This window comes from Xenopus laevis, chromosome 2S (assembly GCF_017654675.1).
Source record: "Xenopus laevis strain J_2021 chromosome 2S, Xenopus_laevis_v10.1, whole genome shotgun sequence".
Classification (NCBI taxonomy): domain Eukaryota; kingdom Metazoa; phylum Chordata; class Amphibia; order Anura; family Pipidae; genus Xenopus; species Xenopus laevis.
The window spans coordinates 122,392,147-122,536,325 of NC_054374.1; the positions used below are offsets into that span (position 1 = coordinate 122,392,147).

Below are 144,179 nucleotides of genomic sequence, written 5' to 3' on the forward strand. Positions count from 1 at the left end.
TTTTTTTGGCTACTTCGACCATCGAATGGGCTACTTTGACCTTCGACTTCGACCGTCGACTTCAAATCGAAAAATTCGAACTAAAAATCATTCGACTATTCGACCATTCGATAGTCGAAGTACTGTCTCTTTAAAAAAAACTTTGACCCCCTTATTCGCCAACTAAAACCTTCCGAGGCCAATGTTTGCCTATGGGGAAGGTCCCCATAGGCTTTCCAAGGTTTTTTTGATCAAAGGAATTTCGTTCGTTCGATGGATTAAAATCCTTCAAATTGTTCGATTCGAAGGATTTAATCGTTCGATCGTCGAAGGATTTCAATTCGGCAGTCGAATATCGAGGGTTAATTAACCCTCGATATACGACCCTAGGTAAATTTGCCCCTAAATGTGCCAGAGCAAGTATATACTTGTACAATATTTCAATGTACTTTAATAGAGAATATCACCACTGTATCCTTATACCCTTGGAGGGATTTCTTTGTTCTTTCTGAATAATTGTCAATAAAAATAAAAATTATATAAAAAAAAAAGAAATTAATGGACTGTGGTGAGCTCTAACATCACTCTTTGAATTCATTTTGTGATTGAATGGCCAATATGAAGTAACTTTTCAATTGGTCTTCATTATTTAATTTTTATAGTTTCTAAATTATCTGCCTTCTTCTTCTGACTCTTTTCAGCTTTCAAATTGGGGTCACTGAATGTTATGCTTGTGTTATATCTTTATTATATGCAATATGTGTATATTCTATATATACATTATGATTTGTATATGAGATTGTTGTGTCATTTACATATTAGATGGTATCAGGACATAACAGAGGCAAGCTTAAATACATCCGATTTAGCACAAAGGGTTTAAATCCCCTCCCCTTTGACATTGGGCAGTGAGAATTCAAATCTTCCTGGCTCCACACTGCCTTTCCCATCTCCCATTGTCTTGATTCTTGAATGGAATGCCTCAGGTATCCATGACCATCTCCCAAGATTAACTTAATGGTCACTGAGCAATCAGAATCAGAAGTACCTTTCATCAGTGTCTATAGGAAAAGAATGGCTTAAGTCAGAGAGTTCCTGCAGTGAGGACCAAATAGAAGGATGAGTATCAGGGAGGTAGTGCATTTAGATCCAACATATCCATATTTGTACTTGTCCTTGTAAATATTTGTTATACATTCTGTGTAGTGTAAGTTGTTGTATTTGTATTATTTCTGTAGATATGTGTCAGTAGCTTTTCTAAATAAATATATATTTTGATTGATCTATCTCTGTATTATAACCAGGAATACTTACTGTATGTCCATGTGTATACGAGAATAAATACACATATACACATAAATATATCCTTGGTCAACACTGACCCCATCTAGAAAACAAATGCTACACATGTATTGTTACATTTAATTACCTATCTTTCTATTCAGGCCACTTCCTATTCATACGCCAGTCTCTTATTCAAATCAGTGAATGGTTGCTAGGATAATTTGGACCCTAGAAACCAGATTGCTGAAATCGTAAACTGCAGAGCTGCATAATAAAAAGCTAATTAACTCAGAAACCACATGTAATTAAAAAAATAAAACCAATTGCAAATTGTCTCAGAATATCACTCTTTGCATTGTTCTAAAAGTTAACTTAATAGTGAGCAAGTGTTGAAGTCTTTAATTTTAAGGTTTTAAGGTAGTGCTATGAATATAGTATGAGGCTTGTGAATATCTCCTGTTTTAAGAAAGCTTTACACTGCATGCCTTTGATTGTAAAGTGCTCTTAGGTTCATTATAAACCATAAACGTTTTTCATCCTTAATAGGGAATCTGTGTGACTAATTTTTGTGGATCAAGGCTGAGCCAAAGGGACTTGAACCAGTTCCAATGGCACCCACAATGTACTATAAATGTAGAAATCCTAGATACTGTACATGTCCCAAGGCTCAATTCTTAGTTAAAAATATAACATTTATTACAAATCACATTTAAAATGGTTCATACTGACTATGGGCCATGTGGGGTCAGTATAAACCATTTTAAATGTGATTTATAATAAATTCCTTATGAACCTTCTCACAATAACCATGGTGGTATAATCTTGTAGAAGTAAATCTAAAACAATTGGACTTGCTAGTAATCATTGAAGACATTTTAGTTGCTCTGATGAGTAGTGAAAATATCTTCAATGATTACTTAGCAAGTCCAGTTGCTCCATATTTCCTCCTACTAGATATTCCATGTTACCTTGTACTTGAGCCTATCTAAGATATAATTAATCCTTATTGGAGGTAAAACTATCCTATTGGGTTTATTTGTTGTTTAATTTTTCTTTAGTCAACAAATTATGGAGATACCCATTAAGGAGAGATTCCTTATCTGGAAAACCCAAGGTCCCAAGTATTTTGGATAATATATCTCATACCTATACTGGATCCCACCAACTGATTAAAAATGATTTCCTTTTTCTCTGTAATAATACAACAGTACCTTGTTATTGAGCTTATCTAAGAGATATTTAATCCTTATTGGAAGCAAAACAATCCTATTGGGAATTTATTGCTTACATTTTTGAGTAAATTTAGGGATGCACCAAATCCATGATTCGGTTCAGGATTCGGCCAGGATTCGGCCTTTTTCAGCAGGATTCTTCTGCCCGGCCGAAACGAATCCGAGTCCTAATTTGCATATGCAAATAAGGGGCGGGAGGGAAATTGCGTGACTTTTTGTCACAAAACAAGGAAGTAGAAAATGTTTTCCCCTTTCTACCCCTAATTTGTATATGCTAATTAGGATTCGGATTCAGTTCGGTATTCGGTCGAATCTTTCGCAAAGGATTCGGGGGTTCGGCCGAGTCCACAAAAGTGGATTCGGTGCATCCCTATTTAAATTATGGAGATACAAATTACAGAAAAAACCCTTATCTGGAAAACCCCAGGCCCTGAGTATTCTGGATAATAGATCCCATACCTACACTGGTTTCCACCAATAAATTAAAATTTTAATTAAAGTAATACCACTATGACGGTTTTTATTCATTCAGGTTTATTATTATAGAGGAAAAGGAAATACTTTTTAAAATGGAATATATGGGAAATGACCTTCCTGTAACGTGTAGCTTTCTGCATATCAGGTTTACAGATAACCGATGCCATACATGTATAATATATGTAACTGCCACTTAGACACACTTGTAGCCCAGTTTGTGAATAAAATTGACTGTCTTTTGGTTGAAACTCATTTAATAGGTTCTTTAAGTATGACTCTGTTAATAGAATTATTTAATTATGTACCCATTTGCTATAGCTGAGTAAAGCAGTGTTAAACCCATTTGAAGCACGCCACAAAAGATTTCCAAAATACCATCACATTTTAGTTTCCAGTCAGATGAAAAAGAAACATACAGCAATAAAAATACAAATATTAGTTGTAAACATGACATTTTTTTTCTTTAGTATTTTTACCTAATAAATATTTTGTGTTGGACAACCAGCCAAGAGCTGATTGATTGTGTATCCAAGATTTACACGTATAGTCATATACAGTATATGTAAATCAGTTGTGTTGTATATTATGCACTTAGCATACGACGTGTTAAAAAACATACTGTAACTATTTCCACTGACTATTTATGCCTAATGAAAGACAAATATGTGGAGGCCTGAAAAGAATCCAGTTTTACTGTGGAATTTCAAGCAAAATCAAGCTATAGCCTCCTGATGAACTTAACATTGCAAAACACGGAGACAACACATATCGATACATAAATTGTCCAAAATATGTGGAGCAATGCAGCATTTATACAGATACTTGTTTATGGCGGGTTTTTTTTGGACCATAGAAATGTAATGTGATCATTAGACAACTGCCAATGGACTGCAGTCAAAAGACAATTCCTAAATGATAAGTAATAAAACTCTTATTCACAGATCCGTACAGTGCATTTTCTGACTTTTACTCATCACATTTGTTAGGCTGATCCCCGTTTCACAGGCCTTTAAGGAAATTCTCAACACGTGTTAAAGTGAATCAACTTTTTTTTCTTTTTCGAAATTGTAAATTGTTTCTACAGTTCACATTATCTGTACAGGTGATAGTACAGTCTTGGAAAGCTAAATCTGTATCTGCCTAATGTTTAGTTATAAAAATCTGCAACTTTCTGCTTCTGTATAGAACTTTACAAAGATGTATTAAAAAAGTCAACCAAATGTGCTGTTATTAAAAATTAAACATTTTACAAATGTTTCCGGACAGAACAACAGGACTTCACATATATACGATTACAAACAATTTTTTTTTAATGGCACATATTTGCTAAGTGATCCTTTTCCATAAGACGACTTGTGTTTTTAAAACAGTATATTTAAGGCCCATACATTTTTCGTTTTAGAAAGTTCCTATGGAATAGCTTAGTAAATATGAGCCGATAAAGTTTTTCGAACTTTATCAAGTAATCGAAAAATACAAGTTGCTGTATTTCAGACTGCAACAAGAAGCTGGGGATGGTAATTAGAATGTTTCCCAGTTTGGGATAATAACAGTTTGTAAGGCTTTAAAGATTATATCTATGTATGTGTGTATATATATATATATATATATATATATATATATATATATATATATATATATATATATATATATATATATATATATATATATATATATATATATATATATATATATTTATATATATATATATATATATATATATATATATATATATTTATATATATAAATACACACACATATATATATATATATTATTTTTTGGTTTTAATTTAAATAACATTGGGATTCAACAGTTTGCGAGCCAGACTTGTCCCCACTGGATTGCTGTGAGCTGAAGATGTGTCTGATCTCCTCAGGGTCTAACAGAATTTTCCCTGCTACCTTTGCTCTATCACTTCGCTAAAACACATTTTGAACAGATTATGTACCACTGTTGCTTGTTGACCATACATTTAACAAGAGACTTTGCTCTGAGGCACTACTTCCCAGACTCCACAGGGAAAAGGAAGCAGAAAAAAACAAAACTCATAGAGTTCGACAGCTACTGAGGCAACACTTGCCATTTACAATATAAGCCCATGTTTTTTTTTTTTTGCAACACAACTATATATTAATTTAATAAAATACACAATATAGCTCTTATACACTGAACAATTTGGCTCATATGCACTAAAATCGCAAATAAATCATAAAAATATGTAATTTGATGTAAACAGTTAAATCTTCTCACATTTGAACATAGAAATGGTCATGTGAAATTTGCTTAAATGACAGTTTCACTTCCTGAGCAATTTTAGTGTCCAACCAACAAATAGAAAACATAATTGAGGTTAAAAAATTTTGAGTTTAATGTTTACCCTTACATGCCAAAAAGTTTTAGAACCACTTTATATTGTAGGGTAATAATATAATTACTTAATTTATCTGTATTTATTTGTGCAGGACACTAAAATTCTTGTTTATCAACACTTTTTAATTTTACATAAAGTGAAATAGCTTATGTGCAGGACACGACTTACCATATACTTTTCTATATAACTATGTGTCATGGAAATGCTGTCAATGGCAGACATTGTTTCTGAAATGTTTTGGAATGTTGTTCTTTCTATAGAAATGATTACCACGAATAGCTGTGACGTTTGGTGCAGCTAGGACTACAGAAAAATTAGTTAGGACTTTAATTAGAAGCTAATGATGCTTGCTTAAAATCCACACATAAATTAGTTAACCCTGTTAATCAATGGGTTGTTTTACACCAAAAGACAAAAAAGTCAGCATCAACGACTTGAAGAAGTCGATGAATTCCAGGTGGAGTTCTGGTCCTCTTCCCGTATGTATCAGATTGTCGAACTTAACCACAGAGAGTTTTTCATTGACTTTGTCCAACTGTAGATTTAATCAAAATAAAGCCAGTATTTGTCTGAGAAAATGACAAATCAGTGAAAAAGATTTAGGGGCACTTTAACTCTTCACTTACAGCCAATAAGCAATATTACAGTGTTACCTCTCTTGCAAATGTGCTGTAACTGTATGTTACTAGGAAAAGGCAAAAAACACAATAGCCCATCTTTGCTATCTACTTTCTTACAGTCACAGGTTCACTTCCTCGACAGTCTTGTAAGAGCTTGTCAATTTCTCTCACTACTTCATCAGCATCTACTGATTCTCGACCCAGATCACGGTTTGAATGCTCCAGTTGCTCTAAAACAGCGTCCATTTCACTTGTATTTCGGCTCACTCTAGAACGCACATCTGCAAATACGCAACCCATTGGATCTGAGGCAATGTATTGGGGGTCTTTTGTCTGTTTACTTGGTGACAGGTACTGGCTTTCAGTAGATAGATACTGATTGGATGTGTCTGCCAATACTCCTGATTTTATTTCACAGCCATTTAATGGTCCTTTAGTTGTGGCACAAGGCTCAATACATGTCTTGGTAGGGCTGCTTGATGCAGAGGGACCCTCTTGTAGCAGAGGACTCAGGGCACGCTTGGCTTTTAAATATGGTTTTACATTGGCAATGAGAATGGTGTGCTCTCTTTTGTCTTTTCCAAATGTACAAAATGTCTTTTTCCCAGTGGGATTCACAGTTTCATAAGTCTCAGTTTCAACATGAGCTTCAGCAGTAGGAACAAAGAGATTTGTGCGATAATCAGCATTTTCCACTTGGTTAGCAGCAGGGAACTGTGGCATCCAACACCTGTCTGAATGTCCAAGGACTCTGCATTCATCAGTGCAATTTACACACTCTTCTTGCTCTGGAGAAAAAAAAAACACATTTAATTATTACTTGTGTGGTGCCTTAAAGTACATATTACAACACTAAAATACCATACAGAAAAATGGTGCAGTCTGTGTATTACTTGTATTACTTTACTTTTTCAATTCAAAGAGCAGACTAGTTCAGCATTAGAATAAGGTAAGGTCTAATTTCGAAGTTTTTTTAACTCTAATAAATTCAAATACACTCACAACTCGAATGGGAGGTTATTTATGAAAAAACTCAAATGTATACTATTCGATTGTATAGGAACAACCCAAAAATTTGAATCAAATTAGAATTGCATTTTTGTCTAAAAAAAAAACCCTTGAATTTCAGGAAGGAATTCACATACTCAAATGGTTCAAGGGACCTCTGCGATTGACTTGTACATGAACTGGCAGGATTTAGGTGGCGAATGTTCAAACTTGAACTGTTTCCAGGATCAAGCTGTGATAAATCTCACATTCAAATTCAAATTAGAGTTGGTGAATCAAAATTTGAATTTGTGAGTTTTGACCAAAAAATTTGAATTTGAATTCAAATTTACCATTTGAACCTTAAGAAATCTGCCCATTAATGTTTTGAAACTGGCAGTAATATTCCTGTGTATTATATATATATATATATATATATATATAATGCTTCATAAAATATTAAACAAGTTGACATACATTTCATACTTGTTAGGTGTCCCTCTAGGAACCATTATTTGGTCAGGCCCATAGACATAGTTCATAACACATTACAGATATCCTCACAGACCATCATGCCAGCACCTCCTGAAATGCAGTTTCTAATCCCCGATACCATTGCATTTGACAATTACATTTGACAAGTATTTAAAGCATGTGTAACCCTGGGATTATGATAATTCCACAATAAATATCTCATAGTTGACTGGAACTTCTTGTGCCAAGTCTCATTGCCAATCATAGTGACATTAAAATTTTGTATGTGCCAAAAGCCCTACATTTTTAAATATATATATATATATATATATATATATATATATATATATATATAGCTAGATATATTAATAATTTATTTCTCATCAATGAATCAGCAAAACAAAGAGACATAGGGGCCCATTCACTAAGTTCGAGAGAAGGAATAGAGGAAAAATAGTTCGAATTTCGAATGGTTTTTTTTTTTGGCTACTTCGACCTTCGACTACGACCTTCGACTTCGAATCGAACGTTTCAAACTAAAAATTGTTCGACTATTCAACAATTCGATAATCGAAGTACTGTCTCTATAAAAATTTCTTCGACCCTCTAGTTCGCCACCTAAAACCTACCGAGGCCAAAGTTAGCCTAAGGGGAAGGTCCCCATAGGCTTTCCAAGTTTTTTATGATCGAAGGATAATCCTTCGATCGATGGATTAAAATCCTTCGAACCGCTTGATCAAACGATTATTCCTTAGATCGTTCAATAGAAGGAATTGCGCAAAATCCTTCGACTTCGATATTCAAAGTCAAAGGATTTTAATTCGCCAGTCGAATATCGAGGGTTAATTAACCCTCGATATTCGACCCTTGATACATCTGCCCCATACTGTACACATTGGATTAAGAAAACAAAGCATATATTGCTTAGTAATGCAGTTACTATAACTGATCCTCTTCATTCTCTTCCTCTTTGAAAAAATATGAAATATATTCATAATTTTTGAGGATTTCTTTATTTTAACTGTATGGAATTCATGCATGTTCCAAACCTACTATATCTAAAGGTTTTGTTACTAACAGTACTGTTACTGAAATATATGGAGTGCCAGCTGTGCCGAACTGTTTACCAATTAGAAGGCATAGGACAATGCCATTGTATACAGGCACTGGAAAGGAAACAAATCCCTATTAATTAATTCATTTTTAGATAGAGGTCATTTATTGATGGTGGGGGCAGCATGCAAAGTGCAAAAAGTGCAAAAAAACTGGTCATGTATTGTGTACATTTAACCCTGCCCATTACCATATTAGTTGTACTCTTGTAAAGCCTGCTTCATGTATATTTTCGTCTGTGATTTTATACATATTATTCTCAAAATGATCAAATGATTCTGTTTTACTCTACACTAGGTTAGAGCTTCAGTTTTGTACTTTGCTCCTCTAAAATTATCTTTCTTTTGGTTTGCTTTTGAGTACAAAGTGCATCCAAATGACTTCTGTTACCCTGAAATCACTTACATTACAATATGTTTATTGAAACTGCCTAGGTTTTCTTTGTGTGCACAGTGAAAAAGGAAAGTATTGACTGTGATTTTACGCATGATTTACCAACCACAGTGAATCACAAAATACATCCTATATAATGAATGGGATTCTCCAATGTCAGGATGTAGCACATTTAAGTTCTAAAATAAAAATGAAGAACAGTTCAAATTTGAGTCTAAACCAATCCATACAAATGGTAAAGAATATAATACAGAAAAATGAAAGACAATCTTTTCCCTTAAAATTTACTGACTGAATAATATAGGCAACTATAGCCAGATTTATCAAATATTGCTCTGTTTAGTCCTGACGGATTCCCAGCAGTTTTGATATTTTCTCTATTTATTAACACTTTCTCTGAAGCACCCCCTGAAACTAAAGATATTTTGTGCCAAGACTACACAATATATTGGTGAGCTTTGACTTTTTTATGACTGCAATGTTACATGGTTTCTACTAATTCAAAATTTTCCTGACAGTAAAAGGGGTTGTTCACCTTCAAAACACTTTTTTTCAGTTCATTATTTTTCAGATTGTTCCCCAGAAAGAAATACTTTTTCAATTACTTTGCAATTTTTGTACCATTTTTTAAAAAAAAAAAAAAATATATATATATATATATATATATATATATATATATACTCTTTTTTCATTACAGTAAGCCTAATCTTAACCAATATCCATATTTTACTTGCTTATGAAAAAGTCTTACTCTTGCTTCTCTGATATTATATACTACATATACTACATGCATTCTACATACCCTCTAAGAATTGAAAACTAAGGGAAATGTTATACCTACTAATTTGTATAATCAATAATATATAAACTGCTGATTCTTTATGCATTTTTACACCACACTATACAATACATTGATTAAAAAACAATAAATAGATAATTTGGTAAAAAAATAAATAAAGAAAATCAAATTCTGATATCACATTGTTGGTGCTTAAAATAAAGGCTTACGTATGTATTTAAGTCAATGATTAAATCAAATTACCTAGACACTTTAAAAGTATATTAAGGTTGTATAATAAGAAGAATTCTGAAGAAATATACCACTATAAATGAAAGCATTAAAATATGCAAGGATAATAAAATATATGCATAACGCACATACAGGTTATCTCGAGGTCACAATGCTAGGAAAACTTGAAAATGAAAATGACAAGTTAAGCATTAGTAAATCATACTACACCTCCTATCCTCTTTATTTCATTCCATCACCAATAACAGAACATACTTTAAATTCATAGAGGGCACGTTTCATTAGTACAAGGACATAAAGGGTCACTGGTGCAGCCTTAAACATGACCTTTTGATGCATCTTTTAATAGTTACTCCAAATAACCTGTTCGGTAATATAACTATAGAAAAAAAACCCTCCTGGTACATTTGAATATATGTAGGTCAGGTGATCCCATTGGTGGCTAATAAAAGGGCAGCCACGTTTGGGAGTTTTACTTTTGAAAGCAGCAAGTAAGTTGCAGGTAATATTTATTATAATGTTTAGTTTTATATTTTTAAACGTTTGCCTAAATTCACGTGAATTTTTTAACTCAAAGGTTGCTTTAGTATTGTGTATCACTGGTGGTAACATGTCTGAGATAACCTTTCCATTATCAGAACTAAAAAGGAAGAAAAGTCAACTATAATCTACTTAAATAAAATGTAAAAATAAAATATAGATGAAAAACAATTAAGAATAAAGAAGAACTAAAGCCTAACTACATAAGTAGCTAGAAATGTTGTACAATATGTTTTGGGCTTCTGCGCAAGCCCAAGGCAACCACAACCCTTAGCAGTTAAGATCTGTGTCTCCAAAGATGTCCCAGTAGCTCCCCATCTTCTTTTCTGCTGATTCACTGCACACGCTCTGTGCTGCTGTCACTTACTGAGCTCACTCACTCACAATATACAGTACACATAGAATAGAAATGTCACAATATAATGCTAATTAGTAATTAATACAGATAATTACTACATGGCAGCACAGAAACCAGTGCAATTAGCATCAGAATTTAATAATCAGCCCTGAATCATCAGCTTATATTACAGACAAACCTCATTTTCTGCTTGATAATGTGCAACAACCCCTAAGCTTATCTTATCAACAGCTGCTTAGAGCCCACTAAACATGTGAGTGTCGTAGACACTTTCCAAGATGGTGACCCCCTGTGACAAGTTTGAAGTCCTGGATCATTGCTGCTATTGAGAAGCTAAACTTTAGTCTGGTGCAATAAGTTCAGTATATAAAATATGGCATTTTTAGCCACATTCTATTTTAATGGTTAGTTCTCTTTTAAGTTATAGCTTTTTAAAAGTCCTTTAAATGAGAATATTTTAAGAGCCCTGCAGAATTACTAAAATTGTAAAAATCTTTTTTTGGCAGGCCCTCTTAAAAGGAAGCTTACAATGGCATATACCAGTTTAAAACACCTAGGATGTGCTCAAACTGCAGTTAAAGAATATTAACTAATTATCATAAACATATAATTAAATATAACAATCTTGTATTATATTTATGGGTGGCATCTTAAGCTTAAAATTACAATTACAACAAAAATACAACACGTGGGGGCTAAATACACAAGAGACTACAATGGCACTGACACTGTTAGGTCACTGTTATTTAGTCAATTACCACAGATATATTTCACAAGAGTAGATGCTCAACAGAAAAAGGGAAATTTTTTTAAATTGGAATGATTTGCTTAAAATAGACTCTATGGGAGATGACCTTACCATAATTTGGAGCTTTCTAGATATTGGGTTTCCGGATATGGGATCCCATACCTATACTTTTATATTATGTTCAAGATGCCCAGCCCAGAATAGCATGTTCTGCCACCTTATTTTCCTCCCAGGGTACAGGTAGGTGCAAAATAAAGGGATAAGACACAAAAAAAAAATGGAAAAATATAGAATTTTGGTGAAGGGTCAGTTTATGAATACATTTGCAGACCCAGAGGATATTATAATGTTCTATACATGTCATATCTCACATCTGAAACATTAGCCATCTATATAGTTAAACATAAAACATTGCTTTTTAATGTTCATAAAATCAGAGATGCAGTTGAGTTAAACTCTATCCTTTCAAATCTAGCCACATATTTCACCACTTTTTTTTACATATTAGAGTGAATAAAATATCTATTATCTTGATAAAGAAGAATCCTATTCTTAGCGTATCCCAAAGCAGCCCAAGGCAACCAAGCATTTCACTACATCTATGAGACTCTACACTTCCATAATTTTTATATCTAATTTTTTTTAAAGATTAATAACATTTATTGCTTGAGGGGACCATTATATTTTGTTTTAAACATGTTTTAGCACACACAGACAGCTGAAAGCTAAAACATTTTTACAGGTTTGCTTTATGAATTGTAAAGGCATATTTCTTAGATTGTAGGCATTTTGATTTTTGGTTAAGCAAACAACCATGTAAAACCATGGTTTATGTACCACAATGGACTGTAGTTAATACTGGAAGAATGCAATGGCCATGAATCAAGGAAACGCAGAAAGGTCAGCCTTAATGAGGTTATGACAGTCATTCCAAAGAGCACCCAAGACATACATTACATTCCGCACAATTGAATATCAGAAAGAAAACATTTAAAGTAGCCAGAAAGAAAAGGAGACAAAAAAACCATTCATATAAGGAATGTTTGTTTCATAGAAAATGCTAATTTACTGTATCAGGTAGCACACTGGAAATGCTATTTAAGGCAAATGCCGCAGAATCGGTATGTTTATTCAATCAATACACTAACCTTCCAGCTAATGAATCATATGAAAGGAAACAAATAAATTCACCAATATGACAGCCATCTAAAATCAAGGTTATTATATACAACCTCCTTTCACAGCAGCATGACTTCAAAAACACTTTAGATTATTTGGCAGATGGATCAGAAAAATGGACCGTGCTTTCTTTCGTAATGAGAGTACTTGTGGTGAACTGCGTTACACATAAAATTAAACTGATTTATTCACTTGTGTTGACAGAATAACATATAGAGCAAATGTTTATATTGCTAGACAGTAAGTGAAACAAGCTCAAGTACAGTATAAAAAAAACTAAAGAAATACAAGCTGATTTCATCTGCAGACTGTATTTTTACTGAAAGTATTTCAGTATACTTAAAAAAAAACTTTTACATGACATATCTTTATCTATAAATGCATTTTTAGATCAGATGAATAATGTTTTCTGGATAACTACACCATAGCCAACTGTTATATGAGCCAAACGTGCTAGTGGATTTCAAGAAAATCTGTAATGTTGATGAGGCTTCAGCACATACTTGAAAAGGGACTCTGATAGGAGAATGTTCTCAGTCTGCACAATTATAATTGTAATGATAATACATTTATGAAATGATACTAGACCCACATTTATTGGGGGCCTCAAGTAATGTGAGCAATCTATTCATGAACCAAGAATGGAACTTCATGAATGACTTGTTGACAAGTATACATTTAGAGGCACATTTATCAAGATTCGAATTTCGAATTCATGTGAGTTTTTTTTAACTCACATGAATTCGATTTTGTCTCGAATTCGACCAAACTCAATTCAAGTTTTTTCTCCGAAAAAAAAAATCGAAGGTCAGAATGGCTACAAACAACTCGAAATTGGTCACTGCACCCATTGACTTACACAATAATTTGTCAGGTTTTAGGTGGAGAATAGTCGAATTTGAATTCTTAAAGGGCCAGAGTATGATAAATCTCAAAAATCTAATTAGAATTCTTAAAAAAACTTGAATCGAGTTTGAATAATTCCCTAGTCGAATTTGACAGTTTGAACCATGAAAGAAATTCAAAAATTTGAACTTGAATTAGAATTTTCAATGTGACTCTTAATAAATGTGCTGGAGGGCACAAAAGGGTGCCTAGCAAAGGTGCCTGGGACTGGGAGGAGGGGTGGCCTTTTGGAAGCTGGGATTTCTGGGTAGCGTGGTCCTGAATGGGGATTGGTGGGCATTGGAAAGGGAGGGTTGCTATAAAGAAAATAAATTCCCTACTCTCTTCCTAGGCAATTGTTTCCATATTATAGATTTAATACGTGCACTGTAAATATATAACCATTTAGGGGAGAATGGGGAGAACCTCTCTATGTCTTCCCCCCAAAGAAAGTGTTTGTTTTGTGCCAGAGTACAGATAGAGATAGCCCTGAAGAAGTGTGCCTGTATCTGGAATAAATGTTTGAAAGTTAAACTTGTGGTGGTCTCTCTGCCCACAGCTCACACGTCTTGCACACCTACTCACTCACAAGCACATGGCGTAAGCATCTCCAAAAGCATATGTTGAGAATAACATAGTCCACATATAATAACACAAAGCATTAGTGTACAAGTACTGTAATACTGAAGCAGCAATGGGACAAAAAGCTTAGATTTATTTCATACACTTACAGAAAATCATACACTACCAAAGACACTGGGAAGCATCAGTCAGCATTAGAAATTAACTCTAGAAGCAGCAAATATTTTATCATCCATTTTGAAACTGTGGCATGCTGTTATTCTCTGTTAAGGGCATCCACATTTTGTAAGTGCTTAAATATAAACCTGTAGATACAGCAGTATTTGTTGCGGTCAACATGTCGTTGTGTTCTGCTCTTACTTGTTTTTCCCCTTCTTCTATGTTGATAGAACCACACATTCTCTGTGTGCAGTCCATGCATGCAAACAAGGACTTTGTGCACACAAAATATGACGTTATAAGAAGTGGGGGCTGCTATAGTAAAGGCTAATGCATATGTTGCAATTGTATAGAATTGTTATGCTATCGGTGCAAGAAATATATTACATTGTCTAAACTACATTTTATTGTGTTTTTTATCTGTATGAGGAAACTGTCAAGGCTGAAAATTTGTTGTAAACATTAAGTAATGTGCAGCAGTTTGGATTTGAACAATAAACTAAAGAGTTGTATCGGATTGCAGGCACCTAGTTAATAACCATTGATTTGACATAAATAATGTGAATTAAATACATAGTATTCTGCACTTGTCTGCAGTTATTACAAATACATCTGCAATATTCATGTTGTTGGGAAGTCTATTTATTGTTTTAATTCAGGTTGTCAATGCTATTAAATGACCTACATTAGCATACTGATTGGCAATGAAATAAAATAAACCCTTATATGTTAGGAATTAATTCTTGTTTCATTTTCTGAGCCATTGTCATAAATTACAGTTTCATAAAACCCTCTCTTGGACAAAATCATCTGAAATATTTCTTACTACAAAGTCTGCATTGGATATCAAGTCATAGAAACTTCTTTGTGCTCATCGTGAAGCACCCAAAGTTCAAGGTTACACAAAGTGATTCTCTTACCTTTTTTACTGCCTTGTCATCTGTTTCAATATAGCAAAATCTCAGGAGGATAAAAGGGCAGTAACACCACTTTATCATGCAAAAATTTGTATCCATACTTTAACAGTGGTGGTGAGTGGAGGGCAGTAGAAAGTCTGATCGGCATTAAAATGTTAAATAAAATGAATATATAAGAACAGAGAAAAGTTGTTCTAGCTTGTACAATACCTTGGTTTGCACAGAATATATTATTTAAATATACACATTATGTACAATCATTTTAAGAAATGCACTGCAGCTCCATAACAAAAATATGATTCAGCCGTACAATAAAAAAATGATAGCAAAGCATATATGCCTATTTTTTTCAGCACACCCACGTTTCAGATATTAATTTGGAGCATTACACTGAAACCATGAAAAAAATAAGTTGGGCTCATTATAAATTCAAATAAATGATTGTAAGTATAACAAAGGGATGATAAACTGACACATGATTATTTACAGAATTATTTTTTTCTTTGTGCAGCTTCTGCAGGAAGACAGATGCAAGACAGTTAATTTGTTGCACAGGGAAATGTGAAACATAAAAAGATTCACTCCCCAAAGCTTGTATTTTCTGGCACCAAGGGAACCAGATGTATTTGTAAAACGAATGCCTTGGGTATGTTTCTAGAGTTACCACTGAATAATATCTGACTCTGTTAAACACACATAATTGTTCTGTTGTAGTGTTAAATCTCAGTGGTCAGGATATTATGAAAAATAGCAGAATAGTTAGCACTTGAACTAACAAAGAGCAGCACACAATCGTGGTAAAAATGTAAATGTATAACCTTATCTTTTAGGGTTGTCCAGTCTTGGTATTACTTTAACACCAAGTCAGATATAGCAGCAAAAACAATTACAGGGAATATAACACGTTGTGGATTGGAAGGAGGATTAGGAAAATACGAGAGTAAGAAAGCTGGATTTGATTACAATCTTGGAAAAATGAATAAAACGTGAAAAAAAAAGAGGATGCATTATGGAATAGAATACAAATGGTTCAGGAAATTGAATTTTCTTAAATGAAGAGGTGGATAAAAGATGAGGAATTTACATTCAGAAATAAAAATAAATATGTTTGTATTAAATTACACTGCCCCTTTACACCACTGGGGAAATCTCCAAACTGTTTGTAGTTAGATACTTATTATTATTGATGTATTGCAAATAATAATCTAGATAACTGCATCAAAACAACTACTCTATATGAATGATAATGTAATAACATTAACATATCAAGTCAGGCTTTTTACCCACTTCTTAGGCTCTGTATCCTTCCCTGCACCACTGGGAGAGTATGCTTTGAATATAAACCCTATCTGCCTGCTCTTATGGCACATGGAATGGAAGCTCTGGTAGCATACAGGTATGCTTAGAATTTTCAAGTAAAGCACAACTAAACTAGGTAATTTCCAAATCAATATCTAGCTTGCCATTCACTGCAAGCCTTGGATGCCTCATCATTATTCTGGTTGTTGGAGTCTTATTTGTATTTCTATGTTGTATTATTTATACCTAGTTTTCTTGTCAGTGCATCCTTAAACAGTATATCTTAAACCTATATGTTTGTCAGCACACAACCACCATATGGTGGTGATTTTAAGCCAGAATTACTCCATATTTACACCTATAAATAATTGTGCAAAAGCTTTTAGAAATGTTCCTACAAAAAAATTAAATAGTAACCAATTAGCATGTTATCTACAATATTAATAAGAAGTCGTTATTGTTATTGTTATTCAGGGTCTAGACTGACCACCTCCTGCAAATCTACCTATAACAAAATGAGAGTTTTTAAACTAAAATAACACAGGAAGTAGAGGGTTGGTGTACTTCTACAATGGGGCCAAATAAAAAGCATCACATCGTTTTTCATGCCTTTGACAAAATTACCTTATTGATCAATATTGATAAATAAAAAATGTGAAATCGTTTTTGTAAAATGGGTATGCACTTACTAAATAAACACATTGAACAATGCTAACAAAACCAGAAAATGTCTTTGTTGAACTAGTGTGCACCAGAGAGAATGAATTAGCTGCAAAGATAGAATGACTAAAACATGAACAAACATTCTGTAGAATCGAACGATTCAAAGGATTTTAATCCATTGATGTAACGATTTTCCTTCGATCAGAAATTGTCTAGAAAGCCTATGGGGAACTTCCCCATAGGCTAACATTGATGCTCGGTAGGTTTCAGGTGGCGAAGTAGGTGGTCGAAGTTTTTTTTAAAGAGACAGTACTTCGACTATCGAATGGTCGAATGGTCGAACGATTTTTAGTTCGAATCGTTTGATTCTAAGTCGTAGTCGAAGGTCGAAGTAGCCAATTCGATGGTCGAAGTAGCCAAAAAAATAGTTAGAAATTCAAAGTATTTTTCCTTCTAATCCTTCACATGAGCTAAGTAAATGAGCCCCTTGAAGTCAAAGTTTTTTCAATTCAAATCAAATTTTGGCCTATTCGATGGTCGAAGTACCCAAAAATTACTTTGAAATTCAATGTTTTTGAATTCGAAAATTCACTTTGACCCTTAGTAAATGGGCCCCTTAATGTTTTTTTAAACCATTATACGTGTTCATGATTTTAAGCAGAAAAAGTAGATTTATAACATTAACAGAATAATATGAACATTAATAAATAACACTCCGTTTTAAAAAAAAATTTACAATAGACCCCCATTTTAAATTTTTCAGGTACCAGGAAAAAATCGGTTGTGTAAAATCCGGGAAATTGTAAAATCAAGTAATGTGTTAAAGCAAAATGTTCAAGTACTGAAAGGATATAAGCTCATGAGTCAGTTTACTTTGAAATTGAACGATTCAAACGATTTTAGCGTACGATCAAACGATTTTACTTCGATGTGTAAAGACTTGATGGAAAAATGGTCTAAAAGGTCCCCATAGGCGAACATAGCACTTCGGCAGGTTTAATTTGGCATTGTATTGGCAAGTATTGAAGTCAAAGTTTTTTTTAAAGAGACAGTACTTTGATTATCAAATGGTCGTATATTTGAATGATTTTACTTTGAATCTAATTCAAAGTCAAAATCGTAGTAGCATATTTGATGGTCAAAGTATCCAAAAAATTACTTCGAAATTCAAACTTTTTTAACTTCGAAAATTCACTCGAACCTTAGTAAATCTGCCCCTTACAGTGTTCATGCCAAAGGTTAATCAGTTCAGCATTAATTCTACTCTATGAGAGGGCATCTGCAAATCCTCTTTGACAGTCACATGCACAACCTAACACATAAGACTGATGCTGTTGTGGACCTTAAATCTAATCTAACAGACATTTTAGGGAGTGTATTGTGTGAATGTGTGAAGGGGATGCAAATTTTTCTCATGCAGGCAACGTCTATGGATATTGTTAATAAAGATTTATTATCTACATTTTCATTTTGCAAGCATCAGAAACCTTTTGAAAATCTTGGGAACAACAAATTAAAACCCTCTTCAATATTTTTCTACTTCTGTGTCTCAGCAGAAAGTTGATATTTACAAAATAGTTCAAGGACCTCTTGCCATGCTTACTATAATAAAAAAATCGACCAAACTCCCCTTAATTTACCAATAAATCTGATATAAAAACTAGATGCATGAAAAATCATTCGTCAAATCGAATCTTGCAACTTTTTCAAGTTGTCGACTTTTTGAATTTGCCGACTTTTTCGGATTATCACACAAAAACCAGTCTAAAACCCTTAGAGATCATGAAGGCAAGAAACATCTTCAAATTGTCAAAAGGACATCTGCCATTGACTTTTACCTGATTTTGACTGGTTTTACCTGGAGTATGCAGATTGTTAGCAGCTTTGGAACATTACAAATCTCGAAAAATGTCCCACTTGTGAAAATGTGAATTTCATCCGGAATCTGTATCAGGTGAAAAAATTAACTCATTCCTATAAAATGAACACTTAAGAAAAAGTTCACTTCGGTGAATGTACCACACATTTACAGTAGATTAGCTATATTAAACTGTTGAATTAATCATTGAAAATGTTAAATTCAACACTTTTGCATAGTGTTTGCTTGAGATTTGGCTATAGATGCTATTTATAAAGACGATAAGGCAAATATTGAGGCAATATTGATGTAGATTCTTGCCAAAAAAACACTTTTCCGTATGCTGCTACTAACAGTTATTGGAGTCTGTGGGTGGTTATGGGTATAAATAAGATGATAAAGGCAGTGAATTATGTAGGTTTGCCTTAGGGTGCAATTAAGGCAACACAAAATATACTACAATGTTTTAAGACCAGTTTTAAAGGGGCATTAACATCTTTGCAATGCTGGTGTCAGCTCCTGAATCTGATGATGGAATGGACCAATTATGTGCCACTCAGGGCTAGATACTATTGTACCAGTATTAAAAACTGTGCTTTGGCAGAAAGATAAATACCTAAATATAGAAGTGGCTCAAGATATTTCATCATAGTGACAGTTTATAGAAAACAGAGTGTGCCCCTCCACTCTTGGGATCTTAACACCCACCACACATGTATCTATAATTATTACAAAAGCAACTAAAAAAAAATCATCATTTTCTTATTTTAATTAAAAATCTATTGCGCTTCTGCAAGATGTGAGGAAAAATTAATTATTTATTTCAAAACATTAAATTCAAATATTTCAACACAATCTTGGCGTTTTGCCAGAAGAAGCGATAAGTGAGCATGTAAATTCTGAGGGGAACTCCATAAAACAACATCAATGGAAGTTCTCAGCACAAAGTCACTTGTGCTCTTGGGACTTTCACAATGAATAAGTAGATGCTGATTAAAAATTGAGCTCCATTTGGTTTTCAACAAATCTTTTGCACTAGTACAAATGTATTATTAGTACATGGTTATAACTGTTTTGGCCATCCTGTTTTGTAATTCTGACAACAGGATGAGCAAATCAGAAAGTTTACAAAATCTTCTGTTAAACCCAGTATGTTGTAAAGAATGGCATTGCCAGGGCATTCTAGATGCCAGGTTGCTGGGTTAAAATTACCATACCTCTTTTGAAATAAATAGGAATGATAACCTTCACAGCTGTATGCATTCTAAAATATTTTGGTGCACACAGAATTCAAACAAATTTAGAGGCAGCTGGATGATAACATCTTTACAACAATTCTAGCTATTCAATGCACCTGTGCACCTTTAGGGAATGTTTGGGAACCCAGCTGATTCCATGGTTAGAATACTAAGACTAATAATAACAGCATGGTGTTGAAAGTATTGGCAGCTAGTTGAATGCTCAGTGGGTGGGAAAAAAAGACCTGAAGGCAAATTGATTTTTTTTTTTTAAGAAAATTACTGAAGCAAAATAAACATCCACAATAACATCGAAATAATGGAACTTTTTGCATAGAAAAAATATTATGTTGGTTATCCAGTTATTGAATCACAAATGCCTATACACTTAGAACATCAAGAAAACAAATTAGCACAAAGCCCAATGTACTCAATTCAGCCTTTTCAGCTCTTTCAGATGTGTTTATAGTACTCCTTTCACGAAAGGATTTTAACATTTGTTAGTATTGAATATAATGACTAGAAACATTATAAAACAATTTCATATGTATTATAATATAATTGGTTGAATTAAAGCGATAGTCAGCTCCGCACAGCTTGCCAGCCACATTATCACACCAGGCTGCCACTATGAGCTTGTTTACTAATGGGGGATAACTGCAATGTGCAAAAAAATCCTTATGTTTTTATCCCAATAAAATGTATTTTTTCCCCCTAGAATTCCACATGTGCAGAGTTCAAAGCAAACCATGTAATTTATTCCTGATAAATTGCACAGTCAAACTATAATTGTGGCATCTTATGACCCAAGCTGTGGCTCTATACACCTAACCCAGATGGAGACTAAGGGGGAAATGTAATAAAATTCCAAAGAGAACACATAAGCAAATAAAAATATGCATGTTACAAAGTAATATTCTCTATTAGGCTTTTATTGCATTGCAAATCTTAAATGTGCATTGTGGACCTTTAACACCTGCTTGAAGGTGGCTTAACTTTTGGAGCAAACGTAACAACTTTGTCAATAAGAACCTTCTAAAAACAATCTTTTATGGGCAATGTAACACAAAATTACTTGTGTGTGCACAACATGGTGACCACATTTGGTTGCACAAGTATTATGCATTGCAATGCATTATTAAATGAGGTAGGTAGGATATTTAGGTAGGACATTCAGTAGGTAGGATATACAATAACTGGCCACTAGAATTGTGATTGTGGTGGTCTTACAGGGGAATGTAATAAAAGTCGCAAAGAGCAAAACAATTCGCACCAATAAGACTAAAAATCCACATCTCGCAATGTAATATTGTTCCTTAAACTGTTATTGCATTGCGAATTTTAATTGCGCATTGCGAATTTTAATTGCGCACTCATAAGAAGTGCTTGAAGGTGTCGTAATCTTTTGGAGCAAACATAACGACTTTTTCAGTAAGAAGTTTTATTACATTGACTGCGCATTGGCGCAAACTATAAAATTCGCAAATGGTCTTTCACTGTCGGAAGTGGTCGCTAAACAGTTTCCGGGCTCGCAAAAGCTATATTAAATTCGCACAAAGCAAAATTTGTTCGCGCAAAGGCATAACTTTTCGCATTGCGAATAGTTTTTCCGTTAGCGATTTTTATTACATTCCCCCGATAATGTAGTAAGGTCTTATAATCAATTTAAAAATACTGTAAGGAAATTTCATAGAATGATTAACAATGACAATTCAGAACTACATTTCTGAATATATTATTCCTAGAAAAGATACACAGATGGTGCAGCCTTTATATAGACATTTAGCTCAAATTATTATTATAAAGTATGTGTTATTCAAATAACACCAATATATTTACCCAGTGCTTCCCAGTCACTACTCCAGTTGAGCTTTAAGGGGGTTATTTATTAAAACTCCAAAATCTGAGTTTTTCACACACAAAAATCGAATTTTTAGAGAAAAAAAACTTTTTTTCGAGATTTATTAGGACCCGAGGCTGCTAAAAGTCTGAATCCGAAACTTCATCTCCAACTGAAGATGTTTTTTAACCTTCACAAATTTTGGGAGGTTCAGGGTGTTTAACGCTGGTTTTCACTTGAAAAATTTGAGTTTTTCAGGTGGCAATTCAATAAAGTTGTACGATTTGGTTTGAAACTCTTTTTTCAATCCTATTTTTTTTAACTCGAATTATTAGTAAATTAGCCAAATTTGTGAATGGGAGTTAGGTTGATTTTGTCTCTGCTAAAATATGAGAAACAATCAAGTTTTAGTAAATAACCCCCTTAATTTAAGATCCTTAACACACTAGGGGCAATTCCACCAGGAGACATAGTCTGCTGTATTTATCAAAATTAAAATTTCTGTATTTTTATAGGATTTTTCAAAACTGACTAAACTCGTATTTTAAAATGGCATGAATGTCTGCTTCATTAAAACATCCCAATCTAAAAGCACGAACGAAGAAAAACACAGAGCAATTTTGAATAAGAGTCTGAAAAACTTGAGACCTCGTTTGTACTTTTACAAGTGATAATATTCAAAAAATTCTAAAACCTTAAAGTAACTAAATATTTTAAATAATTTTGACAGCCCCCCTTAATGTGCATGTACTGTAAGTTTTGTAAAAGTAGGAGCAAAATTTTGGAAACGTGGGGAGAACACACTCTTTGCACATAAGGCTTGGTCTTACATTTGACTGTACAAAAAATGATGCGATTCGCATCGGAGCTCACCCAGTGTTGCTGTGTCCTCCTGGCCGCAGCCTGCGTGAGACGCCAGCCGCTTCCCGCCGGTATTCAATGTAAGACACTCGGTATTCTCATCACATTCGGCGCTAGTCCAGGACACGGTATGTAGGCAACAGCATCGGTGCAAAATATTAGGCTTTATTTTAACACACACACGAATGAGGGTTACAGCGGTGGGTATACAGGGTGTGATGAGAATACCGAGTGTCTTACATTGGTCTTACATTTGTAATGTAGATAATGGAGGAATTTATTTTAGGAAAGTTTGTGTTTAATGATGCCTCCTTCTTGCACATAAATATCTGTGCATTAATGTATTCATTCTCTCCTATTTGCTGCAATTATTGCATTCCTGAAATAATGTATAAAAGTGGCTTCTTCCAACATTCTCATATTCAACATATCCTCTTTCCTCTATACACAACAGTACAGTAATTTTAATATCTTGAAAGGTAAGTATAGATTTCTCATATACAAAGTAAATGTAATATTACTCAGTCTGAACAACCTTGAATAAATTCTGATGTAGTGGCCCTGAAATATTAATCAAGGCCAGTAAACCAGGGTATAAATTCAGTCTTGTGACTCAAAGCAGTGGATCACACCTACTCTCTGCATGAAGTGCGAATTGAAGCCATATGTCATGGTGATTGGTAATCACAAGAAAGCAGTGCCTGCCAGATTGAAACTGCTTATAATTATGAAAAATGGATTTTACCTTATGAAATTATTCTTCTCCTTTCATTTTCACTTGAGTGCCTTTTAACATTATTTTTAAAGACACAAAAATTTTTGTATTTCTGTGATTCACGAATAACAAAAAAAATTGTGGGTGCATTCTGAAGTCTTGGTTTGTTCATTATGAGTAAAATGTCTTGGTTTGTTCATTATGAGTAAAATGTGAAGTATTGAGAATGACTTTCTTTGCATTAGCTGCCTCTTCACAATATAAAAGAAGTTAGCTTGCATTTTAAAATAGATCTTTTATTCTATATTACTTTGCTTAAATGAAAGCAATGGTTGAAGCACCAATTTAAGGGCAGACACATCTTATTTCATAGTTAAAATGGAGGGGATTTAAAGAAAAGTGAATCTAATTTAATAATTGAGTATAAACTAAGACTGAAAAAATATTAAATAGAATGATGGTACTTTAGCCACAATTAACTACTTCTGCATCTGGATGCACTCTTTTTGAATATATAAGCAAGCCAAAAGCAATACCTGTGTTGGTTTCATAAATAACATTTACTTGAAAATGTTTTAGTAGCCAGTATTTTTTGTTTTTACTTGTTATTGTTGCAGGACATATACAGTCATTCTGTCCTTATTAATTTGCATACTGGGAGCTACCATGTGTATTCATAAACACTTTGTCTATAAAACAGTGGCCATTTTATCTTTTAAATCTACAATATTCGTTTATATAGGTATGAGAACACCCTTATTTTGCTTAAAATGGAAAGGCAAACACAATATAGTTTTCACATCAGAAATTGACACGTATAATGCTTTTTTAGCTGCATGTTATATTTGAGGTCATCATACTCAAACAAAGATAGATAATGTAGTCTTGTATTTCAAGAAAATGTGAAGCAGATGCTGACCTTTATGTGTGGGAGTTCCATTAATTTATAAAACTATTCTGGTTACAGTTTAGATTATCATGTCTAACTGGATCATACATGTATATATTACAATAAAAGCTTGGACTTTATTTCTGCACTAAGTAAATCAAATTGTTAATATGTTCCTCCAGTTTAAATGATAAGAAAAAGAACTACAACAAGTAAAACAACAATTTTACGCTTTTTAAGCTTTTTGAAAAGTGCCAGAACTTTTTAGTTTGCAGCCATTAATAAATGCACATTTTCCTCTGCACCATTTGCCATTTGAGTAATGAGAGAAGTGTGATGATAGCATAATTAAGCATTGTACAAAATACAATTGTTTTTAATTAAAGGTTTTACTAACAAGTATGCTGTACGGAGTGATGTTCTGACACAACCTGCAATTGGTTTTAATTTTTTATTGGTTTTGTGGCGTTATTTACATTTTTATTCAGTTTTCAATTTCAGCAATCTGTTTGATAGGGGTCCAAATTACCCTAGCAACCACACATTGATTTAAATAAGAGGCTGGGAAATTAATAGAAGAAAAAGAAAAAAATAACAATATCTGTGCAGCCTTTACAGAGCACTGGTTTTAGATGGAGGTCAATGACCCAATGTGAAAGCTGCAGAGTCAGAAGAAGAAAGCAATTAATTAAAAGGAAATAATGAGGGCCAAATGAAAAGCTGAGTAGAATTCTGAAACATAATAAAGGTTAACTTAAGTTGAACCACACCTTTGATAACCTCATATTGCATGTGCTTACTACTGCTTGGCATCATAAGAGGAGGAGGTTGCTCTGGTAAACTGTCTGCTTTGGGTTATACCATCTGAAATTCTGGACAATTTACAGTATATTCATATTTCTTTCCTCAGTGCTTTTTATTTTTTCATCTAATTCCCTTATGTTCTATATTGTGACCATATTATGTATACATGTACCCATATCAACTGCTACAGTATTTCAAGAAAGCAACAGTTACTTTATGTGTAGTTTTTTTTTATAGAATAATGGAGATATGTTTTAATACAGCAAACAATAATCTATATGTGGATTTATTTGTTGTATATTTATGTTGTCAATGTATCAGTTCATTTTGCTCAGATAAGTCTCCTTATGTCTTCTTCTGTTCTTCAGCCACAGGCATTCCTAGAAACACAGCAAGTTCATGCATGTAGCCATAAAACTGTATAAACCTATGAGTGGTGCTCCTGTTGCTCATAGAAAATAAACCATACTTCAAATGGCCCTCATATGAAAAGCAACTTCAGTAGTTTTGCTGCTTTTTATTCAGATCTCAGTATAGGCATTCCTAGGGTTATGAGCAGATGAAGCATTGGCTCTGCTTCTGTTAGCCTTAAAAAAATATGGAATTTGAGAGTAGCGGAGTAAACACTATTCAAAGCTAGCAGGTTTGTAAATTTGCTAATTGTCAACTTTTTATTTCAGCTCATTTAAGAACCTACTAGGAATCAGTCTCTTTTGGATCCTGTGATAACAAATAATACTGAACTTATCTCTAACATTTGTGTGGGTGAGCATGGTCTCCTTTGAGATTCTGTTGCAGAAGAAATTCTATAAGGAAGTAACTAAAACACTACATTTTAGACGTGCAAATTTTGAAAGTATAAGGGCATCTCTGCAACATATTAAGTGGGAAATGATTTTCACAGGGTTAAACACGGAATAAAAATGGTACATCTTTAAAATGCTTAAATGGTATTCATCCCAGGATACTTAGAGAGCTTAGCTCAGTGATTGCCAAACCTCTTTTCTTAATTTTTCTGGACTCATTGAGGTCTGGCATGGTGCAGAGATACTGTCAAATTGCTAATATGGTACTACTATTCAAAAAGGGATCCCATTCTCAGCCTCAAATCTATAGGCCAGTTTGTCAGACATCAGTGGTAGGAAAGCTTTTTGAAGGGGTATTAAGGGAAAAGATGGTTGTGGAATGCCCTGTTGGGTGATGTTGTGATAGTTAATTCTGTTAATGTTTTTAAGAGTGGCTTGGATGATTTCTTGGAAGTATAATATCCAAGGCTACTGTGATACTAAAATCTACAGTTAGTATAGATATAGGTATATATAGTTTATGTGAATCTACAGAGGGGGTCAGTGGGAGTGTATGTATGTATGTATGTATGTATGTATGTATAGATCTATGGATGTATGGATGCTGGATTTCAATTGGAGGGGTCGAACGTTGGTCTTTTCTCAACCCTAACTATGTAACTATGTAACACTCTATCTGCCCATAGCCTAGCAGCACTGTAGTAAAGTAAAATAACAATAACTTTTTTAGCAATAAAATAACACTTTCTTTTTACAAGACTACGGTACTACACACAATATTTCATATTGTTTTAAGCAAAAAGTCAACACTTTAAGGCTAATGCATGGAGTTAAAGTTCAAAGTGCAAAAAAAAAAAAAGTTTTTGCCTGCACTGTACCCTGCCCTTTTCATCATGTGCAGTCAGGTGCAATGAGCTCTCCCTCCTCTATGGAGCAAACAGTCTGACAGTCTGCAACTTGAGCCCATCACGAAAGGTCATGTGGATAAGATGTGGATGTTCCCTTGAACAACCCTTGTTTACAAGTCATATTTGAAGCCATAGATTTACTAACTGGCAAAAATTCGCCAGCGTCCACTTTGCACCCATTGCAACATTTTGCCAGGTGAAAATTCGCTCAGACTATGCTATATGCTATGCTCCGGCAATGCGAGCAATTCAAAGTGAAGATGCACTAAAGTTAATTTCTGTCTAGCGCAAATTTGCTAGAGGTCTTGTGCTCAGGTTAATTTTCATACGGCGGGAAATTTAAAGTTGAATGGAAGTCTTTATATGTTGCAGCAAATACATTACATTTCCACTGTTAATTACACATGTCCAGGGAACCTTTATAAAGACAATAGAGTTGTTATAATGCCCTATACATGAGCCCCCTATGTAGTTAATGTTCCATATGTTAGAAAATTTATTGGGGAAACCGGTAACACAAAAAATAAATTTTAGGACTTTTCAGGCTATCACTCTGAAAAAAGGAAAAGAACTTTGAACTTTGATGCATTTTCTACTCACAGAATATAATGTAAGTGACAGAAGACTGAGGAAGATCTATGCACTCCATTGCACTTCACCTGGTCTGAGCTGGCGAAGGCAAGTCTGGCAAAAGAGGTAACGTTCAGTAATATCTGCACTTTAGTGAATTTGCGGAGTAACATCCATTCTCCTGAGTGAAAAGTCGCCTGGCGCTAGAGTGTGAATAACCGATTGCACCTCTCTTTCAGTAGCGAATTTGTGCCTGCGCCCGTTAAGAAATTGGTAATGCTAGTGAAATTACACTAGCGTTAGCCACTTCGCCCTTTAGTAAATCTGCCCCTTAAACTTAAAGGTTATGTAATAAATGGTACTAAGTTTGCGCAGAAGCAACACATAGCAACCAATCAGCAGTTAGAATTTACCAGTCACCTGTTTAAAAGCAAACATCTTATTGGTTCCTAAAGATAACTACTAAACTTACTGCCATTTTTTACATGGGGTAAATGGGGTCATGCACCCATAAATGTAGTAACTGGGCTTCTTTATACAATGATAATTATATCCATTTAACCTGTTCTGTCCATGTTATTACATTAAAATAAAAAGTTAGGAGATGTTCATAATACATAAAAGCAAAGGGGTGTCCTACTCCTCAGTACTCCAGGCAGGGAGGCAAGATCTAATATCTGCAATGCAGGAGAATCAATAAATACAGAAGCGAAGTACTAGCAGAAAAACAATGGACTTGCAGAGCAGTGTCTAAACATACAGTGATCAGGGAGAAAACACATTTAACCTGTAAAATATCTAAATTACTTTCAGTTAATACTATCACACACATAAGCTCATAGTCCATCTGTAAATAGATATATACATATAAATAGCTGGAATTTGGCATTTTAAGAGGTTTAATTTTTTATGGTTAAATCCAATATGACAAGAATATACAGTACCAAAACTGCAATTACATCTTTTCTAAGTATATACAATTAATGCTTTTTATATATTATGTGCTGTAAACAGTCACATCAGTCACATTAGTGGCAAAGCCAAACACAAAATGCTCAGAACACAGATGCAAGACGTGTATTGTTGCAGAACAGAAAGCAAGGCAAATATAATAAAGAAAAACTATGGAAGCAGCACCTTGATTTGTGTATCTTAAACACAATATGAGTGCAAATGTAAAAATAGTGAAGCTAAATAGATTCATTCTATTTGCCATTGTAGTTTTAGTAAATATCCAAATAAAAGGCTTTAAATTATTCAGAGAATACAATGCTCATGTTAGCCATGATTACATCTATATAACATTCCTGTATTTGATTTACCTTCTTGCTCAGAAAAAAGTACTGTAATGTCTCTAAGGATTCATATTTATATTTAACTATAATCCTGAGGATTTGCTAATCCAAAATGCTAAAAAAAAAGCTTGGTAAAGTGAGATTCGTGTATATATCATGTATATATAACGGGCCTTATTTGTCAAAATCCGCATTTTTCTGATAATTTTATTTAAAAAAAGTCCAAGCAAACTAGAATCCACAATTTGACCTTATTTATTATTACAAAAGCACAATTTAATTGGATCGAGGTAAAACGTGATAGAATCGGGCAAAATTGTACAATTTATTTTACCCCAAAAAGTCCAAATATTTCAAATTTTTTCCTGAAAAGTCTGATATAGTTGGATAGGGTCCTCTCCCATTCACGTATATACAACCTTGGTAGATCTCAGACGCCAGATTTCTGGATTCTGACTTTTTCCATCCTTGGGGTATAATAAATCTTTTTTTTTTTCAGTTTTTCCAAACTGAAGAATTATGCATGTGTAACACCCTCTTGGCCACCCCCCTGGTGCCAAGGTTGTCCATATTTCATATTTCAAGCCACAGTTTGACTTATATAGTGAAATCAATGTTTCGGGGGGTGGGGGATTTATATGGTGATGTTAAGTTAAACATCCAGAGTGAGAATTTGGTTTATACAGAAATATAATTGCAGGTAAAGTTGTTGTTATTGTTTATTGTTAGTTTTTGTTTCAAAAGGGTTGCCCTGGTACAGAAATATAAATAATACATTAGCAATAGTGATGGGCGAATAAATTCACCTGGCACAAATTTGCGGCAAATTTCCGTGTTTTGCCACTGGCGAATAAATTTGTGAATCTCCTGTGAAAAATTGCCTTCATAAAAAAAAGTTTGGACGCGTATCCAAAAAGTCGCTCACGTCAAAATCGTCATGCGTCAACACTATTCAGACGCCTATTAACTTAAATGCCAACATCAAAATTGACACGAGTGACTCTTTGGACGCACATCCAAAATTGTATACGTCAATTTTAGGTTTTCACTAATTTTTCGCCGTTTCACAAATTTTGCAGTAAATTTGAGGATTTTTCGGCGAAACTGGAGAAATTCTCCCATCACTAATTAGCAACCATGTGTTCATGAATTTGCCCTACCAATAGTACCAGTAGTTACTAAATCCCCAAGATGATTACAAGCTTGCACCAAACTGGCCATTTGAGATTTGGCTTATCCACTTATACAGAAATCTATAGAAAATATCTATTTCAAATAGCATTCAAATTGTAACATATAAACATTTATATAGAGACCACATAGCACATTCAGAAAGAATTGCATCTTAACCCAATCAATGTTGAATGTTAGCTATCAAATCTGAATTTCTAATTATTTGTAATGCATGGAATTGGATTCAATGTATTATGATCCAGGGACCCTAACTAATAGCATTTAAAAATGACTTCTGTCCAAATCTCCCAGTTCTGACTGTCTGCGATCAAACAACTGTATAGCTTAAATGGAAACAAACCTAACCTTTTTTTTCACCAATATTTATAGCTGTAAAGGTTTAAGATCAATACTGCATTTCCCTTTGTATGTAAAATAACAGAGACGGTGGGAAAGTGTTCACTTTCAAAGCACTGAATATTCATGCAACTGAGCTGATTGCGCATAAGCTGATACTCACCCACTGGGATTTTAAAGCTCAGCTAATGTACAGTAGGTGCTGATCACATCCCAGCCACATATCAGTTTCACACTAGCTGAGACTCATCAATTTTGTGCATAGCTGAGGAGGGGGGTTAACACAACAGAATATTTATAGTGAGAAGAACACAACAGAGACCAAAGGTGTTTTTTAAAAGAGAGTTTTATAAAGTGTACACTAATAAACTTTAACAACTTAACTAAACAAAAACAGGAAAGAAATTGAAATGTAGGTTTTAGTGCATTCATTTGGGCTTTTATTTCATACCTAATGAAAATGTTGTCAAAAATGGGCACTTACGAATTACTGGAAAGCTAATTTCTTTTTGATTGTATTATGTTGTACTTTTTATAATTGGAAAATAGTAATGGAGAACTCTGCCGAGTACTTACAAATATTATAGGGGCCATTTGCGACTCAAAATGAAGTGAGCAAAGTGTAATTTGAAGTGAAATCACTATGTTTTTTTCCCCATAATGCTGTTTTTCTCCAAAATGTCAATGTTACTGCAGTCACAAGAGGTGTTGCCCTGATGCAATTTGGAACTAGTGATGGGCAAATCTGTCCATTTTGCGACACAGCGTAAATTTACCAAACAAATTAAAGTCAGTGGGCTTTTTTATGGTCACTTTTTCAGAGCACAATATACTGGAGTCTATGGGCGTGCAGTCTAATTTGCCCATCACTGTTTGGCACCTTTGCTTTTTCCCTTTGGTGGGTCATAGCTGTCAACTGTATTTGTTGCTGTTGAGTAAGTGGATTAGAAAGAAATACATTTCGTAACGCTAAAATATAAACACATTGCAAAGAATTCTTAGTGAAAACCCTGTACACTACCACTCAGACCTACATATGACAGGCATTATGGCTCACAATGACTTTGAAATGAATAGGACATACAATAAAGGCTAATTTTGCCTAGATAATATTGATTGCATGTTGACAAACTTTTGTGCCAACAAGAAAACTCTTTCTTTTAAAATGGATATAGACAAAAACATTCATTCAGTGAGCACTGAAGCTATAAATGGTGAAACATTAAATATATTTGGATTGCAATTAAAGCATAATTTTGTCACAATGCAGTCATTTTCTAAACAATACATTCTAATACAGTTATACAAAACCCTGGAGGAAAAATAATCCTACAGTGGCGCAAACACACATTTCAGTTTGAGTTAAATTTGCAGCATTGTTGCAAACATAATTGTTCAAAAGAAAAAGTATTATTTTTGTTGATAATGTTTCAAAAAGAATAATCTACCCTAACCTATAAAGTTTTCTTAATATTCTGGAGATCATTAACAGTACGTCTGGGATGTGCTATATTATTCAACATAAATGGGACATGGGGTTTTCTGGGTAATTAATTTGCACCATGATGATTTAAGGCTGCTTAAAATATTAGATATAAAAATAATATTCAAAATGATTTAGTCTAGCTAGGTTAGAATAAAATGTGTATGTCATAAAGAAATGCAAATCAGTCAAACATGAGGAATATGTTTACATGGCACACTCTGGGAAATGGCAGTGACATAATTTAAAGCTTATATCCTATGTCATACTACATAGGATACTGTCTCCAGATTTTTTATAAATCAGCAAGTTGTAAAATATCTTTCAGAGAATAAATAAAATATTAATGCCCTGTGTGGGTGAATGTGTGTGCTGTATGAATTTTTGCTATTTTTCAAGAGGTTTAAGGTTAATTAAAATCAGACAAACCATGCACTGCAATAAATTATGCAATATCAACTCGTTATTTTGCAGAGCTGCTTGTAGATGCTGACACAATTTCTTCAGATTTCTTCAGATTTGTGTGCACTGCACAGACATAAGAGGTTGGGTTTGGCAGCCCACCTGTAGCAACTTTGTCAACAGAGGAGGATTTGAGAGCATGACTTTGCCCTGTTGCTATAGCAGCCCCAGAGGTGTAGGGATATGTTTAAATGATCTCCAGAAAGAAGAAACCAAAATATTTAGAACAAAGCAACCATGCACAAAATCTTTTTTTTGCCTAGTAGAAAGAAGCAGCAGATGGGGATGCAATTATAAATTCTACCTACAGTGGAGGGCTGACTAATAACCAGGGTTATACACATCTTATAGGTACTGCTTTAAAACACTTATGGCATTTTTAACCCTAAAAAATTAGAGTATATTTATTTAGTCAGACATAAAAATTAAGTATTGTGGCTAGTCTGAACATCCCTAACAACTGTGCAACTCCCCTAAACAAATAACTAACGCTTTCTGTATCCAGTGTTGTAAAATTATAGTGTACACGCCCAGGCTTTAAATAAACTCTTCCATGTATCATACACACATCACAAGAGTCGCTGTGCTTGGGGAATAAACTAAAGATAAACAGACTTTTCCTAAGGGATTACACACACTATTAATTTAATTCTCTCCTGACTTCTCACCAAGCACTTATTATGTAGATCTGAGAAAGGATGTACAACTAGATGGTGTTATCATGCTTTCAATCGAGTACAGAGAACTGCAAAGTACTACCTCTGTGAACATTTTCAGAACAGAAGGCCCATAGTTAAAATAATAATAATAATAATAATAATAAAACCCTCAAATGTACAAAAAATATTAAATAAATAAAACAGTATTAAAATAGATTAAGTACAAATTTAAGAGAAGTAAGAGAAGAATACCTTGAGACAACCCCCCTCCCAACATCAACAAATACATGAAAACATCTGCACAGATACTTGGTGGTAGTTTTTTCTGCTGCTCTCAAGGGTAGAGCATAGCTACATGCAACTCCTCACATTAGCTCGGCCCTTGCAGAAATAATGAAGGGGTTTCAGGCTGAATTATAACTCTTAACATATTTAAATTCACAAAGTGACTTGGGTAATCGTGGTTCTTAAACAGAAACTCTCTATTTTTAATGAAATATCATAGATAAGAGGTTCCTTTTTACACCAAATATTTAATGACATAAATTCCCATCCCACCACAAGTTTACAATGGGTTTTACTCTGCCACAGGTATGACTTAAAGGGTGATCCAAAGGAATCCTCTTATTCCTACCCACTTGTTTAGTTTCAACTACCTTCTCATAAGTGGAGCTACAATGCTACTCTTACGAGCTCACATTGCCTAACACTTGTGGGGGGACTAGTTAAACCTTCCTTTTTTAAAGAGAAAAACGCACATTTTTTTTGGGACAAAAAACCTTGCATTTTTCAAGATTTATTATGCTCTGAAGCTGCTAAAAATCCGAATCAGAAAATACTCCAGCTAAAACCTGTTGAAATCATGTAGAAGTCAATGGCATATGGTCCCTTTAACAATTGGAACATGTTTTTTACCTTCAGGATTCTCGATAGTTGAGGGCTGTTTGACACTGGTTTTCACTCGATAATCTGATAAATTTGAGTTGTCGAGGCTACAATTCGATAAAATCAAGTTTTTCAGGGTGACAATTAAAAAAAGTTGCACAATTCAAATTGACGCACGATTTAGATGCAACTTTTTCCCACACCGATTTTTTTTCACAGAAATTTATTGGTAAAATAAGGTTGCTCTAATTTTTTTTTTTTTAATTATAGTTAGAAAAGTCACGTTTTAGTCATGTTTAGTAAATAGTGTGTGCTATAACAGGAGTTTACCCACAACTTTACTCAATCTTCTTATGAGGACTACTGGAGTAGAGTCCTAAGAGAAAGAGCCATGTGTTCCCTCCCCCTATCCCCTATACACATTAAACAGAAGCTACAATCACTGCCACTGGGCCTAATAGGACATTTTTCTCACACAGGGCAGAGGTTACACTTCCTTACAGTAGGGATTGCTAACCCCTGTCCTATTGGGAAAGCTGACCTGTGACTTTAAGCTCGGTAACACGCTCTGTCAGATATTTAAGGCTATGTGTGGTAATTTACTCAATGGGAGGTTGCTATATTCATACAGTATATACAGTAGTATTACCTGCAATGTTATCATATTGCCTACCCACTATGTTATTATTTATTTATTATTTTCCCCATTCCATTATTCCTATAAGTATGGACAAAAGCATTTAGCATTACAAAAAAACAGGAGTGACCTGTATAGTTAAAGGCATTACATTAAAGTTAAGGCATTACACATACTGTAAATATAGATGTATATGATTTGAAATAAAGGTAATTTGGAAGCAAGAGCAAAGTGCTGCAATTTTTTAGTCTATAAGATATATATATATATATATATATATATATATATATATATATATATATATATATATATATATATATATATTTACACACACACACACACACACACACAAAGGAGCTGTGGTACTTTTTTATGAGTTAGGTAAGTGTATCAATGCTTAAGGCTGTTGTAACATTTGTCCTGTATAGAATCCCTCTGGATGTGCCCTAGGCAAGACAAGAAGGTGAGCTCAGAGGATTATCTGGATTAGTTGGGCTATTAGCAATGCTATTTATATATGCTTTGTATGAAGAATCCAGATAGGAAGTTCACAGAAAGTATCATCTTTACTTAGCTTTGCAGAGAAAACACTTTGGGGGTTATTTATCAAAGTCCGTTTGTTACTGGTCGTTTTTTTAAAGGGGAAAACCAACATTTTTTAATAGAATTTATTTTTTGGGATTTATTAAAGTCCGATAGTGTTAAAATTCAGAATAAAAAAGTACTCCAACTCAGACCTGCTGAATTAACGTAGAAGTCAATGGCAGATGTCCAGATCTGCGCTGGGTTTCGTTCAATAATCCAAAGATTTCATGATTTTCGGGGGTCAAATACGAAAAAAAAAGTCACAGTTTTTGGTGACAAATCTGAAAAATTATGATGATTCAGATATTGTCACGATTTTATCGACTTTTTTTCCTGCACAAGAGTTTTTTAAAAAAATGTACTGATAAATAGGGAGGAAAAGCCAGTGCGGATTTGGTCGGAGTAGTTTTCAGAAAATACTTAGAACTTTAGGATTTTGATAAATAACCCCCTGTATGTAGGAAAAGTGTGCTTTAACAAGGTGAAAAAATGGAAATTTTTAGGTATTCTGCTCTGTTGTTGATAGTACACTAGATAAATATCAAAACAAATAAAGAAACCTTTTGCAGCCATTGATACTATTTAATTTGCTCTATATATGGTCCTTTGTATGTTGCAGGAAGCACCAATGTGTCCAATATATGACTGATAAATTACATGAAAACACATGAAGTGAGGAAAGGGGAGCCTGGAACTAGAAATAGAAATAGTGCAACTCGTTCTCAATTACCAAAACTGACACTAATCTGAATCCATATTGGTGCATAGGAGTATATTTGGTGAAGTTATTGTGTGATCAAAATTATGCAGGAAATTGGAAAAAGAAAAATGTACTTTGTGCTAAAAACATGGCTATTTGCATCCAAACACTGCATTTTGTGCTGCCTTTGAATCTCTATAAATTGCTTTAAAAATGTTGGCAGCAATCCGTACAATGTATTTGTGCCACAGTAATTCTGTACCCCCCACACAGCTATCTGCCTTGATATAAAACTTATAGCCCCTGAACCTTTAGAGAATTTAACAGCTTCTTCTGAACTGTTTAGGGATAAATGAATGCTATATTCCTGCCAAACTGCCAAAGTTCTCCAGCTGAGTTGGCACAAGAGCTGATTAAGTGCAACCTGTGCACATAACACTGACTTTAGGGGCAGGGTGTGAACTTGGGAGATGGAAGACAGTGAGGTGCAAGGGCATTTAGCTATACTTCAATTGCTTCAGCACCCATAGGCTTATACAAAATTCTTTTCAAATAAACCGTATGTGTGAATCAGGTTGACTAACTACGCGGGATGTTTTCTGGCATTTTAGAGATTTTTTTATTGGCAAATGTAAGACAAAAACAAGGATTTTTTTATGAGAAAGTTACTGTAAAGTGATCCCCAGTTGTTATGGAACATTAGCAACTATTGCCTCACTGCATGTGCCAAATCCATGACAAAGAATCTGACAGTGCTCTCCGTATCAGAGCAGCATTAACAATAGTGACATAGTATTTGTCTGATCCAGGGGCATAACTACAGAGTAAATGACCCTGCTCCTGCAGTGGGGCCCAGGAGGTATAGGGGGCCATATGAAGCCCTAATAAACGAACAATTTCAACATTTATTGGTAAAACAATACAACCTCTGGGGCCCTAATATTAATTCGCTGTGGGCCCAGTTACATCTAGTTATGCCACTGGTGTGATCTATTCTTTAAAAAACACTGCTCAAAGCGAATTACTAATTGGTTGCTACTGGCATCTGCACCTGTGTAATTTAGCACTTGGGGTTCTTAAAGGGCTCTTTTCATTCGAGATTGGTGCTTCCCTGTGGCAAAGTCAGAGCTCATGGAAAAGAACAGACTTTGTTAACTCCTGTATTCTCCTGGAATGCATGAAAATGCACCACATTACATGAAAGCAGTAAAGCTAGAACAAGTAGTCCTTACAATTAACACACACATGCATTTTCAGAATTAAAAAAGTATTGCTATGACTAAACATTGCAGGTTTTCAGTTTAATTAGGTGATAAATGATTTGTTTATGTTATGGTTTTATGTTATTACCATGTAAGGGGATTCAGCTGTTATTTTTGTAAAGGTAAATATTATCTAGCATGCTGTAAACAGAACACTGTTTGATATGGCTCACGTAGCATTGGGCACAGATTTAAAGTATTAAAGGATAATGGAAGACTTATTAGATTAGCCCATGGCATGATCAGTAAGTGTCCTAGAAAATTACAAGTACTGAATTTGGCCTTCTGTCTTTACAGAGCTGTGCAAGGCAAAGGCCTCTTTATTAGCTTGTGTACATGATGATAAAAGTTGAAATGAATCAAGTTAGTCTGAAACTTTATATAAGACCTGCAATATGATATCATATCATTTAAATGCCAAGGGGTTCAAATGAGACGGTTACTCTTAGCAACAAACTATTACCAGGCTAAATGTATTGCAAATAATTAAAGTGCTGCTTTTCCAGAGGCTAATAACAAAAGGCTTAGTATTTATTTATAAGAAATAAGTGAATAAGTGAAGACAGCATCATCTCCACCTGCCAAGAGGTAGAGGGGTAGGAAGCTGGCCAGTGGTATAGTACAATTATTGCAGCTTTGAGTGTGGTGAGGATATTGTAACCTTTTATAACTGTAAAACAGCCTTCAATGGCTTAATGTTATGCAAACATTTATATATATCTGATAAGAGTGTAAAGTGCATTGATATCAGAATTGGCTAAAACTGTTTTGTGTAGTGCTAATCAATTAAGCTGTGGTCTTTCCACCCAAATTTTGCAATTGTGTCTAAAAAGGGGAGGGTTTGTTTTAGGTTTCTCCCTGCCTTGTAGACACTGCAGGACTACAAATATTTTCAAACATTAAATTTCATTATATGCGATTTCTTTCATCACACTTTAGACTATACAAACACGTGTGCCTGTCCAGCCAGGAAAGCACTAAGCAATTATATAATTTGCTTTCCCAATATAGGTGGAAATAAATCTGAAATTCTCCTGAAAAAGCAGTATTAAGCTTGAAAAAAAAAGGATTACTCCACCAAACCAATTCCGAACTTTCTGGTGTGCTTTTGTATTCTACAGTCCAGGAGATAGTAATGGATCCATTGGATTGATTAACATACAAACATGGTAATGTAAAAAAGGCCCCACGCTTGTCAAGGTCCAAGTAATCCATAGTAGCCAATCAAACAGCTGACCAGAAAATTCTATCTTTGGATTGGTTGCTATGGGTTACTTGAGCAGTAGCAACTATTGTACCTTTTATTACATTACCCTATGTATCTGGTTTAGTGTAAGAACATTGTGTAAGCATCTCCCATTGACATGTAAACCTTTTAACAGATCAAGTATGTTAAACTGATCTAATAACAGACACTTTTCCAAGAAGCACTCCATGTTTCAAAATTCACACTCTGCTGTTCAACTTTTAGCAACATAAAAACAAATACCAGCACTGCACAATATGTTAGTGCTCTATAAATACATGTTATTAATAATAATAATATAAGTATTTAACTGTTTTCTGACAACAGCTCTTCCTTTCTCTTGCAATGAATGATAACAGCGGAAGTGTCAAATATGTCAGCAACACTCCACAAAATTATATTTTTTAACTCAATAACTAAATAGAAGAATAGTCTTCCATCTAGAATTTTTTTTTTTATAGAATGATTATCAGATTTAAATGTTTTAAATCTCACACTGAAGATCCCTGTAATGTATTTTAACATGGTTTGTACCCTTTAAATACATGCCCCCACTAAAAATAAAAAATTGCTTATTTTTATTGTAATGTTGCTTAACTACCTGATTCTAAAATGCATGAATTTAAATCGAGTCTTTGTCTGGGATTAATCAAGTAAACCAAAGCACTGCACTTGAGAGCAGAATAATAATATCAAAGATGGATAAGAAAAATTAGAGACAATGAAACGTGTTATGCATAAAGTATCTGAAAAGGTACTCAAAATCACTCTGCCATATCAGTGGAATAAAATGTTAACATTAAATGATTTTTTGTATGTAACAGGTTGCTTTAAAAAAATTCAAAAATTCAAAATGAGAATAAGGCCTTCATTTACATATGCCCCAGACACAAGGAGGCACATTTGCTTAGCTCGAGTGAAGGATTAGAATGAAAAAAACTTCGAACTTCGAAGGTTTTTTTGGCTACTTCGACCATCGAATTGGCTACTTTGACCTTCGACTTCGAATCAAACGATTCGAACTAAAAATCTAAAAAAACATTCGATAGTCAAAGTACTGTCTCTTTAGAAAAAACTTCGACTACCTACTTCACCACTTAAAACCTACCGAGCACCAATGTTAGCCTATGGGCACCTTCCCCATAAGCATTCCTAGCAATTTCTGATCGAAGGAAAATCGTTCGATCGATGGATTAAAATCCTTTGAATCGTTCTAAATTGCTCGAAGTCTAAGGATTTTACTTTAATTAAGTTAATTAACCCTCGATATTCGACCCTTAGTAAATGTGCCCCAAGGTGTATAACACTTGGTGCTGGTTTTACTTTGGAGCTTCCTGTAAATCTGCTATGGTCCCTGTTTCATGTTTTCATGTGTCCTAATGGTTCCTACCACAAGCACAGTAGAATGGACATAGCCAGTCACAGTCCTACACTCATACAAGCAAATACAGGGTTCAGTTTCCTATCAGGTCAGCCCAAATGCTTATTGGTTGCTATCCTACAGTGTGTGCAGTGCGTTGAGTGCCGCTGGCTCCCCTGCACAGCCTGGGAAAGGGGGCAACAGGAAGTGGAACAGATGGGTGGGATGAGTAGGAGGTTTTGCAGAAATTTTCAATATATCAAGCCAAAACACATTCCTTCTATATCTAGGAGTATAATGCACTGGGTGGCACATCCTTATTTTTGACTTAATATGTCTCATTTAAAGGGTTCAAAATCAAATCCCTTAGAGCTCATTCTGTAAACACATCCAGATATTACCAGTGGCCTATACCTCACTTTGGGTCAAAAATCTGACATGAGGTGCAGTGCATTTAGGGGGACAAGTGTGGGTGGGAGAAGGGATATGTGCTGTACATGCTCTCTCCACTCCATCCACATATACCGAGTACTGTGGCTACAGTACAAAGGCAATGGTGTGTTCATTGGCAAAGTGCTTATGTGAACATTTGCACAAGTAAATAGATTAAGCAAGATATAGAATTCCGAACTTTCAACCTGGTTCACCACAGACACCTCTAAATTATGAATCAAATAACCTGTGTTCCAAGGTAAAATGTATTCATGTTTGATAGTTGCAGGAAGAACTGCAAATAACTGCATCATAAAGAAAATAAAACTGTTCCTATAGCCCATAACCATCTATTGCAATTGTTATGTGCTGAGATTAGGCAGCAGCAAATTTTATTTTTACTGATGCAAATAAAATTTTTGATGGTCAAGGATGTGATCACTGGTAAAATTGTAAAGCTGTGAAAGTATTTATGCAACTTTATAAGATTGCTGTAAAAAAATTAACATCCAGAATGGAACACTTCATAGAGACTCTTGTTATTGTCCTGAACATTAAAACATAAATGTTACCGTTAACAATTAATCTGCTTTTAAAGCACTGTTTATGACATGCCAGCTTCATATGATTACTTTAATCAGCTTTATTTTGTGCTATAAATATGTTCTTTAATTGAAAGCTTTGCTAGGTTGGATACTGAGCAAGCTACTGAAGTATTCATAGAACATTGTTGGATAAGAGATAAATGTAGACAGAGTAGAATCACTATTTTACCCTAACCCGTGGCATTCAAAAAAAAGCTCCATTTACTACTTCTCGGGACATATGTGCTATAATGTCTGTCTGTATTCTGCAAACAATTGTGTATGAGCAGCCACAGATACACAAAACTGTTGTTCAATCTTCCAGTTGCCATAGAAACAGGAGATCCCCTGAGCTGAGCACTGAAGTTCTCTTGTTACCACAGAAGTCTCATGCCTGAGCTGCTGTTTTATGTACAGGTCTCATAAAGATACCTACTTCAACATCTTCTTACCGATTTTTGAAATTTAAAAAAGAAAGTCATAATCAAAAGAAAGAATAGGAAAAACCCTAAAAGACAAATATTTTAGGACATATTTATTTTTAGAAATGAATTTAATAATTATAAGTAACAGTATCAAGCAGGAAAACATGTTTTTATTGAATTACAATGAGCTATTTTCTTTTTGAAAATAAAGTATGCAATTGTATCTACAGAAGAATATTTCCCTAGTGCTTATCTAAATAAAGAAAAAAATATTCTGCCTCAATTTCTACATTTCCGTCTACAAATGCAAAAGTAAGTACTAAGGGCCAGGATTAATGACTGGTTAATTAAGATGTATAGCAGTAAAATGACCAATTCCACAAGGGTTAATGCTGCTTGCGTAAAAGATTTGTTGGAAATCTGAATGGCTCAAATGTGAATGAGTGAAAAGCTGACTGGATAAAGAGTCCTTTTTTATAATTACTAATTTCCTTTATACCTGACTTATTATGCGTGAAGGGAATATATAAATATGTTTAACATGAGATAAATAAATTGGGCTTCTATTAATAAATATATTTTCATTCAATAAAAATAAATGATATATTTTTATAAAGTACAGGTTGGGACTTGTTAAACAGAAAGGAGACAGCCTTTCTGTAGTTCAGAGCTTTCTGAATAATGGGTTTCCAGATAATGGATTCAATACCTGTAATAATGGATTATTCAATTGTTTTTACCCTTTTTACCTCCCACTCCCATACCCTGGAATTAAGGGAGCTAGTTTAAAGAGCAATATAGATATGAGCTGCTCATCTAATTGTTGCCCACGTCTCAAACTTACAGATAAGGAGTTTGTTACATAGAGGGTTTAACTGGCAAGAGTAATTGCATTAATTTTTTCTCCACATTTGCTTTGAAATACCAATATATAGGTTTACAAATATCAGTTTACAAATGACTGCATATTAAATAATAGGAGTAATTTACAATTGCAGGGCAGGGTACAAAGTACAAAAAATAGGCATAATCCACCATGTTTCCTGCACTTTGTTTCCTGCCCTGCATGTAGCAAAATTTCTGCAGGTCTCAATTTTGGAGCACCTATATTTGGGCCATAAACACAGCTCTGTCTTTATTTGGCAGCACAATGTTCATAAGAAGTGGGCAGGGGGGCTTCTATATGTTCCCTTCCACTCTTGACCATCTCTTAAGTTGAAAGTCAACACTTTAGAGAGTGGTGGTGGGAGTTGTCTGTTAGGGCAAGGTTCTACATCTCACTGAGGATATTTTATCTGGCAAGAGATGTGGAGTCCACCCGGACCCTGGACAGAGAAGTCCTTTTGAACTTCTGTTTGTGTTCTAAGTAAATTACCCCAAATTCAGTAACATAGATCAAAGATATTAGCACTATTGAAGCCTGTTGGGAAATGGGCATAGCTGCAAAGTGAAAACAAAATATAGTAGTATGGAAATTAGCTTCTGCATGTGAAGTTGTCTCTCAACTGGGCCCTCACTGCATGCACGAATAGCAGAGGTAAATGGTATCCAAGCTCAACAATAACTCTGACACATTTCTGAGATTAGATATTGAATGTCAATTGCTCTTAAATGAAAAAAATAACCCATTGTAGATACAAGCTCATTCAAATGGGCTTATGAAAAAAAGGTGAATATATACAATATCCAAAAATTAATATCCTTTTTTTCTCAAAATAACTTCCCCTGAAACGTACTTACAAAGGTCTGAAGTTGTGTAAAATAATGGCAGCAAATCTGGCATTTGCATGGCGTAAAACCCACCTTGATAAATTCACCATTTATTTTCCACAGCTTTTTACACCATTTTTTCTACAAATATGGTTTTCCACAGCATAATAAATAGGCCTTATAAATATTGCCTTTAGTAATGTGGTTGATATGTCAGCAAAGGATAACAACTAAACTTGCAATTCAGGGCAATTTAGGGCAGCTTCATTAAGTTAAAATATGAGAAAAATGCTATTGCTATTTCACAACATTTGCAGATGGCTGCAACCTTATTGCTTTACTTCATTTTCTAATGTCAACAGCCCTATAGGGAATAATGATACATAACTTGCAGCTACATCTTGTAATTTGTGCAGAAGTTACCACTACAAACAATGCCTTTGGCATCAGTTAACACCATTCCCACATCCTTTGTATATAAGCAACATAAAAAAACAACAGACATAAACATACAAAAACAAAGCCATTTCCTGTGAAAGATATTTTTCTCTGTATAATAAAAATCAGGATTTTGCTACTAATAAAAACAGGACGGAATTTGCATTTATTGGCTGCATAATCAATTGTCTGCAACCAGTAACAGTGCATAAATCTATGCCCCTGCAAATAACTGTTGTGGAGAGACTTAATGCTGCTCAGTGAAGATAATGGATGCTTAAGTCTATTTATAAGCTGCTCAAAACAGCAGCTGAGCAGATTTTATCAGTAGCATCCCTGGCATAGGGGTCACTCTTAAAAAGAGAGCAACATAGCTTCCAAAAGAAAAAATACAGTTTTGTTAGATACAACATTTTTAGTATATTCTAATAGGACAATAAGTACATTTTACATTTTCTCAGCGATCACATCATGTCAGTACTATCAAATATTCTCTTTTAATTCTTTTAACAGCGACACTAATTATTATGGAAGAATATGTTGTATTTCATTGGCTAAGGGTTAGAACAAGAACACACACAGTATTAATGGTTCTACTAGAATATTCTGTAACAGAGTTATATACTATATCCATTAAGAGGAGTGCACTCCAGTAATAGCTTCACAAAGCACTGCTTGGGTGCAGGTTAGAGAAAAACTACTGGAAATAAATCACAGGACTACACCACACAGAAGTATTATGTATTTAATGTTTTGGTTCTCCTACGGGGACCTTATCCTTGCACATCCCCACACCAGTGCACTCATAAAATAAAAAAATATTCCAACTTGAAACATGACAACCCTGCCTATTGTATCTCATAGAGCTGAATCATGATATAATCATATCATAGGCTTGACAGTGCCAGTATTGTGCAGGACCACAAATAATCTATAATTGTCAGACAATGGGAAAGATAAAAGTTAATGAGAAATACATCAAATTCAACTCAAGTTTATACCATAAACTTGAGTGGAGTTTTAACATGACAAACTATGGAATACATTGTATTAATCAAATCAAAGCTGGCCCAATATACTTTATGTATCCACATTTTTACTGGAATAATGACAAATCCTTTTCCAAATATAGGATAAAATGTTTTGACCAAGCACAAGTCTTTTCTCTGTTTCTATAAACAGATTAGGGAATCGGGCACAACATTAACATGAAAACTACAGTATGTCTAATTTGTTTGGAATGAAAATAGTGGTTTCTAATCCTCCATTCATGTCAAATATATTGAGTTCACGACACAATTATCTCAAATTATATGAAATGTGTTGATAAAGGTGAGACATGTACAGCATTTAAGTTTTCCATATGAACACAAGTTGTGCTCTTGTTGCTGCTGAGAATCTTTATGTGACAGAAAAGCTGTGAATTCTACAAATCGTTAATTTCAGGCAACATATCCATGGAAATAAATGTATGCCTGGTAGAGTAAAAAGTGCATTTATATATTAGCTTTAAATATATTGTGTGTGATACCGTCTGTTTGCAACTTGATGAATATGATAGTTTCATATTTTAGCAAAATATTAATTAATATGTTCTCTTTTTTTTTTTTTTAGCACTTTTCTAAAATGCAGTCATTATATAAAGCCTTCATTACGTAGTGGAATATAAGACTATATTTGTAATTTTAATTTTTAATATGTTATAGCCTCATAGCTAGTCTTCCAATTAAATGCACATATGTCTTAGTATAGTTAAATATATATGTCTTGCATACTTTCCTGTATAAGCACCACCACCCCAAATAGAAGACTTATTTAAGTATTATATTTTTCATTGTGTTTTTATATTCTTTTTGAACTTCATGAACTATGTCAGTTCACTTGGGGGGGGGTTATTTATTAAACTCTGAATGAAAACATCCCGAAAAATTTGTGATTTTTCGGGATGTTAATAAATTCGGACTTTTAAAAAAATCACACATTTTTCTGAATTTATTCAACCCAGAGGATGGAAAATCTGAATCTGAAAATCCAGCATCTCAAACCTGTCGAGGTTGCATATAAGTCCATGGGAGAAATCCCATTGATTTTTTGATGTGTGCTGGGTTTCTTGCAATATTCGTGCAAAAAGCATAAGAAATCTTAGTTATCGGGTGAAAAACAAAAACAAAAAACATTTTCTACATTTCTACATTTTTTCGTTTTCTACATTTCTACATTTTTTCCCACAAACTAAATTTTCGGATTTGATCGGAGTTTGTAGAAGAAAATGTTGAGATAAAATCAGACTATGATAAATAACCCCCTTGATGTATGTAAGTAGCTCTGTAATATTTCTGTCTTATTACCTCTTAAAATATAAAATATTTTATCTTCTAAGGGCATTGTTGATTTGTTGCTAAGCTGCAATAATCAAAATGCTGAAAATATCCATGGTTTACATCCCACAGGAGCCACCACTAGTCACCTATGTGTCTAAAAGAATCAATTAAAACTATGCACTAACATAAAAGCAAGATAATGCTTTTAGGTATTTAATCTTTATTTTTAAAGTGATTTGGTTAAGTTCACTACACAACCTGTGAAAGTCACAGGTAAATAGACCTTCCCTGTTTCCCTTTTTTTTATAATTGCTGCTATATTTCATGTGCTTCATTCATCAGTACCAACTCTTTCCAGGCAGTTGGCAGAATGAATTAGCTGTAAATAGTGATATTTCAAATAATATATACAAAACAATTGGAACTATATAGACCCTTTAAAGTAATCCAAAGACAGGCCCAGTGCCATTATTTTGCTGAACTCTAAAATATAATAGTATAGAATTGTAGTAATTAAGGGAAGGGAGCATATGTTTTTTGAACTAGGTTAATCCTATTTGAGATATTCATAAATACATCTTCAAGTAATTATTCCTTTAAATGCCTCTTATATTGAAAAGATCCGTTATCCGGAAACCGGTTGTGTAAAAAGCTCTGAATTACAGAAAGGCCATCTCCCATAGACTCCATTTTATCCAAATAATCAATTTTTTTAATAAAACAGTGCCTTGTATTTGATCTAAACTAAGATATAATTCATCCTTATTGGAAGCAAAACCAGCCTGTTGGATTTATTTATTATTTACATAATTTTCTATAAGACTGAAGGTATGAAGATTCAAATTACAGAAAGTCCATTATTCGGAAAACCCCAGGTCCCAAGCATTCTGTATAACAGGTCCCATATCTGTATAAACCATATCACTGAACAAGAGTTTTACATTTTGAAAACCAACAACATAAACTAAGAGCAATAAAGGAGGGATTGTAAAGTCATGAAAAAACTGGAGGGGTGTATAAAACAATCCAATTCTGTTAACTAATCTGTTTTAAAATGCAATCAATAACCAGAGAAAAAAAACATTACTAGCCTTTTGGTGTTAGAATACTTCTTAATGGACTGATTTATTGAATAAGATGGTAACTGTTTACCTATTTTTCAGTTTGAGTCATAATTTCTGTTTTATTTATTTTAGATGTGCAATCACATTGCACTGAAATGTGAATGTGTTAAAGGATGGACTGAAGAAGACTACTTCAAAGAGAGTGTCTGTGTGATGTAGGATTCCTCTGTGCTGTATCACCCCTTTTTTGTGAGATGACTATAAGTGGAGAAATTATAGTAAATATTTAAACTTTGTAAATCTCTGCACCAGACCCTATATTTTGGTTCTCTGATTTAAGGATGCAGTTTACGGAAGTTCATGTAGATTTGCAATGTAGGGAGCTGGATAGTGATGGGCGAATTTGCGCCGTTTGGCCAAAAAATTTCTCGTTGACGCCGGCGGGCGTTTTTGACGCCAGCGTCCGTTTTTTAGACGCCGGCAAATTTTTTGGGCGAATTTTCGCTGACGTTTCGTGTATTTATTCGCTGGAGGCGAATCGCGCAAATTCACCGCGAATTCGCGCCTGGCGTATAAATTTGCCCATCACTAGAGCTGGAGGGTTACAGGGACAAATTTCTATAAAATAATAAAATAAATAAAAGAATATAAAAGAATCAGTGTTTCATAGGAACCTGCATATGCATTAAATAGTTGCTTGTGCAACAGAATCAGTGAATACTGTAAACCCATACTGTCAGTAATTATTTGTCAGTCTTTGACATCAGAGAGAGACAAATATGGGGATATGATTTGTTGTAAATGAGTGAAGAATGAGAAATAAGAATGGAATGGAAGCTTGGAGAAAAGCAAGACAGGGGTGAATATTAGAGACCAAAGGAGAACATAACAGGGCATGAGTCTGAACTAAAAAAAGATATTTATTTAACATTGGGATACCAAATATGCCTACATACATTTTGGCGATGGATATTTCTGACTGTAGTGAAATATTTTTGGTCTAAACTTATGTGCTATTAAATATACATATGACAACAAGGATAAGTAGAAAAGTATTCGCAAATGACTATGAAGATTTTCATTCATCCAGGTCATGGTATATCTAGTATAGGTAAATCTAAAAACAACTGGACTTGCTGAGTAATCATTGATTACTCAGCAAGTCCAGTTGTTTTTAGATTTACCTATACTAGATATTCGCAAATGGCATTCTAATTTATTGATTGTTAAAAGTATCAAATGATAAGTATGATTGTTAAAAAAGTAATACGTTTAGTAAAGCTAAATATCTATAAATAAAATGTACCTGCCTTTAAAGTTAGAACACTTTAGTTACTGAAATATTTGAATTAACTTTATTAAAAATAATGTAATTTATCACAATACTCTTAAATAATTAAGTGTTTTCCCACAGTGAATGACCTTATAAGGTGTACAGAAAATGTGCTTCCCATTACTTTTTATGGGAAACATGCTGTGAACGTACAGGAAATAAATGGAGGAAAAGTGAATAAAATTATATTTTTCAACATTTGTTTCCTCTTTCTAGGAACACTTCTGTGACCAGAATATGTTGTTTGAGTTTTCCAGTAAACAAAGCACTGTTCTGCACATAGAAGCAGAAGAACACTTGAAATGGGACTATTGATTTTGTAAACTTTAGCTTGTGCTGTGTGTGGAACACAATGTAACTGACATTATGGATATTGCTTGTAAACACTGACAACCCACTAGCTGCTATTAAAATAGTCCTGCTCAATCACCAGAAACCATGAGCATTACAGTATTTTTAATGTGTACAATATTTCATAAACAAGATTGTCTTCAAATAACATAACAAATATAGAGCTAACATTCTTTGTATCTAATTTAACTACAGTGCTACAGTACCTTTGTAATGCAAAGTCTATGCACTGTACAAAAGTAGAAGAATTTCCTTCCTTATATCAATTTTTTCTACACTGGAATATCTTGCCTAACTGTTAAAATTAAGAATAATTATATGGCAAAAAAAAAAAGAATATATAGTATTAATATAATTGTATTAGGCGATGCACTTCTTTTAGACCGTTGATTTTAAACCTAATACTATGTTCTAAATGCATACTGAGAGTCTCAGAAGGTAACATACAAGTCAAATAGTATAATATTTTTTAAATTTCTTACCTGTGCACACAGTTTTGCATACTGACTTTGTATTACACCGATCAATTTTTTTACAGCAGGGATCTGAAAATGAAAATACAGCTGTTTATTATAATGCTCAGGTCTCTGTAGTAATGATGAAGTTTATAAGTATGCAATTGTATCTTGGTTTAGGTTTAAGCCATATAAAACCACTAAAAATCTAAATAGTGGCCTATAATTCTACATTACAGAACTCTCAGACATTTTGGGGCAGATTCACTAAGGGTCGAATTTCGAAGTAAAAAATACTTCGAAATTCGACCCTCGAATTGAAATCCTTCGACTTCGAATATCGAAGTCGAAGGATTTAGCGCTAAACGTTCGTTCGATCGATCGAAGGATTTTTCGTTCGATCGAAGGATTAAATCCTTCGAATCGAACGATTCGAAGGATTTTAATCCAACGATCGAAGGAAAATCCTTCGATCAAAAAAAGTTTAGCAAGCCTATGGGGACCTTCCCCATAGGCTAACATTGACTTCGATAGGTTTTATCTGCCGAAGTAGGGGGTCGAAGTTTTTTTTAAAGGGAAAGTACTTCGACTATCGAATGGTCGAATAGTCGAACGATTTTTTACTTCGAATCGTTCGAATCGAAGGTCGTAGTCGAAGGTCGAAGTAGCCCATTCGATGGTCGAAGTACCCAAAAAATACTTCGAAATTCGAAGTATTTTTCATTCGAATCCTTCACTCGAACTTAGTGAATCGGCCCCTTTATGTACTATCTAGTTTTAGCATAAATTAAATCAATATTTATTATGATTGCTTTCTCTAATGGATTTATTATATGACTAATTTGTGATATGTTAATATTTATACATTTTAACCACAATTATGCTTGTGGCTTAATTAAAAATCAGTGAATTTGAATAAAACAAGCAAGTAGAGCATAAAGAAATACTAATTGACCCAATGCCCAAATCCTCCCTCTGGCCAGCAGAAAAAATTGTTGTGTGCATGATTTAGGTTTTTTTGAAAATAGTAAAAAAAGTTTAAAGTAATGTATTATTTATATGCATAGTTTATTGGTTCTCAAGCAACTGGAAACAAAGTCAAATTGTGTAAAACTAAACAATTCAAATAAATGATGGTATACAAACAAGAACTATTATGCAATGGGAAGAATTCACGGTAATAATGCAAAAGATTTTCTTTCAGACATGATGGAAAAAAATGTAATTTGAGATTAAAACAAAAATGGTGTATGATATATGTTAAAAAATGTAATAAAAAATATTAAAAGTAATTGTTTATTTACTGTATATGCATGGTTTTTGGGGTCTTAAGCAAATTCAAAGAAAGTCCAGCTATAGAAACAAGAACTATTGTGCAATGTGAACAATTCATGCTAACAATGCTAAAGATTTTCTTGCAGACCTGTCTGAAAAAATGCGAATTGAAAATAATCGCTTATCTTTACATCATAAGTAGGAAAATAAATTCACTATAAATTAGTCAACTATAAATGAAATGCAAATAATGAATGCAACTATTTATATATCTATGAGCAAGTGCATCCCTAAGACAGATCAAAGTGCCACAATAAGCCTGAAAATAGGCTGAATATAATTTTGTAATATACTGTCCCTATCTATTTACATAACCATCAAATAAGTAATTGTTATGTGTTACAGTTTGTAAAATTGAAACCAACCAGTTTCATTGATGGCCGGGTCAATTTAAAAGTACACATTTTGACAACACTGCATACATCAGTTGTTTAGTCGATCTGACAGGTTAAAAGATTTCTGTTGACTAACGATAATTCTTCTGCATGTATTTAATTAATTAAAACTTTAATCAATCCATAATTCATTTGTATGCAAAACATATACAAACTCAAACATAAAGGTCCATATCTTTTTAACCTAATACATTTAAAGGGATTCTGTCATGATTTTTATGATGTATTTTCCTATTTCTAAATTACACTGTTTACACTGCAAATAATTCACTCTACAATATAAAATGCAATTCCTGAAGCAGCAAGTGTATTTTTTTAAGTTATAATATTGGTTTGTAGGCAGCTATCTCAGGTCATATTGCCTGGTCATGTGCTTTCAGAAAGAACCAGCACTTTAGGATGGAACTGCTTTCTGGCAGGCTGTTTCTCCAACTCAAAGACCTGACTTTTTCTATTGAGTGCTGTTCTTAAGTCTACCAGGCAGCTGTTATCTTGTGTTAAGGAGCTGCTATTTTGTTACCTTTCCATTGTTCTGTTGTTGGGCTGCTGGGGGGGAGGGAGGGGGATGATATCACTCCAAATTGCAGTACAGCAGTAAAGAGTGACTAAAGTTTATCAGAGCACAAGTCACATGACCTGAGGCAGCGGGGAAACTGACAATATGTCTAGCCCCATGTCAAATTTCAAAATTAAATATAAAAATTCAGTTTTGAGAAATTGATTTCATTGCAGAATTCTGCTGGAGCAGCACTATTAACTGATGTGTTTTGGGAAAAAAAAATCCCATGACAGTATCCCAGATCTTGGGTCAGTATTACCATGTTCAGAGAAAAAATATGCTATGCCTCTGTTGATTAATATCATGACATTTCTTAAATTGTATATTGATGACTTATTCTGCAGTGCTTTGCAGTGATAATACATAACTCATATAATTTCCTTACTCATGAGAGCTTACAGTCTAATGCACCTATAACATTCACATACACTATGCTCATTTTTATCAGGAGCCAATGAACCTGCCTTTTTGTTTTTGTCCAAGGCAAAAGCATAGAAAAACAGATAAACTTCTTACAGAAAGTTCCCTGGATCTAGGATCCCAGAGATGGAAGGCAGCAGTGCTGATCATTGTGCCACCGTGCTCAAAAAAAAAAATAGAATAGTGCCTACTTCTGCATCTTCTCTTTAATTTACAACTTTAACATTTCTTGTCTTATTAGACAAAATTGAGGACAAAAAATAAAAATATCACAATAAAAATAAATCAGATCTATGAAAAATGTAGTAGGTTCAGTCAGTTGGAATGGCACTATATTTAGTTAGACTGTTCTCTCCGTACATAAAAAGCATCCACATTATTAAGCCAATTTATCCTACAACACTGCTTCCAAATGACAGGTATATAGACAAAGTACTTTTACCATTCCCAAGGGCCTAATTCTTTTATATACAGAACTTGAGATAACATTCTGCATCTTATGAACGAGATCTTGCAGGGGCTTCAATTTTATTTCAAATTTAAAATGGCATTAAACACCAACTGTTAGCCTAAGATAATAATGCTGACACAAATATTGTTTGGCTTGCCAAACACCACTCTCTTGTTTTTATTGCAGAGTATAGTATCTATTGCTAGGCCTAATGGTAATCGTTATAGCATTTTATTGCGGTTTCTAGTGTGCAAGGTACTCTTCCTGTTGTCCTCCAGTTGAAGGGAAATTATAAACTGCCTGAATTCATAGTGAGATGTCATGGTTGCCTCTGCACAATGGTCGGAGGGCTGTAAGGATGATAGGTTAATGCATGTAAAGTTTTACACCAGTAGCATCCTATTTCTGGACCCATACCTAGTGCTAGGGGGCAAAGAGTTTGGTTAGGCCTAAGATAGAGAAGGTTACACGTTAACAGAGCATACTAAAATATCAGTAGGCTTAAATCAGCAAAAGTTTTCACCAAGTTTCACCGTAAAAATGGCCATAGATGCAAATGAATAAAAAATATTGTAGTGTGTGAAAAAAAATTGTCACAGGTCAGAAACGGGTCAGATTAGAACTAGTGATGGGCGAATGTGGGGTGTTTTGCTGAAAAATTTGCGAATTTCCATCAAAATTTGTGAAACAGCAAAAAATTTGTGAAACGGCGCCGGCATCTCGTTTTTGACGCCGGCGCACATTTGCTGGCGAAAATGCGCCGGTGTCCAAAAAAAACGGACACGGCATCCATTTTTTTTTTTTGATGCTGGTGAATTTTTGCGGGCAAACCGTGGGAATTCACCGCAAATAAATTCGCCCATCACTAATTAGAATACATAGGAAAAACCCCTAATGAAGGACAGCCATTAGCAGCAACAAATGGATAATATGGCAACTGCTAGAATACTTGAGAACACAGGAACAGCTGAGGACACAGAAACTACCAAAGCTCCAAAAAGTCCAAAACTAACAAAAGTAAAAAGTAATGCCTAGATGAGGACTGATGCTTAGCAAGCTATTTAGCAGTTTGCATTTAGAATACAGTACATTGCAATTTTCAAAATACATGGAAAGAGTTCAATAGAGTGAGCAGATACCCCTCAGTGGGTCAGCCACCCATCATTCCATAGACAGGCTTGGGTCATTTTGAGTGTTCAATATAGAGTGAGCAAAAAAATATGTATTTCGGGAATGGAAAATAAATGAAGAACTGTCTGAAAATCCATGCCTTGCATTAACTGTTGGAGCCCACAGCTGCAGACAATAGTGCATTTGTATAGTGTGCACAAAATGCTTTATGAATTACTGTACATGCATCCATGCTCCTGGAGGTGCTTTCAGACGAAACGGTGGTTAAAGTACCTCCTCTGTCAGTAAACTTTCATTAGACCCCATAAATAAGGGGTTAGATAAAGATAACATAAAAACAAGATTGCATGCCATGGGCCTTAATCACATAAGGTATGTAGACATAAAAAACCCACTATAATGCAGATAATTTAAAAAATATTGTTTCCCCTTCAACAGTTCCATATACTACTGTATGTGCTATTAATGAATGTACTATTATATGTAAGAAAACATGCACAACACTGTTGTGTTTGTGTTTATGACACTGCAGCAAAATCTGTTAAAAGCTCAGGGTCAGACTGGGCCAGGGGGGCAACCAGGAAAAACCTGGAAGGCTCTGGACCACTGAACCAAGCCTACTCTCCCAGGGCTCAGGAAACCCTTTCCTGCCTTATCCGCTCTGATCACACTGATAGAGGAAGCAGGTGAAAGAGATGCACTGGGGGGGGGAGAGTCAGGTGATGCATTGCACTAGGGTGGTCTGCACAGATATTGGGAGGAGGGCTAACTAAACCCTAAAAATTAATATGGCTAAAAAATGCCATATTTCATATATTGAGCAGCTGTTGAGAAGCTAAGCTTAGGGGTCGTTGTTAAATTCTGATGTTAGTTGCACTGGTTTCTAAGCTGTCATATAGTAATTATCTGTATTAATTATTAATCATATTAATTATTAATCAGCCGTATACTGTTACATTTATATTCTATGTGTACTGTATATTTTGAGTCATTACCATAGATCATGTGCAGTGAATCAGCAGAAAAGAAGATGAGGAGCTACTGGGGCATTTTTGGAGAAAACGATCTTCCCTGCTAAAGGGCTGTGGTTACCTTGGGCTGGTACAGAAGCCCACAACATAATGTAAAGCATTTCTAGCTACTTCTTTAGTTAAGCTTTAGTTCTCCTTTAAGGTTGCAGCCTGGCAGGCTCCTGACACCCCAGTTCAAAACTGCAAAAAAGTTTGTGCAAAGTACAGAATAATGTAACAATGGATCTACTCTACCAACTACTAAAGGAAAAAAAGGTTGTTCCACACCTAGGATTTTCCTTTCCAGATATATTGGATGAAACAGCTACTAGTTATAAGCTAAATGACGACTAAAAAGAAGGCGATTGAAGAAAAAATTTGAAATTTCTGCATTTATAATGATATTATTATGAATAAGAATAATAATTAATGATCAATACAATTTGATGATAAAAATAGTGTATATGCCATCATCAGGTTCAGCAGCACATGCCTTTTAGAAAACATTTAGTTCTGTGTCAGAGAGAGAGTTTTATGAGAATCATATTTTTATCACATTTTACAGCGACTCTTTGTTTAGATATCCTGTGAGAAAATATACGTTTTATTTTTCCTGAAAAGGGAAGCGAATGTCCCTTTGCAAAGATAAATAAGTGCTGTTTATATAAAAGCAAAAGATGGGACAGGAACTTAAACTAAGGGGCATTTAAATGTACTCTGAAGTGGTCAATTGCACTAAAATCAACCCAGCAGTCTCACTAATGATGCGATCATGATGCTTTTAAGATGTTTATTTCCCACTGAGTGCCACTAGACATGATTATGGTTAAAAAGCTCTTTTTGCAACATGCAATCGGAAAGCCATAGCCATAGAGTTTATTTATTTTCTGAGGCTTTGTAAATGTTCTGCAGTCTATTGCAAGGGGGAGAAGGTTACACAAACAACAAGGTTGATATGGGACTGGATAGGAAGAATAGTCTGCTGCTTAAATTAAAGAGGTACTACCATTGTGAAATGTCTTCTTTAAAGGGCACAACATACTTAAACAGATCAATGTCCAATTAAAAACATAGAGCCAGTATGGTTAAAGGTCAAAAAAATAATAATCTTTCTGGCATTTATTACATGGAAAACTAGGTCTTGCAAAGGGTCAGTGCTTCACATATAATATAAATTACAATGCAGAACTTTTAAGAATTTAAATTAATAAAACAGAAAGTACAATACCACAATACCACATGTATTTTAAAACATGTACATATTTATGTAATATGTGTAGAAATATCCTGCAGTAAATTAGAATATATATACGATATCTACATACAAACAGTAAATACAATGTTATCATATGCTATACTTTGAAACTAAATTGATGATAATCAGAGGCACTTCTAAGCAGCGGCCCCGATTCCACCCCCCCAACGCGCACGCACTCTATGCCGCCTGAGGCAAGGTTCTCACCTTGCATTATGGCAGGAGCGGCCCTGATGACAATATATGTAGTAGGTGAAAATACTCTCTGCATTCCCAGAGTTGTATCACCATTTATTAACAGTAGCAAAAGGGTCGGCGCACAACAAGGTGGCTTCAAGATATCGAGCTGTTAACCTATTTGGATCGTTCCTTCCAATATATGACATACCTCAATTCAGCTGCCAGCCCCATTTGCCCTTACTGTAGGGTATAGAAATATGGCTATGAGTCAATTTAACTAAAACTAGATAGCTCAATAAACAAAACAGAGCTCTCAAATGCACAGCATGCTTCATAACTTGGAGGTTCCATTACTCCATTTCCAAAGACTGTATATAGAATATCCTATTGCCTTGCATCATTCATTTCAATCAGTTGCTTTATTTTCTAGATCTAACAAATATAGGTTCAAACTCAACTAATATTTCATTAGTGATCCAGTTAGCCAAACACAATGGTTCTCAACACATTAGACTGCAACATACACTTGATTTTTTTTTTCTCTTGTGAAGCTCGACAGAATTAGTATCAAGATATTTTTGAGGCAGGCTCGCCTAGTTAACCTATGGTTAGATCCCAAGATAAGAGCATTTCAATTCATTATGTAAGGTTTTCAAAAGTAACAAGGAACTGAACTGAAAATCTGAATGGTGGAACACAAGGGAAATTATAAACTTCACTCAAATGATCAATAATTGTGTAAATTAATAACCCCCCCCCATGCAAAATAATCATAACCTTTACATGTATCCAACAAACATTAGCTTGTACATGGTAGTAAGTAGAAATTAAAAAAGAAAAAATATATAGTATGTAATGATATACTGTAATATATCATTGGACAATTAGTTTGTTGGGTTTTTTTTACATTTACTAGATATATGCTTTACATGATGTATCTGTTCTTCTTTTGTGTTTATTTACAAAATAAACCTATTTCAACAAAGATTTATCTTTTATATATATGTGAAATATGTGCATACTTTATGTGCATAAAACATACCTTCTCCGCACATTTGTATTTATACTCAAGTGGGATTAGACATATTGATTGCCTTGACAATGGTATTTTCAGCAACATCATAAAGTCTGTTCTCAATGGGGGTGCTAAGGTGCTGCAGCTTTTGCAGTCCATAGAGAATGACAGTAGAGAAAATAGCTTTATGCAACTAATGCAAGGCAAAATAAATCCTTCTGGATCATTAAGTTGCTAAGGTGAAGGGGCTTGTGTACCATGGTGTAGTTATAAACTATAGTGTGTAGAGTCAGGGAGAAGATAGTAGAAGAATCACACTAGACTCAGTACCAGAGAAGTAATAGCAAGAATCCTATGGAAAAGAGAAAGGAGAAAAGGCAATGAAGATGAGCCCCTCAGATCAGATAGTGACCAAAAATCAGAAAGCTACTACAAACAGTGCTGAATATTATGATGTAACTGGATTAAAATCAAAATGTTATCTAGCATGGAAAGTTCAATAGAAACTTGGGAAGAAAATTGGGACAATTAGAAGTGTATCTTGTTCCACTCTTGTACACTTAAAGCATTTATAAAACTGTCACGTTCGGTATCCCAAAACCAGAACAAATGCCAAAGTTCAGGTCATGGTACAAGCTTCTGCTTATAAAAGCCTCCTATCACATCGAGAGGAACCATTCAATACTCAGATGCTACCAGTTCTTAAAGGAATTCTGTCATGATTTTTATTATATAATATTTATTTCTAAATTACACTGTTTATACTGCAAATAATTCACTCACCATATAAAAACTTATTCCTGAACAACAAAGTGTATTTTTTAGTTGTATTATTAGTGTGTAGGCAACCATCTCATGTCATTTTGCCTGGTTATGTGCTTTTAGAAAGAGCCAGAACTACTTTCTGGCAGGCTATTTCTCCTACTCAATGTAACTTAATGTGTCAAAGTGGGACCTAGATTTTTACTGTTGAGTGATGTTCTTTGATCTGCCAGGCAGCTGCTATCTTGTGTTAGGGAGCTGCTATCTGGTTACCTTCCCATTGTTCTGTTGTTAGGCTGCTGAGGGGGGAAAGGAAGGGGGTATCACTCCAACTTGCAGTACAGCAGTAAAGAGTGACTGAAGTTTATCAGAGCACAAGTCACATGACTTGGGGCAGCTGGGAAACTGACAATATGTCTAGCCCCATGTCAGATTTCAAAATTAAATGTTAAAAAAATCTGTTTGCTCTTTTAAGAAACTGATTTCAGTGTAGAATTCTGCTGGAGCATCACTATATATTTTGAAAAAAAAACATGCTTTCCCATGACAGTATCCCTTTAGGTGAAGGTACCAAGGCGAGGGTTCTGGGCAGGAAAGGGAACCAGGACATGTGACAAGAGGAAAGGGTACAGAGGTGTAACTACAGGAAGCAGTCTCTGCGGTTGTAAGGGGGCCCAAGAAATATAAGGGGCCTCATGAGACCCAAATAATGTGCAATTTCAACAACCTCTGCATATGTTTGGGGCCCTAAAATTAATTTGCTGTGGGGCCCAGTAACATCTAGTTACCTCACTGAATGGGTAGTCAGTAATCAGGCAAGTTCGGTTCAGGCACTGAATCAGCAAAGGTCAAGGTCAGGCAAGGGTCATACATCAGGAACAATACATCAGATCAAAAACACACCCATGAACTATCTCACAGTATACCTATGTTGGGCAATGAGTCAGTGCACAGCAGGGGGTGAAAGTCTGATGGCTTATACTGATCACCTGTGGCCAGATTAGCAACAGATGAAACAAACCATGCCTACTTGCTATAACAGGGATAGGAAAAGCAGTGAAGCATGACCTTAGATGTCTGCCCATATAGAGCAGCGGCAATGTAGACTGCATGAAGACACCAGGTCCCTGGTTCAACTCCTGGCAGAATGTTATAAAAACATTACGTTTTTGGTATTAAACACTGATAAATTACACAAACTGCATCCAAACACTTCCCAAGGCATCTAATAAGCTTTAAACATAACTGTACACAATGCAACAGTATTACAGAAATCAGTTTTACTATTGAATTGAATGATGGTACGGCAGTGATCAGATAAATGACAACAGTAACCCACTCCATTTGTAGTTTACATCTTAAGCTTCCTATTGCAAAGTTCAACTCCAAATTAAAGAAAACAGAGAAACCTTTAATCTAACTAGATACAAATAGCTGCACTCAATTCAATAAGATGAATTGAGCTGAATTGGAAAATATTAATTCTATATTAAAATAGACCAGTAAAAAAGTGACAGGTTACAGAAGAGTCAAGGAAAAAAAGATCATATTACCAATATCCACTGCATATTTTCAACTAAGTCTATGCAAAAAGATGGGGGCATGGGTGATTTTTTTTTATCTTCCTACAGGTCAAACGGCTCTACAGATGGTGACTGTGTTTATTAATTAAAAGGAGCATTCTTTCTATAGCAGACATGGCAATATATTAAATAGCAAACATGTTGCATGATAAACAAAGTTTACACAGTCAGTACAAGAGTCTTCCCAGAAAACATGGCAGCGAGAATTGGGGATTTACTTTTGTTGTTGAAAACATTTTTTCCAAGAAAAACTGCCAGTACTCAAAGAAAACAACCAAATTACTCAGTGGACTGATACTAAAAGAAGCTATATGGGATGAAGTTGCTAAAAGACAGGTCTGGTCAGACCTTATGGACTTGACAGGTCAGGTCAAGTACTTAAGGTCCAGAGGAGTTGAATTTGACTTAAAATGAATGTTCTACTTTATAAAAGTATGGGAGTCCCATAGACTCCATTTTATCCAAATAATCCCAATGTCTAAAAATGATTTCCCTTTTCTCTCTAATTATAAAACAGTACCTTGCACTTGATACAAACTAAGATATAATTAACCCTTAGTGGAAGCAGTGTAATGTGCATGTAATGTGTACGTGTTTTTTAGTAGACAAGGTATGAAGAGCCAAAAAAAAGAAAGATCTGTTATCCATAAAACTCCAGGTCCCGAGCATTCTGGATAACAGGTCCCATATATGTATTGTATATACCATAAGGTGTGTTTATTTGTAATCACAGTAAACAGGACAATGCTTTTGTTATGTATATTTTGCCTCTAGTATCCTTGGGATGCACATTCCACAAATTAATTTTACAAACTGTAGATAAAAGATTATATACAAACAAGCATATCCATCATTTAAAAACTAATAAGAGCTCATTACTAAGCTATGAAGAGTCAGTAGAGCTATAAAAATGCGTTTGTACATAATATATATTGCCTTTGCAGCATACTTAAAAGCAATTGCTGCCAAAAATAAAAAAAAATAATGTGTTCTTAGGAAAGTTTACAGAGGGTAACTTTGTAGGTAATGATGCAAGGATTTGCTGCTAATTTCTGAACTACGCCGCTCACAAATGTGTTCGAGAAACTGCAGCAAAAATTTGCCGGCATATTGTCACGCGCATCAAAATTATTCCGACACCCATTGACTTTAATGCATTTGGACAAAATAGTGGTACACATAAAAATTGACACATGCGTCAAAATTGTCGCACGTCAAAATTATTTTGATGCCCATTGACTTCAATGCGTTTCGCCAATTTTACGCATTTCGCCAATTTTTTAATTTTTTAAATCTAAAACTAATCTGGTCTTAATATCTAAAAGCAGTTCTGGGGATACAAAATATACTAGGAACACAGACATGCCCAAATGTTTCCTCACTTACAGTATATTATTTTTATTTTTTATTTTAATGTTTCCTTTTCATTTGCCTTATCTTCCTCCAATGGAGTTTCATTTGATGTCTATGCTGAAATGTATTGAATACTATATGCAGGTAGCCAAAAAATTGTGTTAATGAACCACTACACCAAAACATTAAATAATATTAAAGCAAGTGCTTGTTACTTAACCATGTTCTATACAGGAATGGTTGGTGCTGTTGGCAATAATGATTTTAAGGGTGATTTTGTTGAGTTATATCAACTGGCCAACCTGTGTTCAAGCATCATTTGTTGACTGGCACATAATTGCTGAGATCAGCTTTCATTTAGGGATGCCCAGTCCATGAATTTCAACCCTTCCAAATGATCCCCAATGTTCATATATACTCATACATATTGAGACCTATAATAGGACATGGTCCTGCACCCGAAGGGAATAAGTGTGAAAAATTTAAATATATTTTAAAAATCTATCTGCTTCAAGTGAAAACTCTGTTCACAAAAAGACCTCAATACCCTGTAATGTATCATATAATCTGTGTATCACTCACCTTGATCCATTGGTTGGCATTTTGTTGTGGTTGTTTTCATTTTAAGTGCTTCTCTAACAGACATGTCACAGCAGGAACCTTTATTAGTGTCCTGATCACTGTCAGCTTGATCACTATCCCCATGACCACTGTCTCGCAGGCTTGCCCTTTCTGGGTCTTTAAAAGTTGAGCTACTAATTTGTTACAAGAAAAAGACAGAAAGAAAAAAAAATCAACTAAAAAATAAAACATTTTCTATACATAGGAACACAAATGATAATGTATAGAACATTACTTTAAATGACTTACCTTTGAACAAACTGCTGTCTGCTGCCCATGTAATTGGGCTCTGTGGAGAAATTGTCTGTCTGTGAATTAAAAAGAAAAAAGTGATAATGTATAGATGTTCACTGTACTAATATCCTACTGAGTAGCAACATCTCCTGGTGTATACATGATTAACAATCCAGATATTCACTTTATCATCAAATTTGTGCATTTTAATTAAATAGAAAAATTCTAGAAAATAATCGTGCCCTAGGGACTATTATATGAATCCAGGGCACAATTTACCTGTTAAACAAATATGAAGCCTCAACCAAGTGTTAGAATTGAAGAAGGCATAGTTTATGTTTTCATTAGTTTCTTATGGTGATTGAATGTTTGCAGGAACACAAAAAATACCGGATTGCTGTGTATTATTGAGATGACTTCATATCGCTCATTTTTATTAATATGATGAAATATTTAGCTAAAAATCTGGCTTAGAAACCTTGGGGGAAGGGGTAAAGGGAACATAATGCATTATCATTCAGCAATTCGAGTGGGATGCATTTTTATAAAGCAAACAACAATACTGTACATATGGATAATTCCATCTTCATAATTAGATTTCATCCATTTTAATAGTTGTTGCTATGTAAAATTACTGTATGCAAACAGTGATATTAATGACTGGAGTCAATGAGTGCAAGGGGAGGAAAAACAATTTAACACAGCTTAAGCATTTTCAGAACTCTGCATGTGAAAAAAGCCTTTTGTTTACTGCAATCACAATCCCTTGGACCTTTGCCAAATGTATCCAGAATCTCTTTGAGTGACTCATAGATATTTCAGCGATATGGTGGAAATTAATACTGGGGGAAAAAAAGAGAGCGAGCTTATAAAAAACCCAGCTTGTGCTCCAAGCATGCCTGTAGTCCTGAAAATGAAATACTGACGAAGGCTCAACTGTTTGAGCATCATTTTTTTTAAACTCCATCATGAAGTCTCAGCAACTCTCTCAAAACACTTAAGCTCCACTGAGAGAACACTTAATTAATGACGCAGTAAGCCTAAGGTAATGTTTATTCTTCCACAGCAAGTGTTTACACAAAACTCTAAAATCATAGTTTTCTCTATAAGATTATTTTATTAATTCTACCTTTGTTCCTACTTTAATAGGATTTGAAATTATGTATATATGTGCGTGTGTGTTTGTGTGTGTGTGCGTGTGTGTGAGTGTAAATAAGACTCAAAACATGTTTACTCAAACTCAATTTGATGACTTTCTTTCAAAGTCAATATATACTTTATTACTTTAATTCTACAATTTACAATCTGAGATGTTAACCAAGTCCTATTTTAATTTTAAATTTAAGGATTTGGGAAATATATATATATTTATAGATAGATAGATAGATAGATAGATAGATAATCTTTTTTTCCTTTTAGTTGTGTCATTTAATCAGGCTCTTACAAAAAATGCCAATATCAAGATGTAGAGTTGCAAGTTCTATGATACAGGTTACTTAGTAACGGGCCACAGGTTTGTTAACAATCTAAAAACTTTCTAGTTAAAAGAGTTAAAAAGATTTTTCATACAAATATTTGTACATATATGTGCATGGCTGATTTGCCAGAGCTGATAGAAAACTCTAAAACACAATTTACCTATGTGGTATAATGGCTGAATGGACAAATCTTTAGCTAATTTTGCTAAAACCAGTAGGCCAAACCACCCAATTAATATTTATACTTGCACTTTCATATTGATATAATTACAAAATCAGGAGATTTTGTGATTTGCTTAATTATGCTGAATACTCAGGGGCGCTGTGCCAATGAGGCAAGTTGAGAAACTTGCCTCAGGCAGCAGCATCCCACAGGTTACCAGGGATATCAAAAAGGCACTATTGATAACTTTAAGAGCCAAATTAAGCCGGCTCTTCCAGTGAAGAGAATGCAAATTTGCACTAGCGATGTGGACACATCTGGACCCCCATGAATGGTGAACCCAGGAGGAGGGGCAGCTTTGACCAAACTTGATTCAGTTTGGGTTATTTTTATGTTCCATATAATTAGCATATAATGATCTTCCATGAAACCCTTAGAAGAGAAGTAGATTCCAATACCCCTTAAAAAAATAATAGACTTGTCCTTAAAATAGATTTAATTCATGCTCAAACTTAAATGGACATATACTTAACTGGACATAGGCATACATGCCGCTGTATAAAAAATTGTATGAGGTACAATACTGCAGAAATTTAAAGCAATATGGAAAGATTGGATCCAAATGAGCATACTGTAGTCCTTTTCACTACCACCTCTATGCTGACGAAACTCAGATCTATCTCCCCTCTCCTGATCTCAACCCAGAACTCCTAACTCGGGTCTCCTCCTGCCTGTCCACTATCTCTACTTGGATATGGCAATGCTACCTTAAATTAAACCTCTCTAAAATAGAAATGGTTCACTAACTTTCCTCCAACTAACACCATTAACATCCCGGAAGTATCCATCATAGCAAATCCACTATAACCCCATCTCCCCATGCCCAGTGCCTTGGGGTTATCCTAGATTCTGCCCTGTCCTTCACTCCTCATATCCAGTCACTTATTAAATCATGTCACTTCCACCCAAGGAACATATCCAAAATACAATCATTTATCACTCAAGATGATGCCTAAATTCTTATTCACTCTCTAGTCACATCACGTCTAGACTACAGTAACTCTCTTTTAATTGGCCTTCCCCTCCAGAGACTGTCACCTCTCCAGTCTATAATGAACTCTGCCGTGAGGCTCATGAACCTCAGCAACCGCTCCTCTTCTGCCATGATACTCCCTACACTGGCTTCCGCCACTTTGCAAGGGCTGCACCCCTCCTCTGGAATTCTCTCCCACGGTCTGTCAGACTTTCTCCCAAACTTTCTGCTTTCAAAAGATCTCTTAAGACGCACTTCTTTAGAGAAGCCTACCCTCATTCTGCTTAACTACCAAATACAATACCACATATAGTACACGATCTCTCACTCACTTAATTATGATCTTGCCCACTCCCACACCTTGTGTCTTATTCCCTTTAGATTGTAAGCTCTTTTGCACAGGGCCTTTCTCAATTCTTGTACCGGTATTGGTTGTGTATGTAACTCCATATGTTCCATGTATGTAATTAATGTGATTTAGTTGTATAAACACATTTACTTTACAGCACTGCAAAATATGCTGGCACTATATAAATAAATGTTAATAATAATAATAATAATAATAATAATAATAATAATAAAAATAATAAGGAATTCATTGTGTGAATGTTTTCCTTCATGTTAGTATAACAATTATTATATTGTGTGTAAACAATCTGCTTTGTACTCAATGGAACCATTAATACATTTTAAAAAAGCTACAACAAATCCTGTTTTATTGTTGAGATATTTGATTATGCAAAACTTTATTTAAAAAAATGACATTTCAATGCTTTATTATTGTGGTTTTACTACAATGAAACTCTTAAAAGTATTACATTATGCTTGTTTTGGCAAGTCAGTTCGAATATGCTTTTAATATTTTCTTCAGCAGTTTCTGAATATCAATATGCAAAGTGAATAATGAAACCAAATAAGTAAAAAAGCACAAAACATTGCTTTTGTGTGTCTGGCCATCACTATAAATATTTATCACATCTTATGATTATTGAGCACCATAACTATAAATGTAGCAAGGACATCTTCAAAATGTTTACGATATCAAAATAAATCAGATAAGCCAATTCTTAGAAATTATTTGAAAAATGTTTAAAAGTAAAAAATATCAGCAAAATGTTTAAAAGTAAAAACATCAACATTACATACGGCCATATGACAAGATGACAAGATAAACAAACAATTCGACCCTTCGAATTTAAATATTGAATTTGAAGGATTTTAGCGCAAAAGCTTCGATCGAATGATTCAAACGATTTTAAGCGATCGATCAAATGATTTTTATTCAATCACAAAAAACTTAGAAAAGTGCTCTGGAAGGTCCCCATAGGCTAACATTGCACTTCGGTAGGTTTAAAGTGACGAAGTATGAAGTCAGAGACAGTACTTCGATTATTGAATGGTTGAATAGTCAAACGATTTTTACTTCGAATCATTTGAATCATTTGATTTGACCAATTCGATGGTCGAAGTACCCAAAAAATACTTCGAAATTCGAATATTTTTGCATTAGAATGATTCTGCCCCTTAGACTCACATTTTATTGTGTACATATACATATAAAAAATGTTTATGCTGCATTTGGGGTGGTGACTAGATAAAAGAAAAAAAAAGAAAAAAATTCACTGTAGAATGGATTTATGTATGTAGACTAAGCTTTTCACTAAAAAGCACAGTAGTATGTGACTGTAGACCAGAAAGGCTCAGCCCAGGATCAAGACTTCAGTCTTTTTAATTTTGTAGTTGGTTAAGGCCACAATACATAATTATTTTCAAAAGTCTATAAACTATTTATATTTGTGGAACCTTGCCTCTAAGAAACAGTTACTGTCATAGTTCTCTGTGCTTTACCACTCCCCATAGCCCTTATGAGATAATAATCTTTATTATGATTATTTAGCTATCAAGATTGAAATTATTTATTTTAGACTGCCCTAGTTTCTATTCAGCTATAATGCATACATATACATGTATTGCTAATTAGCCATGAAGGGATTTAAATAAGCAAATGAACAACATAGGGCATGACACAATGAAAAGTTGTACCTGGAGTGGGGTGCTTAAATGCTGCATTTTTCCTGCAATTGCCACTGACAAGGAAATAAAGAAAGTCATAAAAAGTGAAATATACTTAATAAAAAATATACTTTTTATTATTTATGTGTTTTTCTAAGAAAGCGTAGTAGGATCAGATGTAATTATATGTTTCAGTGAATATAAATTTCCTTCTTAGCAAAACTATATCATTATATGTACTATCGTTGTTCTAAAATCAATTCCCTTTGCAAATACTGCCACTATCTTGTTTTAAAAGCCTGTCCAGAAAACCACCTTGTTCCAATTTCCTTGTCAGATTAATACATAAGCATTTGTTATCAGCTATTGCTTGTCAATAAGGTGCATCCAAATCCATTTAATGGAGAAAAATTGCTAAGACATCATTTCTGAATGACTGAACAACGTCAAAGTAAAAGAAAAATAAAATCCCAGATTTAGAATTTTAGCAGTCTTAAATATTGAAACGCTACAATATTTTCCACTGTGAGAATTTCACACTAGACAGTATAACTTGCACCCACTTATCACAACAAGTTTCTCATTTACTCTAAGAGGAAGTGTAATTTAACATGTCAGTTCATCTGTGTCAAACATTTGCAAAATACTAAGGGATTTGCATGAAGGGTTCCACCTGTGATAGAGTGCTGTGCCAAGCAAATAATAGGCAAAGCAAAGAGACATTTCTAAATGTAAAGCAAAAATATTATTTTACTCTTGCTGAAATAGAGCTTCACCCTCCACCATTTAACAGGTGTTACCATATTTATTAGTGATGGGTTAAGCTTTTTATATAGCACACAAAAGGTTTTTACCAAATATAATTTTTAAGTAATAACTATGGTGGTCACTTATAATGTATATATTATATATAATGTATAAATTCTGTTGTAATTAACCCACTGAAAAGTATGAAAAAAAACATTAAAAGCATTAAAAAACAAGAATGATACCTAAAGGTCAATAAATAAAAAGCTCCGGTTCTTCTTTCTCTGAGCAGATGGATGCAGTGAAACCTTATGATTGAATTTGAAACGCTTTAATGCACCTTTTATCAGCATCACTCCTGCTGTTGGCATTCCTTAACACTACTAACAAAGATCATGTTTACAAGAATTAGCCAACTGAAATGATATGGAATATCCTATTACGTGTGGCTTATTAAATAATACACAGGGAAATAGGAAACATTTCTGGTCAGAGAATCAGAGAATAATTAGTATAGAAAAGTATTTTTTAGAGGAGATATATAAAAATACTAGCTTTATTATCATTGTTATTCAGTGTTTTTGTTACTCTTTAAATGTAAAGTAAGCAATTTTTTTCTTTAAAAATTTCCTGCTTCTTAACAGTATCAAATATTGTAAAATATAAGAGAAAACTGAAAATCCTTCTTCATCTCTAGTAAATTCTTTCCTATTGCATATCCTATTGCTTATGGCTGAAATAGAGAAACAGGTTTGTAATGAAATAGATGGCTCTATGCTTTCACGTCATTCCTAAAAATATTTATATCAGTAACCCACATAGAAATGAAAACAAAAAATACACTACAACATTATTAAAAAAGAAATATGAGGTAACCATGTTTCTGTGCTACTAAAAGCAACAAAAAAGGTAGCCTGATACCATGTCTGCAACAGAAACATAGTGCTAGCCTGGCTGTAGTCTTGTAAGCTCTGTTTTTTATTGAATTGCTTCCTACACATTTTGTTGTTGTTTATTTTATGTGTGGTTGAATATAAAACTGGAACAGTTCAATAAAGAAATCCAATGGCGCACAGGATTAGTGCAAGCAAGTATGCCTTGCGTGTTTAATGCGGAGTGCAAAGTTTTGTGGTCACGCTCCTTTGTCAAGCATAACTGGAAAACTGGAACCATAGCTTGAAAGTTAATAAACTGAACCAAAGTCAACGATTTTTTAGACATAGATTTGTAATTTTTTTATGTCTCAGTGGAATCTTTGCTACTATCAGCTTTGAATCAGTTAATGAATCATTTGCCAACACAATTAAACCATAGAGATCCACAAAAAAAGTGCTGCATTATATTTTTCTTGTTTTTTTAATAATTTACAAACATCTACTGTCTTTATCTTCTGGTCCTTCTTCTCAATCCTGCCCTTACACAGGCAAGACTCCTAAAGCTGGTTTACAGCACAGTGGGAAAAACTTTGGATTGCACAGAAACAGGGTAAAATGTATATTTTGTTTAAACCACATAACTGGTTATTATGTGTCATCTCAACTTTTTCTGTAAAATGGCTTTTGGTTATCTGGGTGTTTAGACTAATAGAAACATCTCCTAATATATGCTGATTACAGCCTAGATCAAAAAATGGAAAGCTACTACTTAATCATTCTTCAGATTTTAAAGTCTTCCAGAATCTTAAATGTGGTCATTATTTTTTCTCAACTTTAAACTTTAGAAGAGATCTATTTGTATCTGATGTTGGGCAATGGCTAAAACCTCCTTACTTTTGTATAAATAATGTATATATGAAACCTCTTCAAATACCTTATGCACATGCCCTTGTGCTAACTGAATTTATAAATATGACTAGAAAAGTTGTTGTTTAAATACGGTCTTGCAAAACTTAACATTTTAATACAAAATCAACTTTTCAACCCTCACAGCTGTATCTATCTATCTATCTATCTATCTATCTATCTATCTATCTATCTATCTATCTATCTATCTATCTATCTACCTATCTAATGAAACACATTGTAAAAGGTATGGATCTTTATCTTAAAGAACATGGAATGATATTTTTTTTGTTTGAATAGAAAACTGTAAGAATGGCAGTAGTCATTTTAATAATAATTTAAAGCTGTTATTTGTACGTTTTCTGTGATCATTTTTGCTATACTCGTGTCATTTTCTCCACTGTAATGACTAAGAGCTCAGGAGAGAACAAGAGAACACACAAGGTACTTAAAAGCTTTAGCGATTTAATCTTGTTCTTGATCATCAAAGCAGAACAGCCTTTATGATTGTCAAATCTGAATATCAAATTACAGAAGATTTATGCAGAACTGTAAAAATGGTATCAAGTTTTTAGACACAAGGTTTACTTAAACATACTTTATATTTGATATCCATTTTTGATATACACTTTTAAAATATTATTCACACAAGTAATTCACTGATTCAAAAGGTATTGTGTTAATTAAGAGTTATTTATGTAAAAGCAATGCTAAGTAAACAATGTGCTTACAGATCCTAAAGAAAAGCCCATCCACGTACATTATAAAAAAAACAACAACAAAAGCCTTCACAAAATAGCTTTGTTAAAAAAATTCTACTTATGCCACATTTGTAACACAAATTGGTATAATTGAATTCAATGTTAATGAATAGGTCTTACGGTGATTCTATTCATAAGTGGTTGCTTAGCAATCACCAATAATCTTGGTGGAAATATTGCATGGTTAGACATTGATCGAATGATCTGGTAAATAACAATGTTTACTTACAAGGAGAGATAACAGAAAGAAAACTAAGAAATCCATTCAAGATGCAGGCTCTGTTTTAGAAAAGTGTGACAGTTGAATCTACAATGCAGTAATGATAGACTTAACGTAAAATAAATGTTATAAAAATTGGACAGAATTATGAAAATTTTAAGTTGCAAAGGATAGATGGATAGATTTTAAATGCATCAAACTACAAACTATATGCAAACTACAAACAAGATATTTTGCACAAGAAAAAAGACAAACAATCACTATTAACGATATTAAGGAACTCTGCAATCATAATGGTGCCCATTATCATCCCACAGCCTCATTGTCCTTACTGTGAATAACTATTTGAATTGCTGATATTTTGTTCATGTTTTAAGCTTTTTATTTATTATTTTTTGTGTAAAATACTCTTTCCAACTCATTAATATCCTTCCTGTGGCCTGGCCCACCAAACTGCATTTTATACTCAAGGTGGGTTAAATGACATCACTGCAAAATTGTTTTTATAAACTGTATGTCAGTTGTCAGTAGTAAGGTACTGTTATCTCTACTGTTTCTGTGGCTTCTTGTTCATGTTACAAACCAATCCATTCATAAAACTCCCAATTTGAACCTTTTTTATAAGAACTTGGATTTAAGTGTTTGATTGGATTTTGCAATTGGAGATATTTTCAGAAAGAATTAAAAGGAGGAATATGACACTGGCTCTTTAATCGGTTAAAACCAGAGTTGATCAAAAGCAAACTTTTTTAAAGTTGTATTTCCTCTTAGAAACCAATGTGTTACAGAACTATACAGGGTTTCAGATTTGTGCAAACTTTACTAAAATGAATTTAAAAGTGTTATAATGCTATTAGTCGTATTGCCTGTACTACTTTATCTTGTAAGCTAAAAAACAGTTTCAAAGACTGTTTTTTTTAACAGTGAATGTAAAATTAGAATAACTTTTGAATAAAATGTAATCTTGTTTCAAAGTATTAAAACTCCAAAGAGATTAGTTTTATAAAGTTGCATAAGTACATAAAGTAATGGTTTGTGGTGGTTTGTGTTGTGAATGTGGGAGGAATAAGTAGAGTAAAGATAACAAAATATAGGAAAACCTTAGAAAATAGAATTAAATGGATACACTGTACCAACTTCAGAGAATTCATGCATGATATTTTGAGAGACTGTCCTAGCAGATGAATTAGAGCTCACTCAAATAACCGATTCCAGTACAAACAAAATCGAACAAAATAACTGCCTTTTGCACAAATCCTGCATGTAGAGAGACATGATGCCTGGTGCTTTTAATAGAATGAGTCCCAATACATTTTCTAGGCAAAAGGAGTCCGTCCCCCTGTAAGATATATTGCATCTGATAAACGTGATTATTTCAGAAACGGCACCGAATTTTCAATTGATTGTATTTAGAAAGTTTCTTATTTCAGTATGCTGAAGCTTATATTAAATTTTCACAATAGTCCCCCTTTAAGTTTAAAGTATTGAGAAACATATTTCATGAAAGCTTCCCTTTTAACATGCATAGTTCAGTTAATGTAAGTACAATTATGGGAGCTGTTATACGGAAACCTGTTATGCAGAAAGTTCAGAATAACAGAAAGGCCATCTTTAGACTGTATTTTATCCAAATTTTTAAAAATTATTTCCTTTTATCTGTGTATTAATAAAACAAAACCTTGTACTAGATCCAAACTAAGACATAATTAATCCTTATTGGAATTTAACCCATCCCATTGGGTTCACTTAATGTTTACATAATTTTCTAGTAGACTTATCAAGAAAAACCCTGGCCCGAGCATTCTGGATAACAGATCCCATACCTGTATGGGCACGTGGCTGACTAAGTAAACATCTTGAAGGCAAACGAGGTCCAGTACCCAATAGTACCCAATGGTTCACCTTAGGGTACTAAAGTAGAATAATTGTATGGTTTCCAAACTCATTTATTTGATTGTTTGATATCAAATAAATTAGTGGTGAATTACTAATGTGCCATTATGCAAAAAGTGATCCAATTGTTAGCTTTATAACTAAGCCTGTTAATCTGTGGTATGAAATATTTACAGAGGATGGTAAGGGATATGTTTTTGCCAGAATCATTCGAACACTGCAAAAATGCAAGTTTATGCCTAAAGGGAATAAAACAAATACTAGTTTTTGTCAGGAGTGCTCCATCACTAAATTAAACTGTTTTGGCACAACCAAAACAGGGGTCAGATGAATTCAACCAAATATCAACAAATTCTTCAGCATAATGTTCAAGCATCCGTCACAAAGTTGAAGTTACGTAGGGGTTGGATATTCCAACAATGACACTAAACACACTTCGAAATCTATAAAGGCATTTATGCAGAGGGAGAAGTACTATATTCTGCAATGGCCATCACAGTCCCCCCCCAAATTGAATATCATCAAAAATCTATGGGATGATTTGAATCAAGCTGCCCATGCAGGCCCGGATTTGTGGAAAGGCCACCTAGGCCCGGGCCTAGGGCGGCAGGATTTTAGGGGGGCGGCATGCTGCCCAACCACACCCACATTGGTTCAAAAACACTGGGGATGAGCTGGAGAGACAATCTCCATGAAAATTTGCACGAATAAAGGGGAGGGGACAGGGGCGACAAACGGCAGTGGGACTAGGGGCGTCCGCTATGTAAATCCAGCCCTGTGCCCATGCTCAGCAGCCATCAAATTTAACTGAACTGGAGACATTTTGTATGGACAAATGGTCAAAAATACCATCATCCAGAATCCAGACACTCATCAAAGGCTATAGGAGGCATCTAGAGGCTGTTACATTTGCAAAAGGAGGCTGAACTAAGTATTGATGTAATTTCGCTGTTGGGGTGCCCAAATGCATGCACCTATATAATTTTGTCATGATACAGATTGCATATTTTCTGTTAATCCAATAAACTTTATGTCTCTGCTGAAATACTACTTTTTTTCCATACGACATCTTATATATTAAAAGGAAGTTGCTACTTTGAAAGCTCAGCCAGAGGGATTTCCAATTTTTTTCATATGACTGTAGATCTTTTAATTAAACTGGTAAAGAGAATGGACCAAAAGGGGAGCTTATTTCACAAACAAAATAGGACAAGCTTTCAAACTTGAGGGACACATATTACACCAGGCTTCCTTAAAGGAAAACTATACCCCCCAAACAATGTAGGTCTCAATAATAATAAATTGCTGAACACAGCTCATATGTAAAACTCTGTTGCATGTAAATAAATCTTTTTATAATAATATACTTTATTAGTAGTATGTGCCATTGGGTAATCAGAAATAGAAAATTGCTATTTTAAAAAATAAGGGTCGTCCCCTGTTATTCTAGGATTTACAGTGCATACAAACAAACCAAACAAAGCATACATTTTAGGTCACATGAGCCAATTAACAGACAGTTCTATTGTTTGCTTCCACACTTCCTGTTACAGTTAGAGCTGGAGTATTTCTGGTCAGGTGATCTCTGAGGCAGCACAGAGATCATCACAAAATTCAAGACAAGAGATATAAAAGGGCAATATTTACTAAAATATATATACCTGTATATATAAGAGCTCAATACCGGCACCACCTTTCCTTAATAGCACAGGCCGGGTGTTAACAAAAAAATTGTACAAAATATGGAGGATGGAAGCATTCACGGCAGTGATGATAATGGTGGCAAAAACAATGCTTTAATGCATTATAACAAGCTTAGACATTGACGTGTTTCAGTCCACCTAGAACCGTCATCAGGATGTATGCATGTGTATAAATATATATATATATATATATATCTATATATATATATATATATATATATATATATATATATTTATTTTTTGTCTGTTTTCTACTCACATGTATGTACATAGCTACTGTATGAATGGCTACTTGTAGCTTGTTTTTTTCCCAACAATAACAAAGTTATAAATCATGTGATTCTTCAGTAAAATGGGCAAAAGCTGTTTAACTGTAAATGATGACCTGATTAAAGCATTACAGTACTGAACCACTGTATATTTATTCAGCAATCAACTTTTAAATAAATATGCCTTTCATGAGAACTTGATGAGAGGACAGTGCTAGTAAGCCATGATAGAATGAATAGTGTCTGAATATGTGTATGATAAAAGTCTGCAAATATACAAAGTAAATACTCGGAGAAGCGTACACCAGCTTAACTACTGATGTCTTCTACACATGATCAGATAATAAGCTTGCCTACTATCTAGTAATACCCAGCCATCATTTACAGAGTGCAAAAAAGTGGACTGTCATGGGAAAAGGGTATAGGTAGCAGCTACTCTAAACATTTTCCTTTAAGCAGAGGATATATGGCTACCTACATATGGAACATATTTAAAGACTTCAGTGCATCAGTGTTTTTGTTATGTCTTTTCAGGGGATTTTCAGTCTAGGTGCCACACTACCCACCCCTTTACTTACTTGGTTAATTTCAGAGAGGGTTAAGGGGAGAGCTGCAATTCTGATTTCAGAAATTGAATTTGGGTTTTTATAGTTACCAGGAGAAACCTTATCAGTATCTTATCACCACCGAAAATTTGTCAAGTAGAATATTTACATTTGTTAAATAAGTAAATAAAAAAGTATGTTTTGATTTCCTTGCATTACAAACAAGAAGCCTGCACCTGTCTCTATACAATGAATCAAGAGTTGACTAAATGTCAAACAATATGCATTTATGCAATATAGCTGCCATACTAATAATTTAAACATGGTGTTGCTTTAGAACATAATTATTTGTGAAAATCATTTCTTTGCAGACAAGGGAAAAAATATAAAAGGCTTTTTGGCTAGCTAAGTTTAAATGTTAGATGGTTATCATGTCACTGCTAAAAGGAAACTCTGACGACATTGATCCGCACAAAAGCCTAATGAACATTGTCTGCTCCGTATACACGTACTGTATATCCTAAAGTTACATCAAGAAATCCAAAGTTTTTCAATATGCAGTACATACTGTACCTAATTCTGTATCAACCAATCTATCTTTAGTTTAAGTATTGAAGGAAGAAAGAATCAGAAATGTCTTTTAAAACATCACATCTTTACTGCAGGTGTCTCCTTTACTAAATCTTGCAGAATGATGTATTTTAATATCATCATTATACTTTTTCATTCAATAACACTTTTATAGTCAAGCACTCTCTGAAGCCCTTACCAGATATAGCAGCCCTAAGCAGACAAATGTATGTCGCTTGATCACCTATCTCATAACTTGATCACATATCTCATAAGTGACTCAGAAATGTACCCTTCTCTCATTCCAGATGGCACCAAAATTCTTATTTAGCCTCTGATATTTTGCAGTGAAAACTTTTAATACTTTAAGAAAATCAAACACTGTCTTCAGATATTACAGAACTTAAATGTGGGAATCATTTTTGAAGTTTTGCACTGCTACATCTGTGATAAAGAAGTGCTGTCCCTGACATTTTCTCTCCAAATTGTGGCTGATAAAATATTACATTACTTCCTGCACTAGTTGCATTCAAGCTGATGACCCCAACCTATAAAGCTCACCTGAACTTCACGTTTCTCTTATTGTCAAATGCTTCATTTTAACACGTAGCTCAGTGATACCCAGTTCATGAAAATCATTGTATTGCAGTCTAAAACTATCTCTGAAAATAATTTTTCTACTGCTTTTGTGTAAAATTAAAAAAGCTGTGAAATCTGAAATACTGCCCATCCAAAACAAGATCCTGGTTCTAAAATCCTAAAACATTCTGATTGTAGTCTGATTGTAGTCTGAAGGATAGCTGACCATTGAACATTTACAGGAAGAATGAAAGCAATGTAAAATGCTGCCTTAAAGGACAAGGAAAGTCTAAAATAGAATAAGGCTAGAAATGCTGTATTTTGTATACTAAACATAAGCATGAACTTACTGCACCACAAAGCCTAATCAAACAAATGATTTATGCATTCAAAGTTGGCCACAGGGGGCTGTCATCTTGTAACTTTGATAAACATCTTGGCCTGACCCTGACCCTGCACATGCTCAGTGTGGTCTGGGCTGCTTAGGGATCGTCATAAACAAAGCTGCTTGAGTTCTGAATGGCTGGTAAGTAAGGCGGGAGCTCCCCCTGCTGTTCATAAGTATGATTGTTTCCCTGCTCAGAAGTTAGGGACCATCTGACAATTCCTATCCACAGCAGTAAATGAAGGGAGAATTTCACTGCATACATCCAGTTTTCTTATAAAAATGGTACACATTTTTTAATTGAAGTATATTGGAGATAGGTTTCTTTTTCATTAAAGAATGTAAAAATGGGATTTTATTTTTTTGCCTTTCCTTGTCCTTTAATCTGTCCAGACCTCTGTCTTCTCCACTAGACAAGAGTTGCAGCTCCAGGTAAAATAACCAATGTCAGAAGCCCACCACATGCTGGCATATATTTTATAACAACATTTGGCACATTTAAACAATTGCTCAGATATCTGGAGAAAACACAGTATTTAGCCAAAAATGCAGATTATTCTGACAAAAAGAATGTCATATTGGATGCAAATGAAAATGTTCCAACATTTTAATATTGACACAATTTCCCTGAACCCCCATACAAGGGGTTGACTTTGATATTGTCTCTCTTTAGAAATGATTTCATAAAACAAGCTAAGAAAAAACTATGATAGTATGTAATGATAAATATGTGAAACTATAACAAATTGACTTGAAAATGTGCAGAATTTCCAACAAAAAAATTAACTTTTTGGAACCATAACAAGTTCCAACTATGGGGCAAATTTACTAACCTCTGAAAATTCGCCAGCGACGGCTTCACTCACAGTGCAACACTTCCCCAGGCATAGATTCGCCAGGACAACTCTAATTCACTAAAATCCAAAGTTGCGTCCTGGGCGCCGAACGCTGGCAAAGATTGCACTAGCATTACTGCGCCAAGCAAAGCGAAGTTGTGCTAGCGTTGCCTAACTTGCATATGGTGGGAAGTTAAAGTACAATGGACGTTTATGTTGCAGCAAATACATTACACGACACAAGCCCAGGAAACAATAATAAAAGAATAATTAAAAAACAAAAACAAATAAAAACAAAAAACTCAAGACCCCAAGAGTGATTAAAGTGCTGTATTCTTTCATCAGTATAATCATATGTATTAGTATTAATTGACAAATTAAGTGCTCAAAATCTTTTATATTTAAATAACACAAACTTGAATCACACATTTATTTGAAGAAAATGAAAATATATAAGATCAAATATTAATCTGCTAATAAGAAACCATCAACACACAATGCCATTATCAGGCTCACAACAAAACCATATAGACTGAAAACTATCAATGTTCAAGAAAATCATTATTGTCATATTTTTATGTATTTATTTATATACCTGTAGTATCAAAAATGTATCAAAATCTTGTTACACTGTCTGGAAACTGAAATACATACATGGAACCACATATTCTGCAATAACGATAATCCTATTTTCACCTCTTCATGTAAGTTATGGATACCACCAAATAATAATAACAAAATATATATATATATATATATATATATATATATATATATATATATATATATATATATATATATATATATATATATATATATATATATATATAATATATATATATATATATATATTCATTTATTTATATATTCAAAATAAATAATGAAATTTGACATGCATGAATTTTTACATGTCTGTACATGGATTTGCAGGTTACAAATGTAGACTCGCAAGTGCATTTGTATTTTGTTGGCAACAGTGTAGTTGCAAATTGCATCAAATCCCAAGTGGCAATGATCACATGCCAGTTATTATGTTTGATCACATTTCATTAGATACATGTCAGCTGTGTCTGCTTCTGCAACATGCAAAGGCATCCCTGGAAATAACATCTTCTTAAAGGAAAACTATACCCCCAAAATGAATACTTAAGCAACAGATAGTTTATATCAAATTGAATGACATATTAAAGAATCTTACCAAACTGGAATATATATTTACATAAATATTGCCCTTTTACATCTCTTGCCTTGAACCACCATTTCGTGACTCTACCTGTGCTGCCTCAGAGATCACCTGACCAGAAATACTACAACACTAAGGGGCCGATTCATCAAGGGTCGAATATCGAGGGTTAATTAACCCTCGATATTCGACTGGGAATTAAAATCCTTCAACTTCGAATATCGAAGTCGAAGGATTTAGCGCAAATTCTGCGATCGTACGATCGAAGGATAATTCCTTCGATCGAACACTTAAATCCTTCGAAGGATTTAAATCCAACGATCGAAGGAATATCCTTCGATCAAAAAAACTTAGGCAAGCCTATGGGGACCTTCCCCATAGGCTAACATTGACTTCGGTAGCTTTTAGCTGCCGAACTAGGGGGTCGAAGTTTTTTTTAAAGAGACAGTACTTCGACTATCGAATGGTCGAATAGTCGAACGATTTTTACTACGAATCCTTCGATTCAAAGTCGTAGTCGAAGGTCGAAGTAGCCCATTCGATGGTCGAAGTAGCCCAAAAAACACTTCGAAATTCGAAGTTTTTTTACTTCGAATCCTTCACTCGAGCTTGATGAATCGGCCCCTAACTGTAACAGGAAGAAGTGAGGAAGCGAAAGGCAGAACTCTGTCTGTTAATTGGCTCATGTGACCTTACATGTGGTTTGTATGTGTGCACAGTGAATCTTACGATCTCAGGGGGCGGCACTTATTTTTTAAAATGGAAATTTTCTATTTATGATTACCCAATGGCACATACTACTAAAAAAGTATATTATGATAATGGTTCATTTACATGAAGCAGGGTTTTACACATGAGCTGTTTTACTCAGTATCTTTTAATAGAGACCTACATTGTTTGGGGCGTATAGTTTTCCTTTAAGGCAGGTTCTAATTCCAGGGAAGCCTTGTATCGGTGCATCCTGTACTTGAGGGGGCTTACTGAGACTGAGGTTATATTTCTGCTTTCTTGTCATTCAGGTCTACTTTGTGCAACCATAGTAGCTCTGATTAGAAAAGTTCCTCAAGTTTTTGTCATATTTTGTAAAAGTGACAATATAAGACAAGATGCACGGTAGATTATAAATGTAGAACACCAGGATGCAGAGACCATGAATTTTAGATATACAGTATAAGCAAAAAATTACTTTGACAAATGATACCATTGGTTGTCCTAAACGTATAGGAGAAGATCTCTTGAATGGAAAGGTCAGGACCATTCTGAATTTGTTTGGCCTTTTGGTTACTGTAGTGTAGAATGTAATTGTACAGATACAGTAGGCAAACAATCACCTTCTCAGATTATTTTGAGTCCATCCTTTAGCTATAAATTAATTGTTCTAAAAAAACCTTTTTATGAAGTGAATTTGGATAGGGGTATTTTACAAAACATTAACATTATTACCAATTTGGCAAAATCTGGTGAAACGAATTAAAATGGTACAGTACAAAAACTGCACACAAAATACATACACATCGATTTTGTATCCTAATGACAGCTCACCTTAAAATAATTTGTAAATCCTAAATGTAAATTAAAGTAACACGAAGGACAATGCCGAAGTATACCGAAGTGACACTGCCTAGGTACTTTTAATATTAAAACAGCTTTTTTTTAAAATAACATGTTACAATAGCAGAATAAAAGAGCATTTATATTTAAAGTACTTAAGGCTATAGCATGACTGAACGTCCACCAATTAAATGCCATGGTAAGATTTGGATGCAGACAGGAAATGGTTCAGCAACACAATTGGCTGTTCTGTTATATTATTATTGTCCAGCCCTTCCACACTATATAGTACATAATAATGTCCTTTCAGAAAAGACAGCTGTTACTGGGAAAATTCTTTCAACAACCTTCCTGGCCAAGAACTTGGATGAAATGTTCTGGTTTCGCTGGGGTTGTTTGTTAACTTTAAATATTAGAACTTAAGTGCCCATTTGCTGAAATTGCAGACAATATAGCCTCAAATGCAGGTGGATGTCTAGTGTTAAGGTAATAAAGATAAAAATTTCATCAACACTGCAAACATTTAAAATTCAAAATTACATGCTTTATATCAGCACTGTTCTGAGAAAAACATTTTCAAATGTAAATGAATACACAATGTACTGATAGAATTCAAAATACTAGCATTGCATACACTGATTTTAGCAGCAGGAGAGATGAAAGCTTCCTTGCAATCCACCCAGTACTTTCTAATCCACATCTAATCAGGAAATGTTACAGAAGAAAGTTACAAGTGGCAAAGAAAATTGCTTCCAAGTGGCACTAAAAACAGCGCATGCTATTTCAGGCTTAGCCTTACTACAGTACATTGTTTGAAAATACTTTCCTTCAGCATAGTATCCATTCATATTTGAATTTTGAAGTATCCCTCCAACATGCAACTATGTAAAATGTATGCATATGTTATCTTTCAAAGAAACATAGGAATACAGTATATATGCAATAGTGGTCAGCTCATCAATATCAAAGGTTATGTACCCCCTTAAACACAACATTAAAGTGAAACCCGGGACAGTGCATGCTGTCAGAAGGGTACATGACAGGGGCGGGACAAAGCTGCCTGGCAGGGGATAAGTAGTGGGTTTAGTGACGTAGTTGGGGGTGGAGTTTTAAGGGGATTTATAGCACTAACCGTTAAGGAGGGCATCCATTTTGGTAAGAAAAAAGGAGTCCCACCCTCCCTCCCTTGTATTAACCCTTTGTGCTAGTTGTCACAATTGTGGCCTGGGTTAGTGGGGCACAGGTTAAGTTGACGTGGAATGGCGAGTATTGGGCTGACTTACTAAAATGTCATGAGAGGGAATAGTCCATTGTTACAGCCGGGTGACGGGTCCCTGGCAATGAGAGTTAATTGAGAAGCTGGAGTTTTTACCAAGTCCCAAGTTGGCTAATGGAACTTGGTTGGTGGTGTTCCTCTCTAAGAGCCTTGGTCTCTGGGAGGGTTGTTGTATTGGTGGTAGCATGCAATCCAGCGTTCCCATCATGCTAGAAGGCACAAGCGGCTGGTGGCTAGTACGATTGCATGCACCTAATTGGGTCCATTGCCAGGGGCCTTGCAGAGGATTATAAGTAAATGGTGCATCACTGTTCATATTTGTATGTTTACAATGTTGTTAATATAAATTGTTATTGATATATGTGTTATCTATTGTTAAATTATGTTTGGTGCAATAAAGCTGTGGCCAAAAATATTCAAACAAAATAAATGGATGGTAAGTGAGTTGGTTATTTCTAGGCCAGTTGGTGGAAAGCGGCAGTTATTTGTCTTTGCCCATATCATGCCTATACTGATATGCTCAGTTTTACATAATAAACTTTTTACTTTATAGTGACTAAATTCTGGGGACACCAGCTTCTGCTTCAATAATTGTTATAAGTTGAGGGAAGTCCAAAATGTTTTAATGCCTTTTTTCAGAATTTGACTATCTTATTTTAGGCATATGACAGTGGTGCTTTGAAATATAAAGCTTAAAATAATCTTGTAGTAGGCATTTTAAACCTAATCATTACAATGTACATTAAACATTTTCACTGATTTAAAGGATTCGGGGCAGAGAATACAAACAGCCAGAATGACACCGCAATTAGCAGAAAATACTTTTACAAATAACTTTAAAACCATTGACAATGTGCAATTAATGTATATGTAAAAGTTGGTTAGAATTGCATATTCTTTCATTATGTAATAGAAAAACTGTTTTTAGGTGGAGAACTATCCAATACCATAACTTAAGGGCAACTACTGCAAACATTATAGTATACACATTAATAAATACTACACATTTGAAAACAGTATTTATGGTTTATTGTTTTGGTTATTGGCCCACAAGAAGTCTTCTATGGCTGTGGTGATCCAAATGACTGCAACCACTGACTCACAAGTCCAAAGTGACATGACAGAGAGTACTGTGCAAGAATGCTGATGCCTTCTCTTGTCTTATACTTCCTGTGTGCCATAGGCTAAAAGATTACCATCAACTATAAAAGGAAACATTTGGCAATAATTATTTTGATCTGGTTTTCCAGACAGAAATCAACATGTGTGGTGTATCATTACCCTTAAATAGTGATGGGCGAATTTGCGTCGTTTCGCTTCGCCGAAAAATTTGCGAATTTCGCGCGAAATTCGCGAAACGGCTGTTTTTTACGCCGGCGCCCATTTTTGACGCCAGCGTCCGTTTTTTTCGGAAAATTTTTTTTGACGCCGGCGAATTTTTTCCGCGAATTTTCGCAGGCGTTTCGCAAATTTATTCGCCTGACGCGAATTCGCGCCTGGCGAATAAATTCGCCCATCACTACCCTTAAAGGCAGATTTAGCATAAATTGGTAAAACTTACAATTTTGACACAAACAACTTGAACCCAAAAACAGTGAAAAGAGAAGAAAAGAGACAATTTGTTACTTCTTTCCACAGGTTAAAAATGTGAAAAATAAATGATGCCATCTAAAACCTGTTGAGATACTATAGACATTAATATATAGTGTATTCAAGCAAGTTGAAAATAGTTTTTTCCCTGCAATTTTGGACTTTTTTAGCAATTACATTTATAATGGCTTGAAAATGTGTGGAAAACTGCATTTTTTGGATTTTTAGACTTTAGGCCAAATCGCAATCATTAAGGGGATTATTTACCAACCAAACTCCCATCCACAATTTGACTTTATTTATCATAAAAAAACTTGAAAAATCATTTTGGAAAAAAATGTAAAATTCAAGTTTTTGCTTGAAAAAACTGAATTTTTCGGGTTTTATGTCGAAACACTCGATTTTTTGTGATATTGCTTGTAACCCATAAAGTTTTTGGATTTTTGGACGTAATTCAGAGCAGACCATGATATCATAAAACTTGAAATGGGACCTTTGCCATTGACTCTTACAGGATCTAGACAGGTTGGAGATGGAGTATTTTCAGATTCAGACTTTTAGCAGCCTCAGGGTACAATAAATCTCGAAAAAATGTGAGCTTTTTTCCCACAATTTTTTCCCCAATAATGTGATTTTTATCATCATTTTTGATATACCTGCCCCAGAATTTTTAATGTTGTATTTGCTAGTCTTAAAAGAACACAAACCCTCCACCTACCTGAGATATGGAAGTCCAAGAAGAATTATTCTCTGTTGTGTTTCTAACTGGTTCAGAAAGACTGTGACATCCTATATTTCCTTGTGAAGAAGTCAAAAGGTTGGATGTAGGCTTCAGGTACAGCACCTCAGAATGGGAAGAGCTCAGAGGCAAACTGCTTTGATAATCAAAATACATTGGAGATGTAGCAAGGGATGGACTACTCACAACATTCATGGCATTTCCCTCTTCTACTTCACTCTGTACCAACATAATGTCATTCTTGTTTATTTTTTTATTTTTTGTCTTCATGAATCGAGGTTGAATAGAATCTGCTATTCTGCCTTTGTAAGGCCTGACATCTTTATTTTCCTTCTTACACTTTATAACTATGGTCACCATGGCAGCAAACAGTATTACAGAAATAGCACTTAATGTTACAATTACAGGTAAATATATATCCCAGTCCCTCTGTTCTCCAGTTATTTGTGTTTCTCCTTCAGGGAAAGAAACTGTATTTGATTTAAGGATGATTTTTGCCACAGTTGAAAGTGATGGTTTACCATTATCTGTCACCCTGACTATTAGCTCTAATACTGGAGCAACTTCTTGCCAATAAGGATGGAGAAGCTTAATATCTCCTGTTACTGAATCAATTTCAAAGAGATGCTCTTCATTACCATGTATAATTTCATAAGTCAGTCGACCACTTTCTCCAAAATCAATATCCATTGCTCTAACAGTGCTTACAATATATCCTATTCCTATGTTCCTGGGAACAAAAATTTCAGCTGTATCATTCTGTAAGTTAGGTAAAATAATGACTGGGGCATTATTATTGACATCCAGTATTGACACTCTTACTGTAGCATTGCTTTCTAAAACTGGAGAGCCTAAGTCTTGAGCAAGCACTGTGAATTCAAAATATTTTGTCAGTTCATAGTAATAAGTCCTTAGAGCATAGATTGCACCATTGATTGGATTGACAGATACATAAGTGTAGATTGAAACACCATCAATATAGGATGGCAGGATTGAGTAAGAAACAGTGCCATTTTGCCCTAAATCTGGATCTTGTGCTAGGACCGAACCAAGATATTCTCCTGGAATGTTATTTGCAGAAACCTGCAATATATACAAAGGTTTAGAGAAATGTGGGGGGTTGTCATTAGCATCTAAGATCTTGACAATAAAAGATTTTGTAGAATTTAATGGTGGATTGCCATGGTCCCTTGCAATTATAGTAACATTATACTCATCCTGCATTTCCCGATCAAGGGGTCTATCTGTTAGAACAGTATAGAAATTGTCATAATTCTCTTCTAGCTTGAAAGGGACATTGCCCTGAACCCAGCAATGAAGTTGACCATTTTTTCCAGAATCCTTATCAGTAACCCGAACCAGTGCAATAACTGTATCAGGAGGTGAAGCCTCACTAATTTCTCCCTGGCGGACTGATACAAAGTTTATAGATGGAACATTATCATTTATATCAGTAATTTTCACAGTCACTTTGCAGTGCACAGGTATAGAGTTGGGTCCTTGATCTTGGGCCTGCACATCAATCTCAATGAGGCGGATTTCTTCATAATCTAAATTACTCTTCACTTGTATTAATCCAGTTTTAGGTTCAATTGAAAACAATTCCCAGACCCTGTCAGATGCATATCCACTAAACGAATACAAAATATCTCCATTAGAGCCTTCATCTAAATCTGTTGCATTCAGATCAATTACAACCTTGCCCAGTGGGGAATTTTCAGGGATTTCAACAGTGTAAGATTTAGCTTCAAAAACTGGGCTATTGTCATTGGAATCAATAACTTTTACATTTATTTGCAGAGTGGCTGACATTGGAGGTTTACCTCCATCCAGGGCAGCTAGGATTAGTTTGTGGTGAGATTGTTCCTCTCTGTCTAAAGATTTCTGGATAACTAACTCAGGTATTTTTGTACCATCACCACGAGATTTTATGTCCAAAGAAAACAAGTTAGTATCAGCTCGCTTCATGATATATGTCTGCAAACTGTTATCTCCTAAATCTGGATCCTGTGCTGTTGACAAAGGAAATCTAGTCCCAGGAGATGCATTTTCTGAAATCTCAAGATCAATTTGTTCAGTGGAAAAATAGGGTGAGTTATCATTTATGTCCAGGATCTCCACTTTAATCATGCATATTTCTTTATCATTAACAAAAACTTCTAGAGACAGCAAACACTTTGTATTTTTCCAGCAAATGGTATCCCGATCAATACGTTGTTTGGTGTACAACAACCCACTATTCTGATCAACATCAATTAAGTTAGGAGCAGAATTCTCCAAAACTTTAAAATAGCTCATTCTCGGCAACTCAAGTTCTGCATCTATATTGATATTGCCAATTACAATCCTTGACCCTCTCTCTTCTGAAATTGAATAATTTAACATTTTTAATGCTTGCCCCAGACCCCCAAGGGAGAAGAATATACACATAAGAAGGTACATCCCAGAGAGTGGATATATACTGTGCTACCCCACCAAAGGTTTGTAGTTTTATTTAAGATGAAGCAGAAGAGAATGCAGGAGGCAAATGTAGAAAGATAGATATGATAGTTGCATGGGATAGACTTCGGTTTTTGAAGATTTCATATTTTCCTCTCTCTTATTGTTTAAACAGATGATAATTATCTTCTCCGAAGATCAGACAGACTGCAGTCAGCATTTTAAATTCAGAGGCAGTTTGTAAACAGTATGAAATCTAGGTCCATCAGCAATATAAGTAATACAGGAGGGTGGGAGAGACTGTTGACTGTGTCCATAATTTAACTGAGAAAAAAAGCTTTTCAGCACATCCAGAGGAAGAAACAAGTGATGCTCTTTGAAAATAGTGTCTGCATTTACAAATCTAATGTAGAATGTTTGGCAGCTGTCTTCACCAGAAACTGACAGTTTTATTTTGCTTCATATTATCTCTATTTACAAGTAGAAATTCATGAATATTAAATAATGCAGGAATTTACAGAGTCTGGAAAAAATCCAAATGCGAGGAACCATCAAACTTTATCATCAGTTGAGAGGTATTACGATCACAGCTTTGATTTAGTCATTTCACACTTGGGCTTTTTTTCTGCAAGGGCAGTTGCCACATCAGCTTACAACTAATAATTGTATTCAGTTAAATTCCAGTTTTCTTTCTGAGACAAATCAACAGGCAGACCAATGGTTCTATGCACAGAATATGGAAAGGGGGGGGGGGGGGGCATTAATTCTGGCGAAGAGAGAACAGTTGCTGCTTTCTTTGCTTCATTTTGTTAAATGATCCTCTTTTATTGATGCCAAACATAGCCTTCTTAACATTTCCTCTCTATATTCTTCAGTAGGCATTTGATTGAAAAAAAACAAAACAAAGCACACCGTGTAAGCTTTGGAGAATCCAAATATAAAATGGTTGTCTGATTTAAGACTAGTTGTTGTTTTGTACAATGTCTGCATGAAATCAGTCCCTACAAAAAAGTCTTAAAGAGAGCACATTTCAAGAACTGACTACATGAGTTTGAAGATCCAAATGGCAAGCACATGTTAAATTATAAAAAATGTCACTAGATTCTATATTCTTGTCTCCTTGAGCATCACTAAATGACAGCGTTTTCAAACAAAGCCAGCATCCACTAAGTTCATATACAAGGAAAACACAGTTCACTTACTAAACATCTCCCACGTCTTCCTTTCCAGGCAATTAGTATTATGCACGCTACATCTGGATTTCAGAGCCCTGCTATTCTTCCAAATGAGATGCAAAATATGTATTTTCATTCAGTTTTGAAGATAAAAAAAGGCAGAATCAATCTTACTTACTCTTCTTGCAACAGAGATGCAGATAGAAATTACAAAACAGAGCTATCCAGACAGTCCTAGGTGTTAATTACTGCTCTTCAGCTGTTACGCATGTAAAGGCAATGATCTTGCATATAAAATAATACATCAAATTCTGTGTAGAAAAAGCAGGAAAAGATTGCCAAATCAATGGGTGTGTAGATTTCTTCCATCTGTTATGTTTTTAAAGTCCTAGACAGCGTAGTTGATTCTGCATTCTGCTGATGCCTTTGTATTTGCCTCTGCTGGTACTTCAGTGGTTCATTCACAGCATTCAGCAGCATTTGCACGATAAATTAGGTTTGTTTTAAGGGATTTCATCAAAAGCTTAGCAACATTTTGTCAGCTGCTGAAAATTCTATAGTTTTGTGGGATCTTAAATCCTCTGATCCTCCATTTGCCATACGCCAACCTTCACTCTCAGTTCTTCTCTTTGACTGACTTAATTTCTGCTCTTTCCTTGTTTCTTTCTTTTTTTTTCCTCTTCTTTTAAGAAACCCTGCTTTAAGTCCAGCATATTACTGCCACCTACTGGCATTTCCCTATATATGCAGTGCTCTCATTTTCCAAACCATATTGTATAACTTGTGTTTACTAAAATTGCACCAAGCTTAATTTGGTCATAAATATATAACTATTGGTTATCAATGGTCCATTAATGTCTTAATTACACTCTACAAGATAATTATACTGGCTGTAGGGCTTCATTCATTTGTTATCTTAATTAATGCAAACTAGTCTTTAGTGCAACAAGGCCCAGCTAATTGCATTTACAATCCAGTAGCAACATGAGATATATTTGGTACTTATGCCATTCGTTATTTAAGAATTAAACAATACAGAATATACAGTATTTTAACAACAACTTGAATATATGGCTCTTATAAAAAAAAAAGTCCACTTAGAAAAATCAACAGGCTATCAAATCAACTCTCAGTGTGACACATACATTTGTATGACAAAACACAACAAATGATAAAAAGACAATTTATAAGTTACAGTACGCAGGCTTTTTGTTTGTTTACACAGTGAGAACCTTAGTTGATATATTCACTATGCCAATATATCATTATGTATAAAATATACTCTAAGTATTACAATTATATCCTCTATATATGTTCATATAATATATTTTAGTTGGGATATCTTTCAGCTAATGTTTAGTTTAGATCAGGTATAGCTAGTCTTCAGATTTCAATCTGCCTTGCTATTTATGCTACAGTTTCAAGCAGACACCTTAGACATAAAAAGTATTTTAATGTCAGCTACTGTGCTTCTATGTATTTTAAGGCAACAATTGTTATTTGCCATTGCAACGGTAAAATACCTTCCACTATTTTCTAGTGCTATAACCACTGATATTGGGTAAAGGCTATCAAATTGTCAAGTGCACCATAACCCACTTAAGAAAGTTTGTTGGGAACTGTAGTTCAGAACTCGTGAAAGTCACAGATTACAGATACCAGTCTACCTACTTTTTTATCAAAAATAACTACACTTGTGCCTAGAGCATCTGATTAGTTCAATTTTAATTGAGTAGTAATTGTGTAACCTCTTTCAACATTGAACAACATGTATTATAAAGTCTGATAAATATCCTGCAGATTTGTTAGGAATTGAAACCCTGCAGACATCTCTAATGGAGAAATATTTATATTATTGTAAGCATATTTTGTTTCATGGTATGTGTTTTAAGATGGTGGTTTAGCAGATCAAAAAACTAATTTCCATTTGAAGTACAATGTACCATAACAAAATCTGGCTTTCTTACCATGCTAATTGGTACAATAATCAATGTAAAATGCAGATAACCAATATGTAGCTTTCTAGTTATCAAGGTTAATCAACAGCTAGAGAGCAACCCTTGAATTAAAATATAATCCTGTTTAAGGCTTATTAGATATAAAATATTGCTGGAAAGGATTGTGCCTTACTGAATTAAAACATGATTTATACCAATGGCCTTTGTAAAAAGAAAAAACTTTGTTTGAAAAAAACAAAACGGCATTTGACTGACATGTTGATGCCCAGTAAATAATATTTGTCAGTTACACAGCTTGAGCATTTAGCTTGGGCATGTTGCTGTTTAACTAGAGCCCAGAGGTTAAACTGGAACATGGAACACTGAGCACTAGATAACAAACTTCCACACTTGACGTCTTTAAAATCCATTATTACATACATAAGGCAAAAATGAGATAGTAATGCCATCTATTATACACAGAGCTGTTATAAACTGCTAAAAAGGTTCTTAACAATTTCTGCTAGACAATTAAATGGCAAATGATAATGTCATTTTTGTGCCCTGAAAGCTTTTGTAGCAAGACTCTCTCTGTTTCTTTTAACAAGAGGTCTTTAATGTTGACTGCAGCAAAGCAATTTCCAGCTTATCAGTGCAATTTATAAAATCAAAATGGCTTATGCTGTTTCAAAAAGTGCTGTGCTGTGTTGTGTTGTGTAAACCCCCCCCCCCAAAACAAAAAATCCAATTATGGAATAGTGCACAAAGCAAAACACAAAAAAGAAAGTTTTATAAATCTGGTGACATCTGTCAAACTAGAATAGTGTTATTATCCTAGTATAGATATACTTTTAGATAAACAATTACTTTTCTAACTTTTCTCTATATAGTGCATAAGTCAATTATTGGCAGTAAAGAAGTTATAAAAACAAGCAAGCAATTCCAAAAAATATTGTTAAATATTTAAATGTAGATAGAGTCATATGTTATGACAAAACAATATATAAAGATAAACAGTATAAATGATACTCATGACTTCCTTAAGTAGGGATGAACAGTTGGATGCAATGCAACTGGTGCCCCAGTCATAAAGAATCAAGGCAGATTCTGGTTTTAACTGGCACATATAACTTTTTATGCATTTTTTGCGTGAGAAATCATAATAATTTAGATTAACTGATCTGTTTCACACTATTCAAGCAATTTGATTGATGTTACATTTCAAGAAACAAAACTGGTTAGAATAAAATTCTATAAAAACTCAGGTTACTTTTGTAAGAACAATATAAATGTCACCACTGTAAGATACATGTAAACTGTGTTCTACTATTTATCAAAGGATTAATGTTATTATCACAAAAGAAGAAGTGGTTCACTGTATATACAGTATCTGGTGAACTACCATATATATTAGTGTTTAATGGATGAGGCAAAGAGAATATGCAACAAGGAAATTTATGCTCATTTATTTATTTATGGTCTACATATATATCCTCCACCTTGTTTAATGCAGTGGCAGCTCTCAAAAGGGCCACATTAGAGAAATACATTTGTATGTGTTGAGCCTTATGTGCTTGGATACTTTAAGACATTATCCAGACTCTTCCATAATTGTATTCCACAACACAAAGGGAAGCACTTGTGTTTCCATCCTTGAAAGACCTATATTTTTAAGGCTTAAGGCATATTTTAAGGAAATAAAGTAACACTGAGACCATAAAGCCCCTCCCAAACCTCCATTCCAAATATACCTAGCATGTATACAGAAATCTGTCTCCATCTCTGATAACAGAACATGGGGGGGAAGGAGGCAAACATTATGTTATAGGTTTGCTCATCAAGTTGCAGTGGTTATATAATAGTATAAGACCAGTTACACTAAAATTATTTGATCTGAATTTTTTTTTTATGTACATGTAAAATATTTAATTACAAAATCCTACTTTTTATTCCATCTATGCTGTTATTTTTTATTTGTTGTCTAAACACCCCTCCTAGTCTACTATGTTCAGTGGAATCTAAACCAATTCATATTTTTTATGTGTCCCAAAAATAGCAGACAATGGTATGAATGTATTTTTACAATACAGTTATAGCATAAACTGGGGGATAAATATTGCAATAAATAGAAACAAATATGCACAATAGAAGTTTTGAAGTCTGCAAAGTGATATGTAAATGCAATTTGTAAACTGATTTGTTTATTGTAAAAACAGATTATATATATTTTTATAGTAACACATACTACAAAAAAATAGTAGGAAGCATATACTTAGATATACATTGTCAATGTATCAGGCAGTTAGGACACCTGACAATAATGCTACTAACAAATTGGTAAAAAGAATATTTTATAGCTGCAGATAAGCTGGGGCTGCAGGTTTGGAATTCCTGTATTTGGAAATGCAATTCTGCTGTGCTGATTTTGGAGACCAAAATCTAAAACTGCACCAACCTTAAACCAAAGATGATTATTTTCAAAATTGCCCATAGTGCACATCAAGAATGTGCACAAAGTCGGACACACACCTATTGATGAGTTTTATACAATGAAAATGGCAAAATATATCACAATACAAATGAAGTAATTTAAAAAAGGTGGCATGTAAGGACTGTAAAGAATTGGCTGCCCTAGAATGTACAGGCTGTTCCAATGTATGAGTAAGAGTAATGATGCTCTGGTTGATAATCAAGGAGCATGTATATTGACACAAAACGCTGACCTGTTAACTGTCCATTTGCATTCAAATCTGAAGTGCTTGCAAAACAGGTATAGCAAACACAGTTCTAGATTAATACACTGAATTATAATGTTTATACATACAAGGAAGTACATCATGAGGGTAATGCATCAACATCAGTCCAGCCATAACTCTCAGGATAAGGATCAATAACACCAATAAGTCACAAATCCCATTTCTAGGATTAAATTAATAACTGACAAGAAACTCATGAATATACACAGTCTTTCCTGTAAAAAACGTGATTTTGTTTGCACCAAAATCTATATTTGGTGTATACATCTCTGGCTTCTGCAATATAAGTAACATGTCATAGATTTTTAACACACTTCTGCTCTAATGAAGTGCAATCTACATTCATAGCATTTTGCCATGGCAGTTTAGAATGTAGATACATAACATCCAAAGCAATATTTTATTTTAATGAATATGGCTAAATTTGATTTGCCTTCATATTTGTACAAAGGGTTAGAGGATAATGAGTGCATTTAACAAGCTACAGTATGTGGCAAAGAGATATTCATTGCATGGCTATTCTCCTTGATACTTATATAATAAAGCCCACAAGACATTTGAAAAAAAAAAATATATATATATAAATTATTAATAAAGACATATTCTAATAACAGTACACTTGAGATCCTGCTGCATAGCTAGAAATGTGGCATATTGCATATAACTTAAGGGAACTGGATGTCCTAAAAGCTTGTAAATAGATTTGAGGAGGGGTGGAAGGACCTTGGCACAGAGACTGTGAAAATTTGATTGACTTCTACATGTAAAAGTGTCTGAATGCTGGAGAGCCATGTTCTAGCAAACATATGTATCCTAAAACCAGACAAATTACAAATGTCTGCATAGCCACCCATATACACCACATAATGGCTCAGTAATTAAAATACAGTAATTGTACTGAATCAAATCTAGCACCAAAATGTCAAATGCCTATGACAGCTGGAATAAACATAATTGACAGCTATTAGTCAATCACTATTGCCAGCCAGACAGTATTTTTGATTCTGCTATATGGAATAACATTCAAATAAGCATACAATATCTAACCCCAGTCAAATGATTGCTATTTTTGTATGTGCTGTAGAGAAGTAAATTCAAGGCAACTGACACTGGATGCGGCTGCAGGAAAGAAAAAAAAACCCTATCCAAAATAGTTAAAACTGCCATCATTTTTCACATAACATAACTCTAAATGCTTAGACTTTCACCTTCAAAAAATCAAATGTCATGGTCTTTGTGGTTTACAAAGTAATATGCACTTGAAAAACAGTGACCAGCATAACCTACTGGTCAATGAACACACTTTTACAGTGAATCATAAAGGTACATTTCCCTGTGCTCAGTGAACTATAGATTTGGTTTTCCCAATAAGAAACTAAAATCTGTATCATATCCATAAATGACTCAAACCTCCTGTTAAAAAAAAAGTAATTTTAATCTTCATCTGCAAAGGTTTCCCTTCCTTAGAAATTATGTTATTCTAGGCACAAACTAGATTATATGACAATAATTACACAATCGCTTTACTTTATATATATATATATATAAAATCATTTGAAAGATCTCTTACCTGAATTATAGACATCCGGTTGGGGTTTGCCTCTGTCGAATTGTTCGCTGGACCAGTAAAACTGTTTTGGCATCCAACATGGCCTTGAGGAACAGTCAGATTATTTGATGTGGGCTTCAGGTACATCACTTCTGAACGTGGAGAACTAAGAGGCAACCTGGTTTGGTAATCAAAATACATTGGTGATGTAGCAAGTGATGGACTGCTTACAACGTTCATGACATTCATGGCATTTCTCTCCTCCACTTCACTTTGCACAAGCATAATGTCATTCTTGTTTATTTTTTTCTTCTTACTTTTCCCTAATTGAGGGTGGCTGTACTCTGCAATTCTACAGTTATAAGTTCTGATTTCCTTGTTTTCTCTCTTACATTTGACAACGATTGTGATCATTGCAGTCAGCAGAATGATTGAAATTGTGCTCAGTGTAACTATAAGAGGCAAAGACATATCCCATTGGTTCTGTTTTCCATTGACTCTAGGCTCTCCTTCAGGTAGAGATCCACTGTAAGATTTTATGATGAGCTTGGCCACAGCTGAAAGTGATGGTTTACCGTTATCAGTCACTTTTATCACAAGCTCTACTACTGGAGAAATTTCATCCCAATATGGCGTAAGTGTTTTGAGCTCTCCTGTGACTGGATCTATTTCAAAGAGATGTTCTTCATTCCCATAAACAATTTCATATGTTAGTCTTCCACTTTCTCCAAAGTCATTGTCCATTGCTCTGACTGTGGTCACAAGATACCCCATACCAACATTTCTAGGCACATGAATCTCTGCTGTATCATTCTGTAGGGTAGGCAAACAAATTACTGGTGCATTGTCATTAACATCCAGTACACTGACCCTCACAGTAGCATTACTCTCTAAATGAGGGGATCCTGAATCTTTTGCAAGGACTTTAAATTCAAAATACTTTGTTTGCTCATAATTGAAGGATCGAAGCGCATAGATGGCCCCATTAGTTGGATTGACAGAGACAAAAGTGTTAATTGACACATCACCAACATGGGATGGCAATATTGAATAAGACACAGTACCATTATGTCCCAAGTCTGGATCTTGTGCCAGGACAGAACCTAAGTATTCCCCTGGAATGTTATTTTCAGATACTTGCAACACATACATAGCTTTGGTGAAGTGGGGAGGGTTATCGTTTTCATCTAAAATTTTAACGGAAAAAGATTTTGTGGAGTTCAATGGCGGACTTCCATTATCCCTGGCGATTATCGTGACATTATATTCATCCTGTATTTCACGATCAAGAGGTCTGTCTGTTACGACAGTATGTAAATTATCATAATTTTCTTCTAGTTTGAAAGGCACATTACCAAGAACCCGACATATTAGCTGTCCATTTTTACCTGAATCCTTGTCAGTGACCCGGACTAAGGCAATAACTGTACCAAGGGGTGCAGCCTCGCTAATTGCTCCCTGGCGTACTGATACAAAACTAATAGATGGAGCATTATCATTCTTGTCAATCACTTTAACAGTAACTTTGCAGTGTTTAGGAATTGAATTTGGGCCTTGATCACGTGCTTGTACATCAATTTCAATGAGTCCATTTTCCTCATAGTCTAAATTGCCTTTAACTTGAATTATGCCTGTTTTGGAGTCAATCGAGAAAAGCTCCCGTATTCTGTCAGGGGCATATCCACTAAAGGAATATACCACCTCCCCATTAGAGCCTTCATCTGCATCGGTGGCATTTAGATCAATCACAACTCTACCTAATGGTGAGTTTTCTGGTATTTCCACCATATAAGAAGGTGCTGCAAAAACAGGGCTGTTATCATTGGAATCAATGACTTTGACATTTATTTGAATGGTGGCTGATCTGGGAGGATCCCCCCCATCCAAAGCTGTCAAAATGAGTTTATGATGGCTTTGTTCTTCTCTATCCAGTTCTTTTTGAATGATTAACTCAGGAAACTTTGATCCATCACCTCTAGATTTCACATCTAAAGAAAATAAACCATAATCATCACGTGTTATCACATAGGTTTTAAGGCCATTCTCACCAGCATCAGGATCATGGGCACTGGTAAGTGGAAATCTTGTTCCAGGAGATGCATTTTCTGAAATATCTATGTCAACTTGCTCAGAGGGGAAGTTAGGGGAATTGTCATTGATGTCCAGAATATCGACTTTGATCATACATATTTCTTTATCATTAGCAAATACCTCCAAGGAAAGTTGACATTTTGGATTTCTTCGACACAGAGTTTCACGGTCAATCCGTTGTTTGGTGTATAAAACCCCACTATCCTGATCCACATCAAGTAAGTGAGGTGCAGAATTTTCCAGAACTCTGAAGTTTGATTTTCTACCCCTTTCTGGAATGCCAAGCTTTGCATCTTTGCTAATGTTGCCTATGAGAGTTCCAGCTCCCACCTCATCTGGTACAGAATAATTTAAGTTTTTTAAAGTCAGGGCGGGTGCCCATAGAAATAACAACAACAAGATGGAAAGGTACATCCCCAGATACGTTGGTAAAGGTTTTCCTTCTGTTTGCTTCCCTTCTTCCCCAGTTCAGTTCTGTGAACCTGTTGATTCAAAGACACCTGCAGTTAGATAAGTAGCTAATGGACCATAACAGACAAGGCTAGCAGGGTTAAATCAGGAATTGTTTCTGCTTCAAACACAATTCTTAACAGCCGTGCTAAGTCACCGATGCCTGTTAAAATATTAAAGGCCATTTTCATAAGAATAAACCTTATAGAGAATGCTGCATAAACTGCATCACCATGTTCGTTCTGTTTCTTGACTTGCAAAGAACATCAATTCAGGAGCTGATCACAATGTTTATTTCACACAGAACCAATCTTTAAAATAATAAAATGCATCAAGAGCATGAATGCACAGTCCTTTGATTCTTACTGTTTTTAATTTTAATCATCAAATGTGACACCATGTATTAGACTGTTTATTTTTACAGGCTTTTCACTAATAGAATGCCAAAGTGTATTTCCATTAGCTTCTGTCCAAAACATTTTAGGCACTTTGATAAAATTCATAGTCAGTAGCCTTTGGCTGTCAGTGAATGCTGGGAGTCGTATTTGAACAGTAGCTAGAACATCTTCATGCATGAAGATCAAATCAACAGGCAGAGCATGGCTGTAGATACAAGTGGTAAGGGAGGACTGCATGGAAGAGGAGCCAGCTGCTGAATCTACAAAAATGCTTGCCATTTATTTTAAAAATAACACAGTCAAATGAACAAACCTATTTGCTCCAAGCATTGCAGCTAGATGTAGCATTAAATGCCCTAGCAGATACAGAGGGGGAGGAATGCAGATGGAGAAAAAGGTATGGCAAATTATGTCACGTCGTAAGGGGCTATTAACACTATGTGATATCACAGCGCATTACATTACCTTCATTATGGTCAGTGACTGGTTAGAGTAAATAAAAGCAGGATTATTGTGCTATACTTAGATTGCAATAGCTCTTCTTAAATATAGCTCCTATAGCCCCATCTTAAATACCTGTAATAGGTTGATTGGCTTATTACTAACGGGAATTGCTGTTTCTTTACTGAAAGTAATTACTAAGCAAATATCACATATAAAAAAATATATCTGTCCGCAGTTGGCCCTTAATATCTCGGAATGACACATGCAGAATGCAGATGCTTTAATAGCTGCATGAGTCACATTCAGAAATAGAGAAAAAAAAAACACACACATTCACAATAATCAATGGAAAACTTAACATGTATTTCTACCCAAGGTGGGCAGCCCTCCACAGGTTGTTGGACTACCGCTCCCACCATGCCACTGACAGAGTCAATGCTGGGAATTGTAGTTCAAAAATCCTAGAAGAGCTGCAGCAGGTTATTTCTGCCAGTAATAGTTTACCAAGACTAAATGCAATAGTCAATGTGCGGTGAGAGCTGACATTCAACTACAATTTCTACTCCGCTTTGGCTGTTAGTGAGGATGCTGGGAGTTGTAGTTGAATCCCAGGCTGAAGGTTCTGGCTTATGTTTCCCTGACAGGACCAGAGTTGGAGAATAGATCCCTGATTTATGTATAGATAATATCCAATGTGTATGGTTATACAAATATAACAAGGGGCAGTGGTGAGTGTGCAGGAAAATTCAACCTACAGTTTTGCAGCTGATATTAAAGTATGACTCCCAGCACCCTTGGTTTGCCCATAAGGATACTAAAAGTGAGTAGGGCCGTGGGTAGTCTCTCCCTGTAAGGACAGGACTGCAGATCTCACCTTACCTTCAGAGAGCAGCAGAGGAGCTGTAGCGCCGGCTATAGACATGAACTGTATGATCCCTGGCTGTTCCCCAGAGCCAGTGCAAGGAGGCGCACTCTATGTGCAAGGAGGGATGGGGGGAAAAAAGCAGCACATCCACAGCACCACGGACAGCTCCTAATCAGTCCCCCTGCGGTCCCTTCATGGCTCTTCACACTGTGGATAATTGGAGACTTGCTGACAGCCTTTGCCTTTTCCTCGGCTGGCTCATTGCAGCTGTCAGAACAGATTCAAGCCCAGCGTCTTTTGGTAAGGGAAAAACAAAGAATCCAGCAGCAGTAAATCCATTCGCAATAAAGTAGCACTTTCTGCAATTCAACAGTTGAGCGTTGGCTTTAATCCCTTGGAATCCTGCAGAGCTCTCTCCCTCTCCCAGCCCACAGCCCAAATGCTGCCTCTTTACAGACTGGCTCTATTCACCTCACGCTGCTGCTTAAACATTGACACTGTTCAGCGGCCAACCAATCAGGGCTCGCCTAGCAAACCCGCCTCTGTTGGAGCCTCTCCAATAATACAGTAAGTTAAGGCTTTAGGGGCGGGAATAAGATGCAGAGGCTTTGTGTCATTGATTAGATCAGTTAGGGCTGAGACAGTAACAATGTGACAGGGGAAGTGCAGTGCTTCATGTGCTCTGTTTTCTATAGCGCAGTCACACTGACAGTCTCCTTCCACGTCTGGGTGTTAGTCTGGTGTCTTGTGCCAAAGTCACATTCTCATTAGAGGGCTCATTTATAACTAGTGCAATAACAGGGTAACTATAAAGGGCACAAGGTTAGTGTACAGCACTGGGATACATCAAATAGCAGCTTGCCCCCAAAACTGTGGCATAAATGGTTTACACAGGGTCAATTGTGTCGAGTCTGAGATTTACCACGACACAGTAAATATCCCCAGCTCCTGCAATTCTGCTGCATTTTGTGCATTTGCGTCCAGGTCCAGCAGTGTGTCTTACTTGTGTTTTCCAATGCTCCTTTTGTACTAGCAGTCTTTAGCATCTCTCACTTTCCCTTTTTTTCTCTTTACTATTCAATCCTATTAACTACAAAATAACTACATTGCCCATCATCCTCTGCTATTGTGTATTGTAGTCTAGCCTTTTAACTACAAAATACTACACTTCCCATCACTCTCTCCTCTCTCAAACCCTATTTTGGCCTATTTAAGAAAAGATGACTATTTCCCATCATCCTCTACACATTGTCCTATTAAATACAAAAACACTGCACTTCCCATCATCCTCTGTTCTCTTACCTAGCCTAAGAAAAAAAGATCACTTCATTTCCCATCATACTTCCTATTCTGTTCCATTAACTCCAAAATGACTACATTCCCCTTCATCTTCTGTTCTCTTACATCCTATTCTTTCATATTAACTCCAACTACAAAAAGCAAAATGACTACATTTGCCATCATTCTCTGTTATTTTAAATCCTATTCTGCCCTATGAACTACAAAATGACTACATTTCCCATCAACTTATGTTCTCTTGCATCCTATTCTTTCCTATTAACTACAAAAAGACTACCTTCCCCATCAACCTCTGTTATCTTACATCCTATTGTGGCCGATTAAAGAAACAATGACTATACCTTCCCATCTTCCTCTGTTCTCTTACACAGACCCTGATTTGAGGAAAGACCTAGGGTGGCAGAAATGTATGGGTGACACAGCTACATGACAATGGGTTTGGAAGTACTGGGGAGATATGGGAAATTTGCTAGCTCTTTAAATCTCTTGCTCACCAATCCCTGTGTTCTGGACCTGACAAAATATTACACGCGCAAATGTGTGCACACATATGAAGGGGGGAGGCAGGGACGTGGAAAGTGTTCCTGGCCTAGGGGCACCCAATGTATAAATCCTGGCCTACTATTAAATCCTATTCTGTCCCATTAAATACAAAATAACTACATTTCCCATCATTCTCTGTTATCTTACATCAAACTATGGTTTATTATATAACATTAAGTGAAAAAACACATACACAACACTGTTTGTTTTCATTCAAGTGGGGCCAGTTTTTCAAGAACGTGAAAATTGTCAAATTTGTCATGCAGCCTTGACAGAGAGCCTTGCACTTGTTTGTTTTTTTTCGGGGAAGGAGAAAGGGATGGAGAAAATGAAACAGACATAAAAGGGATGATTGGGACCAGGTTCCATGGATTGTGCCATGTGCTTAAGTGGCCTGGCTGGCTGGTTTGGCAGAGGCAGGCTTGAAATGGGTTGTCCTATTCCAATGAAAAATGCTTTTTCTAATTTCTTTAAAAAATCCAACTCATTTTTGCAATGAATGTAATAAAATTTAAAAAAGATGTGAATATATATATATATATACGGTATATCATTCAAAAAGACCACTGGGAATTTTGGTGAAACAAGTCAAACGTCTATATTTTTAAAGTGCATATACAGCCAATGTTACGTTTCGGTCCCCTTCTCAAGGCACTTTTTTTTTTTTGGGGTAACCCGCTTCCTCCCCTACATTTCCTAACATATGGCACATAAACTATACACTAGGCTCATGTGTAGAGCAATTTAACAACTTTATTTTATTTTATTACGGTTTCCCGGGCTTGTGTAGTGTAATTGTATTTGCTGCAACATATAGGTCCATTGAACTTTAACTTCCCCCATATGCAAATTAGGCATCGCTAGCGCAACTTCGATTCGCTAGGCGCAGTAAAGCCAGCGCAACTTCACCAGCATTCGCCGCCCTGGATGCAACTTCAGATTTTAGTGAATTAGCGTTGTCCTGGCGAAGCTACACCTGGCGAAGTGTTGCGCTGTGAGCAAAGCCGTCACTGGCGAATTTTCGGAAGTTAGTGAATTTGCCCCTATGAGCTGTTACAACAGAAATTTGAGTGTAAAGCATCTGCAAAACAATATCAATCATATGACTGAAGCTGAGAAATCACAAATACATTTAGGAGAGTTAAGTCCAGCAGCTGCCCTGGCTCAGTGGGAGCACATATTCCTTACAGAACAATGCTTCTGAGTTCAATTCAAGTGAAGGTGCCACAAGTTTATTGGTGTGTTTCCATAAAAAACCGACATTGTCTAACTGGTTAGGCTCTAACAAAGAAAAGAACCTCTAAACACAATTACAAAACAATGCTCACTGTCAATGGGCCAATGCCATGTGGACACCCTGTTAAAAGATAGTAGGCCACTATCAAACCAGGGCAAAAAGGCTACTGGTGTGGGTTTTTAAATAATTCTTATTAAATAATAAATAATATTAATAATTAAATAATAGTCAGTTTGTCTACAAATGGAAATATTCAATATTCAAATAAATAATTTTCTGCACCACTAAGATTTTAAAGGAAAACTATACCCTTGAACAATGCAGGTTTCTATATAAATATATTGCATGAAACAGCTCATCCTGCTTCAAGTACATAATCCATTTTTCTAATATTAAACTTTTTTGCAGTATGTGCCATTGGATAATCCTAAATAGAAAATTGCCATAAAAAGACCAAGGGCCCCCCAGGATCCTACGATTCACTGTGCACACAAACAAACCAAACAAACCATATCTGTTAGGTCACATGAGCCAATTAACAGACATAGTTCTGTCCTTTGCGTCCACACTTCTTCCTGTTACAGTTAGAACTGCAGTATTTCTGGTCAAATAATCTCTGAGGCAGCACAGAGAATATCATAAAATAAGGGCTCAACGGAAAAGATGTAAAAGTGCAATAGTTACTTATATTCTAGTTTAATTAGAGTCTTTAATATGCCACTTAGTATGATATAAACTATCTGGTGCTTAAGTATTCACTTGGGAGTATAGTTTTCCTTTAAAAGAGAAAACATTGATAGGTTATTGCTGTATGAAAAAAAGGAGTCAATTTAATATCTAATATGCATCAGAACAGTATTTGGAACAAACTTTGGGAACAAACACATAACTCTATCACTCTTATCATGATCTAATAGAGTTATACGTGTAATATATGTTTATAGAGTTAGCAGATCTGCAATCTGCAATAGTTTATCAGCATGTTCCATTACAATGGACTGAACATAATTCGATTTTTAAACATTTTACTTGGCTGCTTACACAAGTAGATGTTAAGCAATGTGGCTGACTCTGAGTTCTGGCAGCATAGAAGTACTTTACTATGTTTTAATTTAGATAAGTACGTTTGAATCTGTACTGAGTACATTTAAACTCACATATGTTGCTATAGCAATTAACGTTAAAATTTACTCTAATGTAATTGTCTATTTTTTCGTTCTTGCTATAGGTAAATAATGGGCTTTACAACAACAGCTGTAAGTTTAAAGGGTTGGACATTAGACTCCTCCTTTTTTTTTTGTAATCCCCTACTCCAATAGGACCTCATTCATCTTGCATTGTCTTAGGCCTGCTTCAATATCTCCAGCCTTGACAGGGGATGCAACCAATCATGACCCTCCAGCTGTGGTTACAAATCCCAGCATTGATATTGGCAAATAAATGGAGGTGGGAGTTATTATTCCCATCTCCCTCCACTTAAGGTTGGCTATCCTGCCCTTGGGTGACACTGCATATTATATTGCATGTGTTTGGCGGTGGTTGGTTAAGAATAATAAGAGAGCACTACGTTTTTTTATTAACAGAGACTCAGAAGGCTTCTGAAGATGAGGGGGATTTACACATAAAGCATTTCTTGCAGTGTGAATGCTTGGTACATAAAGGTCTCATTGTGGGGTTACTGTTTGACATGTTACAAAATAATCAGTCAAAATATAAAATGAAACATAATCAAGTAAGCAGCCAACACACACTGCACAGATTATGTGCAAATACAGGGTATAACAATACTACCAACCTAGGTCATTTCAGCTGCATTTGCGTCAGATCAGATATCAGTCAGCACTAAAGTTCTGTATATCCCTCTTTATCTGTCTGCATTTTAAGGTTAAAGTGTAGTAGAAGCCATTACTAACTATGCATATGTATATACAAGGTTAGCCTATATCCATATTTCTTGGTACAATCATTATGTAGCTCTCTGATGCACCTCAAGGATCATCAATTACAAATTAGCAATTACTAGCTGGGTTTCAAGGAATTCTGGTGATTTATAACTATCCTAAATCATTAATGGAGAACAGTTATGATTTTTGAAAAATATTTATGCTAAAACAACCTCTTTGTTAAATAGAAGGCATAAAAATGTATTTATAAAAAGTTTTATAATATTATAACCCTATACATAGCAGCTCAGGTACCTTTCCTTCAGGAACTTGTAGTTGGTCAGATGACTCAACTTCCTATTTTCAACATAATTTTGAGATAATAATGAACTCTGTAGTGCTGGCTGATTATTATACAGGTCTCTTATTTATGTACCACTGAGACAAAACACTTTTTAATCTACAGCAAAGGTATTCAAGAAGTTTTAGTCCAACAAGAGCTGAGCATAACATTTCTATATTGTTTATTATTAGGCAGGGGAGTGGTTGGCGATTGTGTGAAGATGAAAAAAGGCTTGCAAATGTTCTGACCAACACATATCTGGTCTTCAGGAGAGAACCAGGATGGATGTCCATGAAGCATGAAACCTCTACTGCACACCAAACAACACCAAATGGGAGAACATTGGATGGAAGGAGATAGGGAGAACATAAACAATCAAGAGGAACTAGGCCATGTTCACAGATAAAGACTGTTCAGCAGATAGGGTTGCTGTATTTTATGCAAATACCAGTTGTCCTATAATTTAAAATTTCTTCCAATTAGGACCATACAAATATACACTATCTACAAGGCTTTCCACCAGTGATGATCCCCTCATACACATGTGTGTGTTAATGTGAAACAAACCTTAGATTTTAAGCTCCAATGAGTCAGGGATTGATGTGGTAAATTTCTGAGCAAACATATTTGCATTCTAAATAAAGGATAATTCTAGGGTGAACGAAACAAATGGTCTTCATGGTGCTAAGTTCAAAGACTTCTCTCTTCCTTCAATAATGACTCTTTTCACTGCTCATAGCTGGCACTAGCTTGCTTTTTCAAACTTTATACTCCACAGGCTGCTATGACCTATTTGCTCTTTATCATTTCCCATCATACCTCTCCAACTGTTCTTTCAACAAAACCTTTCTCCCAGCTGCTTCTCTCTTTTCCTTTATTCTACCATTCTTCTTCAGATCTCTATAAAGCAACGTCTCCTGCTGTCTGTATTCCTCATGTCTACTCTTCCACTTCTACAACACTTCTGTAGTGTTTCTCTTATTTTTCACTTAAGAATTAATGTTTACTACGGTTTAGACCAGGAATGTCAACACTGCAGCCCTCCAGCTGTTACTAAACCACAGCAATGAGTATACCCCACGGCTGTCCATAGGATGCCATGAGCTGCATTTCAGTCATCAAGTTAACCATGTTGCACAGCCCTTCTAAGAGACTGCTCACTGGTCATGAACTGCCACTTCCCAGGTTACTCAAAATATATCCAACATTCCAGGAGTCATCTTTCCCAATCCTATAGCAAGAATGCTTTTGGAATTATACATATATTAATTCTAATGATCTGAATGTATTATTTAATGTTTTTTTGGACCAGCAATAGACAGTTTAATATATGCTGTGGTTAGGTAGCAAGAGCTGCAAAAGGTGACCTTAGAGATTTTAAAAGGGATGGGCTTATATTTTATTGTAAGGGGTGGGCTTATCGTGTTTGGCTTTGAGTATGGATAATGCATGTCTCCAAAATATCAGCCTGTGAAGGTCATAAATGTGGAAGAAGTGGTGATCTATTGCCACAAAATTTCTTAGGCCTGACCTGTTTCCTGCCCATACATGTTTATAATGAACATAAATAAATGTAATTGATAGTGATGAGTGAAATTCTACCACAAAAAGATGCCCACAGACTCAAATAGCTGAAAAAATTGTTGCATGTCAAAAATTTGTAGAGCGTCCATAAAAATAAAAAATTTGTGCCCAATGGTTTTTGCACTATGCAGTTGACTACACTGTGGAAAATAGTTTAAGCTATAGAAAATTGAATACTTCAATTCCACTTCTATATATTTTAATAAAAACCTTTTTAGGTTTGTCATTCCCAGTTACATGGGTAATGGTTACATAGCTGGGTCATTAGCTTTTTGTATGCTTGTTTTGTGTTCATTCATCCTTAAAATGATGTTTCTTTAAAGAAATATGTTATCTTTATAAAAACTGCCTTCTAGACTGTATATTGACACACATTAATTATGAATACTATTTTCTTTGCAAAAACATTGAATTTACTAACCTTGACCATGCATTGCATGCATGCATAAATATTATTAAAATTAAAATTTATAGGAAAGCAAATCAGATATTTTACATTTTCTTTCCTTGACATATGTGCAAAGGTTCCGACACATGAAACAAAACAAATGAAAAGGGATTTTTTGCTTTAATGAGTAAAGGCTAGGAGAACTGCATTATGTGCTGTGGAAAGAGGAAATAGATTCTACTTTGCATCCTAATACAATAAAGACCTGTTGAAAAAATAATTCCCTGGAAACTGTTCATCAGCAAGGCTGAAGATTAAAATAAGGAGATTTCACCTTCACCATTGTAATCAAGTTAGAGGGCTGTGCCACATTTGTCTTTATTGAAAAAGAAAGGAGGATGAAGTTGAGGTTAAATGTTTAGTAGGCAATTGTGATGGTCAATCTTGCAAGTTTTTAATAATACTTTCAGCTTTTGGAAGGGATCTTGAAAAAAATTGTGTATTTTTTTTATTTATTCTAAGCTTTACACAGGCGGATCTATGACAGAATGAACTGTAGTTTGATTTAAAAAAAATAATTTACTCTACAGTGTGCTGCAGTGTATTGGACTATTACATTGAATTTGGATTTAACACTGTTCAAGCACCTGGTCCTAAGGGACTCGTCACACAAGGTTAGAGCACTCCATTATTGTGTTTAACAATACTTTCAGCTTTTGGAAGGGATTTTAAAAAAATGTGTGTATTTTTTTATTTATTGTAAGCTTTACACAGGCGGATCTATGACAGAATGAACTGTAGTTTGATTTATTGTATCGATCTATTTATCAGTTTAGCAGTTTGACTGATCTGATTAACTGACATACATTTTTGATACATTTAACATGTTTGATTGCTCAAGCAGTTGAACCTATTCATTTAGTATTAGAAACAGTGTTCAGCTCAGCAGTAGCACGAAGCACTAACACTCTTTTGAATTCCTATTATGTAAATTGCACGCAGGGATACAGAATTCGGACAATTATTTTTGGTACTTGAATGAATCATTCCAAAATTGGAAATAAATTGTTAAAAGTGAAAGCTCTAATGAGCAGGGCATTCTTTTGTAAAGCAATTTATAAGATGTTGACACTCTAAAGGGGGAATGCAATTAAAAATTGCAATTGTTATTTAAAATGGTGTTTTTGGGAATCTTTAGCGCAGATCACAATGTAAAATCATTCGGTGTCGAATATGACATGGTTCATTATCAATAAGAAAATGTTAGCATTAACACCTGCTCTAGAGTTTTGTTAAATATTTTGTCATAAAAAATCAAACATTGCGAGTAAGTAGTTGAGGTTTGTAATCAAAAAGAACCCTAACATAGTCGCTAACGTTCGTAAAGGTGTTTGTGAACATTTTTAGTGAAACATACTACATTTCCTCATAAAAATAATAAAAAATGAATACAAATAATAATAATTAAAGCTCTGGTACCATTTTATGAGTGATGAGATTCAATTTGTGGAGAAAAAACTTTTCTCCAAATTCACTTCCAGTTTTTTCCCATAGAGTTTTCATAAACTGTGAAAAGAGAACATTTTTCATATTTACCATAATTTTCTTTTCCTGGCCATTCCCCCTAGTAGCATCTCAAAACCTCTGGGTTTTTTCTCTCAGCAATGATTATGACAGAAGGAAGAACTTATCGACACTATAAATGCCTCCACCCACTATGCTCCATGTCTAACTACAAAGCTTCTGGAATACATAGGTTATATCATTAATGGGTGGGGAGATGTTACTATGGAGAATGGCCAGGAAAATAAATTACGCTAAGTATGAAAAATGTTCTCTTTTCCTGGCCATCCCCTCTGTAGCATCTCAAAACCTCTGGGTTAGTACCTGAGCAATTATTCAACAGGAAGGGAAGAAACAACACTCAACATAATGCTGCACACAATTTTAATGATTCAAGAAGAGGCAGCCTGCAGAACCTTGAGGCCGAAAATAGACTCTTTCTCAGAAGAAACATCAAGCTTATAAGAAAGGTATAAGTGGATCTCCATGTAGCCGCATTGCAGATGAAGTCAGGAGTCATCTGTGCCTCTGCCGCCTAGGATGCTGCCATGCCTCTGGTTGAATGAACTCTCACCCCACCTGGTAACTGTTGACCTTGCTCTCTGTAGGTCGTAGTTATTGCCACTACTATCCATCTTCCAATTGTTTTAACAGAAGCAGCATTACTTTTATAAATTCCTGTTGGGTTTAGGAAACGATTATCTGGCTTTCTGATAGTTTGGGTTCTCAAAATATATTCCTCCAAAAATTTCTCACATCCAGATTTGACCATAGAGCCTCTTCATGAGAAAGGAAATCAAGATTGAACGACCGAAGAACAATGGGCTCATTCAAATCAAAAGTAGACACTAATTTAGATAGAAATCCAGCATTGTTCTAAGAACCACCTTCTCTGGATAAAAAACTGTACAAGGAGCCTCATATAAGAGCCCTCAGTTTGTAAATTCTTCTGGCTAAAGTTAGGGTAGTCAGCAAAACAGTTTTTAGAGTAAGGTGCCATAACAAAATCTCTTCCATTGGTGCAAAGGGTTTTGCTGCTAGGGCCTCAAGACAAGTGGAAGGTCCCATGGAGGAGAGCGAGACTTAATTGGAGCACTATTACGCTTCACTGCTGCCAAGAAACAAATTACCAAAGGATCTTCTGCATATTTTATGTTCAGGATAGCCGACAAAGCTGACACCTGCACCTTCAGTGAATTCCAAGAGAGGCCTCTATCTAGACCTGTCTGCAGAAATTCTAACATTTTAGTTGTAGACAGAGTAAAAGGCTCAGAACTGTCTCTCTGAGCCCAATCTTGAAAACAATCCCAAATCTTGTAATATTGTGAGCAAGTAGTACTCTTCCTGGCTCTGAGAAGAGTAGAAATAATAACTTTGTCAGATATTCCAAAACATAGTCCTCCCCTCTCAACCTCCAGACCATGAGGTTTAGATATTGAGGAAATGAGTGATACACTGGCCCTTGAACTAGAATATTGGGTCTCTTGGAGAACCGTATTGGTTTCTCGACGCTCAACTTCCTCAAAAGAGGGTACCATGGCCGACGCAGCCAGCCTGGCAGGATTGCTATTACATTTGCTCTGGATCTCATTATCTTTCGTAGAACCAGGAAGTTGAGTGGTAGAGGGGGAAAGACGTAGACTAGATCCTGACCACAATCCTGGGCTAGGGCATCCAGGCTTCTGCTTTCTCAAATAGAACCGTGTCACCTTTGCATTCTGCGAAGTCACCATGAGATCTAAAGTGTGAGTACCCCACCTGCGAGCTACTTGAATGAACATCTCTTGATTTAGATCCCATTCGTATAATCCAATGGTCTCCAGGAGAGAGGGTCTGCTGTTATATTTTCTTTTCCTGGTATGTAAACTTCAATAAAATCTGACAAATGCATTTCTGCCCAACACATAACTGGTTCCACCTCCTGAAACAGGGAAAAACTTCTGGTGCCCCCTTGTTTTCTTATATATGCAACCGTGGACACATTGTTGGATCTTATCTTTACACAAGTTCCCCTTATAAGATCTGCGAAGGCCTTTAATGATTTGGTGACTGCCCTTATTTCTAATATATTTGAAGAAACATCTCTCCAATTTCCAGGCCAGAGGACCTGTTTTGAGTGGCCTGAACAGTGAGCTCCCCAACCTTCTGCTGAGGCATCGGTACATATCTCGATCCTTTAGACAAAAACCTCTTAATAGATTTCCGTCTTCCAACCACCACTGCAGACTTAGCTTGGTAGAGGGTGGCATTGGAATGGATTGAGTCCAATCCTTGCGATATCTGTTCCAATGGGAGAGAAAAACATGTTGGAGAGGCCACATTATCCACTTGGCCCACTTTACTAGACCTATACACTAAGCCATGAGACCTAAGATCTTCATTGTCCTTTCCAACTGGATCTTTGCTTTCCTTTCCTGAGTCAACCTGATTGTATTGTTTCTCTTCGTATGCAGAACAGCACCAGACTGTGAAACTTTTGTGTTTAAAAAGCCTTTATTTCAGCTTTGGGCATCACCGCAACGTTTCAGGCCATGCGGCCTTTTTTCAAGCATGGCCTGAAACGTTGCGGTGATGCCCAAAGCTGAAATAAAGGCTTTTTAAACACAAAAGTTTCACAGTCTGGTGCTGTTCTGCATACAAAGGTTGTTGTGATATCAGTGGAAAGTGGCCACTGAGGAATGTGCACCAAGTCTCTACAGGAGAGATAATCGTTGTGCTGACTACTTTTCCAAGATTTTGTATTGTTTCTTGTCTATTTCTGCTCCCAGAAATATAAGGGATTGAGCTGGTGATAAATGGCTCTTGTTCTCATTCACCAACCAGCCTATCTCCTTGAGCTTGGCCAGAACTAGATCTCTGTTCTTCAGAGCTTGCTCTCTGGATCTTGAAAGTAGCAACAGGTCATCCAGATAATGGAAAATCTCCAAGCCTGCTTGTCTTAGCCATGCAATAACCACTAACAGAACCTTGAGAAGGTCCTGCAGGAAGTAGAGAGACCGAAGGGAGACAGGTAAACTGGTGATGGAGATGCCTCCAGGAAAATCTTAGATACTGCTGATGTTCTACTGCTCCTGGCACATGTAGATATGCATCTTTCAGACTGATCATTATTAACCAATCGCCACAATTGATAATTGGCCTGATGGTAGCTAAGGTTTCCTTCTTGAAGGATTGGATCTTTTTCAGCCTGTTTAACATTCTTAAATCCATATTAGGTAGTATGGGCAACCAACTTTGTTGCATCTACAGCTGCCTCTAAAGAAAAACTAGTGGCCATCTTCAGTTCAACTTAGCTCTCTCTAAATAAATCGCTAGAAGCTCTAGACTCCATTGCCTCTTCCAGATTCACTATCCAAATTGTCATGGCTTTAGCAACAGAAATCTGAGCTACCGCAGGTCTGTAAATGGCTCCAGTGGCAAGAAAAAGCCTTCTCAAATTTGTTTCCATCCGACGCTCCATCAGATGCTTAAGAGATGACCCATCGTCAATGGGAAAGACGTGCCATTGGGGCATCCACCACTGGTAACGCATCCCAATCTTCCTCTGGGAAGGGATAGATCTTAGCAAATTTAGATTCAGTAGGGAACCTCTTAGCTGTCTTAAGCCATTCAGTTTCAATCAGGTTCTTAATCTCCAGATTTAGCGGAAAAGCAGCCTTTTTCCTCCTGTTAATAAGAACTGCAGAGGTAGAAGGAACAGAATCCTGTATGGATAAGGCTTGTTTAATTGATTCAATCAAAGGAGATATTAACTTATGATCAAACCCATAGGAATCCCCATCCTCCTCATTATCTCCATCTCTGCTGGAAGAAGGCTTGGCCCTTTTTGAACCCATCACTTACTTAACACCCTCAGCCACTGCTTGTTTAATCCATGCTAAAATGTCCATAGAAGAAGATTCCTCTCTGGCCTGTAGTTCCACAATAGGAGTAGGAGGCACATCCCCTTCTGGATAGGGTGCCTCTGTAAAAGTAGAAGCAAGGATTTGCAAAATGCAGCCTTTACAAAGCTTTTTCTCCTTAAGAGCAGGCTCATAACAAGTGAGACAGGATCTCTGAGGTGTGAGGGGATCAGAATCTTCAAGGGTTTGCAACATACTATGGAGTAAGCACAAGCATAAGGCACATACGTACACACCACAAGACTCGATGCCTGTTAAACAGCTCTCTTTCTCTTTTTTTAGGTTGCAGAGGATGGCCGTGAACATGGCTGGAATCGCCAGAAGACTCGCTGGCACAGTGATGTTTGAACTTTTAAACAAACGCCGGCACATGAATGACATCACTAAATGCGCCCGTTGTAAAGGAATCGTTAGGTAGCGAATAGTCTAGAAATTGATTGGGCAGAAAAGGCAGGGACAATTCCCTCAGGCAGCCCAATATCACATGAAAATAACTTCCACAAAGGGACCTACACCGAGCGATGTGGCATCGGGTGAGGAGAGAAAGAGAGCGAAGAACTCCTCAGCAAGTAATAACACTTGCTTCCACGCTGACAGAAGGAAAAAGACATGGAGCATAGTGGGAGGAGGCTTTTATAGTGTCCGTGGGTTCTTCCTTCTGTCATAATCATCGCTGAGAGGAAATACCCAGAAGTTTTGAGATGCTATGGAGGGGATGGCCAGAAAATACGATTTTCTGAATTGAAGTGCATCTCAAATTAAATCTTGTCCATGAGTTTTTCTATTATAAATAAAACCTTTTCTTACTGAACTGCCCCTTTGTTGGTGTGTTCTACACACACTGGCTTGTTTCTTCTTATCACTTCTGTACCCTCATATTTTTGGTGTTTTGGCTTACTATATTTTTATATTTACTTGATTATAATATTCCTTTTTTATGTCATAACCTCCGTGATCTTGTTTAAATGTACTGCACATCTCTTTATTTTTACATTTTAATCAATGTAACAAGCAATACATACCATATATACTCGAGTATAAGCCGAGTTTTTCAGCATCCAAAATGTGCTGAAAAAGTCTAACTCGGCTTATACTCTGGTCAGCGAGCAGTAGCTGAGATTGCAGTCACTTTTAATCATTCCTATACCAACAGTTCACTTGGGGAGAGACTGCAATATCCCACAATGCCCTCTGTTGGTTATATGAAAGAATAACAGTGTGCCCTCTGTTGGTTATATGAAAGAATAACAGTGACTGCAATATCACACAGCGCCATCTGTTGGTTATATGAAAGAATAACAGTGCGCCCTCTGTTGGTTATATGAAAGAATAACAGTGACTGCAATATCACACAGCGCCCTCTGTTGGTTATATTAAAGAATAACAGTGACTGCAATATCACACAGCGCCCTCTGTTGGTTATATGAAGGATTAACAGTGATGGCAATATCACACAGCGCCCTCTGTTGGTTATATGAAAGATTAACAGTGATGGCAATATCACACAGCACCCTCTGTTGGTTATACGAAAGATTAACAGTGATGGCAATATCACACAGCACCCTCTGCACATGGTAGTGGGACATTGGGACAATGCACACAGTAATCCGGCAATTCTCTGTCAACTTTGCAAAGAAGTCCGTTTGATCGCTGAGGGGGTCGCTTTGGCAGAATGTGCGCTGCTGGGAGACAGGGCTGTAGTTGTGTCTAGGCTTATACTAGAGTCAATAAATTTAAAATTAGGTACCTCGGCTTATACTTGGGTCGGCTTATACTCGAGTATATACGCTAGGTTATATGTGTGTGTATTTTTTTTTATTGACTAAGACAGACCTCAATTGTTTTACCCTTTCTTAATAAGCTCTTGTAGAGTCTTGGATGAAATACAGTAAGTCTGTTCACACCCTTTACACCTTTAACTGCTAGTCATAGCGGTTATGTAATAAAAAGCACTAAGATTGCTCTGGAGCAGTAACCTATGGCAACCAATCAGCAGGTAGAATTTCCTGGTCATCTGTTTAAAAGTAAACAGATGACCAGGTGATTGCTGTGGGTTACTGCTACTGGGCAAACTTTGTGGTTTTTTTATATATGGGTAAAAGAGTCTATATCACTAACATAAAAAGTGCCACATTATATAAATTCTAGTTCTGTTTTATTTTATTCTGTCCAGATCCTTATTGTGTCTGGTTCCACTAGCAGTTAAAGGGTTTTTGTAGTTTGGTCACTAATGCTTATATCCACTGTAGCAATGCCAGGTATTTTCTTTCTGTGCTACCTGTCAAAATGCATGACAGGTAATTCGTCTCCTGAATACATTTGTTTGATGTTTGTTTCATGAGAGTAACTGACTTATTGTGTACATGTGTATGGTTTCAGCGAGGACATTCAGTTCGCGAGGACATTCAGTTCACAGCCGAGCAATGGAGAGAAGGAAAAAGAGAGTAAGGTGTGAGTATTTGTGACAGATCTTTTGTGACAGCTTTGATTACTCATAACATTAAATCAAATAAGCACTAATTTACCTCATCACCCAGAACATAATCGTGTATTGGATATTCAAAGGTATATTTTCACTTGCCATCCTTTGGGGTTTTATTTATTAATTTATCTTTGATAGATAAATATAATCCATGAATATATAAATCAATTTCTCATTCCTTAACCTTCAGTAAATGAAAGAAAGTACACTATTACTTTGAAGTGATGCCGGTGAATCCTAAAATAGTATCTTGCAGGCATTTGGATGTGAAAATTCACTTGTACCTTCAATTTCAGACTTGAATGAGGGAACTTCCATAATAAAAGCCAACAAGGATTTTGTACAGTTCTCGGAAAAAAAAAAAAAAAAAAAAATCTTCACTCACAGCAAGTGTCTTCTTGAATGTCAATGGCATTCTCGGCATAGTCCAAACTGTGCATAAAGCAAATTCCAGCACAGCTCAGTTTAGGAGCTTAGGTCTCTATAGATGGGACAGGGAACATTTAGGGTCTTATGTCTCTGCAGTATGGAGGATAAAAGAATTGTAAATATGTATTTATATGTACAATTACAAGACGAAACGTCAAAAAAAGTTGTTCAACAACAAATATATATTGAAACTTTACTTTGCTGATAAAGCTTGAATTAAGCCAGGAAAAATAGAGCATTTTAATTTAAAAATAAATAATACAATAACCTATATGTAGCACTCATTTTCCAGATGAGAAAAAGAGCATTATTGATTAATCAAAAGAAAGGTGGATTTGTGAATCAAAAAAGCAAAACACAACAAAAATACAAAGGTATCTCAGGACCTCAGGACCTGTTTTATAGTCACATAATTAACATTAGTTGTATTTGTTTTATTATTAATTGACATGAAGTAATTTACTAATTCCCCAGACAAAAGTTCTAGAGCACTAAGTTGGGTAAAATCTCACCCCTTATTGCTCACTCATTAGGCTCAAGCCTACATTTTCTCCTTAGCTTGCATCTAGCATACCGTGCTGCTGAAGCAGTTCTGCATTCATCCAGAAAGGAATTGTGCCTATGAACATATGGGTTTACAATTTGATAATGGACCTTTGATGTATTTCCACTTGGACCAGAACATGTTGTTAATGTCATTACAGTTAAATGCTGAGCATGGGCTTCTTCAACCTGATTTTACAGTAACTGAGGTTGAGCACAGAACACATGAAAAGAATAAGGCTAAAATTATGAACTGTTTCCCCACCATTTCTTGCACAGCTTGGTACAGTTAAGGTGTCCCAATTCCAATGATGCAGTAAATCAGTATTGAAGAAATATACACTATGCATATTAAATTATATTAACGAGGAGCATGAGAAAGCAACTCATGTCACAAAAACAGTACATGGAAATGGGATTTAAGCTGACCCCACTTGGTTGACTTTCTGCATGTCCAGCCTTTGATAAATGTGCTATTTAGCCATATATTAATAGTGAAAAAGCAACTAGCATATTTCTGCAAGTTAGAAACTAAATCTAATATTTCAGTCATATAAGCCAATTGATTTTGGGTGATATCAGTTGTGACTAGGGATGTCGCGGACTGTTCGCCGGCGAACTTGTTCGCGCGAACATCGGCTGTTCGCGTCCGCCGCAAGTTCGCGAACGTCGCGCGACGTTCGCCAATAGGCGTTCGCGTCAAAATCGTTCGACCATTCGACCATTCGAGCGCTAAAATCGAAGGATTTTCGTTCGAATCGAACGATCGAAGCATTGGATCGAATGAAATCATTCGATCCAATGGCTTCGATCGTTCGACTCGAACGAAAATCGTTCGATCGAACGATTACAATCCTTCGATCGTTCGAATCGAACGATTTTCGGATGATCGAAGTTCGCGAACAGTTCGCGAACTGTTCGCAAATTTTGCCGGTGTTCGCGAACGGCGTTCGCGAACACATCGGCGGCGGTTCGCTACATCCCTAGTTGTGACTGTGTTACTTGTTGATAAATGAAGCTCTGCACATAGAAACATTATAATGCAATCAAACATTATGTTTTAGATGGTGGCATAATAACATAGGCTTTTGCAATGGACCTGGTCCTTTTTGGCGAAACAAAATGGGTCAAATTCGCCCATCCCTGAATAGGACCCATCCTAGGAAAAATCTTAATCAGTTGAATGGCTAACCTTGAGTGCTGTCTACTATCTAAGAGAGCACACTCACAAAACAAAATGCTATCTCTGTAAGTTATGGGCAATGAAACTGTATTATGTTTCTAAAAGTCACACCAACTTCTAATTATAATGGTAAACTCAAATGCATAGTCTGGAATGTTGATGAACAAACGTCAAATATTTTGACAACAACAGATATCACACTTACATATTTATAATCGCCAGTAGTTGTTAAATATTGGAATTACAGTACCTTTCCTCCAATCTATTGCAATCATACCAGACAAGTGGTAGCAAAACAGAAAAATGGCCAGCTTAAACCAAAGTAAATGTTCTAGGTACTCATGGGGGCTGAAGCCTTTTTCATGTTGAAAATGGAAAAACAGTGATAATAAGTGCTCTCAAATAAGCAATTAATGATTATTATACTTTATTGTACTAATTAATACTAATTAATGATTATTATATTTTATGCACTGGTTAAAAAATATGGATTCTATTCAAACATGGTCTACTTAATGAACTCTTATTATCTTATCCTAATATGATTTTATATTTATGATATATTATTATTTAATCAATGCATTTTATAGTTCCATGTAACTAAAATATGTGCAGGTTTTTTCAATGGATCCACACTCAACCATTCTCAACCATTTTACACTGTTGACAATTTAGAGGTTTGCTATGGGTTACTACTGTTCCTGGGCAAATGTGTCTTTCATTTCATAACCCCCTTAGGGGTCTATTTATCATAGTGTATAGGGGCCAATTCACAAAAGGTCAAAAAAGTGAGTGTTATTTATAGCATACCTTAAAAATGGTATCACTTCTTATATTTTTAGAATTAACAATCGATTCACCAAGGGGCACATTTACTAAGGGTCAAAGTGAATTTTCGAATTTCAAAAACTTTGAATATCGAAGTATTTTTTGGATACTTCCACCATCGAATAGGCCAAATTCGACTTTGATTCGAAGTGAAAAACTTTGACTTCGAAAATCGAAGTACTGTCTCTTTAAAAAAGTTTGACTTCAACACTTCACCATCTTAAATCTGTTTGGGCAAGTTTTGAGAAATCGAAGGTAAAATCGTACGATCGTACGATTAAATCATTCGATTCGAAGGAACGTACGATTGTACAATTTTAAAAATCCTTTGACACTGAAGATGTCGAACTACCCTATTCGATGGTCGAATTTCAAAGTTTTTTGCACTTTGAAATTCGACCCTTAGTAAATGTGCCCCCAAAAGTTCAATGTGTGTGGTATTTTATAGCATGCAGTATTTTGTGTGGTATTTTAAGCCATTTGATTTTGTCACCCATTATTAGTGCAATCTATAGCACCAAAGATATTATGGGATGCCACTAACAGAGTATTAGTCTCTTTTTACAGTATTCCAGTCATTCCTTTTACTGGGAAACTTGATATAATTCCATGACACAGAATGTGTCACATCTTCCCTGAGGAGACGTCATAGAGTACCAGGAAGTTGGGAGCCTGAAGACTGGGTAACCCGGGGTGTAACCATACACAGCATTACAGAGATCCAAATCCATGATAATGGTGAAATATATTTAATAAACTTAGAAGTTACAAAATATATAATAAACTTAGAAGTTACAAAATTACAACTCACGGTGCTCACAAAGTATATACAAACTTGTAGTAGAAAGCGGCAGGCAAGGATACAGTCCAGAAACAGGCGAAACAGTAAAGGCAGGCAGCAGACAAACAAAATTGAGGGACAGGCCAGGAGTCAGAACCGGGGAATCCACAAGCAGAGCAAGGAGGGGCACTAGGGTACCGGAACAAGGCAGGAACTTGGAACAGAGTGAGTCACAGAAACTTGGAAGACGAATACAGGAACAGCAAGGTCACAGGAACAGCATAATGAACAAGCACTGGGCAGAGGTCAAGGGCAGGCTTATAAAGGGTCAGTATTGGATCATGAGAAACAGATGGGGTTAATAAGAGGGCGGAGAGGTAAAGCAGACTGGAGTATATCAGGATCACAAGTAAAGAACAATACATTTTCCTCTATTAATCCATCTGATGTTGTTTAGTAATGCCTACTCCTGGTAGGTGTTACATTTTACAGTAATAATTGCACTATTTTAAGCTTTTATCGCTTAAAAGATGTTTGTGAATTATGCATTAGGATTAATTCTATTGCAATGCGATTAGAATACCGCTTTGCAGTAATGTCGAATTAATGCTTGCAATATGTCTATTACGCATTCTAAATACTTTGATGAATCGTTCTTTAAATAAACATTGTTTTTTAACGTGCAAAACTGTGCGTTAAGGAATAACAACCTTTTGTGAATCGCCTCATAATGTTTAACAGTTATGGGATCTCTTACACAGAAACCCAATATTTCTATATTTCACTGTAAAAATAAAACAGCACCTTGTATTTGATGGTAATTAAGCTGTATGAATCCATGGTGATGTCAATAAAATCCTACTGAATTCATTTAATGTTCTTGACAATCTGAAATTCAAGGTAAGACGTCCCATATTTAGTGATGGGCGAATTTATTCGGCAGGCGCGAATTGGCGGCAAAAATTTTCCGAAAAAACGGACGCCGGCGCCAAAAACGGGCGCCGGCGTCAAAAAAACGGACGCCGGCATCAAAAACGGGCGCCGGCGTCAAAAACGAGACGCCGGCGCCATTTTGCGAATTTTTCGGCGAAGCTAAATGCCGCAAATTCGCCCATCACTACCCATATTGTGTATATATACATAACACCACATATGATGTCAGAAAATGAGTTTTTTTAAAAAGGATACAATTTCTATAACATTTCAGTTTTATATATTCACGACAAAGGGAATTAATTAACACTTTCCTTTGTAATAGTTTAAGGGGTTAAATACATACTGTATCAATACATTAATTTATTCAAACCACATTGATTGATTGTAAAATATAAATCTACCACAAAAAAAAAAATGTGTGCCATGGAAATCATTCCTCCCTGCAAATCATAATGAGAAGATGTTTTGTGAATAAATGGAACTCATTTGGCAGTGGAAAAGTGATTGGGTGTATTGTTGTCTGCACCCGTGTGTAGTCTGTACAGAGATCACATACAGCTATGCCAACATGTCCCTGTTTTAAGCCCTCTGGTAGCTTTGTTGTGTTTTGACATCCATTTTCAATGAGCTCCAAAGCTTAATATTGTTGAACTGCAAAATATGATGACCGAAATATTTTGCCTTATTTTGCTGAGCAAAAAACGCACATTCACTATAATGGTTAGTAAAAAAGATGTTGCTTGGTTTAAAAAATGGTGTGCAATTTAAAAAATTGTTACACAGTTTGAAGCCCATTGACATCCATGCATTTGGCAACTCAATTTTTTTGGTGAATCGAAACAGGTCTGATTCACTCATCACCGCTGCATATGATTTCGACATTGAAATCGAGCATCACAACATTCAAAAGAAAATTATACACCCCAAGTAATCATGTTCATAATAAAACAATGTGGTCTTTAGCTGATCTCTTCAGACCTTCAGAATAACTATGTTCTGCTTATTTAAACAGTATGGGTCTGCAAAAAGTAGCACTATTATCTATAATATAGCACTGATGTCATGTGAAGAGCTTAAATCTAGTACTAATGAATCACTTAGTAAGCTATTATAGCACACTTGCATATAAAGCGTTGTATAATCCAAGAGATTGTTTAACTATATTATTATTTGAATTATTGCTGCACAATTTCCCCCTTCTTTTCCTTTCAGTTTAGTATTGGGTTTTTGTAGTGTAATTATTTTGGTAGATTATTTACTTTGAAATACCTTTTGAATGCTATAAATATGTATTCAATGCAATTTAAGTTATTTCTTACTGTTTTGTTTCAAGGCTCTCTTTTATATATTTATGTATGCTCATAATTATCTTGCTTATGCAATTTGATAGCGTGTAACCCTCCGCATAATGCAAATTTCCATTTGCTGTTACATATATAAAAAAAGGAATTCTAGCAAAACATATGTTAAAAACCTGACAAAATCATTTCATATAGAAATTAAACATTTTATATGACCAATTTTGATGTCTACGAAAGGAAGAGGTGTAAGTGCTTAACTGCTATGGGGAACAATATTGCATCCCCAAGGTTCTTTGATCTTTATTTTATTGACATTGTCAAACTGTACTCTGCCCTTTCAAATCAGAAATGGCACAAGGCAATAAGTACAAGTTACATAAATGCAAGTAAGTCCAGTACTCACTGCCTACTATTGCCATTTTGACTTGTTTGCTAGGGTAAGTGGTACCTTAAAAAACAGATAACACTCTAAATTCAAAGTAACAAAGCAAAATATTAAAAATCTAAACTCACAAAGAAATAGCAAGAGCAGTATTAGGTACAAATAGCTTTACATTTTATAGTACATGGTACCAAGTCTATGGTAAAGTGCTGTGTAGCATGAAACATGTAGCAGGTTCTTGTAATTAGGATACCTTTTAAATGTTCATGGGATCTATGATTGCATGCTAATATTTATGGACTCAAACTGGAATCCCTGTTTCCTTTTTCTGAAGTCCATATATAAATTTACATGATCTGATAAATGTTTTGCTCACAGTGCTACGCAATATGTTGGCGCTATATAAATACATGTTAATAATAAAAATATTTAGTCATACAGTAATTTGTTGATGCTTTTTACTCTAATGGGATACTCCTGTTTTATATTTGATGTTGGTTTTGAAGTTCAGGAAAGGGATAAAGGTTATTCTAGAGCCATTGTTTTATAAAGGATTTTGTGTAATAAAGTTCATATTTAATTATTATCTAGTGCTGGCATTATCTAATCTGAAGCATTTATTATTGATTTAAGTAGAACATAGCCGATAAAAAACGATTTACTACAGTTTTATATACTTTTTTTTTGTGATGTTACTGTAGTTTCTGGTATTACTTGATATTCCGTCTAGTCCAAACCTATTTAAACTAGTCTGTTATGCTGTATAAATGGGATTCTGTCAAAATGTAAGGCAGACTCTAAATCATCTCTTAATAAGAATCATTATTTACATTGCTCACTCACCATCCTAATAATCATCCTAATATCATGCCATTTTAGAATATTATATGGTTAGCTTAGTTTTTTTACCCCATCCCTTTATTTACAGGACACATGCAGGAAATATCTGCACCTGCAATTGTATTTTAATTTAGTGGTATCAATTGGATTGAGGAGTGTATAGTAAATCAATGCCCTCTGAGAATTTCAATCTCATATGTTTCCTCTGGGAAATGAGCTGTTGTTGTTTGAAGACTTCTGGCACTAGGGTAACCACAGAGTAGTACTGATGTCAGTGGGACTTTCACATTCTATTTTAACCAGACCCACTTATCCTGAGCATTGGGCTGTTTATCTTATTTTTATATGTATCTACTGTGGCATCCCATGGGTAAATTAGAACAGTTCATTCTATAAGAATGCAAAGATTTTTATTGGTTATCCTACTGTAGGGGCCCATAGGGGTTTAATCTGCCTCTATGGCTTTAAGGCCCCACCCTTTGCTCAGTGTTATTGGCCAAGAGGTGATATGACAACTTCCTGCCACACTGCACTATAGTGTGTGTAAGGAGTGGCCTCTTCCTCTTTGGCTGCTGGATGCTGATCCAGCTGGTTGTGCCCAGGGGAGCCTGGGTGCAACAAGGCCCAGAAAGTCATTTGTCCAAGTTGGGGACCAGGCAACCCCGTGAATGTGGAATAGAAAGTGACAGGTGAGCTCCCAGTACTAGTACACTCTAGGGGGCAGATTCACTAAAGGGCAAAGTGACTAACGCTGGCGCAAATTCGCCAGCGTGACGTCATTTCATAACTTCGCCAATTCACTAACGGGCGCTGGCGTAAATTCGCTAGCGAAGTGGACCTACTCTAGCGCTACTTCGCACCCTTATGCCAGGTGAAGTTGCGCTACGGCGAATGGGATGTAACTACGCTAATTCACTAACTTGCGCATTTTACTGAACGTTACCTCTTGCGCCAGACTTGCCTTCACCTCAGACCAGGCGAAGTGCAATAGAGTAGATAGGGATTGCTTCAAAAATAGTTGAAATTTTTTCTAAGTCCCAAAAAACGCTGGCGTTTTTTCCTTTTTTAAGGGTGACAGGCTGAAAAAGATTGTAAGATTTTTTTGGTGGTACCCTCCTTCCCCCCTACATTTCCTAACATATGGCACCTAAACTATACAGTGGGCACATGTGTAGGGCAAAATAACAACTCTATTTTATTTTATGAAGGTTTCCCAGGCTTGTGTAGTGTAATGTATTTGCTGCTACATATACGTCCATTCAACTTTAACTTGGCGCCGTATGCAAAGTAGGCATCGCTAGCATAACTTCAATTTGCTTGACGAATTAACGCTTGCTCAAATTCTCTACCGTTCGCCTCCCTGAGCGCAACTTTGAATTTTAGTGAATTAGCGGCGCCCTGGCGAAAATTCGCGGTGCGGTGAAGGCGTCGCTAGCGCATTATAGCTGCTTAGTGAATTTGCCCCTAGGAGTGTAATATAGTCAGGGTTGAGCTAAATAAGAGCATTTCTGAGCTCCAACATAGGAGTGACAGTTTGGAGGTATCTCTCCCAGGCCATATTGCCTGTAGTATAGGGATCCCAGCGGAGAGGGAATCAGGAGAGATGATTGCCCTGAGGTTGATCCAGAGACCACTACCGGAATATGTTGCAGAGGTGAAGTGGGATGCCTGCCAAGTCTATCCTAAGGGAGAGTCAGCATGTGTAAAGCTGCATGAGATGTGCCTGTGCCTTCTGTGGTGTGGATAGCCCAGTTTAGCGTTAAACTACATTAGTATGTTTCCTGGATAAGCCTTTGTATATAGCTGAAAGGTCTGCAGAATCAGCTCAGACACTCTTTGAAATATTAAAGGAATTGTACAGTGTAAAAATAAATATTGGGTAAATAGATAGGCTGTGCAAAATAAAAAAAATGTTTCTAATATAGTTAGTTAGCCAAAAATGTAATGTATAAAGGCTGAAGTGACTGGATGTCTAACATAATAGAACAGAACACTACTTCCTGCTTTCCAGCTCTCTTGGTTTCCACTGATTGGTTACCAGGCAGTAACCAAAACAGAGGCCACATGGGCCATTGTTTGTTTTTGAATCTGGGCTGTATGCTGAGGATCAATTGCAAACTCAATGAACAGGTAAGTCCCATGTTGGCCCCCTTCAAGTCACTGACTAACTCAGAGTTAGAGAGGTGAAAAGCAGTGTTTGGTTCTGTAATGTCAGACATTGTCACTCCAGCCTTTATACATTACATTTTTGGCTAACTATATTAGAGACATTTTTTTTATTTTGCACAGCCTATATATTTATCCAGTTTTTATTTTTACACTGAACTTTTCCTTTAAGGTCTCTAGTTATAAACATGCTGTTGTTGTTGCCAAATAGGAATGTTATATTAATTGTAGATTTTAGTAAGCATAAGCATACTATCCAAGGCTATAGTGATACAAATTTCTACTAATAATATAGACATTGGTGGATATATATACTGTAGTTTGTGAGTGTATGGAGGGGTTGGTGTGAGTATGTGTATGCATGTGCACTGGGTTTTATTTGGAGGGGTTGAACTTATTTAACATACTGTATATGTAATTATGTAATGTAATTATTTAGGAACAAGGTTTTACCTGGCTGACAGTAGCACAAATATGAGGAGTGTGAGGATTTTCTAGGTTGCTGCAATATGATTATAAACACTGTTGTCTAGTTGTTATAAATTGCACCAGTAATGTCAAAATGAATGTAGGTAATAGCCTGCTTCAACATGTTGCCCTTCGTATCCTCTGTTTTTTGCCATTTTGTCTTCACTCTAAAAACGCTGATTACCATTTCAATATTTAATGTGAAGCATAAATTGCCTTTGAGAGTTATTGTTTATGGTAAAAAGTTTATGATATTGTTAGGTTTTCACAGCTATTAAAAAAAGATATGTTTATAAATGTTTGTAAATTATGCAAAGACGAGGCAGTTTCTTGAATTAATGTATGGCGGTAGAGGGGCCATGCAAGTGAGTCATGGCCATTTAATTTGCAGGAATTTGGTATGTTGAATATTGTGTGTGTTTAGACTCTTCATATGCATTTTTACAACATGCTTTGAAATTATAATCAAAATACTGCAATCTGTATAGTGTTATATGGTATGTATAGGAATCTCCACTAAACACCTTCTGTGACACCATATCAAACTGCAAATGATTATGTCTGCTATATTACTTTGTCCTCTAACATGTGGTATACTGGAAAATCATGGTGGTGCAATGCTGACGTAATATTTCCTTTGTACAGTTTTAGATTACTTTTACAATTATTATAATTATTATAAAGCACCGGCATATTCCAAAGCTCTGCAAAATAAAAAGATACACAGAATACACAGAATACAAGCAACTCATTATAGCTTACAAATCAAAAGAAGAAGGGTCCATGAGACACAGGGTATAGGATTAAGGAAGGTCAACCATCACACAAAAGTGAGAGATGTGGAACTGAGTATTACATTTAAAAAGTGGCAGTGACTTATTGTAGCATATCTTAAAAAAGTGGTAAACTAGATGATGGCATTAGTCAACACTGTATTAGTCAAGGGTAGACTGGGAGGCCCCATAACTTGCATGCCATTGGTCATTGAGAAGCACAGGGTACAGAGCAGGGCTGTATTTACCATATAGGCACTTGAGGGCTTGTGTCTAGGGCCACAGCTTTAAGGGTGGCCATCAGTTCCCTATATGGTAAATACATTTTTTTTAAAGAATTTAAAAAATACTTTTCCCATGCCCCCATCAATGAAATACGGGGCAAAGGTGGAGAGGCAGGGGTTGTTGAGTCCAGGATGTGATGGGGTTGATGTCACACACATGTGCAAAAATGTCTGGTGCCTACCAGAGCAGAATATATCACTGAGGTGCAGTCCACATCCAGGGCCCTGTTTTTACCACCTGTTTTTGCCCAAAGAGCTAAATGTGACTCCTGAGACTGCACCGGTCACTGAGCTCAGGGGGCTCAAGGCTTCCCAAATGAGCACTAAGGGGTGTACTATTTCTGCCCATGTGCCAGTATTTTCAGGCGATTACTTGCTGATTGCTTGCTTTGGATTACTAGACAAGTATAAACTTAAAGAATAGCTAAACCCAACAAAAAAAATTTATGAAAATTCTCCTTTTGCTATTTGCATGACATTCTATTGACATGGCATTCTATTTTAATTACTGAAATATCAGCAGTTTTAGGCTATTAATTGCAGGCTTAAGAGCCAACTCTCTATGTACTTTCTATGCACTCCTGCACTGAGTCAAAGGGGTTGTTCACCATAACCAAATACTTTTAGTTGATAGAATTAGATGATACTTTGCTCAGCGGTATCTGTGGAATATTAGTAACATCAAATTTAACATCTGTTTTTAATGAAGCTGAGGGATTCTGCTCAGCATGGATAAAGATAAATGTATCAACTAAATGCATCAACTAAGAGGCCCATTGTCCCCCCAAGTCCGAATGTATCTAAATATTTTCTGAAAACTACTCTGACCAAATCTGTATTGGTTTTTCCCATTATTTATCAATACCCTTTTCCCGAAAATTTCCTGTGTGGGAAAAAACCCAAAACATTTGTGAAAAATTTGGATCGTACAGTTTTTTTTTGGGGATTTTCCGCACGAAAACGAAGACTTTTTTGGCTTTTTACCCAAAAAACACAAAATCTTCGGGTTATTGTATGAAACCCAGAGCAGATCAATATATCTTCAGGACTTCTCCCATGTATATGCAACCTCTGCACTTCTGAGATGCTGGATTTTTGTATTCAGACTTTATCCATCCTCGGGCATTAGGGATGTAGCGAACTGTTCGCCGGCGAACTAGTTCGCGCGAACTTCGACTGTTCGCGTCCGCCGCAAGTTCGCGAACGTCGCACGACGTTCGCCAATAGGCGTTCGCGTCAAAATCGTTCGACCATTCGACCATTCGATCGCTAAAATCGAACGATTTTCGTTCGAATCGAACGATCAAAGCCATTGGATTGAATGAAATCATTAGATCGAATGGCTTCGATCGTTCGATTCGAACGAAAATCGATCGAACGATTAAAATCCTTCGATCGTTCGAATCGAACGATTTTCGGATGTTCGAAGTTCGCGAACTGTTCGCGAACTGTTCGCGAACTGTTCGCATTTTTTGCCGGTGTTCGCGAACGGCGTTCGCGAACACATACTCGCCAGTTCGCTACATCCCTATCGGGCATATAATAAATCCTTAAAAATTCCATTAGTTTCAACCAAAACTTCGGATTTTATAGTAAAAAAAGACGCAAATATGTGACGTTTTTGGCATTCAGACTATAATAAATAACCCCCTAAATTTAATTAAATTCAATTTAAAACAGTTAAAGTGTCGACGACCCCCCTCCCAGCTTTAGAAGGTGAAAGATGAAATACAAGAAAACAGCGGCTTAATCCCCAAATGTATAATTTGCAGTGGCTCACCCAATGCAGAGTGGGACCCAGGTGTACAAACCCTGGGTCTATCGTGGTCGGGTGTAGCTATTACCAGTTTATAGCCTGCAATAAAACAGCAATCTTAATTAGGTAAACTCACCGAAGATGTTGGGTGGCCCGGGTGCAGCGCCCTGAACATGTACCTGGGGGAGTAATTCTTTGAATAGATAGTGAAGAAGCACTCACTCCAAAGCCAACAGATATAGTTAAAAGCCTTTATTTTAAAACAGCTAAAACAAACGATCCTTACGTGTTTCTTGTCCTCGTATACGAAACGCTTAAGGATTGTTTGTTTTAGCTGTTTTTGAATAAAGGCTTTTAACTATATTGGTTGGCTCTTGGAGTGCGTGCTTCTTCGCTATCTATTGAAAAATGAAATGTTACACTTCAATAATAGAAAAACGGTCATAAATAGGAAATAGAAAGTAATCGGAAAACAAAATGTATTTTTGGTGAACTATTTGTAAATAACTGAACTGAAAAAAGTGCTTGAAGATGAACAACCCTGGGTTACTGTCTCACAGCTAAGCCACAAGCATAATATTACAAGTTGAATACTACAGATCTCAGAGACTACTAAAAATAATTCTAAATTGCAGAAGTACTCAGAAAAGATCTCTGAGTAAATTTACTTAAACTAATGTTTTAGGTTTAGATCACCAATAAGACTATTTATTACATTACATCCTAAGTTAAGAAAATAATACAGTGAATCCTTAATTTTACATAACCTGATTTAAATTTAACCTCATTTTATACCTACTGTATATACAGTATTATGCATAAAACAGTCTCTTATTTTCCGTTTTCCTGGATTTTACATTTTTGTAGTCGCTTGAAAAAATGTAAAATGGGGGTTCCTTTATATAATATTGTTCAGGTAAATGCTTTGACACAATTCTGTAAATAGGTAGACGCATAATAAGTAAATGTGTCATAAAAAGTCGCTCGAGTACAGGTTGAAGTATTCATATTTACCTTTTAAACAGTTCCATTTAGATTGCAAACAATTTGTAACAGAATATAAACTTGACGTCAGAATAGTATTTGAGTCAGAACAAATGTTAGATGTTGCTAGCTACATGTAATGTCTCTGTGAAAGATACATTATTTTATGAACAAAATGCTTCAAAAGAAAAGCAAAACACAACAACAAAGTGAAATAGAATATAAGAAAAAATAAAGGGAACTAATTGAATACACATTTTAAGTCTCTTTAATGGCAAATACTAGTGTATGTTGGTTGCTTTTATCAAGTCAGTAATATACTGTAAGGAAAACCGTAGGTCCTCTCCAAGATGGCGTCCAAGATGGCGGCCCCCTGGATCCTGATGGTCACAGCACGATGACGTCAGCGTCTTTCCGTCCCCGGATTGGTCGCCGGCGTCGGAACGGACGCCGGCGTCAGAACGTGCGTCAACGTCAGGACGCTGGCGTCAGCGTCGGCGTCATGACGTCAGCGCGTCCAAAATTGGCGCCGAAATCTGGCCTATTTAAGGCAACTCCGGGATTCCCTCAATGCCCGATTATAGGTTTAGTTTTCTACTCCTGGGTGTGATTCATTACGAACTTCTTGTCTATTGTGTACCGACCCTTGCCTGGAATCCTCGACTTCGAACCTCTTCTGCCTGGACTGATCTTGTTGCCTGTTTGAACATTCTTCTGTCTCATCCTCTTCTGTACTGCGAACTTGGACATTGTTATTTCCTCCCTTGGTCCTCACTACTCCTGAGGCCTTTGGCCTTACATTATAATCGGGCCATGGACCCGTCGGAGGAGAATCCTGCGCCGCCTGATGTCGGTGGAGCGCTTCGTGGTCTGGCATCCCGGATGCAGTCCTATGAGGTACAGCAATCTCACTTTGGTCAGGCCTTAGAAACAATTCTTGCAAAGCTGTCGGCGCTAACACCCGCTGACCCTATTCCTGCACCTGTACCTGTGGCTCCGCTTCACGTCTCCGAACCCCGCATTCCGGCTCCCCCGCTCTACAGTGGTGATCCTGCAGCCTGCCGTGGGTTTATCAACCAGTGCGAGGTCCACTTTGCACTCGCACCCAGCCAGTTTATTTCTGAACGAGCCAAGGTGGGCTTCATATTCTCCCGTCTGCAAGGGAAGGCATTGGAGTGGGCTTCGCCTCTCTGGGAGAAGGAGGATCCCATTATTGATAATGCCAGAGCCTTCGTCCGGGAACTTCGAGTGGTCTTTGATGCTCCGGGTCGTGCCACTGCTGCCTCCGCACGCCTGTTCCATCTTCAACAGGGAACTCGCTCAGTCTCGGAGTACGCCATTGAGTTCCGCACCCTGGTTGCAGAGACCTCGTGGAACAATGACGGGTATCACGCAGCCTTTTACAACGGCCTGGCGATACGTATAAAGACTGATCTGGTGTCCAGGGAAATTCCATCCCGTTGGGAAGATCTAGTCGCCCTGGCCATAAAGGTGGATACTCGGCAGAGGGAGTTTCAAGCTGAACTCGACAGAGAGCGCTCCCCAACCAAAAGATTCCACAGGTTCCAACCTACTCTGGCTCCTCGTTTTCAAAGACCCTTTCTTCCCAACCCGGCTTCTACCTTGTCTTCTCCTAATCCTGCGGTTCCTGCCTCTTCTTCCCTGCCTTCGGAAGAACCAATGCAGATCGGACGGGCTCGTCTGACCGAACAGGAAAAGCTTCGGAGAAGGGCTGCTGGACTTTGCCTTTATTGTGGTGGAAAATCCCACTTTGCCTACGAGTGTCCAGTGAAGCCGGGAAATGCCAACACCTAGGTAAGACTGGGGAGACTTACCTGGGTGGAATTGGTCCCTCTCCCCATTCTTCTGCTCAACGCTTCCTCCTTCCTGTGCAGATTCGTTTTGGAACCCAGACGATTTCCTCCGAGGCTTTACTTGACTCCGGTGCAGCTGGGAATTTCATCGATAAAGTCTTCGCTGAAAGCCATTCCATTCCCCTATGATCTCTGGCTGTTCCTCTTCGTGCACTGGCGATTGACGATTGTCCACTATCCTCCGCTACTATTTCCCACTCCACCGATGAACTTTCCGTTATTGTGGGTTCAATGCACCTTGAAAGATTGTCCTTCCTTTTAATTGATTGTCCTTCTACTCCCATTGTACTTGGTCTGCCCTGGTTGAAAATTCATAACCCAATAATCGATTGGGCTTCATCTCAGATCTCCCGCTGGAGTTCCTTCTGCAAACAGAACTGTTTACCCACCAAATCCATCATTAAAGTTTCATCTGTGTCTTCCAATTCTTCTTTGCCCTTTGTTTATCAAGCTTTCTCTGATGTCTTTAATAAAAAGTCTGCCTCCCCATCGTCCCTATGATTGCCCCATCGAACTTCTTCCTGGAACCTTGCCTCCCAGGGGTCGCACCTATCCGCTTTCTCCTTCTGAAACCTGTGCCATGAAGGAGTACATTCAAGAGAACCTGCAAAGAGGTTTTATTCGTCCTTCCTCTTCCCCGGCTGGAGCCGGCTTCTTCTTTGTTGAGAAAAAAGATGGAGGTTTGCGGCCCTGCATTGATTATAGAGGTTTAAATAAAATCACAATTAAAAACCGTTATCCCCTTCCTCTCATCTCCGAACTGTTCGACCAACTCAAAGGGGCTTGTCTTTTTACCAAGTTGGATCTTCGTGGGGCTTATAATTTAATCCGGGTCAGAGAGGGAGATGAATGGAAGACCGCTTTCAACACCCGGGACGGGCATTATGAATACCTTGTCATGCCTTTCGGTCTCTGTAACGCCCCCGCGGTCTTCCAAGAATTTGTGAATGACATTTTCAGGGATTTACTGGGCCAGTATGTGGTGGTGTACTTGGACGATATCCTTATTTTTTCCAAAAATCTTGCTGAGCATCGTCTTCAAGTTCAAGAAGTACTTTCTCGTCTTCGAAAGAACAACCTGTTTGCCAAGTTGGAGAAATGTTCCTTTGAAGTATCATCCATCTCCTTCCTAGGATACATCATTTCCCAACAAGGCTTCAGGATGGACCCAGCCAAGGTTTCGGCAATTCAAGATTGGCCTCTCCCCACCAGTGTCAAGGCTGTTCAAAGATTCATCGGCTTTGCAAACTATTATAGACAGTTTATTAAAGGTTTTTCGTCAAAAATTGCTCCAATTCTTGCTCTTATACAAAAAGGGGGTAAACCGCAGCATTGGCCTCCTCTAGCCTTGGAAGCCTTCAAGACTCTTAAAGAATCCTTTTCATCTGCCCCAATCCTCAGGCACCCTGAACCTCTCCAACCTTTCTTCATCGAAGTAGATGCCTCGGACATCGGAGCAGGAGCAATATTATCCCAAAGATCCTCTTCTGATGGTAAACTGCATCCGTGTGCCTTCTTTTCCAAAAAGTTTTCCTCCTCCGAAAGGAATTATGACGTTGGGAACCGTGAGTTACTGGCCGTCAAGCTTGCTCTAGACGAGTGGAGACACTTTCTTGAAGGATCATTGGTCCCTGTGACCATATTCACCGACCACAAAAACCTAGAATATATCCAGACCCTTAAGCGCCTCAATCCCCGACAAGCCAGATGGGCATTGTTCTTCTCACGTTTAAACTTCATCTTAACTTTTCGTCCTGGTTCAAGAAACAAGAAAGCAGATGCTCTTTCCAGAAGTTTTATTCCCGAAGATCCCATCTCCGAAGACCCAGAATCCATTGTGCCTCCTACAAAGATCATTGCTGCCCTGTTCCCTTCCCTTGCCTCGCATCTTTTGTCCGTTCAATCCTCTGCTCCTCTGGAAACTCCTGTGGGCGTAGCCTTTGTTCCTCCTGAGCTTCGTCAATCCATTTTGATCCAGTCTCACAGTTCAAAGCAGGCCGGTCATCCAGGAATTAAAAAGACGACTGAACTTTTATCTCGTCTCGTCTGGTGGCCTTCCTTAAGAAAGGATGTTAAAGATTTTGTTTCTTCCTGCTCCACTTGTGTTGTATCCAAATCAGGACATTCTCCCCCTAAAGGCCTACTTTTACCTTTGCCTGTTCCATCCCGCCCTTGGACCCATTTGGCAATGGATTTCATCGTGGATCTTCCTGCTTCCTCTGGCTACACCGTTATCTGGGTGGTGATTGACAGGTTTAGTAAGATGGCACACTTTATCCCTCTCCGGAAACTCCCTTCAGCTCCAGAACTTTCTTCATTATTTATTAAACATATTTTCCGTCTCCATGGTTTTCCTGCTGAGATTGTCTCTGACCGGGGGTCCCAATTTGTTTCAAAGTTTTGGAGGTCCCTTTGTAAAGCCCTGGACATTTCTCTCCAATTTTCTTCTTCTTATCATCCCCAGTCTAATGGAGCGGCAGAAAGAGTTAACCAGGCTCTTGAACAGTTCCTTCGGTGTCATGTGTCCCTGTGTCAGGATGATTGGGCTGACCTCCTCCCTTGGGCCGAATTTGCACATAATAATGCCATACACTCTTCCTCTGAAAAGTCTCCTTTTTTTGTGTTTTTGGTCTTAACCCCCTGGCCTTTCCTCAAGATCTACTGCTCACAAATGTCCCTGCCGCCAACGATCAGGCTGCCCACATGCTGGCCATCTGGCAGGCTACTACTGTCAACCTGGAGAAGAGCTCGCTTGCACAGAAGAAGTTCGCTGACAAGAGAAGGGTTTCTTCTCCTCTGTATGTTCCTGGTGACAAGGTCTGGCTGTCTACCCGCAATATCCGCCTCAAAGTCCCCTCACCTAAACTTGGTCCCAAGTTTATTGGTCCCTTCCCTATCACCGAGATCATCAACCCTGTGGCTGTGCGCCTACAACTTCCTCCTGAGATGCGGATCCCTAATGCCTTCCATGTTTCTTTACTTAAACCTGCAGTTTCGTCTTCTTCTTCTTCCTCCCCAGCTCCTGTCGTTGTGGATGGGCACCAAGAGTTCGAGGTAAAGAAGATTTTGGATTCTCGAATTTCTAGAGGCACCCTGCAGTACCTTATTGAATGGAAGGGATTCGGTCCTGAGGAGTGCTCCTGGGTAAAAAGCTCCGATGTCCATGCTCCTCTCTTGGTCCAAAAATTTCATCGGAGATTCCCGTCCAGCCCAGGTGGTCCTGAGGCCCCCCCTGAGGAGGGGGGTACTGTAAGGAAAACCGTAGGTCCTCTCCAAGATGGCGTCCAAGATGGCGGCCCCCTGGATCCTGATGGTCACAGCACGATGACGTCAGCATCTTTCCGTCCCCGGATTGGTCGCCGGCGTCGGAACGGACGCCGGCGTCAGAACGTGCGTCAACGTCAGGATGCTGGCGTCAGCGTCGGCGTCATGACGTCAGCGCGTCCAAAATTGGCGCCGAAATCTGGCCTATTTAAGGCAACTCCGGGATTCCCTCAATGCCCGATTATAGGTTTAGTTTTCTACTCCTGGGTGTGATTCATTACGAACTTCTTGTCTATTGTGTACCGACCCTTGCCTGGAATCCTCGACTTCGAACCTCTTCTGCCTGGACTGATCTTGTTGCCTGTTTGACCATTCTTCTGTCTCATCCTCTTCTGTACTGCGAACTTGGACATTGTTATTTCCTCCCTTGGTCCTCACTACTCCTGAGGCCTTTGGCCTTACATATACAGTATGAGCTTATAATGTAAGTAGACTTGGAGGAAGGGAGCCATTGTACCTATACGTAACCCATGGCTGCCAAATCTTCATTACCCTTTGAATGTTATCTGTACCTATACCAGTAAGTCTCTCATTTATGAAGATCCAATCCAGTTTGTTTTTAAACATTGCAGAGTTGATGCTAGGGGACTTCCATGACATGAGCTACTGATTGCCTAGCCGCTAGAGCTATATGATTTAAAAGTTTTAATTTCAGTTTAGGAACTTTTTTGGGGGAATGCCCAATAGAGCCTCAGAAGGAACCTTTCCCTTTATGTTTAGTTGTAATATGGGGGATTTCATATTATAAACCTGTACCAAAAACTGTACCACTCTTGGGCATGACCACCAGATGTGTGCTATGATGCCTGGGAGGAACAGCCCCGAAAACAGTTATCGTTATGTATCTTTGCTAGTCTCACTGGAGTTAGGTACCATCAAATAGGACCTTATATCCCTGCTTCAGAAATTATGGTGTTCAGTGAGCTATGTTTTTGATTAGCCCATGCCTTTACCCATTCCTTCTCAGTTAAAGAAATCCCCAAATCCTTATGCCAGGCTTTAACATAATTGAGGTCTATAATATTTGTTGGGGATATCATGTTGCAATATAATAGAGACCATCTCTCAAAATAAGTCTGGGTGGGGGCATCAGGGTTCTAATAGTCCAATATTGCCTGGCCCAATGTAAAAGTTGTGCAGCCCTAAAATGTTCAGTATCCGGGAGGTCAAAATTTTCTTTCAAGTAAGAAATCGTAATGGGGCCTCTCACTGTAAGAAGATTGCACAATCTGGACAATTTATTTGATGACCACCAAGTAGGGATGGTAGGATTTTTTCGCCTTGTTTTGCCGCGGAAATGATGCCCATAGACTTGTATGGCGTTGTGTGTGAAAAAAAAAGACACACGTCAAAAAAATTTCGCCGTGCAACAATTTTTTTTTTTTGTAGGCGTCCAAACTAGTGCCACAGCTGAGTATGGATGTGTTAATATATTCTCTAGTTCAACCCAAAGAGGCGGTGAATGTTGTAGGTGTATTAAGGGGATCTGAGCCAACTGAGCAGCCACATAATACTTCCTAAGGTTAGGAAGGGCCAAACCTCTTTCCTGTGGTCTCCTCTCCAAAGTTTTCCTGTTAACCCATGGTGGTTTAGCACTCCAAACGAATGACATAATGTGTTTTTCAAATAATTTGAAATCTTTCTAGAAATATCCACAGAGAGTACTCTAAACAAGTATAACAGTTTTGCGAGGAGTGACATTTTCACTGCTGTTATTCGGCCTACCCATGAAATGTGGTACTTGCTCCAATCTTTCAACAATTTTTGTAGCTTTTTATACATATTGGGGTAATTGGTCTTATAGAGATGGATATATGAAATGGTGAACCTTATGCCCAGGATAGCAATGTATGATTTACACCACTAGATATCAAAATTTATAGACAGAAGCTTGATCATCTCAGGGGGTAAGTTGATGCTTAATGCTTCTATTTTCATGGGATTAATCACCAAACCAGAGACGGACCCAAATTCAAGCAATATTTCAAACATATGAGGCAGAGATGATAAGTGTCTTGTGATGACCATGGTAAAGTCATCTGCAAACAAATGTGTTCCTGTGTCCCCATATGCAGACCATGTATGTCCATTAGTATGGAGATGGGGGTGTAATCAAGTCTATGCCATAACTTACGTGCGAATAAACGACTTGGTTTATTTGAGTGGGCATAAAAACGTTTTTGGGTCCACTGTAAGGCACCTTGCATTTTGGACGTGAGAAATAGGCCCAGTTCTGTTTTAGCCCTATGAATTTGGCTAGAAAGATCAATGTTGGGGACTGCAGTTTGGGTGGATATTAAGCCTCCAACTGTCTAGATAATTTGAGCAGTTCTCTAATGTACGTTTTCTTTCTTTGAGCTCCCAATTGTATTAAGTGGCCTTTCATGACAGATTTGTGGGCCTCCCATAAAGTAGTTTGATCCCAGATTATTTGTAAAATAGTCTCTGAGAAGATTTTCAAGTTGGGTATAGTATTTGGGAGTTTTTAGTAAGAGTTTGTTTAAACGTCACCTTGAGTAATTTTTGGATGTCTTATATAGAGAAACACTATAAGAAAGTGGGGAATGATCGGACCAGGGGCAGTTAACACTTTCAATGATTGTGGTAGATTTGTCAGAGATTGGGAAACCCAGATATGATCAATTCTGGTGTATAGTTTGTGAGGGGCAGAACAGTAAGTAAACTGTTTAGTGCCAGGGTGTATTTCCCTCTAAATCTCAACCAAACCCATACCAGTGCATAGTTTACAAATTTTATTGCCCTTGATTAAAGAGTATGTTTGGTCAACCAAAAGTTGCTTGTTAATTAACTGCCTATCCCAGTATTTATCCAAAATAACATTAGAATCATCAACCAAGATTATATTGCCCTCGGCCCAATTGGACAAGTAAGCAGACAAGCTTTCAAACATTTTGCATTGGGCTGAATTGGGAGCATAACACGATACCAGAGTGAATTCATCCTCATTATGTATGATTTTCGGAGCCAGGAACCTGCCCTCTGGATCTTCAAATTTATAAATGAGCAGAATGGATAAACCCACTCTTATACAGATTGTCACTCCCTTTGTCTTGGTATCACTATTAGCCATATACACCATGGGGAATTTCTTATGTAGGCATTTGGGGTATGAGTTTTTTGAGAAATGAGTTTATTGAAGATAAATTATATCAGCATGAACATAAGCATAGTAAGAGAAGGCCTTTTTCCATTTTAAAGGAGAATTCAGACCTTGTGCATTATGGGAAATTATTTTCAGGCTCATGTTGGAAATATAATCTTAAAACTGTATTACACTCCCCTGAATCATTTGAGTAAACCAGGCTCCAAACACTCCAATGTAGGCTGCTTAGTAAACAATGAGAACTAGAGACATACTTATCACAGTTAACAAGACTTGTGTTATTTTAATAAACACAATGGATTTTCATGAGTGGTTATGGAATCCTCTTCTCCTAAATTTAAAGGGAATGTAAAGGCAAAAAAAAATAAAAATTTTCCTTTCTTTAATTAAAATAAACATATTTATAATATACTTTAATTTAAAAATGTCTACCATTTTTCTAAGAAACCTGACTGTATGTGTAAGGGTATGAAGCCATGTTCTACAATATATTTGTATTTAATTACCTGTACTAGTCACTTCAGTCAGTAGGTGGCAGCAAAGGAAATGGAATAAGTACAATGCTGTGTAAAGTAATGAAAGTTTATATTCATTCACCTCTCAAAACATGAATAAGGCTAATTTAGGGGAGTGATCTGAACCCCACAAGTGTGCTAGTAAACTGTAATTACAGGTTTGGGGTTGTATGAACAAGTTCGATTAATGCATCACAGATTATCTAAGGAGGTGGAGTCCTGAGAGGAACAGGAAGTGATGTGTGACTCCCTTCTGCAGCACCTAAGGACAGTTTTGCAGTGAATGATCCAGGGTTTCCTGTCTGTGTGGTTTTGGCCGTGGAAAGACCTGTGGATCCAGAAGGAAGCATGGAGAGCTTGCTTAAAGCACCCAAGGAACTGTAAGCGCAGCTTTGCTGCATCAAAGTGCATACCAGTGACATTTTGTATATTACAGTACATTGCTAGAGACATACTTCGCTGGGCTTGGAACTGCATACAGGGAAGCCTCGTGTAAAGAAAAAAAATCCACTTTTTCCCGGTGTGAAGAGGACTTTGGCTGTACCACAGTTATAGAACATGAAATACTGACTGGGGATACTCCTCCAATTCGAGAAAGGTACCGGCAGATTCCGCCCACTCTCTACCAAGAGGTGAAGACAATGCTGTCTCAGATGTTAGATAGTGGAGTAGTCAAAGAGAGCCAGAGTCCATGGGCGGCGCCAGTGGTCTTGGTGCGGAAGAAGGATGGGTCCTTGAGGTTTTGCGTGGACTATAGAAAGTTAAACGCTGCCACAGTAAAGGACGCTTTCCCCCTGCCAAGGATTGAAGAGTCCCTGACGGCACTACAGAGGGCCAAGTATTTCTCAACCTTGGACTTGGCAAGTGGCTACTGGCAATTACCTATGGCAGAAAAGGATAGACAGAAGACAGCCTTTATCTTACCTATGGGGTTGTATGAGTTCAACAGAATGCCTTTTGGACTAACAAATGCTCCGGGTACATTTCAACGCCTAATGGAACACTGCCTAGGTGAACTGAACTTTGAGTCAATTCTGATCTACCTGGATGACATAATAGTCCATGCTCCGACGTTTGAAGAACATTTGAGAAGATTGCGGCAAGTGTTAAGTAGACTCCGTGCCCATGGTCTCAAGATCAAACCGAGGAAGTGTCATCTCTTTCAAACAAGATTAGAGTATCTGGGACACGTTGTATCAGCTGAGGGAGTTTGTCCTGCAGAGAGCAAGATAGAGGCAGTGAGTAAGTGGCCACAGCCTAAGACACTTCGAGAAGTGAAGGCGTTTCTTGGACTGGCTGGATATTATCGAAGATTTATAAAAGGCTTCGCAAAGATCGCCGGACCACTACACAAGCTCTTGAGAGGGACCGCCCAGGGTCCGAAGACACGACCCATATCGTGGGGGTTGTCGCAGCAGCAGGCTTTTGATGAGTTGAAGAGAGCCCTGATCAGTGCCCCCATCCTGGCATATGCTCAGTATGACAAACCATTTATGCTCTACACAGATGGAAGTCTGCATGGATTAGGAGCGGTGCTGGCCCAAGAACAAGACGGGCAAGAACGAGTCATTGCATATGCTAGTCGCTCCCTACGGGACTCTGAGCGCAATCCGGAAAATTACAGCTCCTTCAAACTCGAGCTGTTGGCGTTGGTCTGGGCGATGACTGAAAAGTTCTCGGGGTATCTCACTGGAGCAAAGGTCCTAGTAAGGACAGACAATAACCCCTTGGCTCACCTGCAGAATGCAAAGCTGGGCGCCTTAGAACAGAGATGGGTGGCAAGGCTGGCAAAGTTTGATTATACCATCAAGTACCGTGCCGGTAAGGAGAACGCAAATGCAGATGCCCTGTCCAGAGTCACCTGGGAAGCCCCAACAGATGAGGTGGATGAAGAAGATGAAGGGACTGAGACACCCGATCTGGGCCGAGTGCCACGGCAGCCACCCGTAGCAAGCTCAAGTGGGGTGGCTACCCATAACACGGTGTTGCTGGGAAAGACAGAGGAAGAATGGGCTCAGGTGCAAGATGATGATCTTGAATTAAAGAAGATCAAACATTGGGTGAAGACAGGGATATGGCCCAAAATGGAAGAGCGAAGTCGCTTGTCCTCAGATGGATGGAAGCTGTTGCAACAGTGGGATCGGCTGCAAATCCGAAATAGAATAATGTACCGGAAGGTGTTTCTACCTACTGATCTTGAGGAAAGGTGGCAGATGGTGATACCCAGTAACCTGGCTCGTAAAGTGGCCCTCGAAGGACATGAGAAGGGTGCCCACTTTGGCGTGGAGAAGACATACAAGTGGGTACAGAGATTAGTGTACTGTCCGCAGTTGGAGCAGATTGTCCGTGAAGTATGTCAGAAGTGCCGAGCATGTGAGCTGGCGAAACCTCCTGAACAGAGGGCACCAAGTCAAGTTATTAAGACATCGGCTCCACTGGAAATCTTAATGATTGATTATATCTTGATTGGTCAGTCAGTGAGTGGACACCAATATTGCCTTGTGATGACTGATCACTTTACAAAGTTCGCTGTGGCGGTACCCACCCTTGACCAGACGGCAGGGTCAGCTGTCCGTGCAGTGTGTCAACACTTCATACAGGTGTATGGATGTCCGAAGCGGATTCATTCCGACCAAGGAGCTTGCTTCCAAGGGAAGTTAATGGAGCAGCTATGCCGGTTGTATGGGATGGAGAAGTCAAGGACGACGCCATATCACCCACAGGGAAATGGAGCCTGTGAAAGGTTCAACAGAACGCTTCTACAGATGCTTCGCACTCTGGAGAAAGAAAAGAAGCTGCGCTGGCCCGAGTATTTGCCTGAACTACTATGGGCATACAATAATCGTGTTCATAACACTACCGGCTATACTCCACATATGCTACTGTTTGGTCGCCCAGGACAGGAAGTTGCCGAAATGAATCTGGGTCCACTGTCGGAAGAGTCCCCTAGGACAGTTGACTCATGGGTGCAGGAGCACCAGGACAAACTGAGAACTGTATATCGGCTGGTCAATGAGAAGTTGCAACAACTAACCACTAGGGATCACCAACCTGTGCAGACTGCACCCTTGACGCCGGGTGACCGAGTATTGGTGCGTGCTAAACGGCCCACAGATAAATTGGATGACCGCTGGGAACCACAACCATATATTGTAAAGAGGCAGGTGTATCCGGAAGGCCCAGTCTACGACTTGCAAAAGGAAAACTCTAATGGACCGATTCGAAGATTACATCGCAACATGCTCAGGCCCTGTCTCTCAGAGAGTTGCCCCACGACAGACAATTCTGGAGATGTTCAGCAGCGACCTTCGAAACCTCTGAGTCCAAGAGATGTAGGATGGTGTGTAATTACTACATTTCCTTCACAAACTAGTGAATCACCCGCTCCCAATGGGGCGGCAGCGGAGGCTACCCCTGAGAATGCTCTACCACCTCGGGAGGAGCCGGGCCTTATTCCTACACCAAGTACAGAAAACTTAGGCTTACGCAGGTCGGAGCGCTCCACGTCAGGTATTCCCCCTCAGCGTTATGCAGCAGATGAGTTTATTTGGTGAAGCTGTCGGGACGCCAATGTTTTAGTGGGGTGGCATGTAAGGGTATGAAGCCATGTTCTACAATATATTTGTATTTAATTACCTGTACTAGTCACTTCAGTCAGTAGGTGGCAGCAAAGGAAATGGAATAAGTACAATGCTGTGTAAAGTAATGAAAGTTTATATTCATTCACCTCTCAAAACATGAATAAGGCTAATTTAGGGGAGTGATCTGAACCCCACAAGTGTGCTAGTAAACTGTAATTACAGGTTTGGGGTTGTATGAACAAGTTCGATTAATGCATCACAGATTATCTAAGGAGGTGGAGTCCTGAGAGGAACAGGAAGTGATGTGTGACTCCCTTCTGCAGCACCTAAGGACAGTTTTGCAGTGAATGATCCAGGGTTTCCTGTCTGTGTGGTTTTGGCCGTGGAAAGACCTGTGGATCCAGAAGGAAGCATGGAGAGCTTGCTTAAAGCACCCAAGGAACTGTAAGCGCAGCTTTGCTGCATCAAAGTGCATACCAGTGACATTTTGTATATTACAGTACATTGCTAGAGACATACTTCGCTGGGCTTGGAACTGCATACAGGGAAGCCTCGTGTAAAGAGAAGGACACATTACCTGTGGATTACAAATAGTATTGCGCAATACTTAAGGGTGCACCCCAAAGACAAAGACCGGGAAGGAACATTTAGGGGCAGCCAGGCTGCTTCGCGGACTGTGGGGGAATATTTAGCAGGAGCTAGTTTTAGGTTAGGCAGTATTACTGTTACTGTGTGATTTATACCTTGTTATCTGACTGTTTATACATGCCCAGCTATTTATCGTTTATTACTGTTCAGTAAACTTCACTGCTGAGTAAGAACCGTTGTCTGTGTCTGTGTGGCATCGTGTACCCTCTGAATCTGTGAGCCCACCCCTCGCTTCCGCTTTCATATGCAGTGAGACTCTCCCTTCATTTACTTGATCTGACTGCAAATGATAGAAAACTTCAGACAGTCCCTAACTGCTCTGCAGGCAAATATTCATAGTTACAAACAGCAGGGGACAACCCCCCCACCTTACTTCCCGGCCATGCAGAACTCAAGCAGCTTTGTTTGTTTGTCTGTAGAGCAGCCAGCGACCATGTACAAATGTGTTTCCACAACAGACAGCAAGTAAATAAAAGTGGAATTTAACTGCATACAGGCAGGTTTCTTACAAAAATGGTACAGATTTATTATTGGGGATAGGTTTCTTTTTCAGTTAATAAAGTAAAAATGGGATTTTATTTTTGCCTTTACATCCTCTGTTTCAAACTCCAGCTGCAGGGACAGAGATCATGGGGCCAGATTTAAACAGATAAACTGGGATTCTATTTGTAGGATTATTTTGCTATTGACTTGTTTCCCTTTAAACACTTTTTAAATTACATTATCTTTCATATACACAATGCACATTGTATGTTGGAAGATGAGCTACAGAAAATAAATCATGATTAAATCCCTGTCCAGCTTGGGATCCAGTATCCTAGTCATAGCTCCAAATGAATGGCCTGAATGTTGCTTTATAATAGTGTACTGCAGAAATTAGGGAATCCACTATTTTGGGTTCGGCTGAACCCCCGAATTCGTCGCAAGCCGAATAACGAACCAAATTCGAAACCCTAATTTGCATATGATAATTAGTGGTGGGAAGGGGAAAACAATTTTTACTTCCTTGTTTTGTGACAAAAAGTCACTAGATTTCCCTCCCTGCCCTTAATTTGCATATGCAAATTAAGATATGGATTCGGTTCAGCTGGGCAGAAGGAATCCTGCTGAAAAAGGCCGAATCCTGGCCGAATCCCGAACCTAATCCTGGATTCGGTGCATCCCTAGCAGAAATACAGTGTGTATAGTTACACATTCACATATAAGTGGTTCTTTGTTTGTGCCTGGCCCTTGCATAAGACATTATACACAAGTGTCACATAGAACTCACTGATGCCATTGGGTAGAAGGACAGCTCCTCTACTTGCGCTTTTGGCACTATAGCCAGTATGGGTTTGTGTGGAAAAGAGGTGGGGAGGCCAAGTACAGAACTGCAGACTCCTTCTCAAGCTTGTATCCTCATCACTAGATGAAACCCCACATAGCTAGCTTGGGTCAATTGAGAAAGACAGTGCTCAGGAATAATTTTTGCTGGGGTGGGAGCATGAAATAGTAACAGGAGATTTGCTAAGGAATGTTGTATTATTATTAATACTTTATTAAAGTGACTTCTAAAAAAAAATAACAGAATTGGAACAGAATGGATCAACTACAAATAAAGACAAGTATATACTGTACATTTAATACCTGGTACCTTATGTTTGTGTTACAGTTTCCAAGGAGTTAAATTAGGGCAAACGATCATCTATTTTGTTCATCTGGTGCTATACTTAAGACTGAGTATATTTTGGATAGAATTACAAAAGTCCAACTTATTGTGGTTTTTGTGGAAACTGTTTCTATTTCTGACTTCAAAATATTCCAATTTATTATAAAGGATGTAGTACAGTTTATACACCCAGGAGCCTTGCCGTGACTAGGATATGGGTAGTGAGGAGACTATGGCTATATTTTAGGTGGGTCAACAGACACATAAGGGATAACATTCACCTAAAAACAACATTGCTAAGGGAAAAAAGCAATAATGAAAAATTCTATTAATTACATTGGAAAAAATCTTTATATATTTCTTATTTTGTGCCATGAAAAAAGCACTAATTGGGATTTTTCTAATTGGGATTTTTTACTGAACAACCTCCCCACTAAACATCCAGTCTAAACAGGCTTAATTATTCAAAGCTCCTTATTTGCTGTTAAACGCCGCAAAAATCCTCCCATCTGTAAGATACAGCCTTTGAGCAGCTCATTATCAGTAAAATGGTAATTAGTTTTATCAGCATTTCTATGCTTGTCAGGACCAGGAAGTTATCAAGCAAAACTGGTTTCGATTCTTCTTTAGTGCCAAAAATAACAAAAACTATAAATATTTCTAGTACGTTCTGTTCATTGAGCTGTTGTTGTTGAAAAGGGCTGTATCTTGTTCCTTTATTTTGCACCATTGCTTACAGGCAGGTGAGATGTGATTTTAATATGCTATAATAAGTGTATAGGTGTATTGATAAAAAAACTTTCTTGATTGTAAGACCATATCTTGGTGAGAAATCCAAGTAATTCCAAGCACACAATTGATTAAAGTAAATACTTGTGGCCAAAATGTGTTTATTGCAGCCCCACCAACTTCAACACCATTTCTACAGCAGAGGTCACTGGCTGTTATTCAGACTGTAAGATACCGCTACATAAATTTCACACTTGTGAATGAGAGAAAATCGAAGATGTCGGTAATTTGGGTGCAAGGCTTATATGCCATTACCATTTGACTGTAGCTTGGTTATTGTTATTTCATTCAATAGAGAGTAATGTTTGATTTTGTATCAAACTCAGACAGTCTCTTAGGGGCAAATTCACTAAGATTCGTAGTTGCGCCAGGCGTAACTTTGCCGCACTTCGCCGCACTTCGCCACACTTCGCCAGGCGTAGTTTCGCCAGTGCTTTGCAAATTCACTAAAATCCGAAGTTGCGCTCTGGGGTAGCGTAAGGTTGCGAAGTTGCGCTAGCGTTGATTCGCTAAGTAAAGCGAAGTTACGCTAGCGAAGGCTAATTTGCCTACGGTGCCAAATTCAAATTTCAATGGAGGAATACGTATCAGCACTACAAATGGCTAGAAAAGCTTCAAAACATCAAATAAAAATTTTATTTTGCCCTACACATGTGCCCACTGTCTAGGTAAGTTGCCATGAGTCAGGAGATGTAGGGGGGAAGGAGGGGAGCCCCAAAAAAATGTTTGATCTTTTTCAGCCTATCACCCATAATGTAGAAAACACGCCAGCGTTTTTTGGGACTTAGAAAAAATTTTGCCTTTTTTTGAAGCAATCCCTATCTACTCTGTTGTGCTTTGCCTGGTCTGAGGTGGTGAAGGAAGTCTAGCGTAAAAGGTAGCGTTCAGTACACTGCGCGCGTTAGTGAATTTGCGTAGTTACGTCGCTAGCGAAACTTCGCCAGGCGTAAGGGTGCGAAGTAACACTAGCGAAACTACGTCAGCGTTCGTTAGTGAATTTGCGCAGTAACGAAAATGCCAAACGCTAGCGAAGTAACGCTAGCGAAGTAACGCTAGCGAAGTAACGCTAGCGTTCAGCGCTTCGGCGCTTAGTGAATTTGCCCCTTAGTCTCTTACGAGTTGAAGATAAAGCTTTGATTTTACAAATAAATTAGGAAGGAGTAATTTGGGACGTGGTAAATAATTTTTAAATCAACAGATTAAATAATAGTTGGTGAATATATGAGAATATATGAGAAAATTTGCTGATTCCAGCATTGGTCCGCTGTTTAGGAATACAGTTTGAGAGAATCCCTTTTAGTGATTGGGCTAGGAGATTTTATTCACTGTACAGAGCTCCTAATTGTGGGAATTTATTATAGACTTACAGTAAAATATAAAAAGTATGTTGAGCTTACAATTCCTATGTGTGATATTTATCTAATGGAATCCTCTGAATTTTATAAGCAGGGGTTAAAAAGAATCTTGTGCCATGTAGGTATTAAGTTCTATCCTACTGGGGTTGCATTTGTGCTAAACATATTCAGTAAATGACTTGGTTGTAATTTATTTATTGTACTATTGTAAACAGAATGATTACTGTCAGAGGGGTGAGGACACAATTGCACCTGTAATTCAAGACTTCATAATAAGCAGCTCATGCTTCCTTGATTCTAATGTAATCAATACTCTGAACAATCTTTCCACTTCTGTCATACTATGTATGTGTAGTGTACAGTATGTGTATCAATACTTATTTATGTTTCCATCAGCATTTCTGCCAGCAAATGCCCTCCACTTTCATGTATAATAATTCAGGGAGGCGCAAGTGACATATTAATTAAACATTGATTGCTACTGTTTTGATGGGATGAAATACAATACATATGTAACAGTGACTTTAAAAGAAAACCCTGGTACAACTTTTACTATACAAGTGAGAAACTATAGCTTGACTGATATTCAGTTGCCAGGACCTAAATGTTAGGCTCTGAGCATTTTTTTTAAAATCAGACTATGACTTTGTTTGAGTCAGTAGAGTCATAGCTTATTTGATCTGATCAGATCTTGAAAAAATTCGAAACATTTTTTTGAATAATCCCTTGGAGAGGCTAATAAAATGCAATATGGTTTCTGCTTATCTGGTTGTATTGAATTTGTAAATTTTTGGATTCAACTGAATACAAATTCTCCTCAAAAGATTCTGTTTAATTCACATTGATTCGCATTGGATTACAGAAAATTGGTGAACACACTATCTTGTGCAAGACCAAAAGGGAGCTTTTGCAAAGAACAATAAACACAGTTTGGAAAGTTGTTACTATATAAACAGAAGCAAATATTATTCCATGGGGAATAATGGGAGCGAGGGAAGCATCCTATTCCACCAAAATGAGTGATCTGTATAGACAAAAATTAAATATGGAGATGAAATTATATTAATAGAAATATAGCCTCTTTGCAGATGAAATACATTTTCATATTCTTGTGATAGTAATAGGCTTAAAGGAACCTTAAACTAGATGTTGCCATTCCAAAAGTGTGTATTTGACTGACAAAGGCTGGCAATGTAGTAATTGCTCTCTGTGGAAAGAAATTACATGATAGGATAGTTAAAACCCTTAGGCACTAAGCGTTGAGCAATATCTGTACTTGGCTTTCTAGGTTGTTACAATAATGCGATAATGCTAGCTTCCCTCCAGTCAAGATGGCAAAATACGTTTCCACGTATCTCCCTGACAAATGCATATAAAGTTAAAAGTTCCCCAGAGATCAAGTTTGGGGAGTACCTTGGCACCTTTTTATGAGCTGGAGCTTCCCAGCCTTATGGAACATTACAGGCACAGAACATTATGGAACATTACAGGAACATTACAGGCACAGGCCAAGGCTCTGTGTTAAGCTCTTTCCTAAACTCTGACCTTGTATAATTCCTATTATGCTTATTTTTTGAGAATGCTGTCAACACTGCTAATCCTTTCTTCATTTTAGTTACCCCGAGTATTATTCCTTTCATAAGCTTCCATTTATGTATTGTATGTGGAAACTAATCTTCCATTTACTATCCCTTTCATTTATTATGCTGATGTCTCTCAGCAA

The 144,179-nt window shown here is 36.4% G+C and overlaps 1 protein-coding gene across 4 annotated transcripts; it reads right to left on the reverse strand.

Annotated features, from left to right (window-relative positions):
• Nucleotides 1-5,078: 5,078 nt before the first annotated feature.
• pcdh17.S (protocadherin 17 S homeolog) lies at nucleotides 5,079-97,176 on the reverse strand. 4 transcript variants are annotated; one of them, XM_041584342.1, is made up of 6 exons: nucleotides 96,735-97,176; nucleotides 92,494-95,045; nucleotides 61,317-61,375; nucleotides 61,029-61,198; nucleotides 49,025-49,087; nucleotides 5,079-6,752 (listed from the first exon to the last, which is right to left on the reverse strand). In XM_041584342.1, the coding sequence occupies exons 2-6, from the start codon at nucleotides 94,975-94,977 to the stop codon at nucleotides 6,070-6,072; spliced, it is 3,459 nt and encodes a 1,152-aa protein (XP_041440276.1). In that variant the 5' UTR covers nucleotides 94,978-95,045; nucleotides 96,735-97,176; the 3' UTR covers nucleotides 5,079-6,069. The 4 variants fall into 4 exon arrangements, with proteins under 4 accessions (XP_041440276.1, XP_041440275.1, XP_041440278.1 ...); XM_041584341.1 differs by having other exon boundaries at nucleotides 61,029-61,201; XM_041584344.1 differs by lacking the exons at nucleotides 92,494-95,045; nucleotides 96,735-97,176 and adding an exon at nucleotides 82,596-86,400.
• Between the last annotated feature and the right edge of the window lie 47,003 nt (nucleotides 97,177-144,179).

Excerpts from the sequence above, each read along its gene's own strand:
- pcdh17.S (XM_041584341.1), bottom strand. The coding sequence starts at position 94,977 with ATGTACCTTTCCATCTTGTTGTTGTTATTTCTATGGGCACCCGCCCTG. Across the intron at positions 61,202-61,316 it reads AGACAGCAGTTTGTTCAAAG|TAGCTCAACTTTTAAAGACC; the intron begins GTAAGTCATTTA and ends GTAACAAATTAG. Across the intron at positions 49,088-61,028 it reads ATGCCAACCAATGGATCAAG|ATCCCTGCTGTAAAAAAATT; the intron begins GTGAGTGATACA and ends TTTCATTTTCAG.